This window comes from Gavia stellata, chromosome 16 (assembly GCF_030936135.1).
Source record: "Gavia stellata isolate bGavSte3 chromosome 16, bGavSte3.hap2, whole genome shotgun sequence".
In the NCBI taxonomy this organism is placed as follows: Eukaryota; Metazoa; Chordata; class Aves; order Gaviiformes; family Gaviidae; genus Gavia; species Gavia stellata.
The window spans coordinates 6,689,404-6,790,544 of NC_082609.1; the positions used below are offsets into that span (position 1 = coordinate 6,689,404).

The following is a 101,141-nucleotide window of genomic DNA, read 5'->3' on the forward strand; positions in this document are numbered from 1 at the left end:
TTCGCCTCGGGGCTCGCCGCCGCCTCAGTGCGGCGGGCAGCGCATCCCGCTGCCCAGGCCGGCGGCCGCAGCCGGTAGCCGCCGCTCCATGCTCGGCTCCTCCCGGGGGCAGCGGGGCCCCCACGCCTTCCCGCAGCCGCGCCGCACTCAGCCGCCGGCTCCGCGCCCGGCGCCTCGACTGCAGCCCGGCGCTTCCCCACACTGCGCAGGCGCGCCCCGACCCGCCCAGCGCCACGAGGGCGAGAGGCGGGGCTGGGGGCGAAAGCCACGCCCACGGGGAGGCGGGGCTAGTGACGGGGCGGGGCTCGCTGGTATGACGTCACGAGGGGCGTGGCTGCGTAGAGGAGGGCGGCCGTGGCGGTGGCGTGGGGCAGCGTGTGCCCGGCCCGGGCTGGCCCTGGTGCTTCACGGGGGTCTGTGAGGAACGCTTGGCTCTAGCGACCCACAGTTCTTCAAGCAATTAGATGTGAGGACACATACGGGCTCCCATGGCTCCTCAGCATCTTTAATTTCCAGATCAGGAGTGCTGACCATCAAAAAGATACAAGAGAGAGTTTAAAAGCATGTCTGAAATGGGGGGAAGAAGTGCTGCATGCGTGAAGGAGGCGGGGTGTGTCCAGTCTGTGCAGTTAACACCAAAAAGGCTGTTGGGGCAGAAACAGCTCAGCCTCCGTGTCAGCATTTGGTCACTCCTACCTAATTTGGAGTTACTCACTTCCGGCATACTAAAATGGGAAGTCTTACAAACACTCATATGTTGTTAATAAATATTAATCCCATGAAATACTGTAAAACAGGACTTGATTAATTACTTTATCTCACGTAATAGTTTTAAGGATTTCAGCCTCTTTGGAGATGCAACAACGTAGTGGCCTTCTAGGATTTTGAAAAGCAAAACTCTGAAAAATTACGGCAAATAAAACAAGTACTGCAGGGCTGTGGGTTAGGATATTTTCTAAATTTCTGAACAAATAGCTGTACTGCTGTTTTTTTGAGATATGGTCTCCTTGGTGACTTCCCCAGCTGCTCAGGACGGCCCTCCGATAAGCCTGGTGTTTAACCTAAGCATCTTACTAAACTGTTCTCTTTTGGCAGGTTTTGTAGTTTATCCATTTGTGATGCACCTGGTCACATATACATGTAACATAAAACCATCAAAGCACAGTCTGTTTATTTCTTTGAGATGTGGTGGGTCTATGTGCAAGTGGTGGGTCTAATCGTGCCCTTGGAGAGACCCGTGCCATTCCCAAGGAAAGCAGCAGGCTTGCAAACCTGCGTCTCGGAGCAGAATTGACCTATGGGCTCTGCCAAAGGCATGTAGCATGCGGCTCTGTAAAATCCTCTTTATGAAAAGCTCAATAGAAATGTCAATACAATCCAGGAAACGTTTCTGAAGCAGCAGCTGAATGTTTTGCTTCTGATTTTTTTTAATTTATTTTGCCCTTCTTGGTAAATGCTGGGTGAGGAACCATATGCCACTAACAGCCCCTCAACATTTCACCCAACGTTTCATCCCAGCCAGAGGACGAGAGTCGTGGCAAACACACTGATCCTGCACTGTGCAGGACATGTTTCGGAACCGTCATTCTCAACAGCGCAGACAGTATGATTTTTCAGTGCTAAGAGCTCTGCATCATTTTGATGCAAAAAGGGGCCAGGGAGTACTCACAGCCTGAAGGATTCCTTGCTATTACTGCATCGCCTTTCAGAGAAGGATCTCAAAGCACTTTTGAAAAGCAATGAGAGAACATTCACTGGCCATGTTAGAAGCAAAACAAGCTGAAGGGCCCAGCCAGTGACTTCCCAGTTCCCTTTTCTAATCACAAGAAAAGGCTGCTTTTCATTTTGCCCTGTCTGGCTTCCTGTGGGCTACGTTTCTGTCAGAGACAGGCGGTCTGCCATGCTCGACTCCCTGTGTGAGGGCTGCCCGCTTGGCCCCATCCCTCCTCATGGACCAGCAGCCGGGAGGTTGCTCTGTGTCACATACAGGGCCACCAGCGCTCGGCTGCTCCTCTCCTGCCTCCCAGCCTGTCCTATGGAGCCCCAGGAGAGGAGCAGCCGAGCGCTGGTGGCCCCAGGAGAGGAGCCCCAGGAGAGGAGCAGCCGAGCACTGCTCCAGGGTGCACAAAAATGGGGTATTTCATGAGCAGAGCAGCTTCAATCTCCTCATTCCCCAGACGGGCAGGTCCCTGGAAGGGGAGAGGAGAGTTAAAAGGTCCCTTCGGCAGCTTTCATCGGTGGTGGAGCTGGATGAAGGGATGGCGGTGGAGGCCAGAGCTGAGGGGAAGTCCCCAGGTCTCCCCACACCACAGAGGACTGCCACATCTCTGCTGGCGGCTGCTCCTCAGGGGACCTTATTTTGGCCGACAAACGGCACTGAGATCTTTGCAGGTTGCCTTGCAGGTGAAAGGGAGCTGCGCCTCAGGTTTCACCCCAGCTCCTGGGTTGGTTTTTTTTTTGGGAAATGGTCATAAATCCATTTATGATCCATCTCCAGCGCTCCCTGGGTGTGGAACATTTACTTCAGCCCGTGACTCAGCCCTGCCCTTTGCCTTCCTGTCGGGTTTTACATGGCCAGCAGCCCCCGGCGAGCCCCGCCGCCATCTTCCCGCCCGGCCTCAGGCCCGGGGCCGCCGCCGGTATGAGGGCGCCACCTGCGGGGCGCCGCCGCGCTTCCCTCCGCCCGCTGAGGGGCTCGCCACGGCGCCGGGGGAGGGCGGTCCGTGCGCTGAGGAGAAGGGGGCGGCCTGGGGCGGGGCTCCGCCGCCGTTGGTGCCTCCCGGCGCCCGTCACCGCTGTGTGGTGAAGGAGGGCAAAGAGGGGCCGGGGGGTCCCGGTCCCCCGGGGCTGAGGCAGCGAGGACGGGCCGCGGCTCTGGGGGAGGTGGCGGCGGGACGAAGGGCTGGGCGCTGGGCCGCCAGCTCCTCTCAGCAAGCTTAACCAAAGCATATCCGGCTTCATCATGAGAAAAGACCGAGTTTCATCCTGGATGGAAATGCCACAACGGCCAGCTGTTTCCTAGAGGATGCGGGGAAGTGCAAAGGGAGACGGAATTAAAAATAATAAAACCACCAAATACATAATAAACCACCAAAATTGCTTGGGCCAGAGCTGGGCTGCCCGGCGCTGCGTGGGGACCTGGGAGCGGAGTGCTGCAGCACCCACGGGCAGCGGTGGCCTCCAGGAACCAGAAAGCAGCTGCCAGTTATGACTTTATTCATTTTCACATTTAGATATTACAACAAAACTCTTAATGACAAAGGATAACAAGTACTACAGGAGGAGAGGAAAGAAAGCAGTGTTCTAACTGGTTTGATATATAACCGTGAACTTCCAGAGACAAGACTCAACGTGAGTTATAAACACTCACATACACTCACTGGTAGGAAAACTTCGCACGTGCAAACACCCAAACACTCACCCACAAAACACTCACTCACACACACAGACCACGCTTTTGTACTCATACATAACCCATGTTGTAACCTACTTGCTTTGAAGGCAGCCCACTGAAACATTAAATGCTGCTATAGCAACAACAGGTACCAGGTTAAAATATTGCAATATAAATGAAGTGTTACTTGATACACAGGTTTTTCTTCAGAGACACACGTGTATTTGCAAGTAGGGGACCCAATGCTTCATTTTCATGAGGGAGGAACATCCTCTCAACACCAACACTTTGGAAGGAAAAATGAGACTGCGCAAAGACCGGGAACAGTCATTTCAAAGGAGGAGGATGATGATAAATAGCTTAGCTTCAATGTCAGGTTCCAGTAAAAAGCCCAAACAAAACACAACAGAGTGCACTGTGAACAGAGCAGGCACAATTATCGAACCCTGGGTTTTAAAAGTTGAAATACTGCCTTGTCGCTGTGGAAAGACAGACAACACTGTTACCTCGCAACTTAAAACCAAAACAGACCAGTTTCATTTCATGCTTATGCTTATCTGGAGGCTGTAAAAAAAAATATGCCAGAAATAACGCAAGCATGTGGGGAAGGGTATCAGGTTTGTACACTCTAATTTTAGTGTCCTTTTAAGAGAGCGAAAGTACAATTGACTCAACAGCTCTTCGATATCCCACACTACAATTGTTCATCATCATCAGGAGTGTCTGAAGAGGACCCAGTGTTTGCTCGTATCATGGCCGCATTGTTCATGCAATGCTGTTGGCGCAGATACAATAGGATCTGATTCCACCCCGCCATCAAGATGGTGCAAAAGAGAGAAAACAAACTTCTGTGGAGTCAAATGATTTGAATGTTCAAAAATCAGATGTCACACCAGTGCTTTCCCCAGAGTGAAGCAGGGGATTGTTAACAATGGCTCTGATGAAGTAACCCTTCTCCAAAAGGATGCTCGTGAGGAATTTACAGCTGAACCTGGAGACCAAGTGCAGCTGTCCTGGCTGGTTGGGAGTGCTGACAGCCAGCCAGGGCGCTCAGATGCCTCTGCCCTCTTTCTGCTGAGAAATCCTGCCAGTGCCCTGCAAGTGTTGGGCTTTGCTAGTACGTCTCTATCCCTCACATATGGACAAGGACCTGTAGCTACTTTGGAATTCTGTTTTTCAACTATTATTTAATTTATAGGCCTCTTTCTTGGGCCCTCTCTCAGATGAGGCTGTGTTTCCGGGCAGAGAATTGTTTGTGAAGCACCGGAAACAAGAGAGCCTGGGTCCCATGGATGTACATGACCCAGCGAGGAGCCTGAATTTAGCTTAGCCGCCTGTCATCTTCCACCCTTGTGAATGCCGGTGGAGACCCCCAGCAGCACAGGGCACGTTCAGCCTTCCTTCTGTCAAGGGAACCACCAGTTCAAAAAACAGGGCAGGATGAGGGCAGGAGAATTTGGTTTGGCCTATACCCCGTTGGCTGTCCTACTTCCTTGGCCTGGCTCTCCAGCATCTCCTGCCAGAGGATTCTTACTGAGTCATAACAATTACTTAAAGATGCTTAAATTCCTGGCAACTTCAGGGGACACCAGTAGAAGTCAGGGAATTCATTGTCACATGCAGTTTCCAATTCCACATCCTGAGCCAGTCTGGCTCAAGCTGGTCTGGTTTTGTGCCTCTTTTTTGCCATGGAAATCGCAGCCATGTTATCCTGCTGACACGAAAAGGGAGGGGAACATTGAGCGCTCTGCACAGGCTTAGAGAATCTGAATGACAGGCATGCTTTTCCCATGTGCTAAATAAATCTCCCCATTACACTTGTGCGGAGAACTATAATTAAGACTTGGGAAAGTCATCCATAAGGACTCACAGGCTCACGTCAGGAGAAGCATAAAACCCTCTGCTGGAAAAGAAATACAGTTTGGGAAAGCAGTACATCTGACAGGAAACACAATTTTAAAAGTCCAAACCAAACCCTTGGCTCTGTGCACAGAGGTGTGGCCCGCAAGCAGAAACTCCCTGGTGCTGAGATGCCCTGGTGCAAGGAGCTCTGCCAGTCACGGGCATGTGGGAGAAGAGATGATGACAAGCCGTTCAGACGAGCCTCTTCACCCAGACTTCTCTGAGGGTGATGTAACTGTGCTCTGTGGCTGAGCTCTCAAATTGTGAGCAGGATGGAAAGAAGTAGGTGGGAAGTGGTGAGGCAGCAGCACAGAAATCTGTAGAGAGGGGCTGCGGAGGTTCCGCAGAGCTCTGAATTCACGTGGTATCTTTCAGAAACAAAAGGCCCAAGTGATGAAATATTTCCTCAGCAAATAAATGTTTCTCAGTCCCCCAGAGACAGGTACACTGTGCTGGCGGCTCTGCAACAGAAACTGGAGAGGAGCCTGTTGGGCAGAGAGTGCCTCCTTAGAGCCCAGGAACTAGTGTGGCAGGAAAGGTCATGGTGCAGAACTGTCCTTCTGGGAGAACTGGGGCTTCAGCCCTGGCCAGGTGCTGCCCTCCATGTGCTCAGTGATGCCAACACACAAGGGGACGCAGCCCAGGGCACCTCATTGCTGGAGCTCTGTTCCATTGTTTCCAAAACCCTTGCAGCAACTTGAAAATAAACATTTCACTCCCTACCACTTTGATCCTTTTCCTCCCAGTAAACAACCCATTTTCACTCTATGTTTAGAAGCCAGCTGAAATTAACACAGCTTTGCTTTAATTTCTTACTTGAGCAACAAATGATCTCAGCGCTGCTCTGGGAGAAAGGGAAGGCGAGAGCAGCAGACCTGTGAGTAACCCGCTTCCAGTAAAACCCTGTTTTGCACAGGGCCTGCAAAAAGAGTTGCTATTTATCTCACTGGGAGGACTCTAGCCATCAGCTGATGATCTACTCAGCACTAGCTGTGTTGAGATGGCTAAAATAATCCTGGTGATAAGGCAGATTGACAGGTTTCCCCCCAGCAGAGATGAGAGAGGTGTGGGTGTTGCTTGCAGAGGAGATGGAGAGGCTAGCACATACCCAGAATGAACAGTGTGCATGAACATTTACAAAGATCCCTCGGGATCTCTCCGTACACCTCTTTAAAATGTCCTGCTCTTGCTGCTAATACCACTAGGGATTTTTTCCCTTTGATTCTGCTCTGCAGCTCAGCAGCTGACATCATGAGGAGAGGAGGAGGAAGCGATCCAAGGAAAAACATTCAGGCTGCACACCAGGAAGAAACTTGAGACTAAGACAGATCTATTTATATCTGACCTGAAATGGGCTTTCTGAATGGGAAGCTGATCTGAGTGGAGGCTGGATGCTAGGCAGAAGGTGCTGTAGTGCCGAACACAGGCACCCACTCGCTGGCAGAATGCATCTGTCTGAGCCGCAGGAAGAAAAGAAACGTGAGGAATCAGTGAGGCGCTCTCTCCAGTCCCAGCACGGGGAAGCTGCAGCTGGAGGTGCTGCGTGGGCTGTCATGCTGCGGTTCCAAGGACATTGGTGTTCCCCATCTGTTCGGGGTAGATTCCCTGCTGGGGTTGGGCATAGTTTGAAGGAGAAGCTCTGAGTGACCCTGATGATGTGCTTGGAGGGTGAGAGGGGGTGCCTCGGCAGGCGCCTCCAGGGCCTGATGCCATTAGTACTGCTCAGAGAAGAAGGAAGTGTGGAGAGTGGGGGGACTGGCCCCCTCTCCAGGCGGGGTGCAGCTGCCGTCCTCAGAGTGTTCTGACAGCTCCCCATATTCACTGTTGTAAAAAGTCTGGCCTCCGACCTGGGACCCATATGATGGCCGACATCTGCCCCGCAGGTCCGACTGTTCCCCTGGCAGCTCCACAGTTCGTTTGGGCCCTTTACTGCTGTGAGGGAGAGAGACACAGAAGATCAGTCTGAGCCCTCCTGGAAAGCCTCTGTCCTGCTTAGAGAGATCCCAGCTTCAGGAAACATCATCTGCTAAAGCGCGGGGAAGAGGCAGGATCAGGAATGGGCTTACACCTCCATTTCAAAGCACAACACCAGGCCTTGCTCTAAACCTAAGCACAGCCCATATGTTTTGTGAAAAATCTGCACATAACTTGGTGACAGAGTTATTTTGACTCTTCTAGATACCTTTGGGAAGCCCAGGGAAAGGTTGGGACCCCAATGAGCAGGGAGAGACAGGAGACATTGCCTCAGTTGCTCCTAGACCTGGCCAGAGTAACAGAAACTGATACAAACCAACAGCCAGGATGGGGGAAAGGAAACAAAGGAAGACGATGAAGATGTGGGAAGAAATCAGCAATCCCATCTCAGCGCCTGCCAATGCCAGGTGGCTAGCAAGAAGTCACAAGAGCAAGGGCAGGGACACATTCAAGGAGAGGTTTAAGGGAAGTGTTTTCCAGGAGACAGGATGCCAGGTAGCCCATGGTGTAGGAGACAATGGGGACATGCATTAGGGAAAAAGAGGACAAGGACAAGAAGCAGGAGACAGTCTGATACAACAGCAGAGAGGCCACAGGGCTATGGTTAAGGGAAAAGACAATGACCAGTCTGATCTGATGTTGGGAGGCAGCGGAGGTGAGGAAGAGGCTTGAGACTGGCCTTGTCTACACATGAGCTGACATGGCTTGCTCAACACACTGTCACAGAGACAAGGTCCCAGCCTGCTCTGGCACCAAGCAGACATGAGCTGGACAGGTTCTCCCCCAGTTTACAAGCCTGGGGCAAGGACATAACCGTCCATAACAACCTCAGCCCCAAGAGTGCCAGGTCAACCTGCCAGGCTCAATACTGGCATGTGGGAAGTCCTAAGGCTGTACCATCCCTGCAATGCCACGTCGGGGCAGGGCTGGGGGAGGGAGATGGCAGCCGCATAGTTTCCATCCATCCATCCCACCTGCCACTGCTTGAACAAGCCCTGACACATTTCACCAGAAAATGTCAAAAAGCATTAAGAGTCCTATTAACACTCCACTGTGCCTCATTATCTTAATGGACACATTCTCATACCCCATGGAACATGTTTTGATCAGTTGAATGGGCACAGTTTATATTTTTAAACCCTAGGAAGCAGCAGGCAGGTCTGTTCTTCATGCGTTTTGCCTCTCATTAATGTGTGCATGGACTTATCTGGCTCAGGGCCCACAGCCCTGCTGCTGCTGAGAGCCCCAAGGGGCACAGCCTACGGGGAGACACCGAGAGCTGCCTTCTGGTCTCACTGCATTTGGCAGCAGGGAGTTCTGAGTGGCTAGACTTAAGGAGTACCTGAATCCACCTTCTTTTCTGTGTCGGTTTTCTATCCTCTCAAATTCCTCAGATGCCAGAACCATCCCACTGTCTGTTTGATTGTCCTGGAAGGAAGCAACAGGAGTTATCAGTAACATCCCTGTCAGCTGATCAGAGTGGGAAGGGAGGAGGAATCATTCAGGAGATGAGATCATGTGTATCTGTGATGGGAAAAAAGGAGCAGGGGCACTTTACCAGCATGCTCCATGGTCTTGCTGGAACTGATTTTCTTAGATGCCTTCTTAAAACCAGTACGTACAAAGGTAGGATTTGTGTGTGCAGTTCAATGCCACTTTTGGAGAAAAAAGAGTGCTCCCTGCCTGGAAGATGTATTACCATGAAATCTGTGAGAGGTGAAATTTTCCTCTGAGACTAACAAGATGACTTAAGTTTTGTCACTACAGAAGATATAAGTACCAGCCCAGTTTAGAGAGGCCAGGGGGACTCCTACTGCACATTGCTGTGTGGATCAAGATAGGGGAGGTGCAGACAAGTACTCTGGATTTACCTAGCCCTGGCTGGATTTCAGTATGCTTAACAAGGCATGTTTACAGATTTGAGAAGGGTGAAGAGCAGGCTCTTCTCTGAGGTCCTTTATAGTCCTTGCTTGTAGATCTAACCTCCCTATTTCACATTCAGGCAGTACAAGCTGTGCTGTAGAGAAACCCATATGTGCCAGGTGGAGAAATGAATGTGCATAGGACTAGACGGACTGAACAGGAATGACACAGACAGACTGACATTAGATACTCCTTCCACGATCTTAACAGCAAAGGTGTCAGGAAACAGCTGAACATTGCTTTTCCCCCTGCTCAACCCCACTCTGATGCTACTCACCGGGTGTGCCTTGTACATTGTATGTGTCATGGGAAACTCTTCAAATGTCTTTATCCTGGACGGACACCTGATCTGATTTCCACCCGTCAAACAACCAGGGAACGAGACACAGTTGTAGTATCTGCCGACAGAAGCATACTGTATTCAGTAAAAGCAACAGAGTCACTGTCCTGAATAAACAGGACCTGAACCCAACCTCCTCTCCATGCAACCAAAGTATGCAGGGAGGCAGATGACCCAAGTGGTGGTTTTGGGGAGGGGAATAGGGTCACCTTAGGCCTCTTAGCCCCATACTACTTCTGCAGTGGGGAGCACCCAGACTTCCTGATCGAATCAGGCCCTGATTACCTCTCCACTCTGGATAAGCAGAGTAATGTCATATAGATCCCAGGCATCACACTATCACAGCTCCCCAGAGACGAGAAGCCTAGGCCTAATTGTTTGGGTTAGTTAGGAACAGATAGGACGAAGCTCCTGCACTAGCAGAAGGGCAGCTGACACCTTCTTTCCTCATCTACCTGATGGGCCATGATGCATTTAGTGGGACGTGATGCCCAGGCAGTGCAGCTGGAGGCACGAGAAGGAATGCCATAGGCTTACACATCAAGGGCTCTTTCTCATCAGCAAAGGAAAGTGATTTTGCTTTTATAAGCAAGATGCTATGGCCTAAATGCTTGGATCACACTTGATCACCTGGGATTTTTCCAACCTCTTGCTGCTGGGTTCACCCCATATCCCTCAGGCTCCCTTACAGCTCAGGCTGCAGGCTGCCTGCTGGGCTCTCTCTGCCTTTTTCAGAGGGGATTCACCTTGCTGCTAGGCTGTGGCAGCGTATCCTCATGTCAAAGTCCTCTTCATCTGAGTTTTGCTGGGCAGAGGAAGGCACCTGGGAGAAACCATCATCTTCTGAGCTGTGAGAGTCATTCAGCGGGATGTAGTCCTTCCCTTCCTGGTAGGAAGAACAGTGAGTGGCCTTACAAGAAGGGGGAGGCTTTCCCACAAGAAAGGGCTCTACAAGCAGAAGCTGTCAGAACTGAGGAAGAAAGTTTCTGGTTTGTCTTTTGTTTCTCTGGGGCGAAATATCTGGCTGCAGATTTCTGTGCCCTCTGTGTTTAGCTGCAAGTGTTGCAGGTGTATGGAGGTGTGTGTGAGCAGGAAAACAACTCAGTCCTACAGCACCTACAGTTCTCTAGCCTACATGGACAGAGCACTGTGCTCCGGGGGCACATCATTGTGGCTTAGTCATGCCTGTGCTGGGATCCAGTGCTGAAAGGTTAAAATCAGGGATGTCAGGACGAGACAGTATTCATATTTAAGCATTTAGCTATCATCTTATGAAATGGAACATCAAGAAAATGTTAAAATCAGAGCTGTGCGCTCACTGCAGTTAAAAGTCCTAGTGAGTTACTGCATGGCAGTGATTAGTAATAGTTTCAGAGAAATTTGTATATCTGACTGCTTTAATGGAACAGTTGTTTGGTTCACATGGCCCTGACATTTAGATCTGAGGATAGAGTTTCAGAAACCCTGGTGAAGCCCTGGTTTTCATTATGCTGGCGTGTGGGAGGCAGGAGTACCAGGGCCTTGACTCAGCTGAAAAATGTCAAACAATCATCTGGGGATTAGGATGGAAATACTGGAATGACGCCTGAGAAGGTACTTGCCCTGCAACAAGTGGAGCTATATGAGGATGCAGCGAGAGGGCTATCGCAGAAATGAGCTCTCTAGCACCTCTGGGAAACAGACCTCTCTCATCCAGGAAACGCTGTGTTATCCCTTGGCCTATGCAAAGGTATTGCATTGGCCAGGGAGTCAGAGGAGGGCACAGCAAGGGAGCTAGTGGTGGGGGAAGAAAGAGCTGTCTGGAGCTGAGCAGGGACACAGAGAGGTTTTCACCTGCTGGACGTTTTCCTGAAGAAGGTTCCCCAGTATCTCCACCAGGTCAGAGAAAGTTGGTCTCTCCTTGGGATCACCGTGCCAGCAGCTCAGCATTATACGGTAACTGCCAAGAAGAGATGCTGGTTGTATGCCACAGAAATCCCCTCCCACCCCACTCTACAGCTCCCACCCACTTGGTGCCTGCTGTGAAGGAAAGCGTGGCACCCCCCAGCACATTGTCCATGTGGACCTACTGGAAGGGGGTTGGTTCATTATGCACTGAATATAACAGTGCACAAGGAGCTAATTCAGACACTTCTGTTACCCTTCAGAGCAGGAAAGCACATTTCCCACTTACAGACCCATCCCAGTGTGGGTATGCAAGGGTACCTAGATAGCTCTGATTCGAACCCATCTGGCTTGCCCTTCAGGCAGCTGCCTGGGATGAAGGATGTGTTGGCTTATCCTCCACCCTGGCTAAAAGCTCTTTGCATCCCACAGAGGGGCCTGTCCTGCCCTGTGCTGGGATCTGGGAGGTTTCTACCATCCCACAGAGGGCTCTGCTCTGACCAACGCTGGGATCCATAGGGTTTCTGACTCACATTTCTGCTGTGGCGTACTCTGGGGCTCTCATCCTGGTACCGTCTTTGAGCCTCTGGCAGAACTCCTCGTTGATCTGGACTCCAGGGTATGGAGATGCCCCTAAAGGAGGTTCGAAGAGGGGTGGGAATGCGAAATGTGCCATCAGAAACCCGTCCTTCTGAGACTGCCGTTCCTCCCAAAACACTGGGAGATGTGGTCACTTGTCATACACAGCCCAAGTCCTTGGTGCCGCCTAAGACAGGTCCCTCTGCCTCAGTGAGCTGGAGGCCACCTCTGCATGCCTGTCTCCCCATCACCCTGTTAGTGGGTGGATATGGCCTCCATATTTTTTTTGCCTACATCAATGTCTCTTCCCATTACTCCTTAGACATGCTTCAGAGCATCAGGGCCTCCTGCACAGACTTACCCACCAAGCTGCTATGTGGGAAGAGAGGTCTCCCTCAGCAGCATGTGACCCTCATTAGCACTCACCTAGCGAGAAGATTTCCCAGAGGAGGACCCCAAAGGACCAGACGTCACTCTGGGTAGTGTAGACCTTGTCGAAGATGCTCTCTGGAGCCATCCACTTCAGTGGGAGGCGGGCCTACAGGAGGAAGAGGCAAGGCACAAGCGTTCAGTCAGGGACATGTCCCAGGACAGCCCTTCTTATAGCAATGGGATGAAAGGGATGAAAGTAAACCAGAGCCGATAGTCCTGCTCCTCTTTCCATGGAGGAATGGAGGTTTGATTAGGCCAGAGGGAGGGATGGAGACACTGAAAGGGGAAGGAAAGAGTATAGAGAAAGAAGAGTAAGTTAATTACAGGCTGAGGGGCAGAAGGAAGGAGACAGAAGTCTGCTGGTGGAGGAGGAGAACAGCACACACATCATTGGGCCAATGGTTCCTGGTCCCAGTCACACAAGTGGTTCCACTCCTCCTTTTTCATCTTTTCCTCAGTTTATTCTAGCCCCAGTGTAGTTTATGAACACCTCAATGGGGCCTAATCTGTATAGGGTTTGAGAAGATGGCACTCACACTGCCCTTCCTGACATAGTCGGGGTCCTTGTAGATGTCCCGGGCCAGGCCAAAGTCACAGATCTTTACCACGTTGTTCTCTGACAGCAGGATATTGCGAGCCGCCAGGTCTCTGTGGATGCACTGAGGGCACATGAAGAAGAAGGGGCAAAATCAGAGGGACAGGAACCACCATCAAAAAGTGCAGAGCACCCCCATCCCCTCCTGAACCTGAGCTGTAATGGGGGAATGGTGGAAGTGGGAAGGAGCTAAAGATAAAAAATTCAAAAGGAGACGGTTAAGGAGAGGATGAAATGCAAGAGGACTTTGCGTACACAGGGCTACCTCAGACTTCCTGAGAAGTGCGAGGCAGATCACTGAATCTCTCTGTGTGTTATCTGTAAAGTGGCTGTAGGCAGGCCTTCTCTGGTCAGGCATGCACAAAAGAAGAGGGGAGCGAAGGAAAGGGTGAACTCACCTTTCGGGATGCCAAGAACTCCATACCACGTGCTACCTGGAAGCTGTAGCAGATCAGGTCTTCCATAGTCAAGGGGCTTTGCCACAAGTCATCCACTGTCCAGGATTACAAGAAAATAATTAGACAGTGAGTGGTCTTGTCCTCCTTGCCCCTCTCCAGGACTGTGGGATACAACTAGACCCTTGGTGAGATACAGCTAGTCCTCAGTGCTAACTGCAGTAAGCAGCTCCCCTGTAGGATTTTCTGCTTAGGTGGCAGAAAGCACATGGCAGGAACCTGCTTAAGTGTGAGGAGAATCAGTCCAGCCTCCAGCACATGTCAGCCAGACAGGGAGGTCCTAGGGAGGACCCACTGAGATCCCCCTCAATTCTCCTTTCTTTAGGCTAAAAAAATCCAAAGGGATTTAATACTCCCTTCTGGGTTTTGAGAGTCTATTACAAGAGACAACAGATGACTGTAATAGTCTTGTTCGGGGAATTGCCATGCACCAGTGGAGTCATCAGCTCCAAGGCTGGATCCCAGCTCCCCACGGTCATGCCTTACCCACTCCCCAAGTTAGCCAAGTCTGGCATTTTTTTGGTGGGCCAGGTGAGGAGCTGCTGCCAAAGCTGGAGTATTACCTTCCTGGATCGGCTGTGCTGTCTGGCTTTTGTGCATCAGAAAGCGGTTGAAGATAGCACTGTCGCTAGTCCCAGAGCGACTCCTCCTGTCTGCTCTCACTGCCTCCACGATGGACTGGACCTGAATACGCAGCCTGGGAGACTTCTCCTGGCAAGGAGACCAAACCAAAAACCTCAGCAGGCAACACACACTGTAACCCCTGCACCCGCGAGCTGCACAGTCTTTTCCTGTACTTAGACTGTAATTCTGGCCTGGCAGCACCTATCTTCCCTGATGTGCACATGAACCAAGATCACTGTGTAAAGTTGATCTGCTGCTAGACAGAGGGTGTCTTTATCCCATTGTCAGATCACGTTTCAGGCTACATGTCTTCCTTCCCTAGACATGGGACAGGTCCCTAGGGGCAAAGGAAGCTACTTACCCTGTAAGGACTGAATCCTTCCCGCTTGGTCCGCAGGTAGTTGGAGAGGTTTCCATACTTGCAGAACTCAACAATAACCATGAGTGGACCTGGTGAGAAGACACCAAAGGTCAGGGGAAGAGGTAAGGGCTTGGGATGGTCAGAATTTGCCCCGACTCATGCTATGTGCAGCCCCGCTGAGCTGTGGCACCTGCCCTAAGTGCACACAGACACACCAATAACATCCCCACATGTCCCTGTGGTCACACACGTGGCCAGCAGAAAGGACACAGGGAACAAGCACTGATCTCTGGGAGCAGGCACAGCCTGTTGCCCTGGGATATTTACCATTGGGTTTGGTACAGGCACCCAGCAAATTCACCACGTTGAGGTGATTCCCGATGTGAATGAGGATCTTCAGCTCTGACATCAGAGCCTTGTGCTCGCTTGCAGTAGCTCCCTCTGGAAACACAAAGACTACGTCATGACACCTCCTCACAGCTTTTCACTCTCCCTTGCCACCCTTCCCTTAGTAGAGTGTTAACGCGAGTCTTGCTGAGGAGTCTGTGACCCCAAAGCCTTGGTACATTTTGTTATTGCATGTTTCCATATGAAATGTCAGAGCCTTGTCTGGAGCTCCCAGAATCCCTGCTGTAATGTGTCGGGTGCTCCCTACAGGTGCAGGGACCCAGAGCAAATGACAACACAACCTGTGCCCAACAGGTTTTTCCTTGTGATAGTTCTGCAGGGAAAAAGATCACTTGAGGCTTACATACACGTTTGAATCTCTGCCCTCTCCAAACTGAGACAATGAGCCATAAAACAATTTGAAGGAAAATTAGAAACAAAAGGCATCTGAGTCTTTTGATCATGACTGAAGATAGGAGCTGTCTCAGCTCAAACCCAGGATATCTTTTTATGATTCCTCTCCAATAGCAAACACAGGCTTGTGCCCCTGCCAGCTGCCTGTACTGAATCTTCTCTCCGAGTACCTAATTTGCACCAACCCTTGATCCTCTGTTTTACCCTCAGGGTTTGTTCTCTGGTTTTGTGTGCCTTTTTCATACTTCTCTGCTTCCCCATATGCATTTTGCCTTACTTGGGAGTTTGTAAATTTAGTCAGAGAGGGAGAAGCATCCTCTTGAACTGCAGCTGATGGGCCAGGTGAGAGCCATGCCTCAAAGGACTGTAAAGCAAGCTTGCACAGCCAGGCTTCCCTCTGCAATTGCTGTGCAGATCATCTGTACACTTGCAGTGGTAAGTGCTGCTGAGATGAGCCATGACTCGGTTTCCACATACAGGCCACTGCTGGCCAGAGACTGCCTCGGTATTTTGTTGGGTGCCAAATTACAGAATAGTATTCTGGATGCCTGTTTGGAAGCGTGGCTATAAAAGCTTAAAATCTCACTCTGGATTGACCAGGCTTTGGGCACAAAGCCAATTCAGCCCTCAGAGCTGGGTAGGAGCTGCAGTCTGCTTCCTTACCCAGCTCTGAACCTGGCCCATAACACGAAATACAGGCACATTTGGAAGAAGGCAATTGGGAGCAACGCCTCCTTCAGTGACCTGCCAAAGAGGGGCTCTGGATTCTTGTTCTTCCTTTGAGACAAATCTCATTCTTTGCCTTTGCAGACAGCTAAATGTCCTTGAAAGCCAATTTCCCTAAGTCCCTGCTGTCTGCTCTGCCACTTGCCCCCCAGTGCAGCTGAATGGGGCAAAAGCATCCACGAGGGGAGGTCAAGAGGATCAACTGTATTGAGGCCAAGAAGCCATAAATCAAAAGGCTGGCTCCAGCTCCTCTCCCCTAGTTCAGGACTGGCTCAAGCAGAAGCACACAGGAGTGCTTGTGGGAGATGATAAAACATTTTCCACGGCCTTAACAAATGCTTTGTGCAAAAGACAGGCATTTACAGGGTGGACATTCTCTGGCAGATGCCTCATCCTTTGCTGTCCACACAGACTCCATATTCTACTTCGCTGCCCACATACCTTTCAGCATTTTGACTGCTACGGTCTCACAGCTGTTACTTTTATTGATCCCAAATGCTGATGCTTCCACCACCTTCCCAAAGGCACCGTGACCCAGGACTTTACCTATGGGCAAAGAGAGAGGCAGTGTGAAGGAAAGCAGGTGCAGCACAGGCAAAATGGAATGAAAAAAACAAAAAATCCAACAGGAAACCATGGGAACAAGAAAGAAAAAAGGTCATAAAGGAAAAGGAAGGAGTGGAACGTGTGCCCTTCCCAGGTGGCTGCTTGCTCTGGCGGTGAGAATAAGAGAAAGGATGATGGGAGGAACTGAGGCAGAGCTGGCATGGACAAAGCTGAGGAAGGAAACGGCCCTGCAGAAGTGAGGGGCTGTTTGTTGCCCTCAAGCAGAGTGTGTGGGGAAGGTAAACCTGACACCTTGCAGCACAGCAGCCAGGGCTAATGTCACCGCTCTGTGCCTCAGAGGTAGTCTGCAGCCCTTTTAACTCTCCCAGACAGAGGGAAGAGACTGCAAGCGGATGTCTCATCATGAGGATAATGGATGCAGTCTTGGTCCTGAACTCGGGGTACCTGCTGTAGACTGGGCTGTTCTGTCCAGATTGCCAGTTGGAGAATATGGGGATGGGTTTTAAAGCATGCCCAGAGGTCTCTCGGTCTCAGTGATGCCTGTGAGGGTACACTGGGAGAGTCTGGGCTTACAGTTGGCTCAGATCTGTCCATAGTAAAACCCAAAGACATTTCCCAGGCACAGCTGGGCTTTAGGGACAGTCTGGGGAAGAAGATGGGAAGCCTGAAGCAGAGAGAAGGCATCAAATATACAGATGTGTGTGTGTAAGAAACCTGGAAGGTGAGTTTGAAGGGTTGGTGGGAAGCCCTGGCTGCAGCATGCAGTGGCAGGAAGGGGGTCTGGCTCACCTAGGCGCAGGCGGTCTCGTGGGAACTCCCACTTGCTGGAATCATAGGGCAGGTACTCGCACTGCTCCTCCAAGGGCACCTCGCCAGGGTCCATGATGATGGAGAGGTAGCCTGTCTTGATGTCTGCGTGGGCAGGCTGCAGGAATCAGCCAACACAGAGGGTGAGGAGGTGCCCTCCCTGCACTGGGTGCTGACTCCCAGAGGGGATTTGGTTCCTTTGCCTGTCTTGACCTGCTTCCCCCTGGCAAAGGCCATTCCCTGTCACCTCCTTTACCACAGCCCTTATGCACCCTGTCCTTGGCAGCGAGAGCGCTTGAAGCAAGGCACAATGACCTCCTTTTAGCGGGTGCTGTCATACAGCCACACATCACAGCAATGATGTTGCCCCAAGCCCCGCTAAGCCACTTCCCCTGCCCCGGGACAGAAACAGTCACGTACCCTTTTGATGTTACAGAAGATGAGGATAAGGAGGATCCAGAAGAAAACAGCGATAACCCCAGTCCCAATCAGGATGACTATCTCCACATTGGTCCTGTCATCAGAGCCTGTGGGATGCAAGGGAAATTGTAGCTTCAGAGATTCCCATTCTGCACCCCAGCTCAGCCATCCCTTGTGGCCTGCTTCAGGATGTGGCAAGACTGGGGAGGTGTGTTTGCCTGAGCTAAACATGCTCTGGACTACAGATCCTCCCCTGAGACCACCATGCCACCAGCAAGGCCTAGGGGTTTTCACTGCCTCCCGCTGCCTGGTGTCACAGGGAAGAGGCACGGGACCTTGGCCATACTCCTACTCGCCCCCCTTCATCCCCAGGGGTGTCGTGGCTGCTGGTACCTTCCACGGAGACACTGGCCGAGGAGTTCACACAGCCCTTAGCATTGCAGACACTGCACAGGTAGAGCCCAGCATCCTCTTCCCTCACCCTCTGAATGCTCAGCCTCTGGTTGAAGTCCGCCAGGTCGATCCCTGTAAGGCACAGAGTGTTGCAGTTGTCACTCACAGGGAGGAGGAATTAGTATACTGGACTCATTCAGGCTCAAAATAAGGCTCCTATTTTTTGGCTGGGTCATTTTAGATAGCAGAATGAAATTGCACCAGCTGGTAGAGGCTCTCTTCTGTGGCGTGATGGCCCCAGAACTACCCTGGAGGGGCCTTCCCCAGGCAGTGTATGGAGGGGATGAAACCCCTGCAGACAACGCTGGATGGGGACGGTGCCCAGGCAGTCCAGCTGGTGTGTCAAGCTCTGCTTCAGTTCCAGGACCTGTTCCTTTCCCTCTGCAATGTGCCTGGATCCTTCTCATGTTCCTTCCATGGGGTCTGGGTTGGTCCTTGCCTGAGCAGAGATGCCAGGCACTGGGCTGGGAGTAAGAAGAGGAATGATTTCTCTCTCTCTGCTCTCCATCTGAATGTGCACATGCACAGACAGTGCTGAACCAGGCCCTAGGGCATAGACTTGGCTGGTGAGACTGCATCAAACTGGGATAGAACATGATTAAAAGCAGAGTTCCACCAATTCAGAGAATGGGTGCCTTTGCCTGGGCACAGCAACTCCCAGAACCTAGCAGTGTTCAGCTCTCCAGCCGCCAGACATGATGTCCTGCCTTTGATTCACCCCCGGCCTACTGTACCTGACACTTCTTCCACCAGTTTCTCGTCTTTGTACCAGCTGATTTCAGGAACGTGGTTGCCATCCACCTTACAGCGCATCTCTATGGAGTCGCTGACGTTCACCCAAATGTCTGTCAGGTTCTGCTTGAGGCGGGGGATCTCCAGGGCTGGAGGAGCAGCACAAAGAGGAGGAGGGGAAAACGAGAAACTGATTGATCAAAAGAATATCTGTGTTCCTGGGGGGCTTTGGGTCTCTGACCCCTGCTGAAGGGTGTCTTGAGAACCCAGGTGCCCTGCCTTTGCCACCTTGAGTTTAGCTTGCTTGCGTGGCTTCCCCTGGGGATGGACTGGGAAGCTGATGGCAGCAAGAGCACCAGCTCTCCTTCGTCACTCCCGCCTGCCCTGCAGACCCTCACCCTGCACAGAGATGTATTTCTTGTGGCAGTGCTTCTCCCGGGTCTTCCGGTTCTGCACCTCACACACGTAGTCTCCCTCCTCGCCTAGGGAGATGTTGGGGATGGTGAGCAGCAAGGTCGCATCGTTGGAGTCGGGCTGGAAGCGCAGCTCCCCTTGCATCTTGGTGGCATAGTGGTGGACGTTCTTGCAGTCCAGCACAAGGGGATTGCCCTCCTCGTCGTGGAGCTTGGAGAGGTTCAGCCGATACCACTGCAGGTTCTCGTAGGTGTAGTTGTCTGCATTGCAGCTCAGCTGTAGGTCCTGCCCCTCTATGGGCTCTTCTGAGGGCTGGGACTCAATCTCAAACCCATCTGGAATGGCTTTCAGGAAGGAAATGAACATGTGAATGAGTTTTCATGGCTGAGCTTCCAGACACAATGAAATTGTCTCCTTGGGCTCAGCTCTCTGAGGGCCCCCCATCCTCAGCCAGGGTCAAGGAAACCAGTCTAGAGCAGCACTGTGACATGTAAACTGCTAGCAACCAACAGCTTAAGCTCAGTGAGTGCTAAGAGATATGCTGAAGTCCCAGGGTCGAGTTAAGATGGGGTCACAACTGAAACAAGTCTGGGAGGTCTGAATTAGGCTGTCACTGCTCTCAGCTCAGCTGCAGCACTCTGTGCCTTCTTTTACACGTGCAGGCAGTTACACAGCTAGGCTGGACAACTGCACACACAGAGCATTACTGGAGCACTGACTGAAGACGTTCATCTGCCTCCACAAAAGCTGGTGGCTTTGACAGCACAGGTGAGGGCCATGAGCCCAGGCTTCTGGGGTCTGTCCAGAGAGGCAGGAAGATAAGCCTCTGCTGTGCCCTTGCCAGGCTCCCTGTCCCCAGCAGACAGGGACAGACTCCCGCAGCACGGGGTACTGCTGGCAGGAAGCTTATGCAGCCCCATATGGGCTACGACTCCAGCCCACACTGCTGGGCTCTCAGCTTCTTCCCACCACCAACATCTCGTGGGGACCCTGCCGAGGGGCTCGGGCCAGCGGGACCCTGCCTGGGAGCGGGTCGGGCAGTGCCACTAGAGGATGCTCTTGGACCAGGCACATCCCCAGCCCAGGGAGCTGCCTGGGCCTGAGCCAGCAGGACGTCCCCAGCCCAGGACCTGCCAAGGCTGCTCCAAGACTGCCTGTGCTATCTGCTGCCAGGGCTCCAAGCTTTTACCACTCAGCAGAGCTCTGGGGTAGCCCTGCTTTCCTGCTGGCTTCCTGGTCACTGTTTAAGGTGCTAACTGTGAATGACAGGACCTGGCAGGTCTAGGGACCTGCCTGTTTTGAGCAGAGAGCTCGGCCGATGCAGGTGAAGGGGCTGTCCACAGTACTCACTGGTCACGTAGAAGTAGATCAGCCGCTCGTCTCGACCCACTTTATTAGAGGCGATACACTTGTACATGACAGAGACATTGGCCTCCTGGATGGCCAGTTTGCTGACTGTCTGATGGGAGAAGAGAGTATAAGAAGGAGTTAGGAAGAACAAGAGGGAAGAGAAGTAGGATCAGTGCTGCTCTCTGGCAGACAGCAAAGCACACAGCAAGCCTGGCCCCAGGCGGCAGCTGTACCTGGGAAAGGGTTGTGCAAAAATAGCCCTTTACTCAATAGCCTTTTGTGCATTTCAAGCCTCATCTGCTGGCTCTAGCAACAGCAACATGGTTTTATTCCTGATCTCTACTCCTTTTTATGGAGCCCAGCCAGCCATAGATGCCTTTCCATGGGAGCAAACTTCTTGCTAAGCCCCTTGGGTCACCACGGGGACAGGCCTGTGCCCAGCAAGGGGGACATGAACATGATGCAGGGCTGAGGGAATGGCTAAGCTCCTGCCAAGCCTTATAACAGTGGGGAGAAAGGGAAAGGACACCAAGACTTTCATTCCCTGAGCCCTCTGCAGTGAAGTGACTGCTTAGTGTCCCACAGAGTTCGGTGGAGTTTACAGGTATTTACAGACCTGCAAGCACTCCTTTTATCCATAAGGGGAAATCAAACCTGTGAAAGCATCCCACCTCTCACCAGTTCAGAAGAGCTGTCATCTCCCTTTAAATTCCAAGTGTACATAGACATGGTCCTAAAAGCTTCCTCCTCCCTCCTTCCAGCAAGATATTACTGAGATTGGGCAAACAGCCAAGCTTCTGTCCTGGGAGCAGGGACCCAGGAGATGCTGTCTCCAAATAAGCCAGGAAAGGCAGCTGGGGAGTAAGGCTGCTCTCCTCCCGGCTCACACTGCACATGTGCCAGCTGCCAAATGTGTTACAAGCACTCCCCTTAGAGGAGATCTGCAGTTTGAAGCACAGGTTTCTCCTCCCTCCCAGTTTAAATGACAAGGTAATTGCATGCAAAAATCCCTCTAATGAGACAATGTTTACAATGCAAAAACATTGTGTTCCTACAGGGAAACTACTTTGCCTTTACTATTCATCCCATAGACTTTGCAAAGCATTTCCGTTCTAAGTGGTAGTGTATTAGCTTCTGTTAATCAGAAGGAACAGTCATTCATTCAGTGCATATTCAACACAGCTGAAGTGACCTTATTACTAGTACTTTTGCGCATTGCCTTTTCCGTTTCTTGGGGTTATTCCATACAGCCAAAGTGACCCTATTGCTGGCACTTTTGTGTGCTGCCTTTCCTGTTTCTTGGGGATTTTCCTTCTAATCTGCACTATTACGTTTGAGTTGAGGTTTCTGGATTTGACATCATCCTGCTGTCTGCAGTGCATGGCTGTGCACTGCACACCCTGTGGCTCATCCTGGTCTTTCCAGACAGAATAAAAACCAGAGGAGGATGGTAAGAGAAGACAGGCAGAAAGGAGAAGGAGAGGGAGAGAAAGCAGATTTGAGGACATAGCGTCCCAAATGGAAGAGCTCTCTTCTCCCAGAGCTCTTGCACATCCCTGGGCTGCACCACCTGAGTTGGACCTCCAGGATGGTGACAACTAAACAGACAAGGAATGAGAAGGACAGCTGAGGAATAGGAGGAAGACAAGAGGGACAAGGAATGGGGGAAAACATGAAAAAATCAAAAGGAACCAAGATGAGAGTCACATCTGGAGGGGGACATAAGGGCTTCTCACCCAGGAGCTCCCAGCACCCCTGCACGCTTCCCTGGGCGGTCACCAATCCCTGCCTCTCCTTTCGTCTGCTCTGGGAGGAGCAGCATCTGCCCCTGCCACCCTTTTGGCACAGTGACGAACTCCCGGTCAGGCCAGGGGACGGGAAGTGCCTTTGGAGGTGTGTAGGAAAACAGGAAGTGACTTTCGGAAATGGGGGCCCGTTTGTTTGTTCTGCATCCCTCTGCGAGCGGCTGGTGCCCAACACCAGCAGGAACAGGAACCCAGTCATGGTGCAGACCTGACAGTTGTGGCTACCAAAGAGACAGAAAGAAACAGGCAGCAAGCAGTGTCTGGCTGTTTGCAGGTCACACGCTGCAAGGAGGAAGAGATGTTCCTTCCAGAGAGGAAACACTGTGATGGAGAAGTGGGCTTTGTGGGGCACATGTGCTCTCACTCAAAAACATGCAGCGGATGGATGCCAGCATCTCCATACCACACTCACCGCACTGGGATGGGGACAGCTGGATGAAATAACCTGCCATACACATGCATGTTCCCGAGGCCAGAGATTTCCTGATCAGTCTGTGACTCCTGCTCTCCCTTCCCAGCTGCCCAGGCTGCTCTGTGGGGTTTGGCTCACCCAAAACAGCTCATGCAAGAGTGCTGAGAAATGGCCACGCGACCCCCACAGCACACATCCCCCATGCTCTCCCTAGCTGGGTGCCCTGTGTTCAACAGCGATCGGTGTAAACCCTCTTGCAGAGTCAGCCCCAGCGGGAGCCTCTCTAGACGCAGGGTAATTTCTCAAAGATGACAGCTCTCCCTCGCCCTGGGGCTGCCTGGTACTGCGGAGCCCCAGAGCTGGGAATGGCTGCTGATGGTTTACTTTAGAAGCAGAGGTGTGAAGCCCTCCCCAAATCTGTCTCTGCCAGGCTCATTTCCAGGCCACTTTTGCTGGCTGATCGCAAAGAACCCCTCCGAGGGTGCCTGTTTCCAGGTTCCCGCTCCGGGATGGGTTTGGGGCTACAGTCTCACCTTGTTCCGTCCCTCCACGAACTCCACCCAGGTGTCAATGCTCTCAATGGGGTTCACCGCGTCCTGCTGCGACACATCTTTCCAGTCCTTGCACTCGGGCATCCGGTCCCGCTGATGGCGCCTTGCTGCCCGGTGCCTGCTATTGCTAATCCAGCAGCCGGGGAGGAACAAGAGAAAGAGGAGAGAGATGGAGAGAGGGTCAGCTGGGAAAAAGGCAGCAAAAATAGCATTGTGTCTGAGAATTGACGCCCCTGTCCTCTGACTCTGCAAAATTGCCTGGGTCTCTTGGTTACACAGTTCTAATATGTTTTATAAGGGTGCTTTGCAATCACTAGTGAGGCAGACATCTATGCATGTGAAAATGCAGGCGGGGAATAGATACTGGTGTCCCAGGCAGTGTCTTCACTCCCAGGCCTGTGGTTTCATCCTTCCCTGCTAGGGGTGGAGAAAGGCAGGGGTGAAATCCATTCATGTGTGCCTGGGGCAGTTCTTGATGCCACTTTGCTCAGCAGCAAGGCCTTCAACCCCTGCTGGGACTGTAAGTCGGGAATGTCACAGACTGGCTGGATGCTGGCCTGGAGAGCAGAGGGTGCAGCACCCAAGGGTGCTCCTGCTGCCCCTGATTCAACAAATAACAGGAGGGAAACATCCCAAGTAGAGGTGCTGCTGGTGTCTCACAGCGGCATGGTGGTACCTCTTCAGGCTGAGACAGGCGAGCGGGGAGAAGTGCCCAAATCTGTCAGGGAATTGGGATGCTGCAGCCTGCAGGGTGCTTCTGAAATGCAGGTAGGGCAGGGAGATGGGAGGGTCTGCCAAAAATCCAGGGTGGGAGGAATGGAGGGAGAGGACTTATGGTGATAGGGAAGCAGGAGGGAGGTGAGTGCCGAAGAGCAGTGGCAAGGCGTGCTGGCAGTACGGGGCAGAGTGCTCAGTGGTGCAAGCACATCGGCGAGCTGTGTAAACAACAGGAAGCTAGAAAGAAGCCTCCTGCATCCTCTGGAGCTATGCTAGGCAGAAATACCGTGGCCTTGGGAGACAGTGCTCGTAATTCATGGGCCCCTCTGCTTCCTGACAGGGCCACAGTGCACTTGCATATGATGGAGAGTTCTCTGGCGTCCCTGGCTCCGCAACAGCCTGTACAGGGCTGCGGGACCTGGCTTCCTCCAGGCACCCTGATGTCCTCCACCCTGACAGCTCTGGCTACAACTCCACAGCATCCCTTTTCCTTCTTCCTGTGAGGCTGCCACTAAAAAATGCCACTGCAGCCCTGCTTGGTGCTGTCCCAGCTTCCCAGGGCACAGGCAGTGGGCACACACCCTTCCTGCCTACCTGTTGGCGCTGCCTGCACAAACACCCTCCCGGCAAACCGTCCCAGCAGCTGGCAGAGATCTGGCGCTTCCCCTGGATTCAGCAACTCCTCCCCACAAGCAGCAGCTCTGCATGAGCTCTATGAGCACTTTTGCTTCCATCATTACCCAGCAGAAGACGAAGGACAAAAAAAACCACAGGGACCTGACAGCAGGAATGGGGTGAACCCCAGCCACTGTCTCAGGGTCTCACCAAGCGACCGTGACAATTTCTCCTACAACCTGCCTCAGTTTCCCCATGAGCACAGTGGCCAGCAGTTTTATTGCAGGTGCTGTGAGGTGTGGCCTGGCCATGGACATCCCCTGCCAGATGCAGATGGCTGAGGACACAGGGGAACTTGTGGAAGCCCTTGGTGTCTGGGACCAGCCAGGCTGGGCAAAACTCCCACACGGAGTGCATCTCCGGTGGGCTCCACTCTGCCTCCCCACAGGGTGAGTGGGTGTACAGTGCTCTGAGCTATCAGTCAGTGCTGTCCTCCTCTTGCCATGTTGTGGCTGGGAGAGCAAAAGCAAGACGGGGTCTGGGACACAGCCACAGTCGCAAGGAGTCCATAATGCCACACTGGTGGCCTGGTAAGACACAATGTTGGAAGAAATAGCACTTACAGGCTGCGTCGGGAGAACATCCGACACGGCATCCACGGCCTCCACTGCCACTGGATCACCTCTGGCGCTGGGATGCCATAGACTGTGCAGGTTAGGGCCTGGGGGCTCCTCCGGGAGTAGATGCTCGGGGAAGAGGCTTCCTTCTCATGGATGCGTGGAGGAACTGCAAGGATCAGAGTGACACTGTGAGGGGCTGCAGGCTCAGCTGCTGCATCCCCAGGCCAGCACAGCCCTCCCCAGGCCCATCTATAGAGAGACTGGGCAGTAAAGCACTATGGCTCTCAGGGAGCTCCTGGGGAGCTCAGGCCTGCAAGGCAGAGCAGGTTGTACTTAGGCAGGTTCAAGTGATGTCATTTCTCCTTCCTCTGCAGAGTGTGACTGTCTGGATGCTGCAGGGCTCAAAGCACTGTCTGGCAGCCCCCAGCACAGGGCTACAGAGCCTGCTGGAGACAAATCTCCAAGCAGCAGTGCCCTTCCAGCACTTTTTGTGCTGGAGTCTGGTTCCTGCATGACAGGGACCAGTTTTTGCTGGGGGAAAACTCCCTAGGAGCTTCCCACCCAGAGGAACTGCTCCAGCTCCAGGCTTCATGTGTGTTGCAGTTGCCCTGCCCTCAAGCGCGCATCGGTCAGGGTCACCCTCAGCAGCATCTCCAACTGCAGTTGGGAAACGGCCCCTGAGCAAGGACATATCCTGCCCAGAGTGATGGACTCAGGAACAAAACTGTGCCGTATCGCCCAGGCCACAAGGATCCAGCCTCACTGTAACCAGAGCATCCCTCAGCAGTGGAGGAGAAGGAGATGATGTAGGTACCAACTGCTTTAGGAGAGCAATGGGGATTTGGTCTTGGAACAGCCCAAAGGCTGGGGCCATAGGCTCAGCACTCTCCCCCCTGCCCCAGCCCTGGCCCCCTCCCTTACCATTGACGATTAACTGGAGGCTGATGCGCTTCTCCAGCCCCGCCAGCCTGTTCCGCAGAACCAGCATGTATGTCCCAGCATGCTGCTCCGACACATCCTTGATCTGCATTGAAGATTGAGATTGCTTGGGAATTAGCTTCCCGTCCTTGTACCTGCAGGGAGGCAGAGAGAAAATGCAGCCATGGGGAGGAAGTGTCCCACTGCCAGCTGGGCAGGTGTTTGCTGGTTCCCACTAGAGCACAGTCAGGGCACCCCTTGCTAGCACTGGGGACCTCTCTGGCGAGACCCCTGGGCTTTCCCTAGACCTGAGTTACAGGTCTGTGCGTTGTCTTGTATGGATATGTGTGGGGTCAGGGATGTTGTAGCTCTGCCCTGAGCAGTGTGCAGGTACAAAGCTCCCAGCTCCCAGCCAGCTCTCGTGGAAGTGCAGCACGATGCGGTGCACAACCTGGCCTGCTCTCTTGCTCCTCTGGGAAGTGGCAGGGAGACAAGAGGAGCAGCTCCTGTGGGAGCTCCACTTGTCCCCTCCAGACAGCGCAGAGCTGCCAAGCCAGGCCAGGACCTTTGCTGCTTCTCCCCCAGACCTCACCTCCTCCTGTCCCAAGCTGTGCAGCTGAGAGCCAGGGCAGGTGGGAGGAATGACCTCCATGAGTGGAAGAACAGTGACATTTGGGACAATCTTGGCCACAGAGGGACCTAGCAAGGAGGCCAGGCTAAGCTTCCCTGCTTGGCAGAGAGAAGAAGGAGAGGAGAAGGTGGCTCAGGCTAAGAAAGGTGAGTTACCACTGGAAGTCTGGTGGGGGATAAGCCACGACTTTCACCGGCAGCTTCACGGCTTCGTCTCCTGCAGTGGCTTCTATCACCGGGCCCTTCCTCCACTCCACATTGATGAAGGGCTTTTCTGCAAGAAAAAAGGTGAGCATGGAGGAGAGGAGAGCACAAAGGGACAGGCTGTCACCAAGCTCTGCTGCTCTCCACAGGGCCCAACAGCAAGGACCAAGGACAGGCGGGGTGTTGTGGCACTGCAGTTGAAAATGACTACTTCTCTGCAATGATGAAGTCAAAGTAACCAAACCCCACTATTGTCTCGTCTGCCCACACGACCCCCAACCCCTCTTCCACATCCCTGTTCCCAGCAGGACCCCCTCCCTGGAGCAGAAGGGAGTGGGTGCCAGGCAGGGCTGGGCAGGCCAGCACAGCACTGACTCTGGCAGCTGAAGAGCTGCCTCTGCCTTGCTGTTGGGAGCCGTCGGTGCCGCAGGGAGGCTGTGCTGCCCCGTGACTTTCTGCTGCCAGGAGACAGCCACCCAGTGCCGACAGTGCCTTGTGCACCCACAGCTGGGTGCCTCCCAGGCCAGCCGTGCCACTGCATCGGCTGCAGGGCCATGAGACCTGTGTGTCCTGCCATCCCACTGGCATTTGGGCCAATTTGGTGTTTGCATCTCTCTCTATTGTCATCTTGGCACCTTGCTGAGTGTGATCGTGCTCCCAGTGTGGTGCTGGGGCACAGAAGGGCTGAGAGACTGGAGGAAGACTGGGTCTCACTAAAGCAGAGCGGGATGGAGGTGCAGGAGCCCCTCTACTGAGCTTTGGGCCAAGCTCTTCCTAAGCAGTCTGGGGATTGCTCGGCTCTGGCTGTGGCTCTGTGAGGGAGCAGAAGGCACCATATGCCGTACCGTGCACAATGACATCGGTGCTCTCTTCCAGCATCTGGGCGCCGTTGGTGGCGGTGCACGTGTACTTGCCCAGATCCTGCTGGCTGACGTTGTGGAGGGTCAGGATACTGGAGAGCTCTGTGTGTGTCTGCAGGGACCGGCGCTCGGGCTCCACCACTGCCCGCTGTGTCTGCGGGAGACGGCAGAGAGAAGGGGATGAAAGACATTAACGGGATGGGGCTGTGCAGATGGGCTCCTCATGTCTGTGCTTCTTGCTGCCCAGTGCTTGCCTCTCCCTGGACAGGCGTCTCCACCACTGACTCCCATCCTCAGGGATAGAAAGGCAATGAGTCCTGAGTGACTTGACTGCCTGAGGCTGGGCTCAGAGTTTATCACGTTTTGCTCTGATGTGCAGCCCGGTAACCAGGCTGGGAGCCCTCTAGGTACGTGAACAGTCCCCCTGCCCTCAGGGGACTCCTCTGTCTCACTGTTCACAAGAACCAGAGGCTACAACAGGGGGAAAACACAGCGAGGAAAGGACCCCCTCGCAGGCTCTTGGTAACTAGGGCTGTGTAGCTAGAATAGCTCCTTTTAAGCCAACAATGTTTGCTCTGGATTTGCACTGGTGGAAGTGAAGCCAGTGTTTGCCCAGGAGAGCCCCAGAGCAATAACACCTTGGCAAGGAGCGTGCTTTCTGCCACGAAAAGGGGTTTTCCGTCTGCCTGCCTTCTGCTGCAGGAGAGAAAAATGGGAAAGCACTCTGACTGAGATGTCCAGGGCACAGGATGGTTAGGATCATTGGCCCTGCCAGTGATGCCAAGAACAGTAATGAAGGAGCAGGAGAGGACGACTCAGAGGGAAGTGGTTCAGTGCACGGGGGGCTGCTCTGCTTGCTGGTACCTGTTTGCCAGGGTAAGTCCACTGGAAGCGGACGCCGGAGTTGAACTCGGCCCACACTGTGCAGTTCAAGACCAGCTTCTCTCCCACTAGCAGCTCCATGGCTTTCTTGGGATACAGCTGGATGTCGTACAGCTCGCTCCCTGATGCGGAAGAGGCAATGAAAAGACATTTCTGATCTACTAACTCTTTGACACAGACTATGCAGTTACAGGAGGCTTGGGTATGACCTCCTGCTGCTTGGTCTGTCTCTGGCACACAGCAGAGGAGATATAAGCACCATGCAGAGTCTATGTAGCTAAAAAGGACCATAACAACCCCATGAGCTACACTGATGGACTTCAGAGACATCCAAACTGGCCCCCTGCACCTTCCCAAATATTCACCTGCTATATGGATGATGAAGAAACTGGATTTGAAGACCTTCTTCTCAATGACAGTCTCACACTGGACGAACAGGGAATCCCTGATCAAGTGTGTGGGTACTTGCACCCCCTTCTTGTTGTCCCAGAAAGTGCTTTTCCCGTCAGGGTGGATGAGGGAATTTTGCTGGAAAAATCAACATTTTGCCAACTGAAATAAGAGAGTAACAACGGTCCCACCCCACCCTTTCCAGTCCTTGCACTGGCTAACATATCCCTTTTGTGGGAAGAAATGATGCAGCATCATGCTGTGCTGGCCTCCTGCCCTCTCCCACCAAGGGTTTGTCATCTAGGAATTGCGGCCTCCCCTATATGCCGAGCAGTCGAGCAGCCATATCCTGCACCACGAGCCTCCTCATCTGCAGAGTGGGCCAGAGATTTCCAGGAATGGAAACTTATAGAGATAGCTAAGGAAATTGATGCTGATGTCCCAAACATCAGCCTCACCGGGATGAGTGCTGACCTTGGGTAGTGTCCTTCCCGGGCAAGGGAAAGGCCCCTGGCCCCCACAGTGTCCCTGGAGGCCTTTGTACAATAGTAACACTCATCCTGGAAGGATGTATTTACATTGTAAAAAAAAAAAAAAAAAACCCTAAAAAAAAAAAAGGCACAAGCAAACTGATAACAGAGCTGTTTTTAGTCATCAGCCTCAGGGCTGCAGCCTCCTCCCTTGCGGGGATGCCGACCACCTAGAGGGTTTGTAGATCACAGAAACCAGAGCAAAGAGGGGATGCTGTGGGGAAATGGGATTAAAACAAAGTCTTGTTTTGCTTCATAGAGCTCCAGGGAAGAGAAGCAAGGTTGGCAGGAAACCCATGGGGTCTTCCCAAGGGAACTGGACAGCACAGCTTCCACCAGCAAATAAAACGAGGAAGCCAGTGGCTTGTACTTTCCATGGAAAATGTATCCCATGCATTTTCCATTCCTGGCAGTGCCTGTCCCACTTCCACTCAGGCAATTACAAATGCAGAACAAATGCAATACATGTTGGTCCACAGTCTCCCACCGGCCAAGCTCTCACCGAGATCAGTGTGATGTTAAGATCTGGGATGGACACGAGGCATGGTACCCAAGTGTTCTCTTTCTTGCTGATGAGGAGGGTCTCCGGCTTGTTGATAAATGGATGTTCAAAATCTGAAGAATAGATATAAGGAGAAGAACAACTAAACAGAGGGAAGAAAAGAACCGGGAAGAGCGACAAACCAGAAGAAAAAGAGGCTTTCTGGCTTTCTTTAACACAGCATGAGCTTGCCAGAGGGAGTGGTGTTGAGCTAGATGGCCTCATCTGCAACATGCGACAGTCAGAGGAGACACCTGGAGCTCAGGAATGCAAAGGGAGCAGCCAAGGTGGGTGCCTGGGCCAGCCGGCTCCTCTGCACCAAACACTGTACCGGTGGAGCAGCCCTTGTGTGACATTTGGGCGGTGCTGGAAATGACCTCCCCTTTCCTGGCCCCCTGAAGGTCTCTGCCAGGGTTTGACCCTTTGTGAAAGCGGCGGGTCTCATCCTGGGCTCAGCGCCTGCCCAGCTGGTGACTGTGCATGGCCCCATGGCAGGGACAGCGCAGGGCTCTGCCGCTCTGCTGCAGCAGCAGGCAGCACGACCTTCCAGGGCGAGGAAGTGATCCGCAGCGGAATGGCATGCAGATGTCATCCTGCAGCCATCCCGGCCGGCAGATAAACAGATGAGCTGAGCTTTCCAGGGCTACCACCCCACTGCCTCCCAACTGCTGCAAGCACAAATATTGACAGGAAGAGCAAAACCACCCAAAATTAATCAGTGAAATGACTTAGCAAGGCCAGGGGCATTACACTGCAGTCCATGTGGAGCTAGCACCAAGAAGCAAAGTGACTGCAGAAGGGGCTGCCCCATCCTGCTCAGTGTGTTGCCTGTGTCAAATGAGAAAAGCCCAAGCAGGGCTCCACGGTGGAAGGGAGTTGATGGCAGCATATAAAGGAGATGTGTCATGGCCCTGACTCACTGTGCCAGGCACCATCCAAACACAGAGTGCAAAGACCAACCTGATCCCAAAGAGATGGCAAGCTAACAGGGCAGCACGGACCCCACTTCTGCTTCTTTCTCAGATACACTGGGAAAAGCTGGTGAGACCAGGCTGCAAAATACACTTGCATCCCAAGCCATGGCTGCCAGAGGGTGGGAAGGGTGAGGTTTGTCTTGCAGTGCCTCATGCCAACTGCTGCTGAGGCACCCGCTCACCTGTCTGCTTGGCAGCGCTTTTGGTTTGAGGGTTTTTCTACTCTTTGGACTCTGCAAACAGGCCACAGTACCAGCAGCCACCCAGGCTGACTAAATGGGATGAAGAAAAAATTGGAAGAGACAACGAATTGCAAGGCTGCTTGGTGTCCTCTGGCAATGCCTCACTGACGGATAATTTCTTCTAGTGTCAGTCCCTGCCTGCTCATTTGCACAGGGACACACGCCTCACAGGATGCTCTGAATAGAGACTGGTCCCTAGTGTCTCCGATGCCTGGTGTTGCCAGCGTCTTTCTTCTTTAAGAGTCATGTCTTTGGAAATGTCCACCCAGCACGTGGTCAGGATTGGCTTTGTTCATGGAAATTTTCCCCTGGGTGAAGGGGGTTCCATAAGGAGGTAGTGGGTCATATGGGAGACGTGAGGCTGGCCCAGGGACCTGCTAGGGGAGATTTTATGGCTTCTGGTAGGCTGGAATCAGACCAAATGATCCCAGTGGCCTTAAAAGTTACTCTTTATTCACCTGGATTGCAGCTAAACCATTGATTTCAAGGGACTGTAGCATAAGGACATCTGTTTGTCCAACCTTAGACTCTTTCCCTCTGCTACCCAACCCCTAAAGCTGCCCGTCTAAAATGACAAGTCAAAGATGAATTTGGTAATGATCCCCATTTGGGGATCCTGCGGTTCAAATCACATTGAGCCCAACCCAATCCAACCAGTGCTCCCATTGTTAAGTGCATAAGGGAGTTCCTTTAATTTTTGATCTCTAAAGCTGTGATAGTCATGCAGTGATAATCATGCTGCAAAGACCTACTCTGGGTGAAGCGCTTTTTTCTACAGCTTAGGTGAAACAAGCCATGCACAGGAAATGTGTTGGTCAGCTCTTACAAAAATAGGATTGCCCAGAGAATTCTTATCTTTATTTCCTGGAGTTTTGTGCTGCCACAGGATCGCTGTCTTCTGAAATCACAGATTTGATTCTGAGTGTGAACATGTTCCTCATTCCCCTCCCAAGCCCTGGGCACGTGAGAGGGAGGAGGCGCATGACTGACAGAGGTAAGAGACTATGAGGTCCCCTCCAAGCTCAGATGACAGCCAAGAACTAACTAACTGATTTACTGGGCTGGTCCTGCTGCCAATGAGCTTGTGATTCATGCACTAACTCCCCTCTCTGACCACATCACATATTTTCTGTAAGGCTGTCTTAATGGGTCGGATGGGAACAATTTAGCATCTTCTTCATTAATATATGCTAAGCCTTATGAGATGGGGGCTGTACATATCCTATTCCGCCCTGATGAGGCATTCTGTATGTTTACGGCACTATCTGTAGCTGTAATAAAATACACACCTAACCGGACACATGGGACATGAGACATATGTGTGGAGGGTTCATTTGAGAACTGAGCTGCAGGTAAAATACAGAAGAACCCATTTTTCCAGCCAAGCACAGATATTTTGTTCCTGGCAATTCCACCAAGCTCTTAACATGAAAAATGAGGTTGATGGATAAATCTGTGGTCTGATCATGCTGTCTCCAAACATCCCCGACACTTACATCAGCCCTTCCAAGCTCTCGAGGGACAGTTTCACATTGCAGCCCAGTTCAGCAGGAACAGGCAGCGCTTTATCTGGATGTTCTGCAATGGCTACGGTTACCGTATGCCTGGGTTTTCCTGACATGTCCCTTCTCCTGCCTGAAAGCCTGTCCTGTCTGGAAAGGCGGATTCTGAGGTTTCCTGGATGTTTGATAGCCATAACAGGGCACAGCCTGATCGGAATGAGTATGAACATGTGCTGTGTAGCCATGTGCACAGCAACACTGCAAGGTGTTGGCTCGATCTGTTGCACACACGCTGTCCACAGACATTGTGAGTCCCATGGGCCCTGACAGTATGGGATTTATTGCCCCTAAGCTACACCGCACATGCACACTTGCTGCTCTCTGGTAAACAGGAGAGTCATTACTGAGCTGCAGATGAGGCCGGAGGTGAGAGGAGGTGGACAAGGGGGCAAAGGAAGTGCCATTTGCTGGATCACACAGAAAAATCAGGCTCTTGCAAATGCATTCCCTGCATACAAGCCTTTTAGGTTGTACTAATTTTCAGCTTTCACTGTAAGAAGCTCTCTGCCTCCATCCTGATACAACACTCTATAGAGTGTCTGAACACCTCTGTCCAATATGTCTGGGATCCAGGGAAGCTCTGTCCTGTTCTAGGATGGGCAGCAGAGCCCGTGGGAAGAGGAAGCAATTGCCCAAACAGACCCTAGTTCCTCTCCAGCAGCTGCCCAGCTTTTCTGATTTGCCCCTGCATTTTTCTCTGCATAGTTGCAGAGGCAAATTTGGCTTTGCCTTCGGACTTCTGAAAAATGCATCTTGTATGTCATGACCTGCCTGGCTTGTGACAACTGCACCAACTAATAAATGGGGGCGGAAAGAGAAATAGCTCAGCCAACTGTTTCCAGGGGACAGCACTCGTTTATCTTGCTGGAGTGTGCTGCAAGCAGTGGGGGAGACGGTGGCGGAGGAGCCCCTGGGGCATGGAGAAGCTGAGTATTGGCCCCACAGCCACTTGCTGAGATGAGGTCCTAGCTCCAAGCCTGGTGGACAGCCTTCCTCCTCCAAAACAAGTCTTATAACCCTGCCTGCGCGGGCAGCCCCTGCGCTGACAGTGTGGAGAGGAGCATCTGGGTCTGCCACGGTGGAGCGGCTCCAAGGGCCATCCAGCCTGGGGACAGGAGGAGGCTGCACATGGCATGTTTGTACCACTCCTCCTCTCCCTCTCTCAGTCTCAGCTTTACGAAACGTTATCATCCCTAGCCGCTACCATCTCGGAGAGCCCCCAGCTGCCCAGAAGCTAACTCTTGTGCTTTTTTTAGCAGTGGAGTGTCTCTGAGGCCCGGCTCTCACTCCTTAAATTCCTGCATTCCAGCCCAGCTGGAGAGATGCCCCCGGGCTGGGACGTAATTGAATCCCAGGCGCTGCCGCCATCCCCCAGAAGTGGACCGGTATTGGTTCCCTCCAAGTGCAGGGAGCCAGTCCTTGGCCCCCTCCCTGAGCCTACAGCAACCACGATCCGCCCTGGGAGGCCGGGGGCACGGGCTTTTTAATCTTTCTGATATTATGCTGCTGCATAGGCTGCCCCTGAGCTCCCCTAGCCTGAAGGCGCACATTGCTGGATGGCTCTTACCTCTCACAAACACGTAGGTGCTGACTGCTGTGGTGCCCTCGATTTTGGCATCAATGTACTTGTAATAGCAGCGGTAATAACCCGTGTCGTTCGCCCGGGTCTCCGTCAGCACCAGGACTTTGCAGTACGGCTTCGTGCCGGTCCCCTCGCAGTCTTCTTCTCGAATTGCCCGGCTGCTGCTGGGGGCTGCTGAGGCCAGGAACTCCGTTTCCTTCTCCTTCCCAGCAGGGTCCACCTTGCCTCCAGGCCACGACCACTCCAAGGGGTGTTGGCCTCTAGACACGGGCAAAGAGGAGAGTTAGACTTGGGCCAAGCAGGGGGAATGCGGTGGGGGTTTAACCGCCCTGTGTGGCTCTGCGCACATCTGCAGGTGGCCCAGCCAGCCACCGCTCTCGGGCTGCGGCATGAAGGAACGGCTATCCTCCAAGGAGAAAAACAGGCTCGAGGAGATGGCAAGCAGCTTTACTAATCACCGGGCAAGCACAGGCTCATTCCCTTCCCCAGGCCACCTCTCCATGCTAGGCTGTAAGGTATCAGCCCACTCACGAGGAGGTCTCCCCCTCCCATGACTTTGTCCTACTGGTATTGATGCCAGGACAGGGAGTCACATAGGGCCCTGAGGGAAGGGCTCCATTATTCTCTATTCCTTCTCATTATTAAAAGGGTCCAGAGCTATTAAGAAAACACATGGATGTGTTGAGTTTCCTTGGCTCAGTGCAGCTGCTGGCTGGGGCTCGTGGTGTGATGAATGGAGTGGGAAGGAGAATGAGGGAAGGAGAGCAGATTGGAAAGACAACGAGAAAGAGAAAAGCAGGAGGGAGTCAGGGATAAAAGACAGCAAGGAGAAAACAAGGGGAGGCTCAGCTGACCACCTTCTGTCCAGCTGCCAGCTTTTTCCTTCCCTGCTGCTGCGGGAGAGGGTTCCTTGCTCTGCACAGCACCCTGCAGCCCCTCCGACCCCCCAAGCCCCCGGCTGCTGCCCCTTCCAGCCTCTGCAGAGACACTGAGCTACAGGCATCCCTCCAAGGGCACGACCATAGAGCCTGTTCAGCAGTGGCCCAAAGACAAATGGAAAAGTCCAGGAACTGCAAGAAATCCCCAGACAGAGTGTGCAAGTGTGTATTTATATATAGCCGAGGATCTCCAGAGCGGGAGGCTTGCATATGCACATGTACGCACACGCATGCGCCACCATAGCTTGCTATAACTGCACTTGTTTACTACAAACAAAACAAGCTTTTATTCCATGTTTCCTTCTGTGAAATCAGAGCCCCTTTCAGAGGAAGGCCTAGTCCCCACTTGAAAGTTTGCCAGTGTAGCTGAAAGTCACTTAAGAATGTGCAAAAAAAAGAAATGGGAAAAAAGAAGACATCGTGAGAGACAGCTGTGGGGGTAAAAACGGCCTTTTGTCAGCACCGTTTGCTCTATTAGGGGAAACTGGGTTCATCTATTATGCAAGTTGGGAATAGGCATGTTGGCACACGCAGCTCCTCTGCCAGGGCAGCTCTGCGGGCAGATGCTTTTAAGCGCAGCCAGACCACGACCGTCACCAATAGCTGGATCCAGACAGCAAGGGACAGCGAGGAGGAAGCGAGATAAGGTGCCATCGGAGGGCACAATGGCTCAGACGCAATGAGGACAGGATTTCTGTCCAAGCGTGGGGGAAAGACCTGCCCCTTTGTGTTTGTCTTCAGCAGCTGATTTATCTTCCTGCAGACTTTGCTCTCTTCCAGCTCCCGCTGCCTAGCTCACCACGGACAAGTTCGGAAACAGTATGCTGCATTCTCCCCGTGTCACCAGGCACAAGGGCTCTGGAGGCAGTGATGTGCCTTTGGGGACAGCCACGCAGCTCCTCTGACCCAGCTCAAACTTCTGCACTCACTAAAAATGCCATCAGTGCCTGAGGCAGGACTGGAAGTACCACTCCAGCAGCTTGTGTCCATGAATCACAGGCAGGCTTTTCCAAAGTATCAGAGTCTCACAAACATTTCAATAAAAATAAGACTCTTAAATTTTGGGTTTTTCCCATCCTATGCATGCACAGGGAAAATAATAGCAAATCTGATCACCAAACCAGTAACACTCAGCAGCCTCTGCCATGCCCATTGCTCTGCTGCACTGGGCATAGACCGTGAGGATGGCCCCCCTCTCAACCCAGAGCCAAGAGCTTCAGACCCCAACTGTGCAAAGGAGCCCCAAAGCCCTTTGCGTTTGCTCAGGCATTTTTGGCGCTCCACGTGGAACAGGGTAATTGTACAAGTTTCCAGTGTTTCTGCTTTCTGTTTGTTTACCCACTGGGATTTTCACGCATTATCAGATCCACTTGTTTTATTAACCATCAAGGCCAGCACCAGCTGAGTGACGCGTATTTATATAAACACGGATGGGCCAGTACAAACAGACCTGCCGACCAGCCTGCGGGCAGCTCTAAACTAAGGCATTCCTTGCATCATGTGCTGCTTGACCAGATTCAGTGGGGACACAGAAGGTACAGGCATTAGTCTGAGTCCAAGTTAGTGTCACTGGTGTGTTAAGAGGACCAGAAGAAGGCAGGGATGAGGGCAGGCCAGGCTCACTTGGGTTTATTTCTGAATCTACCCTCTTCTGCATTTGGGGAAAGATCCAGGCAGCAGTTTTGGATGGTTCCCCCCCTCCTATCTGTCACCTTCGAAGATGTGTTCCCAAGTTGTTTTCTCTCAGCTCTGTGATAATGTGCCTCCGGGCGATGGAGTCTGCTGATGCCAGCTGGAAACAGATGCACTTTAGGCTTCTCCACAGCTGTTTTCCTAAATCTTTTCAGGACAGATGCTCTTCAAGGGAGACGTTGCAATTGGCACCAGTTTTCTTCAATCTTCTTTGAAGCTCCCGAGCATGGTATGATGAGCAAAGCTGGCTGTGGCTTTGTGGCTTAGCTGGGATAAGACAGATCCCTCCTCAGCACCACAGAGGATGCTCACAGCAGCCACACGCGTGTAGGAAAGAGCAGCAGGTGTTGTGTGTCCCCAGACACTGTCCTGGAGCAGCCACGGCAGGGCATTGCCTTATCCTCGGGCTCCTTCAGCCCTGCCACAGCACTCATTTCCTCCACGGGAGACAAGAGGGCTCCGGGTCAAATACTTCCTCTCTGCCAGAGTAGGGTTTGTGCATCCGCCAGCATCTGCGAGTCAGCTCTATTAACAAGTCACTGGGCAGCAAAGGACAACCTTGCCCTGGTTTTTTTTTCTAAATACCATGGCTGGGTGATTCTCCCTCTCCACCTGAGTGCCCAGCACCTGCAGGATGGGATGGGATGGGATGGGATGGGATGGCTAGGACCAAGTCGATCCCTCTGGAGGTTTCTGCTGTTGTGCAGCTGGCTCCTGTGGGCTCTGCTCCAATATTCATGAGCCGGAACAGCACAAGCTCTCTGCTTTCCCCCAGTGCAGGCTGCCGAGGGCATGAATGCAGAGATTCACAGTATTCTTTCCTTTCTTCTTGGGACAGAAGCTAATAAAAGATGCACTGTCCACATGGGCATCAGCCCCTTTGCCCTGCTCTGCCACATGCTTAGATCAAAACATCACCAGTGCTCTCAGCCAGCGCTGGCATGATCTATATTTTGGGGAATGCTCCTACACTGGTCCCTTGCTCTGTCTGGACCTCTCAAGGGTGCATTGCGCTGGGTGACAGGGGCGAACGTGCCTGTATGTTTTGCAAAAGCAGAGCCCCAGCACCTGGTGGCTCCTTGCGGGTGTGCTGTGGTTTTGGGTCTCTGTTAAGCATGCCCAGCTCCAGAGGCATCGCTTATCCCATGGCCTGGCACAGACTCTGGTCAGCGATGAGGCTAGGCAGGCTGCAGAGCAGGAGGGCGGCTGCAGAGCTGTGGCTGTGTGAGATCCAGGCTGCTGCAAGGGAGCCTGAGAGCGTGGTCAGCTGTGGGACTCTCACGCTTGGTGGGTGAAGCTTGAAAGGTCTCCAGGGAGTCTCATGCGGCGGGTTTTGAGCTCAGCTTTCTGCTGCAGCACTGCTTCAGGCAGGCCCGTACTCCTGGCTCCAGGGCAGCTCAAAGAGCAGCCAGAGGACATTGTTCTCAAGAGAAGACCAGGGTCAAACTGAAGCCACCTCCAACATGATGCTCAGCAGGGAATCACTGGATCCTGGATTTGATTTCGTATTTGTTTCTGCCCTACCCTGCCCCACCACCCTCTTCTATGCCTGTTCTCTTGGTGGTCTGGATGTTTTTCCCTTCAGCTCCCATTAACACAAGCCAGGTCTTCCCAGGGTGGGCCATGGTCCAGAGAAGAGGTTGGAGAAGCAGCTGGGTGTAATTAGAGATCCAGGGACCAGGAAAGATTTACTTTTCATTCAAATGAAGTAATAGTGTCCCACAGTCAAAATCTTCTCCTCAAGACATTAGACAAACAGGCTTGAGAGCTCAGAGGGAGAATGGGAACCTCTGGGCCATGCAGGAGATGCTGAGACTTGTCTACCTGCGGATGGTGTGAAGGACACTGCACAAGCCCAGAGGAGCACCTCTAGGGTAGCAGGATGCAGAGGCGGCGGGGCAGCCGTGGAGCATGTGGGCAGAGGTTGCATGGGTTTTAGTACTGTTTGCAGATGGTCCTGCTGCTCTTCTGCTGGCCAGTTCAGTCCTGCACAGCACCTGCGAGCCAGGGGTTGGGATGTTCCTTATCCCAGCTGTGTCCATGCCAGCACGCTGTATGGATACCACCTAGTTAGCCTGAAAGATGAGCCTTGGCACTGCAGCAGGAAACGGGGAGCTTGCTGCCACTTGGAGAGGCTCTGTAGCTTGTACAATGCTCACTGCAAGGGCAGGCCATGGAGATTCTGCACTGGAAATAAGATTTTTTTCCACTTCATGTGATTTTCCTTTATACAAATTGATACCTAACAAGTGCACAAGGAAAGGGCAATCTTGCTCTTCCCAGTCCAGGAGGGTTACCCAAAAAGAAAGGCTTTCTGCTTCGTGGTGCTAAACAGGTATGTCTTCATGCTTGACTGCAGAAGACACTTTCTTTAACCACACCTCTAACTTCAGTATATCCTTTAGCCTTGGCTCAACGTGCAAGCAATACAGGGCTGTCTCTGCCCATCTCAATTACCCATCAGCTCCCCTGCCTTAAGCCATTGCAAGAACACAGGTCTGTTCCATCGTGTGCAGCGTGCTCAGGCACCCTGCTCTATGGCCATCGCCCAGGGAAGTGGCGGCATGGGACCAGTCTTGCAGCAGCCGGCCCCGGATGCAAGGCTATGGCTGCAGCGCTGCCGATGCAGAGTCCTCAGGGTGCCCGCGTGGGACTCGCTGTGGGCACCGGTGGTGCACATCTCTCCCATGCTCTTGAAACCACTTTCTGTGTCCCTCCCTGGGCTGCTGCAGAGAAAGGTCTAGCCTGATTATAAGCTCATTTGGAATAATCTCACTGAATCTGTCCTCTTCCAAGGTTTCAACAGAGAGTGTCAGGTCCTGCATCCCTCTGCGGAGAGAACTGCCATGGCAGAGCACTGGAGTCCCCAGAATCCTCCCTCTTCCTCTATGCCCCCCACAGCAGCTATAAGACTGACCACAGTCCTCCAACTCACATGTTTCCTTCAACCTAGCACACACCATGGCTTCTCAGGTCACCATATGAACAAGCCCACAACCACTTAGCTTCCCAGACCGAGTGAAATCAGTTCAGCATGGCCATTGACAATCTCTCCTCTGTGCCTCTCCCCGGCTATGAACTGATTCACAAAGTAAAAGCAACGCCATCTGTTCCAGGAAAAGTTAAATATGTTTGTGACAAGACACGAACACAATGCCAGCCAAGTGTTTGCAGTAATTGCTCCATGGTTATATATAACACAGAGAAACACCCATTTGAGGCCCACGCTGAATTTATACCCCCATTGGGCCCTAGCACTCAGAGCCCAAGCATGGATCTGCTTTCAGATGCTGAAGGGAAACTCCAGCTTTGTCAGGAAAACCGACCTTGGTCAATTCTCCCACTTGGTTTTTGGTTTTTTTTTTTCCCCTTTCCAAGATAGCGGGTAGTGCTGAGAATATGTACAGCCAAGTATGCCGGCATGGGACAAATCAGTTCAGGCACATCACCTTCTCAGAGCCACAGTCTCCCAAATAACCAGAGATTCTCCAGCTCCTCTCACAGAATTATTCACCTGGCCTGGCCAGGGCTTCTCTTCACCCCTATGTGTACGAGGCAGAGCATTAAATCCCAGCTTCCTAGAAAAGCTGGAAGCCTCTCACAGCCACCACTAAGTCCAGCCTTGCCTTTTCTTACAGATATTTCTCAATGTCCCCCAAAATGACCTGCCAGATTTAGAAACCAGAACTACAACCCTCACAGCCCCTGATGAGGTGAGAATAAGCAACATCAGAGAAAGACAAGGAGAGTTAGGAAGGCCAGTTTCCCTAAAGAGCTTACAAGGAAGCTATCAGATCACACAAATGTTTCTCTATCTTCCTTCTGCCTGCAAGACTACAGCAGAGGTTATCACCATCTCCTCCGACACCTCTTCATCTTCTTTTCAATTAATTAATTAGATGAGTTCCCACTTGGTGAATGTGGCAGATTTCTAGTCAGCCATGCTAATTTGCAGGTCTACTGCAGCCAAGGTGTCCCTGGTGGGCTCTCCTTGCCTGGTCCTCCAACACTTACCAGGTAAGAGCAGTCTAGGCAGAGCCATGCGCCTTACCTGCAGGTGATGGTCAGCGTATCCTTGGCGTTGATGACGTGTTCCTCCTCGGTGATGCTAAGAGTAGGGGGGGTCATAGAATAGCTGCTCACCAGATCTGTGGAGAGAAAGGAGAGAGAGGATGATGCAGACATCTGCTAGTCTGGACCCACTGCTGTGGGCAGCAGCTAGCTTGGCATCACGAGCCCGGAGAGGGGCAAAGTCTCGTGAAGGAAACATCTTGTAGGAGTCCACTCTTCAGCAACAGCTCTAGGGCTGGGGCCAGAGAGCCCCTGGGCTCAGACAGACAGACTGGCACAGAGGAGGGCCAGAAAAAGAATGGAAGACCAGAAATCAGGGAATCCAGGTGTGGCCAATTCCTGACCAGGTGACTGAGATTGAGCTCATTTGGACTACTGCTCTGAAATGATCTTATCTGATAGCTGGAGGGAGTCTGGCAGGAGATTTTTCTATGCGCATGTAGTTTGCTGTAATCAGGGGACAAAACCCCATCTGCCCAGATACCAAAAATGCAAAACTCTTGTGTTTGTACAGAGATGCTCTCAGGAGCCAGCAGGCATTTACTGAATGCCCTTCTCCTGCCTGGTACTCTTGGGTACAGGCAGTCACCCGAATAGGACCAAACCTTTGGGGATTCCAGCAGTCCCCTTCCCTGCACCACAGCCGGGCAGGCATTCCAGAAAGTGAAATTATCCAGGCTCAAGGATGGGCCGTTAAACACATTATCACGCACTACTTCTCCCAGCTTTTGTCTGGGAGAGTCCCACTTCTTGTGTGCTTGCATCTCCGGCATGCCAGACACACACCCTAAGTGAGCTCCTCGCGGACAAAACATCTCGAAGTACCGGTTACCCTCAGAGACGTACCCGTTGTTTTTCATTAGCACGGCGTTGCTGACTGTCATTACTTCATGATCTTTATCTTAAAACGCCAGCTTCTGGAGACGTGAGATAATTTAAAAGAAAAGTCTCGGTGACTGCAAAAACAAGCAAGCAAACTAACCAGAAATAGAAGAAAGAAAAAAAAAAAAAGTTGCGAAATGTGAAGCTGTGACTCAGGTAGATGCTAAATGCCAAGGAAGAAAAGAATGCAAAAATATGTTGCTAGCTTGATTTTCTACAGAAACGTGAGGTTTTCGCAACCGCATTCTGTGCATGTCTGTCTCCTTCCCTTGTAACATCCAACCCATGTATCAGAGAGGGAGAGGGCTCGAGGACGTGGTGTTTCCACGAGTTTCACAAGCAGCAGGAACGCCGTATGACGCCTCTCCTCCAAAACCCTGGCCTGAGGACTGCGGGCCTTAGAAGCCCCTTGGTAGAGCCACTCCATGAATGTTGGGAAGCCCCTAAACCTGCCCTGGGAGACTCCAAATGGCCACCAGCCCCTCTGACACCAGGCCTCTGAGGTGCGGTGTGAGGAGCCAGGCCGTGGGGAAGCCGGGGTGCCCAGGGTCCACCACCCCCCGGAGAGGCCGCCAAGGGGGATGCGGCGCTGGAGGGACGTGCCGAGCGGCACCGCTGGCACGGTGAGGCCAGGGCTGCCGGCCTTGTTCTCCCTGATTGTTCTCCACTTCCTTCCCGCCTGCGCGCGGCTCCGAGGTGGCCGTCCCCGCGGCTGCCCCCATGGCAACGGTGGGGCGCCGGCCATCTCCCCCCTGCTGCCATCTCCCCTCTTCCCTCACCCGCATGAGGCGGCGTCAGCCCAGGGGCCGCCCTGGTCCACCTCCGTCTGCGTGGGGGTCCCGCTCCCCATGGCCCATCCTACAGACGCCACTCTCTCAATGACAACAACAACAACGGCAGCAGCCATCGTTCGTCATTCAACACGCGGGTCGGGTTGGCGTCACCACGGCCCCTGGGACCGGGCGGCGCTTGGCCCCCGTGGAGGACACCCTGCCTTACGCCTCCGACCTCCCCTTCCCTGAGGGAGGGGACGTCAGATGACATGCACAAAAATGTGCCCTGGGGCTGTGAAAATAAATGAGCACATTTTTGGTAAAATCCCTTCAAGATGTAACGAGGTTTATTAAAAAAAAGGGCAGGGGGAGGAATCTGACCGCTAAGCTGCATTTCCTATTAATGCCGGACACGCTTATCCCAGTGCAAACACCACTCTCCAGATGGCCACAGCCTGCCAGTCCATCGCTCCGGCAAGCGGCCGGGGGTGCCCGCCGCCCCCACGGCGCTCAGCCCAAAACGTGAAAGATACGGCTCGCCATAGGGCTGGCTGGGGACCGCAGACCTTCTTATCCTGCTGGTGCCGCGGGCAGCGAGCAGAAAGCTAATCCCCAAAATCCTGGCATGGCAATCCCCAGGGCTGGCTGCGACAGGCGCTGAAGCGGGTCTCCAAACTGGGGTGGTCCCCCTTGCTTGAACCACTAAAAAGAGCAGTCCGGGGTGGTGGGAGCCTCTTGGCCGGTGCTGTACACTGCATCTGCCCCACCGCCAGACTCGGGGGGAGCAGGAGCGGCAGAAAGAACGCCCTGCCTCCCTTCACGTGCCGCCTGGTGACCTGTTAGCAAACAACGCTGGGGGGGTGGGGGGGAAGAAAGAAAAAGTATGATCTGTGCAGGTTGAGGCTGTGGGATTCCTGCAGATGCATCCTGTCCTCGGCCCTCCGCGAGTACAACAGGAAAAGGAACCACTGCTCCCTCCGAAAGCACCACGGTGCAGGGCTGGGGACGCTCCCGCTGCTGGCAGCCAGTGCAGGGCTGGCCTTCATGGCTGTCCAGCCTCCTCGCCGGCCCCGGACTGCTGGGAGCTTCGGGAACTCCCCGCATCAGGCACTGGCTCATGCTGGGGACCCACTACTCACCCCAACGCCCCACACTGGGGCTGGCATCTTGGGATGCCAATGCCCACAGCCACCTGTGGCATCCAGGACAGGCAAAGGGATGCACAGAGCCATTCCCAGCCTGCAAAAGCATCTTCAAGGCCATCAGCTTTCCCCCCAAAAGTTCTCCATCCCTCTCTGTGCTTGCCAGACGGATCCACCCCATTGCTGCCCTTGCCCTTTCCCTCCCTGGGGGAGCGTGTGCCCTGCTACGGCCCCCTCCTGTGTCTCGCTCTCCCCAGCACTGAACTTGGTGCTGGGTTTGGCCATTATATCTCTGCAAACCGACATACAGATGGTTTGTGTCTCCGTCAAATCCCAGGGTGCGAGGGAGATGTCTCCAGAGCATGGAGCGTCTCCTCTCCTCTGAGTCCCTCCTTCCCCACCTCCAACCCCAGCGATGCTTTATCTCCTCGGCCCTCCGAGCAGATCCCGCTCTCCTGTGCACACCAAATTGCGCCCTTGTGCGGGGAGAGCATTAATGTAATTAAAAAGGCATGCAGCAGCCCCGGCGAGCTTTGTTTTTTCAAGATGGTTTCCAACCAAGTCGGCAGTGGGATATTAAAATAAACAGAGGGCGATTGATGGGATGCGGGGAGAAGAAGCAGGATCCCACAGCCACTCACACCTTGTCTATTTTCAGAGAAGTGCGTTTCCCAGCAGTTTTTCTACACTTGATCTCTCAGCGCACAGCTCTGAAAGGGGCCAGGCTGCACTGAGGGCCTTCTCCTTATCACTGGCGGCTCCTTCATTTTCTCCAGCCCCCTCTGCCTCTCTCTGCACCCTGAAATCGCTGCTGCTCTCAGCACAGCGGCAGGGCTGCCCGCTGGGGTCCTGCATCCCAGGGCTCTCCCTGCCTGGTGGGGAAGCCACACGCGCCCTGGGAAGTGCTACCCACCCTAGGGTGTCTCGCAGAGACTGAGCAGCCCGCAGGCTCCAGCCTTGTGCCTAACCTCATCTCTCCACCCTTGAGCACGTTGCGGGAAAGCCTCACATGGGGCCTGGTTTTCCCTTGCGATGGCTGCAGATGGCTAAATCACTGCAGAGCAGCGTCTGTGCCAGAGGCAGCACTGTCGCCGTGAGCAATGGCTTTGGAAACCCGTGCAAAGGCTGCGCGTGGGTGAAGGTACAGGCATAGCATGGCATGGTATGGCATGACACAGCTCCTGCTCTCCGTCTGCTTCCATTCGCAGGAAGCCCTGCACCGGATCCTCCCTCCGAGCCCCTGCACACCACCTCAGCCCCTCTCCGCTTCCCCTTCCCTCCCTCTCTGCTGAGTCGGCCCCGCTGACTGATTAACGGGGCGCCATTCCGGAGAGGGATTTTGTTCACACTCTGTCCTTCTCGCTGACTTCCTTCCCCAGTGCTGGACTGGATCCCTCTGGCCACAGCCGCCGCGTGTCCCCAGCTAACCGTCACAGCTCATACTCCTGCCACCAAGCTTACTGCTTCGGGGTTTTGTGACCAGAGCTGCAAAATAACATGCACTGAGCAAAGCTGGTCCAGATGAGGCTGCATGCTCCTGCTTGTCTCCCTGCACCTTGCATACCTAGCCCAACCCAGCCTGCCCACCCCAGTGCTGTACTGGGGCAAAAGATAGGCTGGAAGGGAAAAAAAAGTGTCCTTTCCCCCAGCAAAGCTACCCTGACACTGCCACCACCCCATCTCTACTTTGCTGTATTCAGGCAAAAATTCCCAGTCAATGAACATCCCAACAATGCAAGGCAGGAATTCGAGTTTTGAACGCTTTCTACAAAAGGGATTTCTGGCAGATTTGTACCAGGTAGCCGAATCCCCAGACTGAGGCTCCAGGATGGAGCCCCTGAATTTACCCACATCCTGAGTCTGCAACACAAAGCATCACGGACGAGCCCTTCCGACTCGCTGGGCTCAGGCAGCTGCTCTGGCCTGTCCCTGGCTGGGGCTCAACAGCACTCTGAATGCCCTGGGATTGCTCAGGGCCCAGTCCCACCATATAGCCCGACGTTGCTCATCTTGCAAAGTGTCTCCCGTTTCCCTTGGGTTTTACACCCAGCCCGAACCTTTGGCTGCCCCGAGCTGTCCCTGCAGGCTGCAAAGCCAGTAGTGGGGCCCTTGCAAGCAGGGCAAGACATGCACTTAGACATGCAATCACGCACCATAGTTACTACGTGAGGAAAGACCTGCTCCTGGACAGCCAACGATAAAATCCCGGTACCTCACTGGCAACTGGGGAAACAGGGACTGAACGACCCTTTCTGATGCAGAAGAGCAGCAATAGCTGGCACTGGGGGAGAGGGCGGAGAAACTTTGCTCTGCCCTTTCTGTAGACCTGTCCTCCAGCTTTCCAGGCTGGGTTTGTCCGAATTAGCAGCATTTGCTGGTGAAACTGCACGTGTACCATTTCCCCTGGCCCCGCAGGAACTAACCCTAGCACCACAGGTGCCATCTTCCCCCTCTGCTCCAGTTACTTCTTCCCCACCTGCCCTGTGCCAGTATAACTGACTGCCCTGGTGCTGGACGACACTCGGCTGCCCACAGACACGCAGGAAGTCCACGTGCCGGAGGCAGAGCCGGGCCAACTTCCCACCTACAGGGCTGAAGTTCCCCCACGGAGCAACTCCTCCTCGTGCACGGGGCAAGCATCCAGCTGTGGGTTGGAGTGGCAAAGTGTGAGTGTCACGTCACGCAAGGAGCAGGCAGCTGGCAGAGCAGCAGGGGGAATTTGGACGTAAGGCTGTCAGCTCCTCCTCTTCCTCCTCCCGGTGCTCGCCAGCACGGAGGAAGGCTTGTTTTGCAGAGAGGTGAGATATCGCACGAGGCTGAGAAATGAATGGCAGGCTCCGGCCAACGTGGGGATGAAACACCAGGTGTTTTCTCTCCGGCTTCACAGCGGGCAGGGCAAGCCCCAAATCACAGCGGGAATTCACACCAAAATGGAGCAGGTTATGCCCAGCAGCCTGTGCCCAGGGGCTGCGAGGGCAGGGTGGCAGCCACCCATGCCCACGGTGAGGCTGGGGGAAAAGCGGAGAGGTGGCCTGCTAAAGGGCTCTGTGGGCAAGATGGAAACAGGCTGAGGTGTAAGCAATGAATAAATGAAAAATTATAATGATAGAAAACTGGAAATCCCCCCCAAACTATGTATTTGCACAAGGGCAAAGGAAGCAGGTCCCTTCTTTTATGGGGTTCATGAAAGTTGTTCCTTTTTCTTCAACCCAGGGTTGACCATCGCTTCAGACCTGTCCCAGAAGGGGTTAAACACAGGGGCTGTGCTCCTCTGTGCAGGATCAGTCCCTCTGCGCCCTGTGTCATGCTACGGCAGCATCACTGTCCCAGCCACACAACTGACCCCATGCACCAAGAGCTCATTCAGGCCTGGGGCAACACCTTTCCCCTCCTCACAGTGGGCAATGCCAAAGGCAAGACAACACTCCTCTGGTCTAGAGATTTTTAATCCATGGACCTCGAAGCCCTGAAATGTCATCAAATCAAAGTGTGGTGGATCTGCGTCCTCACCTTTTTGTGAGGCTATTCACAAAGCATCAGATGTTCCTTTGCTCCAACCGGGACAGGCTGTCCTCTTTCAGGGGACACAAGGGACTCATAATTATAGGAACTCAGTCAATACTCACAAACACAGAGGTGATCATCATTATTGGGTGTCTGATCCCTCCTGTCCAACACCAAAAGCATAATGAGACATTAACTTTGCCCAAGACACTTGTGAGTGTGGAGGCAGGAGCCTCCCGAGCAGGGACCAATATGAGGGATGAGGAAGGGGCCACCAGAGCTGGTGGAAATGCTTTTTTCTTGGCACCAGCCTCAGAGACGCCCCAAGCACCACGGGTCTGCAGCAATGCCAGGTGAGGAGGACAGATGTGTGTCCAAATGGCACAGGGCATTTGGGAGATGCAGAAAATCAGGCCTCTTCTCCAGCTCAGCACCTGCGGCCAGGGGAGACCCCAGCGGGATGGGGTGGGCAGAGATGCAAGTAGTGCATCATGCGATGGCAGCATGGTCCTGATGCAAGCAGAAGTCACAGCCAGACCAGCAGCACAGTGAGGCCGGGTGTAGTGTTCTGCTCTCCCAGTCCCTGGTACTCCACGGCAGCATGGCCGTGCATCCAGTGCCCACGGGTCCGGCCAAACAGCCCCACAGCCTCAGTCCAAAAGACTGCTCTGGCCTCAATGCATGCACCCTAAGAGGTCCGTTTAGCCTCTCATTGCTCATAAACTTTAATTAACCGGTTCTTTTCTGGCAAGGCACAAAAATCTCATAACCACCTGCACTGATGGGGAATGAGGCAAAGAAAGTCATGAGCTCTCTGGGCTCCTTCAGCTTTTGGACTTCCAAGCTGACAGTCTCATCATGGGACAGAAACAGAGGAGCTCAAAAGCAGGAGCCACTTTCAAGAGAGCTGGGCTGTGCTGAGGAGCAGAGCTACCTTTGTAACCTTCCGTCCAGGTCCCTTGGTGCCTCCAGGCAGGGATTGAAATCAGGGTATTTCACAAGCCAGCTGCCCCGGGGCAGCAGAACACAGCTACACCCAATGCCCCACCATGCTGCCACCCGCGTTGGGGACTCTGGTCCACAGGGGCACAGCCACCCCTGCCCTGGGGACCTGCCACCACGTCATCCCAAAGCATCCCAAAGAGGGGTCAACGAGCGCCTGTCTGGGAGTGTTTATCTGTCTGCCTTTCTCCCTCCGCAGGAAGCACTATCTCACCATCGCCCTGCCTCGCTCCAGCCCAGTTTCCTGCCCCATCCTGCCAGGTTTACCCTGCTTTTTCCTCCTCCCCTCCCCCTGCCCCACTGCTGTCAGGCCATGTTTGCATTTCTGTCTCCTGCTGTCTTTCCTCTCCATACACCCCCCCGCCCCGCCCCACGCTCGCTCCTTACTCCATCCTCCCCGAGAGGCTACGTCCTGAGCCAAAGTTAGCCTTTGTCAGGTAGCCACATGTCCGGCCTGGGGCAGCGGGTCAGCCGGGGCCACCCTGCAGACCTCCTCCAGGATCTCTGCTGTCAGCAGCCGCCCCGGGGGAGCCGGCTGTTCGCTGCTCTCGCTTGGGCGAGGGATGCTCCCGCACATCAGAGAGCTCGTTTCCCCTCGGCGGGCCGCCGGCCCAACCCTTCTGCTGCTGGCCAAGGGCTGGCCAGACGCTGCTTTGTTTGGTCCCCCATTCCCTGCATTGCTCCGGGTTTGCTGGCTGCCTGCTCCTGCCCGGAGAATCCTTTTCCTGCCTTTGAGATAGAGGATGCTCGCGCCATCTGTGCGTTTTATTTCCTTGTAGAAACTAACAAGCCGAGGATTGCTTCCTCTCCCTGACATTTCGGAGGGCAGCTCTGGCTCAGCGGGATGTGCGGGGATGGGAGGGGGAGCCCAGCACCTTCAGACAGGAACAGGACCTATTTTGTCCACAGGATTCACTCCCCAAGGGGCAGAAATCCGCAGACCTGCCAAAATGCCTGTGGCAGCTCCCACTCTGCCACTGCCGTGGCTCTGCAGGAGCCCAAGGCGAGCTGCCCTGCTTAGAATACATAGCCACCCCTCTTTCAGTAGCCCCTATTAAATGCATGGCTAAACCCTTCCAAAACTCAATTAAAATTATCCTCCTACATCTTAAGGACTGTCAGGTTGCTTCTCTTCCTGTTTTAATTTACTTCTTTCAAAACCTTGCCCTGCTCACATTCTCTGCCCCCGCAGGATGTGATTAACGTGGCACAGAAAGAGCAGAGGGATGGGGTGGCTTTAGGGACCGGTAACAGAAATTAGCACTGTTCACTACATCTCTAACCTGAAGGGACGCAATGGATGGTCCACAGCTCGTGTGAAATGAGTGTTGGTCCAAATCTGGTACCTGGCAGACAGGCATTGCCAGCACAAACGGATGGCCAGGATGGGCCGGGGACATCCCCCCGGGGACCCTGGGGGTCTGGGATCTCTGGGCAGGTGGCTTGGGAAAAGCTTGTACGGCTGCTACCTCCAGTTAACCTATTTGGGACTGCTCAGGAGTTACCTGACCATTGCAGGATTCAGAGTTTAATTCCACCCCGTGTCTCTCCAGGTGTAACCCCAGGGGCTTTACTGGGCTGAAGTACCTCTGGCAGCAGTGGGTACAAACCCACGGGACACTAAAGAGACATCTTCGGCCACGGAGAAGAAATGATAGCCTATACAGTCACAAAGGGTAAATAACTAAAGGAAATTATTATCCACTGCTTCTCACGCTGTACCTGATGAAGTTATGAGGCAGACGACAAAGTACCTTTTCATGCAACTCAGCTAAACTGTGGATTTTGCCACTGTGGGATACGCACAGGGAGATTCCCAAAGAGAGGCATAAGCTTCCAGAGGACAAGTCACCACCAGCTTTTACACACAGGTGAGACATCCAGGTCTAGGAGTCTCTAAACTGCCTACTGCCAAAACAGAGAGGGTACATCAGGGCAGGATCCCCCTGCCCACGCCAGGGCATCATCCCCTTTCCCGGAGCCCCAGCTGCCCATGCTGAGGCTGGTGACAGCCCGGGCAGAGCCAGGACCAGCTCCAGTGCCTGGGCAGGGGCTTCCACCCACAGCATCGGGGCTTTGCTGCATGGACACAGAGGAAGGGAAAAGCCTGAGAAGCAGCGGAGAGGAGACCCTCAGTTTGGACATCATTAACTACAGCTCCATCATAAGCCATTCCCAGAGGCTCAGGTGAAGCTCCCATTGAAGCAAGCCACACATGTGCCATTGGGGGAAGATGGAGTTCAAGCTAAGTGAGGCCTCGGCACCGGACTCTCGCTGGGAGATGAGGAGGCAGCTGATCAGGACGTCAGACAGAGCCCGAGGGTCGGCACTGAGCATGGAGAGAAAAGGGCAGCAGCATTTAGAAAGAAAAAAGCAAGTTGCAGGTTTGCTTTTTCCTTGACGTGTGTGGGCTTAATTGCCGGCCTTTGAAGTTTAGCTCTTCCCCAGACTGTTGGCTTATGGACGGGCTGAGCAGGACGCTGAAGAAACCCCTGTACCCCGCTCAGGGCAAGTTTCCCTCACGTGAGCGAAGCCTGTGGACCCTGCCTGCCTCCCACCCAGGCTGCTGCAGCCAGGCTGACCGTGCCGGGCTTTTCCAGGGATTTGCAAGCCATGCAGCTGGACTGGGAGGCACCATGCCGAGCGGAAAAGACCTGCTCCTCCGTCTTCGTGTCCCTGGAGTTTGCATCCAGATGTTTGCTACTTAGCTGTGAATTGAAATCAACTCAGAGCCCTCAAATCAAACAGCTGCCCTGGAGCTGGCAGTGCCTGTTCTCTGCAGCACAACCCATCCTCAAGTTGATCTCCAGCTGCTGAGTGCGAGAGAAGCTGATGAATGGGGTAAGTGGGAAAAAACAGTTTTGCAATTAGATGATTATCTGGGCCTTGGAAAATCTGGATTCAATTCCCCATCTGCTCCAGGCTCCCTGCAAGCCCGTCATGCGTCTTCTTTGTACCTCCATCCCTGCCTGAGCTACAAAGGGTAGGACAGCAAGAACTGGGCTGCTTTGGCTTGGAAAAAACGATACTCAAGCAAGAAAGGAGGAATCCTTATTCCTTCTAATGAAAGATAACAGTGACCAGAGAAAAAGGATTTATCCCAGAGCCAACGCAACAAGAAGCTGCTACATTAGATGTGGATGGGTCCAGAAAGTAGGAAGCACAAGCAAAGTGCAGGAGGAATTTAAACTTCCTGATTATCAAAGCAGGGTTTTCAAGCATCAAATATAATCTAAAAATAATAATAATAACAAAAAAGCAAAGGGAAGAGTGGTCATGGGCATGAGAAAGTGCTGCTGCCTGGGGAGTGGGAGAGCACGAACCCTCCTCCACAGCGCAGCTTCTCGCATGCACACCCGCACGTGCGCACACGCGCATCTGCACGACCCCTTCCGCCGCCTCCGACGGGGTGGGCACGAGGGGAGGCAGGAAGATCACAGGCACACACTCTTCAAAGGAGAATTAATCATCAGAGGTAGCGGCAGAGGAAGGAAGCCTCAGGTACGAGGTCAGACGTGCACAAGCAGAGAGGGCTGCTGGAAGATCTCTGAGCACTCGCTGCAGATCTAAGAGCCCTCCTGGCGTCTGCGCGAGCAGGACAGGAGGTGCAGTTCCCTGGGGTAAATGCATCTGCAGCAGTGTAGGAGATATAAGAAATTTCGACTCTCCTGGAAAACACTGCACAGCTCAGCTTTCTGCCATCCTTGAAAGCAGATGGAGCTGGCCAAACCCAGAGCCTTCCCTGATGTGGTTAATAAAAATTTTACTCTGCTGATCCCCAAGAAGGACAGGCTCCAGAGAGCGCAGCAAAGCTCTCCTCCCACATCGGGCTTTGCTGGGCTGCTCCTCACCCCCGGGTCAGTGATCCCATCTGCTCCCTGCTGGGCAAAGAGACTTGGAGATGGCGAGACTCGGGGCACGGGGAGGAAAGCCAGCCCCGGAGGGCTGCCCAGGGCATCGATGGTAAGTTACAAGTGCACACACTCTCGGTTTCTCTTGGCACAGAACTGTGACCGCACGCCAGGACCCGCTGCAGCAGGAGATGATAATCATCATCTCTGAGAGCCAAAGTGTATCGGGGCATTCGTGTCACTTGAGATTAGCTGGCTGTTTAACATCTGCACAGATTTCTCTCTCCACCTCCACACAACACCCCTCATGCAGCTATGAAACTCATTTAATTCCCTTCCAAGAAAGGCTGAGTTGGAAATGTCACACTTTGTATATCACAGCACAATTCCTACGATGAAACACCTAGCCTAAATGGCAGTATTGGACTCCAGTGCTATTTGAAGGCCAGCAAGCTAAACCACCTTATGCTGCTTTTTAAAAATAGCTTACAAGAGCGTTACCAAGTTCCATAAACACTCAGTTACTCTCTTGTTAATACTCAGAGGTTGACTGTTGTTTCCCTGTTCAAAGGTGCTTCCCTTGCCACGCAGCTCAGCGGGGAGAGCACGCAAGCGGACGCAATGGGAAGGAAGCGTTTACACATGCTAATGACTTCCACCGAAGGAGCACAAGTACTAATGGGGAAATTGCGCTAAAGAGACAACACGCCACTTCCTTGGCTGTCCCTATTTGGTCACCGCAAGGTACTTGGTGCTCAGAGCTGTGGGGAGAGGCTGGGGATGGTCTTCCCAGCCCCATGGAAAAGCCAAGGCATGAACGAAGGGAAGATGTGTTGGCTTGGACCACAAAGGCAGGAGAAGGCGTTTGGCAGCGGGGCTGTTTCGGCACCACACTAGACCAAGGGGCCAAGACAGACACGGGTCCTTTCCCATTCCCAGCAACGTGGGCCCAGGGACCAGAGCCCTTCCAGGTGCTGTTCAGGCCATTTCACCATGCGCACCTCTCTTCACGCCAGCACAAGTTTCCTAAGTTCACATGGGGCCCTGTTTATTTTTCTTTTCTTCCTTTTTTTTTTTTTTTTAAATCTACTATTGTATTAAGAAGTGTTTTTCTTTTGGCAAAGGTTACTGCAGGGCCAATGCCGTGCGGAGTCTCCTGCCTTCCATCACCACTACAACCTCTGAGCAGGAGCTTAGCCTGGCCAACACTGCTTATCTTCAATGAAGGCAGGCTTGTATTTCCACTGCCATATAAAAGATAGATCCCGGCGCTCCCCCTCTCCCCCAGTGCATTCTTTGAAATGCCACCCAGGCCTTGTTATTGCTGGGAGGCTGGAGAGCCAGGGATTAACTGCCTCAGGCTGCAATAGGCTTTATTTGTCTAAGCAGCCAAGGGTGAGGAGCAGCCATAAATATTGTGAAATGCCGAGCACTGTGGAGGGGCACCGTTGGACAGTGCAGGCAGCATGGCAGCAGGCATCGCGTCTTGGCCTTAGCAGATTTGTGGTGTGACTGATGTCCTTGGACAGGTTCCTGCCTCCCTACAACACAGGAGGTTTGGGGGACATCAAAACCCATCCTCAAGCGTTCAAACTGGGGACATAAAGCTACCACCCATGCCCTCTGGTTGCCTCTGTTAGTCCTCGTAGCACATGAGCAAGCAAATGTGGTGGATCTACCTGACCCAGTGGGAAAATCCCACCACAATACTGTCACCCAAGGGGGCACATACTGGGGTCTGAGTCTGTCTGCCCAGAACAGGGCTGTACGGGGTACACTGCAGCTCCCCTTCACTTGCGCACTGGGACGTCATGGCACAGAGAGGAGACGAAGACCAGGGTATGCCCTGATGCCATCCCAGCACCAGCGGTACTGCCAGAGCCAGCACTTACTGACAGCAGCCCAGGACCCGCTGAGACTGATAGTTTGGCAACAGCCAACCAACCAAATGAGGAGTCATCAGGCCCAGATGTACGCTACATTAGCTAAATTGCTTTACAAAGGCGTAGCTGGGTAACTCCGTTTGCAGGCAAGGTGGTTGTGTCCCCCATGTTTCATCCCAGCACAAGGACTATGCGCTGCCTGCCCGGCGGCACGGGAGTTTCTTGGTGTGCACGCATGCATCTCCTGCAGGAGCATCCCACACCGCGGCTGGCCGCCATGCTTTTGGGACATGCCATTAAACTTCTGCCCTTCGCTTCCCGAGGGCTGAGCACTGCAGTGTGGTGAAGGGATGATGGCCACTTAGAGCAAATTATGCCTCACTGGGGACTCTGCTCAGGCTGGGACAACCCAACGTGCGAGTGATGGATTTCTGTGGGCGCTGGATGCCGTCACCTCTGCTGGATGCGATTTTGCTTGCTGCCATCACTCTGAGCTGGCAGTTTCCAAATCTGAGTATAAACCACAATTCGTGCTCAACCTTCTTGCCTTAGTAAATATCAAGATTTACTGTCGTCCATGGAAACTATTGACTTGACCCTCACTTTTGTCAGTATTTATTTTTTTAGGTCACTATATCTAACATCCATCTCAACAGACGCCAGTATTTCAGAAATGGGGAAAACAAGTCACAGACAGAGAGCCAAGCCCAGAGCCAAACCTTACTGTCAGCACACACGTGTGTGTCTGTGCAGACACGTACACACTTCCCCCAGCCAACACGGGACCTTCCACATGCGGGGAAACTGATGGAGGGTTTTCCAGGCTCTGCTACGCAGCCCTGCACTTTTTGTAGCTTTTTTTGGGGGGGAAGACATGAAACCAGTAAACCTTTTACAGACTTCCTTGCTGCATGAAGAACCCATGTGCCTCCATAACTCAGAAAGCTGATGGCGGACTCCAAAACCCTCCGTGGGTCTCTTGGGTCTTGTGAACTTGTAGACAGACCTTCACAAACCTGTGGGGCCGTGACCCAACTTGGGGCACCTGGCTGGGCCCCGCGGGGTCTGCCGAGCCCTGTCAAGCCCTGCCAGTGGCTGAAACGGTGAACCCGGTCCAGGATGGGCGCTTTGCGTCCCCAGAGAGGAAAGGGACGGTGACCAAGGCGGAGCCCTGGCTGCCATGGGCGCTGCTCGCTGCCTAGCACCAACCGCTCAGGAAAGCCATCATGAGCTTGCAAATTCTTTATAAGCTTCCCACGTGACACAATTACTCAGGGGCCAGATCCTGAAGCCCTTTCTTCTGTCTTTACTCAGACCAGTCTCCACTGAAGTCATTGAGGCATTGGCCTAAATACAACTGAAGGATTTCAGGATTTGGCCCAGTAATAAAAACTTCCTTCCTTTGTCTACTGCTCACTCCACATGATCCCGCTACCTCCCAGCCTCCTCCTGGCCACGTCTCTAGAGGCTGGGGCCATCAGTTGTTTTGGTTGATCCTGCTCTTTCATTTTACCCTCCGCCGGACTGTGCCCGTCCCCTCGCGCAGCTGCAAGCTGCTGAGCTGGAGGGAGCCGGGGCGGCTGGCGAGGAAGAGGGTGAATGGCGGGGTGAAATACAACCTGGCAGAGGGGCAGTGCCAGTCCTGGGGACACGCGTGTGTGCTCCCACGCAGGCTGGCAGCAGTCTCAGCCATCACCCCCTCAAAGGCAATTCCTTCAACACCTCTTTTGGATGGGATGGAGTGCCTCCAAAAAAGCCTTTCTCCCCACCACTGACTGTAGAGCAAGTGCCTTAGGCTCTACACTAAACTTTTATGTGACGGGGACTGGGTGAGATGACTCCTGCCCAGGAAGGTATAGCAGGAAGTTAACTCATCTCGCTGCGATGGCGACTATGCATCACGCTAGGAAATGACACCGTAAGAAACACGTATCGTTTTAAACAAATATCTGGCAATATGAATTTTGCTGCTTTTTCTGCCTCAGAATAGCCAGCAGGATGCAAAGCCCTGTTATCCCCCATGGGTACCTCATCCCCAGCACGGCCATCCGAAACGTGCACTGGAGTTTGAGGCAGGAGCTCCTGCTTTCTTCCCATGTCTACCAGCCTTGCACACAGCCATGGCACTGATAGAGCAATATATGAACACAAATGGACTGATACAGCAATTCCCTTCACACCAATCTCCCTGCCTGTGCCGCTTGATGACAGAACGCAAAAACACGAAAGGAATTTGAACTTGGCTGAAGTGAGAAGCATTTGGTCCTGAGGTACCAGCATAGTGTGATCACCTAAACCTCAATCCTGCAACTCACGGATGCTCAGGTAGGTGACCTGGTCATACAGCGGATTGCTTGGAGAGCACAGAAACAACTCCTGCGAGTTCCTGCTGAGGTCTTCAGTCTTGCGGGGAGATTTTTAATATTGCTCAGCTAAAACTGAAACAGTCAGACACACCTTGGAGCATGCAGCTCTAACCACCCCAGGGAACACAAAACTTTCTGAGCAGCGGAGGACTGGTGATTTCAAGGCTGCGAGGCTGTAGCGTGGCCTTTGCACTGGGCTGTGTGAACCCCACGTCACCCAGCCCAACTGAGCCGGCTCACCGTGCCCCGTATCCCAACGCGGAGCACAGAGACATCAATCTGTGCATTGCACAGACTAAGAGCCCAACGCCCAGTCCAGTGGTAAGGACTTGCTTAGGGCTTGCTCTTTAAAAAAAAATACAGTCTCACTGTACATTCTGACCTTTTTAAATACATTAATTGCCATGGAAACAATGCTCTTATTGGTATGGGAGCAGCCTGGTGGCCTCCACAGATGCAAGATAAAAATCAATGGATACATTGAAAAACAGGCTGTTATTTCAGGACCTTTTGTGGTTTTGGGGCTGGTCACCACAGGCACATGAGAGAGAATGGCTTAGACACTAGAAAGATGCCATCTTCTATGGAGAGAAAGCTGGGGACAATAAAACATGCTATAACGTCTACTTTGCAGCGTTTACCTGCTTGGTCAAAGCACGCTTGTATGGGAGCCGGTCCCAGTACTGATGTGTGCGCTCAACTCCTGGCACTGGTCATCACTCCCAGCTCCTGCTGAAGCGTCCCAGCCCTGGCTGCCCTTCACGTCCTCATCACCAGTGAGTGGAAAGCCTCACCTGGTCTCAGACCTTGGCAGGGTGGCTTTGCTCCACGCCTCCCCTTTCCCCATCCATGGCCCTTTCCACCAGCTCAGATACCTCACCAAAAAGAAGAAAAACATGCCAATATAATACCAATATAATATATATATGCCATTGCTGCTTGGCCTTGAGAGTCTTTTAAATAGCTCTGAGGGGGTTTGTACGCACACCGGCACAAAGGGAAGGGCTGCGAGTGCCCTTCCCTCCCTACCCGCAGCTGCCCCCAAAAACCCGGTGCAAAGGGCAGCCCTGATTGCCCGGCTCTCCCCTCCCGGTGAGGAGGAGCGCTGCCCTGTTCCCTGCCGTGCCGCCCATCATAAAGGGGTCCCTGAGCTGTTATCAGGCAGTGACAGTTTCCGCCATCAGATTCCTCCTGTCCGTCAGGAAAGCTAAATAAGGAACGTCGTTCAGGCGGCTGCAGGAAGAGGGGAAATGCAGGGACATCCGGCCCAGCTGCCAATTTTTCCTTTCCCATGAACCACCGCTGACCTCCGCCAAGGGAGAACCTGGACACCCAGCCTGGCATCGGCACCACTCATCTTTGCTTAACCCTTCCCCAGGGGAATGTCCTGGCCCCCGGAGCCTGCCCGGGCAGGCGGTCTCGCCATGCCTTGCAGTGTGGCCGTGGTGGGACGGTGCATGGGCGCTGTGACACCGGTGCTAGCAGCTAGCACCGCAGAGCGAGGCGGGCAGACTCCGCGCACCGGCTGGCGTTTGCCCAGCCAACTGGAGCCAGGGCCAGGAGAAGGCTTAACCCCTCCGTGCCTGCACACGGGTGGGTGGCTCTAGCTCACATGGCAGCAATGAGTCCCGAAAGCATCATTGAGCTACTCTGATCGCTTCCCTCTTTGCATGCACTGAGACCCGGAGCAGGGTTGAGCTTATTCTCTCGCTTATCCCTCTGCAACCCAGCTGGGGTTTTCCAGGCTCTGCCAAGAGCTGTAACCAGCTCTGGACTGCCTGCTGCAGGCAGGTAAAAATCTCACCTCCTCTTTCTCTCTGCTCACTCCAGGGCTCTGCCCATCAGCACCGAGGACCAGGACAGTCTGCAATCCACTCAGCCCTTTCTCATGGTCCTTCCTGGGGACAGCCCTGGGGTCCTTGCTGCTTTTCACTGCACAGAAGCAGAGCAGGGGAGCAGCAGCTGCCTGGTTATTATGTGCTCAGAGAAGGGGAAACCGCAGCACTTGCTCGGAGTATCTCTTGCCTTTCCCCACCACCCCATTCTCCGTGTTTCCCCAGTTTGGAGTAATTTCCTGACCCCATAAACTGATCCTCCCTCATTAGCAAATGACGTCCATCCCACAGCACCTCCAGGTTTGGCCCGTAAAGCCTGTGCTGGTGATCCTCACCCTGCAAGGAGGGGGCAGAAACGCAGCAAGAAAAACAATTCACACGTGGGAGAAGTTGTAAGGTGAAATACAAGTCACTGGCTGAAACCTCTTTCTGCTACCTCAGCAGGGAAACGACTCCAGGAGAGACTCCCCGCTTAATATTCTCAGCTTATAAAACTTAGTGGGAGTTTCGCCACCGGCTGCCATGGGGCCAGGTTTTCACCCTCCTTCTGCTGAACTTGCACCTAGAGATGGAGCGATTTGCTCATGGCTGCTCAACAAAACGAGCGGTCATGCTGGGCTCAAGGGCTCGTGCCTCCTTGCTGACTTGACCACAGGCCATCTCCGCTTCCACTATTTTGTGTTAACAATGAGGCACCGCAGATGGGCAATAATACTGTGTGCCGAAAACATCAGAACTATTTTGACCAAAGAGAAAAAGCCCCCCTGGGACCCGGCTAACCCTCCCTTTTAACAACGTGAAACAAGAAACAAAGGTCTGGGATAGCCAGAGGCAATAAAAACCCTGGAATTAATTTAACCAGTCACTAGATGCCAGTGCAGCTGCAGCAGTATTTCTTCTCCTAATGAAGGACAAAAGATAATTCCAGCTCTCGCCCAGGGCAAGGCTCAGCGCTGGCCTCCCCAGCAGACACTGGCACACACCAGGCGGTCCTGGTCCCCCCCCATGGCACCCAGCTAGCGTGGGACCCTCTGGGGGCTGCGTGCCTGGCTCCCTGCTGCCCCTCGCCCAGGTGGAGATTTGCAGGAGCTGCCTGGGGCAGGTCAAGGTGAAACGTGGTGCTGGGCACCTCTGGCTCACAGTCCGGGGTGGGAAAGGGGGCCTTCAGCTTTAACTAACCACCTGTGGATTTTTTCCTTGCAAACCCACATATTTTTCCACGCATGACTGCCTTTGGGCCCAGGCAAATGTCTAACACGCACAAGGTCCCATGGCGATGAGCTCCACTGCTGCACGGTGGTGTGCAACAAGCCACCAGCCCCCTGCCACGCTCCTCATCCTCCCACCACGGCAACCTGCCAGGAACTGCCTTCTCCAGGCGAGCCGTGATTTTGCAGCCCTCTGTCGCAATGCCCAGGCCCGTCTTTCCCAGCGGAAGAGCCCTGCGACGTTTAGTCATTCCTCACACGGAAACCACCACAACCGCTGCTCCTCCGCTCCGGTTCCCCACCCTCCGCAGGCAGTGCGGCCCGCGGGGTCCAGCCATCGCAGGGCTTTCTGCTTCCTCCCACACCTGCAAGAGCCCGGGGGACCCCCATCACCTCAGGCTTATTGCAGCATTCCCCCACCACTGGGTTTAAATACAGAGCCTCCCCCAAGCTGGGGGTGAGGGAGCCCCCCACTTTGCCCCCATTGCTTGGGGCTCTTTCAGTCCAGCCCCTGAATGCAAAGACACCAGGCTCATTTGGAAACACCTCTGCTGCGCCAGCTCAAGTGGTTGGGGAGAAGGTGGGTGAGATGGGTGCTATCTCCAGGGCTCACGTTGCTCCCCAAAGCTGCTGAGAGCCAGGAAGACCTGGGGACCCATCAAGAGCCCCCTCCTGCTCAGCAGCCACTCTGCAAAGCAACCTCCGGAGCGCTGCGGATGCCCCATACAGCATTGGAGAAACTGCTGCCTGGCCACGGCCCCCTCCTGCTGCCGTTCCCGTGGGATCCAGCTCTCCCTTTCCCTCCCCAGGAACTGCCCTGGGACGCCGGGAACAGCCTGTTCCCTCCTGGCCGGCCGGGAGCACCTGCCCTTCCCACGCCTGCCCTGGAAAACACCGCACCAACGCAGGGCCAAGAAACACTGCCGGGACAGTTATCCCGCGTGGAATGCGCCCACAGGAGAGAGGCAGCGGAGTGGGGTGGGACATGCCAGAGGAAGCCCCCTCCCGCCCCGCCTGCGCTGGCCGGGGACATTGTGCTGCCGGGGGAGTGTCCCCCAGACCAGCCATCAAATTGAGCTCAGCGACAAACACCCTCGTGGCTGTTTGTACAGGCAGCGAGCCGCAGGCTCGCGTGCCCAAGCCAAATGCCAGAGCGGTAGCAGCCCATTCATCCGAAATCGTCCCTAAGCAGGCGGCGGGACACAAAGGCCATGGCTCCCCCTCCCCGGCAGCCCCCGGGGACCACGGGCTGCATCCCTCCCATCACCCACCTCCTCCTTGGAGGCCCTGGCTCTGCTTCATCACTAACAGGGGACTGGGTTAAGCCAGAGCGGGGTTTGTTGTGCACTCGCGGGCTTTTGCGTGAAAGGGTGTTGCTGAAATCGCCCATGTTTATTACTTGCAATAAAGCAACTGCTTCAAATCCCAGCTACGAAGGCAAATGCTGCTGCTGGCACGGTCAACGCAGGGCTGTCCGAGCACCCTGCCGGGGAGGTCTGCGTGCTCTTAGAGGAGGGCAGGCAGCAGCAGCCAACAGAATTGGCTCAGGTCCTACACAGGCACAGGCCCTTCCCTCGCGCAAAGGGCATATGCTCTCGAAAGCGGCAAGCCAGACTCCCCAACAGGATTATTTCGCTATGGGGTGGTCAGCACTTCTCTGCACCCAGAGCATCGCAGCTCAGGCAGCACACGCTCTCATTGCCATCCACAAAGGGTTACCCTGAGATGCCCTGGGATGCTGGGGCTGAACCTCCGCCCATTCCCCCCATCACACCGCCCGCAAAGGGCAGCACCCCAACTCCACTCCATCCTGGGAGCACCACAGAGCTGGGACGTATGGAAAGCCCACGTGCTCTTACACACGGCATCCCCTCCTAGCGCTGGCCCATTTAACCAGGTACCAGGGTGCAGGAACAAGCAGGATGCAGGACCCAGAGCCAGAACAGACCTTTTATGATCCTGAGATTAATATTTCACCCTTCCAGGTGGAACAGCATCACATCTCCATCCCTGCTCCCAAGGGGAGAACATATTTGCACCCAGTTGGGGTTAATGAGGAATTTGTGGGTTCTTTACACACTGACAAATTGGTCTCAGGTAGAACTGAAGAAGAGGCAGCGAATACCCAGGGTACGGTCCCCCGCTTGAGCTCTGCATCGCCCTTCATCACTGCGCTGATCAGGCAGTGCTGGAGAGCTTCAAAGCTCTGCGCAGCCCCGCGCTGATGAGGCCCACACATCACACAGCCGCGCTGGCCAGAGCCTCCCAGGCACCGCTCCCCGCGTCTCGGGGAGATGAAAGAACCTGAGAACAGCTACACGGTGCTTTACAAATTGCTAACAAGCGAGCTCGGAACAGCTGCAGCTCCCGCCGCAATGCCACCAGCAGCAGGTCCCTTTCTGCCCTGCCTCCTGGAGCAACCCCTGGGCTCTGGCAGCCCGGTGGGTCCTTCAGCCCCGTGGCACCAGAACTGTCAGCACCATTTTGGGCAGAGCAGGTTGACAGTGCCACTGCTAGCGACGCTGTCTGTACCGCACCTCTGCGCCACCACAGCCAGACCTGCAAGCCCTCCTGTGAGCTCACTTCAATGGCAGCAAATGCCACCGGTGACAGTGAGTCACTGAGCTGAGGCTACAGAAAATTCTATTTATGCTCCCAAAATTCATCTCTCCACATTGCAAGCTTCCAGTGTTACTAACTTTCTGTCGGTCTCGCTCTGATCCAGGCTGTAAATGCTTTACCCGTGCAAGCAGGATCTTCCCTGGAGGAAGCTGGGGGGCTGGTGCCCCATCCGCGCTGCCCTGGCAGTGCCCACCCAGCTCTGCTCTGCCCCATGGTCTCTGCTCTCTGGAAGGGTGTTGCAGCTGCACCTCTGCTGTGGTTCCACATTGACCTGACCCAAGCTGTGGCCAGGGCGTTCGACTCGCTGCCCCACAGCCTTTTGCCCCAGAAGTGCTGTGGGAAGGAAAAGCATTTCACTGGGATCTGCCTTGGGTGACTTCCCAGGCAGACCAGGGCTGCCAGCCACCGGCTGGACGGCATCGCGTGGACCACCGCCTCCTCGCGCCTTCCTCCCCAACGCGCTGCCCGGCGCTCACAAATTAATGACTCTGTGCATGAAAAAATAAATAAACAGAGCAGGGAGCCGGCCTCCAGGCTGCCCTCCCGGCCGGGCGCTTCCCCGCGCAGAGAAATCCCTCCCGCAAGAGTCCGATGTGGTTTCTCCGCGCTCGCAGCGAGCACAGCCGCGGCACGGGCACGGCGTGCGCCCACCCACGGCCTCTCCCCCGCGGCCCCGGACCCCGCAGGGACGGCAGCAGGGTCCCCCCGCCCCGTCGCGGCGGGGACGCTGTCACAGCCGTCGGGGACACCCGGGAGGGCACCGCGGCGCGTCCCCGTCGGGGCTGGGGGAGCCCGGGGCGGGCAACACCGGCGCTGGGGGACCCGGGACGGGCAGCACCGGTCCCCGTCGGGGCTGGGAGAGCCCGGGGCGGGCAGCGCCGGTCCCCGTCGGGGCTGGGAGAGCCCGGGGCGGGCAGCGCCGGTCCCCGTCGGGGCTGGGAGAGCCCGGGGCGGGCAGCGCCGGTCCCCGTCGGGGCTGGGGGAGCCCGGGGCGGGCAGCGCCGGGGCACAGCACATCCCTGTCTGGGATGAGGGACGCGGCGGCAGGCAGTGCGGGTCCCTGCGGGATCTCGGAGACATACGGGCGGGCAGCGCCGGGTCCCGTCCCGTCCCGCCGGGGCAGCCCCCATCCCCAGCGCGCCCGCAGGTGCGGGGCGGGCGGCAGAGCGGGCAGCCCGCAGCCCCGGCCGGGCAGAGCCGCCCGCAGCCCCGCGGCGCTCACCTGCCTCCGAGACAATGCCGAGCCAGAGCCAGAGGGGCAGCGTGCAAACTCTCTTCATCTCCGGGGCTGCGGGCAGCTCCGTGCGGGGCGGCGCGGAGCGATGCGGTGCGGAGCGCCCCGCGCCCGAGCTCTGCTCCCGCCGCGCCCCAGCTGCGGCGACGCGCGGCGGCGGGCGGGGAGCACCGGGGCCGCTTCCTTTTCCTCCGCCCGCCCGGGCCGCCCGCCGCCCTCCGCCGAGCCCGCGGGGCGCCGGGCGGGCGGCGGGGCGGGGCGGGGCGGGGCGGGCGGGTGGCGCGGCGGGGGGGGGGGGGGGGCGCACCTGCGGCTCCGGGCACCGGCGGGGTGTCTGCACCCCCCGCACACGCGTGGGTGCGTGCGTGCCCCGCGCCTGTGTGCATGGGTGTGCATCCCCCCGCAGCTGGGTGCGAGTGCGTCCCACACCTGCGTGCATGGGTGTGCATCCCCCCGCAGCTGGGTGCGAGTGCGTCCCACACCTGCGTGCATGGGTGTGCATCATCCCTGTCCCCCGTATGCGTGAGCATCCCCGCACCTGTGTGCGTATCCATGCGAACACGCACCCTGCCACGCCTGTGCGCACCCCTGTGCATCCCACCTGCATCCGTGTGCACACGCATCACCCCGTGCCTGTGTGCAAATGCCCACACATCTCCTTTCTCGTGTGTCTCTGGGTGCACATCCCAACCTCTCGGACCAGAGGGGATGCACACAAATACCCTCTCACACCAGTGCGCACACACCTCACGTGAACGTGCGCATCTCACATCTGCCTGCACACACACCTTCATGCCTGCATGCACCCCTGCAAAGCCCGTACGGCACATCTGTATGCACACACCCAGGCATGCAGTGCTGCGCACACCCCCCTGAACCCCCACTCCTCCTGCACCCCCCCCAGGGGCACACAAAGACGCACACGCACTTTCTCACACCTGTGTGCACACACTTGCACCCCTACTCATGTGGGGGAGCACTAGGGGCCCCCACTCATGCCATCCATCCATGCACACTGCCAGCAGCGTGAGGCAGCCACGTTGCCCCCCAGCACCGTTACATGTGGCACACGCACCCCTCTCTGGCAGGTGTACACCGAAACGCATGCACACGACCATGATGTTGGCAGCAGGATGGTGACGGTGCCGCTCCACACGTGCCAGCGGCGCTGCCCCCACACCACTGCCACTGCCAGCAACAGCAGCTTCAGCTCGGTGCGAACCGACTGCGAACACGCTGCAGATGGAGGCGATGGCAGAGCTTTGGGAGTGCGGCGGCACAGTGGGCACAGCCCCGGCCGGTTGCCTGCGCACCCAACGAGAGCTGAATAGATAAATTAACACGGCCCCACGATGCGCCCTGGAGGGTTATTAATTATGCACGCTTGCAGACAGCGAAGAAAGAGCCTGAATGAGAACCATGTGCTCATGGCTTCGAAAAGGCATGAAAACTTGAGCGTTCAACTGTTCTCGTTGCCAAACCCATAGAAGAAATCACCCTGTCCCTCTCCCGGGGCTGTCAGAGGGGCTCCAAGCCACAGAAGTTATTTTACCCAACTCCCCCCGGCCCAATTAGTGAGTTTTTAATCCTGAGAGTGCTGGCTGCATTGCTCTTCAGCACACTCGTCTTGGACCACCTCCCTCCTCGATCCCAAAGGAACAGAAAATGATGGTGTCCTTCCATCCCAGGTGGGTGCCCAAACCCCTGCAACTTTCTGGAGAGAGATTTTTAAAACTCGCCATGATGATGGGGTGGTGAGGCAGAGCTGGGGACCGCACAGAGGGGCAGCACTGCCCACATCCACAGGGAAAAGAGCTGAGATTGTGGGATCAGACCCCTCCCTCGTGCCGGGGGCCGTAATCAGAGATGGGGCAGCCATGGGGCTCCCCGCCACGGCAACATACCCACACTGGGGACCACTGTGAGCATCAGGGGTCATCGTGCACCTGAGATAAGCAGCAAGGTGGTGAGGTGCGGACAGCGATGGAGGGATGAATCACATCGCACCGCTGAGATGCTGGACAAAACACACAGCCCAAGCACTGCCTGGAGAGGCTGAGTGTGAGGAGAGCAGAGGGTCTGACCTGGGCCGGGGGAAGGGATCCTCTGGCATCCCCAAAATCAAGGGCTTTTGACATCCTCCATCCATCGCAGTCCGAATGTGGCACCGTGCAGGCGGTGGTGGCCGGGACCAGCCCGTCCATGCTGCCATCTAACGGCAGGACACCGGGGAGGGCTCGCCCTGCGATGACGGGGAATTTTCCATCACAAACACAGGGTGAATGTGGGACCGATGGGACCTTTCCATTGTTGCCGCCCTGGGAAACAAAAAGATCTTATTTTAAAATCTTGTCCCCCTTCCAGCACGTGGGGGGACCTGAGGAAGCAAAGGCTTCCCCAAAGCACAGGATAAAGACGCAGACACGTCACAGCCGGGGGCCAGGGCAGGAGCTGCTGGACGCTGCCCAGCTCCAGGCATGGCTATGGGAAAGGCACACCGGGGTGGCTCTGAGGACACCCAGGGACAATATGACGAGGTAACTCGCAGGAAAAATACAGCCTGGTCCCGGGGGCAGATGGCGAGAGGCAGCCCTGGCAGGTGCAGACTCTGGATGCTGGAGCAGAGAGGGGTGCTTCGCCCCTGCGGTGCCCACTCTTCCCATCCCCGTCCCCTCCTGCCCAAACCCAGTGCTAGCCCCAGTCGGTCGCTGCATTCACACCGCGCCTGCGGTTTCTACTCTGGATTTTATCGGTGAAATGCATTTTTCAGACAGCATTTAACAGCAGGCAGTATTTCCTCGCCAGGCTAACACTGCACATACGGCAGCTCAGAGCAGCGTTTTCCCCGCACGCCAGACGTGCTGTGTGCAGGGCAGGGGCTCTGCCTGCCCCAACCTTCCTGCCAGAGCCCTTCCCCGTCGGCAGGGCCAGGCAAGGACATTATACCCCAAAATGTGGCTCTGCCACAGCCACCGCACACAGCCCAACAGGAGGAGGAGGAAGGACGTGCTTCCTCGGGAGCCTGCTCAGCCTAGGGATTTGGGACAAGCAGATTTCGCTGCTTTCCAGCTCTGCCTTTGGCAAGGGGAAGGTGTAGGAGGTGGCAGCGATGGCACCGGCACACGTCGCAGTGAGCTGCTCGCAGCCCGTGCTGCCATACCGGCCCACGCGGCACACGGCAGCGGTGGGCAGCGGGAGCCGGCAGCCGCCGAGGCCTGGCTGCGCTCGCTGCCTGCCAGTGCCTGGCAGATCCACTCCCCCTCGTGCTTCGGGAGCAGCCTGCTGCTGCCCAGCCTTACTTGCCTGCAGTTTCGGGGCAGATCAGGGAGGTGATGGGTTTCAGCCCCCCCAGCTGCAGCCTCCTGCTGCCATCAAACCAGCCTCACCTTCCCGCAGAGGCTCCCAGCCCTTGGAGGAGGGATGACAGCCCCCTGGGACTGGGACCTCTTCCTGCTCACAGCATTTCCAAGCCAATGGCTCTTTCTTCTCCACTTTTATTTCAGCTGAGGCTGGGGGGCAGCGAGAGGACAAGGCAGGAGCTGCGAGAGGAGGCTTAGAGCCCAGCCCAGGGACTCAGCAAGGAGGGAGCAGAGCTCAGTCACCAGCTAAAACCCAACTGGGGACCAAGAGGGAGCAGAAACCCCTGACAGCCCCTCCAAGCACACCCAACCCCTGAACAATGCTGTACAGAGCAGCAGCTTCCCAATAACTGGGTCCCCTCTGCACCCACCTCCACCCCACACCCGCAGAGCCCCTGGCTGCTCGGTGCTCCTGCACAGGAGGGGACATCTGCCTGCGTCTTGCATGGGTCATCCTCCCCTCCGGCTGAGCACAAAGTCTCCTGTCCCAGCACGGGTATTAGGCAACCCCAAAACCAGGTGCTACCGTGGAGCCGAGCCCCGGCACACTGCAGCGGTGGTGCATGGGAAGGGGGAATGTCCCTTGCGGCACCATGGGAAGACAGTGCCCACTGTCCCATCCCTGCTGGGCAGGGGGATGACCAGTGAAGGACTTGCTTTGATAAGTGTCCCTGTGCCCAGCTGTGGGAGCTGGAAAGCCCTCATACCTGGCCCTTCCCACAGCACAGAAAGTTGTGGCTCTGCAGAGGAGGAATTTGCAGACTGCAGCCAGCACCGGGGGCTACACAGGATGGGGGTAGTTTCAGCCTCTATTTTGGCCCTGGAGTAGACAAGTGGGATAAACACAACAACCCCACCCACTGCCATCCTCCCTCCCACCCATTGCTCCCGCCAGCCAGGCTTGGACCCACCCCAGCACCTCCTGCCTCAAGTTAGCTCCAGACTTATGAGCAAGGCCAAGCGAGCTGGGGATGGGGCCAGCACCCCCCAGGCACAAACTGCAGCAGCCAAATCCACTCAACTTGCCCCCCCTCCCGCAGGGGCAGTGCTGTCAGTGGGGCTGCATGGGGCTGACGGGCACAGAGCTGTGCTGGGACCGCTCGCTCCCAGCAGCAAAGGCTGTCCAGGCTTTCGCAAAGCTGGCCTGAAATGCGACTTTGCATTTTTCACATACACAAATCCTTAAGACCCAGGCAGAGCCAGAAGCAGCTGGATCTTAAAACCCAGGAGCCTAAGGCTGGGCTCAGACAACTCTCCCTGCAGGGCTGCCAAACCTCCACCTTGTTCCTGCGCAGCCCAACAAAGGAAGGGGGCAAAGCAAAAGGCCAACAGCCACTGCGAAATATGCAGTGAGTGCTCCAAGGGAAGGGCTGAGTAGGGGCTCTTTCATGCCTCCCATGCTGCAGGCAGAAGGAAGGAGCTGAGGCTGGAGCAGGGGGCTGCTCTGTGCCCCCAGGCAGTGCTACACCCCAGTGCAAGAGATTCCACACCCCCCCCCCCCCCCCCAGCATGCAAGCCCTGAGCAGGTGCAGCAGGCAGTGGTCTAATGAGCTTTAATGGTGACCGAGTTGAGGGGAGGCTGCGGCGCAGGCCCTGGGCCGCAGTGGGTCCCACGCCACACGCCGCCAGCCCGGAGCCCTTCCCCACAAAGCTCTTGGAGCAGAGGAAGCCCACTGCTGGGACACGGAGCTGTGTCAAGAGGTACCTGATGGTGCTCTGGGACCGCTGCCCCCCTCCACAGGGTTTATGGGTGGGAGCACAGAGGGACAGGAGGTGCAAGCAGCCTGTGGTCACCTCCACTGCAGCCCTGTGGCTGCAGTTACTGACCTGTGCAATGCTCAGGCATGGAAGGTTGTTCTTCAAGGGGTGCCAGGCACCTTTGGGAATGCAGTGTGGCACCCACAGGCCATGGCACAGAGAAGGAAGGGCAGACTGGAGCTGGGAAGAGACTCATCTCCCTCTTCCCTCCCAAAACTGAAATCAAACCAGCCCCTCTAACACCCACCAGGTCCATGTATGGAAGATCAGACTCCAGCATATGCCCAGTGAGCCCACTGGCAGCACTGCAGGGAGAGACAAGAAGCCAGGCGGGCGTCCCCAAAGCACTCTGCTCCCCCTGTCCCTCACAGGGCCAGGTGGCAAAGGCACATGGGCTCCATGTTGTCCCTCCCATCACTAAAGCAGGTGCTGAAGAAGGGGCAGTATCTCTCCGCAGAGACCTGGTGGAAGGTGAAGAGGTGGGACATGTCCCCAGCATCAAAGAAGGTGACTGTACCCTCCTGGCAGTCCAGGAAGACCCCCACCTTCCGGAGGGGCCGGCGGGGAGTCAGGCGCACCCAGGGAGTGGCAGTAGCCCAGTAGTCCGTCCTGTTTCTCAGGCGGAGCGTCCAGTAGCCATTTTCCGGGCATAGCTTGACCTTCGCCGCCCGGTCCACAGCCTCAGCGGCCACCCCCAAGTCCCACTTGGTTTTGCTGCCCACCCAGACCTCCCAGTAGTGCCGGCCGCTGTCAAAGGTCTGTAAGCCCAGGACGTTGACACACTGACGGAAGCGCCGGGGGCTGCTGGGGACAGGCAGGGCTCGATTCCTCTCTGTCACTGCTGTCAGGTCTCTGGAGAAGACCAGGTTGGGGTGGGCTGACTCAGGGTCAAAGGTGAGTGGGGCAGGAGCTGTAGAGATACAGAGCAAAGTGTTTTACTGGTTCCATGAGAGCATCCCCAGTTCCCCCATCACACCCCACTGCCTGGCACGTCCATCCATCGCACCAATCCACTCACCGGGGCAGATGGACCGCAGCATCTGCCTCCAGAAGATGTACTGCAAGGGGCCACTGCGGCTGTCCCTGTAGTGCTCCAGGTTGAAGGCAGGCTGGGTCTCAATGCGCACTGAGGGCCTGGGGCAGAGAGAGCAGCAGTCAACCCCTCTGCTGTGCCGCTAGTGAGGCACATGGGAAGAGTGCAGTCAGGACTGCAGCATGCTACAGCACGTAATGGATTTGGTAAAGATGGGACACAAATCTCCAGGGCAGCTGCTTGCTCCCCCTGATGCGGTGCTACCCCCAGCATGGCAAGTGGCTCGGGGCAGAGGTGTTGCGGACCGAGACAGATCTGGCAGCACTGCTGGTGGAGCAGTGACTCATGGCAGATCAGCAGCCAGCACACCCAAGCAGGACTCCTGCATGGCTGAACAGGCCAGGCCTGTAGAGCTGGGCTGCGTCCTGCTGCAGTGCCCGGGCAGGGAGGGGACAGGGACACACTCCCGTACGGCAGTTCTGGCCCACAGCTACTTGCAGCCTCAGACAAGCACCTCAGGGTCAGTTTTGCAGCCTCATGAGTTGTAAGAAGCTAAGAAAGGGCAGGGAGAAGCGAAAGCACCCGAAGTCTGTCGCATCAGCTTTGGTCCCACTTGCAGCATGCGTGGCTCTTGCACCCATTCCAAAACAGCACGTCTCCTCCACCCACTCTTCCAGCCCAGCTGTCTTGACACGCATGCTCCCTGGGGACAGCATCCAACGTGCTGGGGACCAGCCCCCACCTAGCACAGCACCAGTAGCTCACTGAGCAATTTGTGATGCTTTTAGAACTTGAGATAAGATTCCCTCCCCCATGTGGTCTCAGCCAGGGACAGAGATAAGCTCTTGAAAAAGGAATCAACTTCTTTCATGCCAGACACGTACCTGATATCCAGACTCTCCACCTGCAGTGAGGAGCAGAGAGAATTAGCAGTCACTCTCTGTAATTCATGCAGCTGCACAAATAAGCTCCCTGTCCTGCCTCCCGCTGTCACAAAGCACAGAGAGAGGAAACCAACCTGCCAGGACCCTGACCCTGGGGGAACTGCCTCAGCACTGTGGCCAAGGCCATTTCACAGGGGTGACAGAGAAGGAGGAAGGCTCCTGAGACCCACCACATCGGAAAGATCATCATATCCCTTGTGGCTAAAGCCTCCAGACTCCAAGGGAATGGGTAGATAATCCAGAGAGATGGCAGTGAGAGTGACTTCCAGGTATAGTCTGGTGCTGTCATTTAGGACTCTCCCCATCCCAAATTCAGATCCTGAAACACCCCTCAGCCTCCTGCCAGGGTCAGCCAAGCATGCTCACCTCCAGCAACGACACCTCTTCTATCTTGCTCAGGGTCTGTTCTATGCGCTTTATGTCCTTCTGCAGCACCAACATCCCCTCCTCCAGCCGGTGGACATCCCCATGCAGCCGTGCCAGCGACTGCTCTTCCTTTTCACCCAGCTCTGCCAGCACTGCTCTCTCCTCTTCCTCCAGGATCTGATGAAGGCGGGCAAACTCTGCACGGATCTTGAAGTTCAGCTCCCCAGACACCTTCTGAGCAGAGGAAAAAGGCAGAAGAGGAGTCTGGCAGCTAAACACAAAAGTAGGTGCACAGGATGGCTGGACCCATTAATCTGCTTACAGAGTCCTGGAAATCAGAGAGTCTGACATACCCACAACTTTTTGGATGGAGAACAGGACACAAGGACAACTTTCAAGGCTGCAGAGCCAAAGGGGAAAAAACCAAAAAACCCCCAAAAAACCAAGCTCTACCAATGGCTCAGTTACCTTAACTAGAAATCCTTGCACACAGCCACAATGGGAGCCCACAGCCCTCTCCCACACCACCAGGAATTTGCTTGTGTGCAAGACTGGAGCTCTTCTGCTTTTCTGGAGCTGCAGACTCAGCTGTTCCTGTTAGTTAGGATTTATTTCACATCGTGCCAGACCCTGGGCAGAGCTGCCCGACACTAGTTAACTTGCTCTTTTTCTCTGATGCCTCTGTCTCTCAGGGCTCCTGTTTGTACGGGAGAGACGGGGGAGCTGCACAAACTAATCTCTGTAGTTAAGGCTGATAAAATCCTATTCAGCTCTTTTCAGAGGTCACTTTTTTCCAGTTGTTTAGTCAGCCAGCCAACCTTGTGGCGCCCTCACTGCCTTCCTGCCTGTTTACAAGAGACAGCCAATGGCTTTTTATTTTCCCCATCTTTAAGCTTTTAATCTCTTAAGTGCAACCTTAGTCCTCATTATTTTATTGAGGAGCACTTCCTGAAATGCACATCCCTTTCTACCAGCAGGAAACCCATCTCCCCCAGAGTACATCTGAAGCTTCACCAGCCGGCACAGCACCCCAGCCTCCCTTTGCTCCAGCAGGTGCTTGTGCTGACACACCAGCACCGCAGAAGACGTGCATGGCCTCCCCGTTCAGATCAGCAATTTGCTCCTTTACTCTTGAAGCACCTCTTAGTTAGCTCTTTCACTGCAACGGGACATCAGCCGCATACATGTGTTTGCTAACACTTTTTCATTAACCTCAAAGGTCTATTCCAAATCTGGCAGGGGGATAGAGGTATGAAACACAGTGCAGGCAGGGGGGATCAGAGACTCCAGTCAGAGGGCAGGCTCCCATCAGTTTTATCTCACCTCTGAACTACTTGTGTTTTTCTTAAACCCTCCTTCCTTGGCTTTTAATACTTCTATATCACTCAAGAAGGAAGCACAGTCAGCCTGTGGCTGTTCTTGCTTCATTGGTCAGTGACAAGGAGGCAGCCTGGTGCCACTCAAGCCTAGAGAGAGCACTCAGGCTCCTCACATCATTCTCAGAGCTTTGCAGTGAATCCAAACATGGTCCTTGTGACAAGGCCACTGCTCTCTGCAGTGCCAACATTGCTGCTGACCCAGCTCTTTCAGCTTTGCTGCCACCCCTTCACACACAAAAAGGTTTTAGAGCTTCCAAGAATTAACCCTCTCCTACAGTGGCAGCGCTGCAGGGCCAGAACAGACTGCTCAGCCGACAGCTCTCGCCGCTCACCCTGTCACAGCTCTGCTGCACCAACACACCTTGTAAACGCTGCATTAATGAGTGCTTAATGCCTCTTCCCAAAGCCTTCACTGAATATTCAGTAGTGATGGGCTTTGGCCTATGTGCAGGGGAGTTTGTTCAGATCCCTACATAGTGATTCATCTAGATTTCTACAGGAAGTTGAGCTAAATCTCAGGTGAAGTGATACACAGATCCTCTATGAACATTAACCCAGAGGCTGTACAAAAAGCAGCTATCACAGGGCATTACCGTCAGGCCACAGATATCTTCCTGCATCTCACGCTTCCTCTGCAAGAAGTTCTCCATCTCCTTCTGACGAGCTTGCAAAGCATCTTCCAGGTGCTTCTGCAGGAACAAGGAAAAGAAGGCAAGCAGACCATTTCACAACTCTGCTATGATTCAGGAGCAATCCCAGTTCCTGAGGCCAGCATTACAGGGAGGCTGCAATAGGATTTCTAACAAAGGCAGTAAGGAGAAGAACACACCTGATGCACAGGCTTGAGAACTATATATATGTGCACATAATGAAACAAATTTATTTTTAAGACTGGGAGCTCCAGCCTACAATATCTGTTTGCAGAAGGTTTAAAACCTGTGTGCTGTGAACTGACTTGTGCAGGGAGTGGCCCCTCAAGCAGCGCACCCAGCACAAGCAGCCCTCACCCCCGGCTGCATGGTCCCTACATGAGAAACAACCAGGCTGCGATGGAAGTCGGGCACAGCAGTGAGGGAAACAAATGCAAGAAAAGAAAGTGTCCAAAAGAGAGACAGCGGGAATGAAATAGGGAGAAGGAATGAATCAGGAGAGACACAGATGTTATTGAACTCAGGCCAGGTGAGGCACACATGGGGCTCCCTGGCAGGGGAACCAACTGCGGGAGGAGGGGGTGGTGGGCTCTTGCTGTCTGCACAGGGCTCATGCAGCGCCCATCCCCTTCTCCCCTAGCCGAGCAGAAGCCACTCACCCGCATCTTGTGCTGGTGCTCCGCAGAGCCACAGCGCCGCACCTTCTCCACCAGCCCCGACAGCAGGTAGTGGGTGCGGAAAGCCCGGCTGGGGAACTCGCAGCGGCACTGGGGGCAGGAGGGGACGCGGGCGCAGCTCTCCCAGTAGCCCTGGATGCAGGCCTTGCAGAAGTGGTGCATGCAGTCCAGCATGACGGGTTCGCTGAAGAGCTCGCGGCAGATGGCACATGTCAGCTCCTCCCGCAGGCTCCGGTCCTGGCTCCTGCCAGCCATCCCTGCTGGCACACGGGTCCCACCCTGAGTTTCCTGCCACCACCATCCCAAAATCCCCTTCCTTCTCTCTGGGCTAGAGCAGACTTCTGCCTCTCCTCACACTGGGGTCTAGGGCAGGGTTTGGTTACCAGATCTTGGGCAGGAGGCACAGGACATGCCCAGGTGCCACACTGGGTGTATGCAGCCCTGGAAAGCCCCAAATGGTGGGAATAACAGAGAAGCCCTGGCAAAGGGTCAGTCCTCCCTTTGCAGAACAACAGCCTTCAGTCTCCCATTACTTCAGCAAAACTTCTGACAGGCTCTGCCAGGGATTGGCCGTGTGGCCCTGACAGGGCCCAAGGAAAGGGGCCACCCTACAACCGGGGGGGCCTTGGGGTAAACACCAGAGCCCGGCAGCGCCGTCCGCTGCAGCCCCCCGGCTGCAAGGGGGCCCAGCCCCGGGCTGGCGAGAGCCCTCTGCACCCCCCTGGGGCCCGAGCCTTGGGGTGCGCACCCCGGCCTGCACCCCGCGGACCCGCCGCTCCCCTGGGTACAGCCCCGGCCGCCCCTCGACCCCCCCCATGCCCCTCCAGCCAGCCCTGCCGACCATGCACCGCACCGCACCGCACCGCACCGCACCGCACCGCACCGCACCGCACCGCACCGCACCTGCACCGCACCTCCGCGCAGCTCCCAGCCTCCGAACTTTGAGCCTCCGCCCCACCCCGCCCGCGGACTGACGCCCTCCTCGACCAATCGCCGTACGGATGCACCGCCCTCCCCGTCCGCTCATTGGACGGGAGCTGCCGCCAGGAACTGGGCGGGGCTCCGGCATGTGATGCGGTCACGTGTGCGCGGGCCGGGAGAGGAGCGCTGCTGGGGCCTCGCGCGCCGCCCGTGGGAGCGGGTGTGCTGCGCACCGGGCGCGGCACGGCGCGACATGGCATGGCACGGCGTGGCATGGCACGGCATGGCGTGGCACGGCGTGGCATGGCATGGCACGGCGCGGCACGGCATGGCGCGGCACGGCATGGCACGGCATGGCATGGCACGGCGTGACATGGCATGGCACGGCGTGGCATGGGGTGGCATGGCATGGCGCGGCACGGCATGGCGCGGCACGGCGTGGCATGGCGCGGCATGGCGCAGCGCGGCGTGGCATGGCGCGGTGTGGCATGGCGCGGCACAGCACGCACCGCACAGCCCCTGTACCGCACAGTGCCGGTGCTGCACTGCCCTTGAAGTGCATTGCCCCTGTGCTGCCCCACTGCTGCATTCAACAATGACTGTGGAAATGAGCCCCAGGGAAAAGCCTTCCCCTCATTTCCCCCTTTTCCCGTCACCAGAGGTCTGAAGCTTGCGGGAGCCAAGCCAGCTCTCCAAGTCACAGGACCTTCAGAGCGCAACTCCGACCAATGCTTTGGGGTCACAGCGTCGGGTTTCGCTCAGTAATCACAAGGGCTGCAGACTTGTTAGCGAAAGAAGGAAGGGTTTTCATCCTGGTGGGGTCACCTGATGGCGGGCCCTGGGATGTTGTGGGAAGCAGCAAACGCTGGTGGACATGTGAGAAAAATCACAAGAGCTGTTGATACTAGAAGTAAAAGCAAAAAAAAACAAAAGGAGGGAACACACAGGGACAATCAGCTGTTGCAGAGGCTGTTTCTCTCCTAACCGCTGTTAGAGCATCCCCCAAAAGGGAGATGTGCCAGGCAGTGTCCACCTACCTGCCCTGCTCCTGCTGCTTTATGTCTTCTCACCATTAGAGCAGTGCCATTAATGCAGAAAATACTTCCATGCATCTTCGTTTGCTTGTCTGAGGGATTTTCCCAGGCTTTCACTTGCCCTGTGCATGGTTGCTCACTGGCATGTGACCGCAGCAGCCCTGCTTTCAGGCATTGGCCTCCCCCTTGTCTCTGCCAGCCCCTTGGGGTCATACGCTCAGCCACTGCCCCGCACCCATGTTTGGACTTTCAGCATCACCACCTGCAGAAGGAGCAATCGGTCCTGGGGGACACTGGCCATGTGCAGGTGAGATGCACCCCGGGCAGCCTCCTGCAACCACCCAGGTACAAAGCAGTGACGAGCTGAAGCTCCTCATCGCTCACCATTGCTCTGCAGAACCCTGGCATAGGTGACGTGAATGCTGGAGTGTGTGCGGTGGGGTGGGATGGGGCTGCCCCCAGGGAAAGCGCTGGGCTCCGGGAGGTGCTGTGGACAAGGCGGGAGGTTGTGGGCTGCTGTGAAAGTGCTCTGAGGCCTCTGGGCGGCCAAACAAGTGGCATCTGTGGACACCAACAAGGTCGGGCCATGCCCAAATATGCTGCCAGCCCCAACACAGTTATTCTGGGGGCTCAGGACCTGCTCTAGCTGGCTAAGGCAGGGGTTGGCCGCACTCTCCTGGTCCAGTCCCCGTGGTGGCAATGGGACAGGGATGCTCAGCCCCTGCTGCTCGCCAGGTGCTGGGGGATGGGAAGCACTTATCCGGCAGGAATTGTTTCAAATAGGCCGAACCTGCTCCCATTGCTGTCTTTTTCCCCTCTCCACTGCACAACTCAGCGGGGTCCCCATGGGAATGTCACTAGGATGGTGACACCGGGACCCAGGGATGACACAGGGATCCAGGGATGACTGTACAATCTCCACTTAGCTGTGACTTAATGCCCTAAAACCTCACTCCACACATTTATGGAGTTTAGTGCTTCCAGTAGGCTGGATCTCACCATGCGAATGGGCTGGGGCTTACTGGGAGCAGTGACTGCTGCCAGCCCAGTGCCTGCAGCCACTGTGCGACTGGGTAATGCCTGCACAGCAGGAGAGCGGCTGGCATCGTGTCATCCTCCCGCCACATGCCAGCAATCCCCAAGAAAAAGCTGGCTTCAAACTGGTGGATTTTGGATGGGAGCGGAATCATCTGCTTAGATGCATCCTCTCGAGAGGGAAACGGCTTCGTCATCCGTGTCCAGCCTCTGATCTCCTGGCTTTGCCACCGTTTCTCCAGCATTATAGACTATGCACAGACACACACATTTACACACACACGAGCCAGCAGACAAGACGCCTAGCCCAGGATGTGCAGCCCGGGATGAGCCAGGGTGCTGCTCCCTGACCTGTTGCAGCTTGCAGAGACACGATCCATTATTTGTATGGCTCTGCACAGAGGTAAAAGCATCAGTAATTGCTTTTCAGCAGATATCTGGAATGTACGACGAAAGGTTATGCTCCCCCCGCAGCCGGAGCCATCAGCGCTGGGAGATGTTCCTGTGAATCAGCGTCTGTGGTATGTTTGGAGAGCTCATTCCTCACTGCGGGGCTGGTTACAGAGCCCGGGGAGGTGACAGCCTCCAGCCCGCACCTCCACGCACCCCGGGGCAGCTGCAGGCCTGTTGTTTGGAGAAGGTGAGTCCCTCTGTCCCCAGATAACTGAAGCTTTACCCTTAAACAGCAGATTTTGGGATAGCTCAGCTGATGTTGAGCTCCCCCCCCATCAGCTCCCCTGTTAGCCCCAGCTGGAGCCTGGTCCTGGGCACTCTGTGCAGTGTGAGCAGCAGGAGCATCCCCCCACCGCGGCACCGGGCTGGGGCCGTGCCAGCAGATACCCTGCTTCTGGCACTGGCACGGGGCTGCGGGATGCTGCTTTCATGGGAGCGATGCTCTGCACCAGGGCATAGCACTGCCAGCTGGGTGCAGGTGCTGCAGGACACCCCACAGCACCCAAGGGAGTCGTGGACACCCTGATGTCTTGACTCGATTTTCCCAAATAACTCCCTTTGCTGCTGACAGGACTGATCGCCCGTGTAAAATTGCTTATCTCCATCTTTGCAGGTTTGAGCTGCAAACACAGGTTTTGGAGCCAAAGGAGGAGGGGCACAGTTTTACTGTGCACTGCGCTAATCCATCAATCCCAGAAGAAAGTTCTAACACAGGCAGGAATGTCCTCATCATGGCCATTTCACTTTCCGCAACATCAACTACGAGGTCTAAAGCTAACAGTGAGTGGCAGTCATTTCCCAATGAACACGTCTCCCATCTGCGGATTGAAAACACACGCCCGAGCGTCCCTCGGTCTCGAATTCTTGTTTAAGTGCTCCTGGCATCAACATCCTTTCAGCACTCGCTTCAGCTGGCAATGTAATGTTTTTCTTTCTTTTTTTAGCATATTCCTCTTGGGAGGCTCCAAGCTCTGGGCTGGGACCTGAGAACACCGTGTTTGGAGAGCCTGAGAATGCACTGGGGAGATGAAAGATGACATGGATCGGGAAGGGTCTGGCCGAAAGCTCATGGTTTGGGTCCAAAACCCTTTGCGGTTCTCCACTCTGTGCAGTAAACATGTATTCCTGGAGATGGGTGTCCAGCCGCGGGGCAGGGGAGGGGGCAGAGAGGTAAACTGGGGCTGGAGCCCTTGGGTCCTGCAGCGGGGAGGTGCTGGGCAGCCCCTCAGCGGGTGACTCCCGTGCTCGCTGGTCTGTGCCCCCTTCCACCCACCCGCCTGTCCCCTGCAGAGTGGAAACCCGGTAGCAGGGGGTTCTCCAGAGAACGGTTTTGGTGTGTCTGTAAGGGAATGAAGACCCGCAGCGCCTGGCGATTCCCAGCTCAGCTGCCTACTGGGGTTTGAAAGCCCACATGTGGGAGTGTGTTTTAAACACAGTCGAAAGACTTATCAGTCCTATCCTCTGTCCTTACCCTGCGACCCTTCAGCGGTCCTTATTTCCACATTTCGGACACTGAGCTGAATGAAATCTGGTCTTTTCCACATGCTGACCCAGATAAGCCCCAGGGGAAGGACTCTATGGGGGTGAGGATGGGGCAGCCTGGAGCCAGCCTTTCCCGCTGCCCATGGCATCCCTGGCCAGGAGGGAGTCTGGTGCTGCCAGTCCAGGAGAAATCCCCAGACTCCCGATGTCCCCAAAAGCAGGCTGCGCCCCAGGAGGTTCCGCTTTGGTGGGCTCCTGCCAGCTCTCTCCTGCACTGAGACCAGGAGGGAGGAAGAAATGGGAAGGGAAATCAGCAAACAGAAAGGAAAAAGTAAAAGAAGAGGGATGAGGTGAATCAAGGTAACAGCTGCATCACTGTTAACGAATATTATGCATCCCTCCACGACCTCAGCTGCAGGAACATGATTTAAAGGCCTCGGTTAGAAAAGCGAGCAGGAAATGAAGCAATGCTCTGAGATATCATATCTTTGGATAAATAGCTGGAGGAGGAGGGTGACCAAAGGGTAGGCCATTATTTGCCAATATTTTCTTCCCAGGCCCAAACGACACCGCTGTTTTGCTAAGGCCACAGCCTTGTGCTCTGAAGGCATCTGACTGGCCCCAAGTACACCCATGAACTGGCAACCAGGGTCCAGATAAGAGCCAGATGGAGATGGTGAGAGGTTTTGAGCAGGTTCAAGCCATCCCAAACATGCCATTAAAGGATTCAGGTCAAGTAAGGCCAGTGGTCTAACGGTTTGTGTCATTTTGTCCCTCCAGTGTCCAGGGGCTCATGGAGAAGCGTTGGGGACCTGCATGGACAAATCCATCTCCTAGGACACGGAGGGAGTTTGCACCATGGGACTGGGGCTCTTATGAGCCCTTGGATGCTGTATGGCTCTGGGGGCACTGGGGCTGTGGGAGGGTTTAACCCACAGCCCACTGGTTATGGCATGTAGGAAACAGGTCCTGGAGCAGACACAGGAGGATCAACACTGCTTAATCATGGCTTTTTTTTTTCCGGGGATGCTCAAATAGCTCAGTTCCTAGCGACCAGATTCATATGGCTGCTAAACTTCTCAGCCCAGTCTCCCTCCGCGGGACTCCTCATGTAAACCATCACGAGCCGGCCCGCCAGGCGGTCTGACATGCCAAGATGTGAGATTCCCCATGCTGCCCCTCCGGGCAGCAAGGAATCCATGTTTGCATTCCACCAGTGTCCTTCAGCTCCCCACACCCAGGCGCCAAAACCAGGAGATTTCTGCAATATTAACATTTCTGGCTGCTGCTTGCTTGCTTGTTTATTCTGAGCTATGCATGAAACCTCTCTGATATTCCACACACAGCACAGGGCTTGGCCAAAACCAGTTTGTCCTCTCAGCCTCCCCCACGATGGGTCATGCTTCAGCTCCCCAGCCAGCCCGTTGCCTGGTCCCTGGCTGAAGGATGCCTCGTAACACTCCTCTGCTGCACCTGGATGCCTGGTTCATGGTGAGGCTGCCGAGCATTCACAGATGTGTCAAGCTGCCTCTGCAGGGCCTGAAACATGTGGATTTTGGTTTTTTTTTTTAGGTTTCTGACCTCAGCTTTGTGCAGCAGGGATGTGGGAAAGGTCTTCATGAGTTCATCCTACAAAAAATGGGCTGGACAGCCTTGGCCACTCAAGGTGCTCGAGTCTTTTGTGGGTTGTCATCCATATTCCACGGTCAGAACACAGTAGCCATGAAATCCAGCCCTGTGGTCACATCACATCCCCAGACTGCTTTCCCCTGGCTGGTCTGAGGCTGTTTGCTATATTCATTACTTGCAAGACGGCCGCAGAGCCCAGTTCTCTGCAGCACCCCCAAAGGTCACATATGAAAATCTCCAGCCCGTTCAGAGGAGACAGACAGAATTCATTCACCATCATGCAGCCTTCAAAAGCCAAATGGGGGCAAAGTCAAAAGGGATGTTTCTTCTATAGAAACAAGAAGAACAAGGTCTCTCAGTGCAGCATTTCCTGCAAAGCACAGGTTATTGGGCATAAATGTTCCCCCTTGCTATTTTCCTTGGGCTTTGCTATCTGAGAAAGATGCAGATGTGCTCCAAAATCTCACTCATTTTGGAGAAACTTAGACTCATCCCCACCTGCAGCTCGGCAGCCTCAGCCTGGAGGCACCCTCCTGTGACCCCCAGCAAGATTTAAAAACAGCTCTTCGCACTTGGCTCTACCCTTCCGCCTTCCATTTTCTTACCGCCACACAGTGAAAGCCAGAGCCCGAGCATTACCAAAGTGGTCGCCAGAAACAAAATGAAACAAATTCAGTTGCCGTTAAGTGAGATAACCACCTCCTTTAAGGAAAATCATTAAAGTGTCTCTATCTTTGTAAAAAAATTGGGAAGATCCTCAAAAAGATTCTCCTGGAGCTGTTGCCGTAACAACGAATGTTTGCAAAGGATGCGATGAGGAGGGAGCGGGGAGAGATGTGCCCTCTGTAAGCATGTGGTACCATGCCTGGCCTCGCAGCCAACGGCCGCGGGCGATGCCGAGGATGAGGGGCAGGCCAGCCGAGGAGGAGGGATGCATGGGCATGATGCTGGTGACAGGGAGGAGTAGGGGAGCAGGAGTCCTTTGGCCCCAAAGGGGGAAGGTTGGATGGTCAAACCGACGCGGTCCTGGGAATATTACACAAATCTTCTGGCCCATTCCCACTGTCTGTACAAGCGAGGCTGTGGCAGCACTCGGTCGGGCAGCTCACTGCCACCCAAGCCCTGTGCCGGCGCTGTCCTGAATGGCCCCGGGGTCAGGGCCACCGCAGGAGGCGGCCAGGCTGAAGCGGAGGCCAGAGGCAGGCGGTGGCCTTCGGGAGGCTGCACCTTCTGCCTCCTTTTTTGACAGCACAGTAAACACCAAGAGTGATGATCTTACCATGGGGATGAATTGGTCTTTTTCAGAGCCCTGCTCTTTGCTCCCCATTCAAAGTTCACAGACTGATTTATTTGTAATAGGAGCTTGGTGGGCTCCTTCCCCCTCCTTTTCAGGGGAATAAGCCGGGGCACTGACTTGCCCAGGACAGCTGTCAAAACAGGGAATAGCCCACCCTGAAGACATGGCGCCAGGGCCCCTGCCACCTTTCCCCTTTCTCCGGCTACCAGGGCTGGCTGCGCTCCTCTACTTCGCTCTGTAAAGTGACGATGCACGCCGCTCTGGTCCTCAAAGGAGGGTGTCATGGGAGGCTGCGCATCTTCTTCCCAGAGTGAATGTCACCCTGAAGGAATGTAGTTTTCCCTGTGGGAAGCAGAGCACCGCATGCTGCAGCATTTGGAAGCCCTGAGCGCTCACAGAGGTAACACTGTGCAAAGCTGTATTTCCCCTGGCACCTGAAATACCTTTAATGCCTGGGGAGAAATAAGTCTCTTCTCCCTCCAGCATGAAATGGCTTTCGAAGTGGATTTGCAGGCTCTAGACTCAGCTCCCTCATGTGTCTGGTCTGAGCTCTCCAGTGGAGGCAGAGAGGAAACGCTGATCATTGAATAATAAATTGCAGGCACGCGCTCCCCTGAGCAGTTGTTTGGAAAGTGTCCCACATGCCTCGTGCCAAATTTGCTGGCCAGGGAAGCTCAGTGGTATTAGCATGTTCCAGTTAATTAGGGTTGTGAGCTGTCCTTTTCATCGCCTGGAAGAGCTGAAAGAAGGACAAACCCAGAGCACTGCCTTTATAAGGCTTTGTGCTTTCCAGCCCGGTCTCCGCTCGGCTTGTGCGTGCTCTGCTCATACCCTGGGGACGCTGCTCTTTCTCCTGGGGGACTCGGTGTCATACTTATCTCTCAGTGTCAGACGGTGGCTTCTGAGTCACGTTTCTGGGGAACATGGAGCCAAATGGATTTCCAGCCAAATCCCTGGGTTGGTATCAGGAGTGGATCTGACTCTCCTGCCCCAGTGTGAAGAGCCGCCAGCAGCGATGGTGTGCACCGACGCTGCCGCCGGCCCAGCACCGCAGAGCTGAGCAGGGTGTGGATAAGCTGCCCCTTGCTGACAGCTAATGTGGGTCCCCGCAGGACTAGAGATGGAGCGAGGTAGTGAAGCAGCAAATATGATCCTGCTGCCTCTACAGTGGTGCTGAGCACCGGAGCTCTGCTCCTGGCAACCTGATGCCTTTCAGCAGCATCAAGCCCATAGAAAACATGCTGTGCTCTCAGTATTTCCCCGGCACTTGCTTCGCCTTCAGTCTTGACGCTTAGGTACAGTTTACGCTGGGGCTGCCATCAGCCCATCCAGCTCTGCCTGCTCCTCTTGTCACATCCCAACATTTACAGCAGCATTTGTCATCTCAGGAGCAACAGACTGACCAGAGATTTGTAGCTTCATCGTGGGACTATGAAGCAGGAGTATCCAGCCTGGGAGAGCAAGACCCTGATTGCAGAACACGCTGCCTAAACGACATGGGCAACTTAGAAAGAAATCCCACGGGGCAAAAGTGTGATCCCTCAGCTGTCCTGGCAGGGCTGCCACTCCCGCGCATCCAAGCACCCGGTCCCCCGGAGTGCACGTAGCCCACTGCTCCGTGTGTGTGTGTGCCGGAGTGAAGCATTTTTACCACCTCTGTTACGCACAGGGAATTGAGACACATCAAGTGATTTGCCCAAAGGCAGACAGGGAGTCCGTGACAGACCAGGAAACACTCTCCTACCCAAAAACTCAGCCAGATTTCTAGTTTATCCAGACAACTGCTGGTGTACAATATATCATATTTTTTCAATCCCGGCTCTGAAGAGCTTATCTGACTGCAATTATCCTCTTCTGCAGAAGCTGTTTTCTAGCCGGCTCAGTACACAAACAACAAGCAACAACCCCCTAATAAATTAGCAGAGCTTTGAGTGCAGTGACTTGCAGAAATGGCAGCTAAATGCAGGGGCCAGTTCTGGGCTCAGAGGCACTGCTGTCTGCCCCGAGGAACCCTGCCCAGCTGCCCGAGTCCTTCTGCCCTGATGTGAAGATGATGAAGGGGATTTTGCATGTTGGAGGGAGATCCAGGGGTGGAAAGGGAGTGGAAGGGGTAAACCCTCCTCGGCGTTGATCGACTTACTCAAATGAGCCCTGTGGGTCTGCCCTGACTGGAGCCCTGTCCCTGTCCGCTCCCAGCTCTGCCAGGAGCTGATGCGTGGTGATGTGTGTCCTCTTTGGTAGGACACAAACGCCATTAATGTCTTTCCATATGATCTCCTCTTTCCTGGCTGCAGCAGTCCCAGGCCAACCCACACAGCTCATCTCTCCTCCTGCTTCTCCGATGCCTCTCATCACGGTGTCAGCCCGCTCAGGTATTTCAGCAAAACCTGGTCCCTATCTCTGCTCCTCCACTAATTCCAGAAATGTTCATATGGGGACAAAAAGCAGTTACGAAATGAGAACCTGCTTTTAAATTCAGAGAGGGTGCAGACAGCTTTCTATCCTCCCTCCCACCTCTGAGCAGCTTTGTGGCTAATTTAGTTCCCAAAAGCATCACAGGCTCCCAAATCCACTGCATCCGTGAACTCCAGGGCTCAAATGGAAAAGGGGCTTTTGTGTTACCACAACATGCTGATGCATCTGAGGCTGCTCAGCAAAACACAGGCTTGACACCGCAGGAAGGAGCAGTGGAAATATTTTGGTTACACGCAGGTGGAATTAAACAGATGTTTGAAAAATGTAAAGCTGCTTTTTTAAGTATGTCAGTGTTGCTGCTCCAGATGAAGCAGGATGAACTGGAGCATCTGGAAGCCTTGGTAACAGATTTCTTAGAGATTTCTCCCAGGGAAGCGATCAGATAATATGCCTTTCTTTTATGACAGAAGTTGAGCTACAGAGTACGGCTTACAGCTGCAAGGTGTTCAGACTGAGGACCTGCCTCCTCCCTGAGGCAGAGCAGATGATGGGCTGGTGAAAGGGCAGCACACTCCTCTGCCCCGTTTCTCAGCTTTTTGACATCATTTTTGCTCCCTGAAGCATAAAATCCATTGTTGTATTCTCGGAAGAACGGGGGAGCAGACTCACTTTTGCCTAATCAAAACCCAACCGCTGGGAAAGGCTTTTGGGCTGCAAAGATCCTTTGAACGATCCCATCGTGTTTGAAAGGACACGAGACTCCTGGCACACCCAGGCAGGCGTTTGTGTGTACCCAGCCTGTCTGTGCAAATACCCCAGGGTTTGAGGGTCCTGGCACCGCTGCTCGGGGCTGTGGAGCCTTCCACACCCTGGGACGATGCAAGGGACCATTCTCGTATTTCCCCATCCTCATACTTCAGGGTGCAGTGGCTGGTTGAGGCTGGGAAGACCCTCAGCTGCTTTGGGTTGTGTTAGCTGCGTGGGGAGGTCTTTTTGCACCTCGGTGTTCAGGCTGCCACGGGCAGCCTGTGCCACAACTGCTCCTCTTGACCCACCAAGAAGGTGAGAGGCTCTGGCAGAGTGGACCCCGGGTGTCCCTTAGCTGCCAAGAAGCTGAGGGCTGGGCTGCGTCAGGGCTACGCTGCGTGCACTCGCCACTGGCAGTAATTATGTTGTAGCTGGGTGAGATTAGGCAGGCTGGCAGGCAGCCCGCGTCTGCAGTGCTGTGAGAAGAAGCTGGCTCCCGGGGAGAAAGCTGGGGAACACGGAGGGAGCAGGGGCCAAACCCCGGGCCGGTGGCAGCCAGTTGGATTGACACCCCAGGCGTGCTGAGAGCTCGACCTTCCCTTACTGCACTGCTCTGTGTCACAGTAGGATCACTTGCAGGGGGACTCTTCGTGACTCTGTGTATCACCATGGATTGCAGGCAGCTCTCCCTTCCTGGGCTCTGTCTGTCCTGCCAAGCACAGGGGCTCTTCGGCTGACTGAGTTATCTAGTCGAAGAGGTGAGGTGATGTTTAGGAGCATGGTGGGTTTTGGTGCTAACCTCTCCACTGGACCCCTGAGACCATAGGAGAGGGTGGTCTTGCGGACTTGCACTGACTAATCTGTGATTTAAGAGTTTGCATTTGCTGTCATCCAGCGAACACCACTTGCCAAAACTGACTGAAATTCATCCCATGGTCCTGATGAAGGTTCACAGCTTCAGGCTGCAGTGAGTTTCTCTCCTGTCAATCACTGCCTTTTCCCCAGGCATCTTATTCCAGCCCCGGGGAAGAGAAGATTGGGGAGCTGTAGCAAAGGACTCGGGAATAGGCAAGAAAAGTCTTACACCAGAAGAGAAAGAGGAAAAAAAATCTCTCTTCAGCAGAAATCAACCATCCACTGCTGAGGACCCTGGAGAGGAGGAGTATCCATTCACAGGGAATAGCATGCACCACTCACTTCCCATTAGCTGCTCTTTGCCTCTCCCTACGGACCACTGCGAGACAGCAACGGTCCCTTCCAAGCAGGTTTGTCTTGTCCTGCTCTTGTCCACTCTCAGCTTTCCCGATCAGCTAAATCAACAGCCTCAGGGAAAACAAAGGGGAAGAAGACACAAAACTCCCACAAAAATCCATCTAGTGCAGCTGTTAGATTTGCCTGGCTGTCAGCACCGGTGTGCCGAGCCCTTTCCTTCCTGAAGGGGAAATGGGGAGAGAAGGGGGAAGGATGGGACTTATGAGGACCCTTGTCTGAGTCTTGGGTTCAAGTGCCACTTTCTGTGTGACTGACTTCAGGAATGTTCTCGCTCTCCTTTTTCTGCTGAGCCATTGGAGCGTTTTCTTTTTCCTGGTGTATCGCGACTTTTGCGGCACAGAAAGTTGGTTGAAAACCCTCCTTGTTTCCATTCTTGCAAAGAAACGGAAACGAAAGTCCACTATAGGGGTGATGAGCAAGACTCCTCTGATAAACTTCTGGCTGCAGATACTTGAAGGCAAGAAGTGTCCTCCTCCCTAACCTCTGGGAGCACCTCCTATCCCAGGTGAGCTGCAAACTCACACATTGCCTGTGGTAGAAATCCTATGCTGGGAACACACCTGACCTCTTCTCTTTGAAGGCAAAACCTTTGGCCAGGTAGGAAGCTGTGCTTCTCCTGCTTCCCTGTGCTGCCCACAGGGTGCTTTCCTGGGCTCCCGCGAGCTTGGATTTTGCAGATTTGGGCATGAGGATGCTGCTTTTGTGCCTCTCTCTTGCTCCAGATGTGTGGACAGTGCTGAGCACCCTAAAATAGAAACTCACTCGGGTTCCTAGCTCCACACTGAATCTGGCTCTAGAACAGACCGAGCCATTGCCAAGTTGCTAAAACTTCTCACCATTACTTTTATTTGCATCCCAAGAGTACCCGCAGCAGCAGCCTGCTCTGGGCAGGGTGCTGTACAAGCACCGAGGTAGAGGAGGGCAGGGGGAGGTCCGTGACTCCTGCTGAGTTGCAGGACCTGCAGACCTCTTGCTGCAGGGGACATCCACCCCTGGACAAGACCGTGCCAGTCCCGAATGAGTTTAAAGCCTGAGCAGATGGGAGAGCTGTGGCGTGAGGGTGGGTGGACACTTGCCCAGGTCAGTGGCACGGATGAGGAGCCTGCAGACCTCCAGCTCCCACCACTTCTCCCTGGAGAGGGAACTGGCTGTGGTGGAAAAGCTTCTCTCTCCTCGATGCAAGAAGCCCCTCAGTGGCTGAACACTGTATAAACAGCAGCAGCAGGCTCCCTCCCCCTTTCCATTTCTGTTTGTTAAACACACGCTCCCTGCCTTTCTCTCATTCAGGAGCTAACACAGCATCCAGCTTTGTGAGACAGGGGCTGTCAGTCACCCTGCAAAAGGGTGCTCTCCGGATGCTCAAGGTGGGGTACCGAAGCTACCCCCAGCGATGAAGCACCCTCCAGCAGCCCAGATCCCCGCCTGACTTCCTCGCTTTTCTGGGGACAGTTACAGAAAAGTGCTTTTCACCCCTTTACCACAGGTTGACTCCCAGAGAGTGAGGAGGACGAAGCGCTCCATCCTGGCCAGCAATGAGACGGTAACTCGAGGTGAGCAGCTCGGTTCCCGAAGGAGGAGGACGCTCTCGCCTTTGCAGGTGGGTCGGGGAGGGCTCATCTGAGTGTCAGGGCTGAGATGGGGCCAGGTCTTGGCAGTGCCACATGGTTCAAGCAAAAAAGGTCCAAGCATCTTTGGGAAACTGAATTTGGGGACTGACAGCCCTGAGAGCTGGAATACAGAGAAAGTGAACAAGAGATACTGGCAGGACAGTTTCGAACGGTCCCTGAGCAAAAGCAGGGAGTCTGGGAAGCAGGATGCTGAGCGAGAGCAGTCAGGGCAGCAGGTTGCTCCAGGGCGCTGCAGAAACCAGGCACACACAGCTACGGAGCAGCGTGCTGCAGGTGTGGGGCTGAGGTGCGCGACTGTCTGAGAAATCCTGAGCTCTCCCGCAATCTGCCTCCTCGTGGCTTGGTACAAACCTCCCGTCAGCTCCTCCGTGCTGGGACTGCACATGTTGCTGGCACTGGGCTGCCTGCCAGAGATCAGTGCCCTCAAAGAGAGAGATGCAAAGGGAGATAGGGGACTGCAGGAGGAAAATTGGTGCTTGCTTTCTTTCTGCACTCATTGCATGTTAACTGTTGAAGAGAGAGAGCCTCTTATAGTCCTGTGGTAGCTTGCATTTCACCTACACAGTTTCTGGTCCGTCCCAAAGCAGGATACTGGGTTTGCTCCCTGGTTGTTCTGTTAGTGGGGTTGTTATTTCTCTCCCCTTCCTTGTCTCATCTACCCCAGACTCCCTAAATTTCAGGAGGCAACAGACTCCCCAGGTTAACCAGGATCCTTCCACCAGACTGTCTCTTCCCTTCTGCAGCCCTGACAACTAGTGTGGCTTCATTGCAGCATCACCCACTGAGCCCTGTCTCCCAGCCAGCATTGCTCTGCTCCCATGGTGTGTCCCGCAGGGCAGAGGGCCCTGCACTGTTCCCCCCAGCTTTCTGTAGGAGAAATTTCCAGGAGAAAGTGTGTATTCCTGCTAAACAGGTCTCTCCTCATCACCACCTTTTTCATCCTGTCCTGAGCTGAGTGACTAAGGCATCCTCCTTGCTTCGTCCCCTTCAGAGTCTTCCGTGGCTCCAGCCTAGGGAGGGACGTGCAGATGTTTAGAGTGAGGAACCAGAAGAAATCCCTGGGGTATCTCCTCCTCCTTGCACTTTGTCTCCCGCTGCCAGTTCTACCCTGGAGTTCCCCGGTAGCAGCTCCGGGGCCCTGGAGCTTTGCAAGTGGCAGTGCGTGTCTGATGCCATTAGGTTTCTGCACCAATGGACCTGATCTGGATAGATAATTTGCAAAGCTGCAGCAGATGATGGGCAGGTCAGAGGGTCTTCCTTTCTGCCATAGTGTCATAGTGGGGCAATCACCCCTTCACTGGAGATGGAAAGACCTGGGGCAATTTCTATCTGCTCTTTGGCTTCAGGAAATCATCCCAGAGCTGCTGTTTGCCCTGAAACCAGCCCATTGCACAGAGAAGGCAAAATGCCCTCCCCTCCATCACTCACATTTTGCATTTTCATGCTGCTCCTGAAATCTATGTTCAGGTTTTATCCTGACAGATGCGGAGTCCTCTCTGGTGGTGAGCGCAGGAGGCTGGAGTTAGCAAACTTGGGCTCTGTTCCCAGCCCTGCCGTGGATGTGCTGTGTGGCCTCTGGCAAGCTGGTTAACCTCTGTATCTCAGTTTATTGTGTTCTCCTCCCTAAGTGCTGCGCTGTGGGGTGCAGGGCTGAACACTGCTGCCTCTCGAGTGCTGTAGGGGAACATGAAGGTGGTAGAAGGTGGCTTGCCCCATATGACAACTGGGTTCTGGTGATGAGGGATAGTCTCAGACCTCTTTGCTATGGACACCTGACTGCTGCCAGATTTGGGACTGGGGATGAGATGAGTCAGTGCTCTAGATTGGGCTGCTGGAGATGAAGGACTTTCATGGAATTGAGCTGCTTTGGAGGAAGGACACAGCATGGAATAAATCAGTAAGCCAAGCCATGAAAATATCCATCAGCCTCAGCCCTCACGCCCCAGCGCTGCTGTAGAAAGATTGTGGCTGTCGTTAGCCAGAGAGCAGAGGCTGCCCCACGTCCCTCCACTCCTTCCTTTCGAATCAGTGATAACTGTGATAGAATTGTAATTTCTGGTCACAGTCGGAGCAACATTTGTCCCTATCTCCCTCTTTTCTGCACCCCTTGCCCCCACTCTGCATGCCTGCTGGCTGCAGTGACCCCAGTCTCACTGCCCGGGACAAAAAGAGGAATTTTAATTAACAAGCTCTGTTTTCTCCAGCCCTCTGCCCACCCCTCCAGCCCTGCTTTCTGAACCCTGCGAGACGTTGCAGATGGCTCTACCAGACCTGGATGTGCCCTGACAGATCTGGACCAGGCTGGCTGCGTACCCAGGGCTGCAGCGGGGACATACAGGGAGCCAGGGCTTCCTCAAGAAGCAGAGGTGCATGTGAGTCCCAGGGGATCTAGTCCAGACCCTCTGTAGGAATGGATTTTGGAGTTGCCACAGTGGTCACTGTCCCTTGCAGTCACCAACAGTGGTGTGCTCAGCAAAGGGCTGAGGTTTCGCAGCTCCTCTGTGCTTCCCCCTCCTCTTCCCCGCTTCCCAAAGGCTGAAGTCTGCTGGCACAGGGCACAGTGCACAGCTCTCTGCCTCCTTTGGGAGCCATCCCTGGGTCCCAGCCCTGCCTCAGGCTGAAACTCAGCTGGAGGTGACGGTGAGGGCAGGATCCAGGCAATGCCCTGTTTCTACATCCCTTCATGGCAGCCCAGCACAGAGGAAAGGGCTTAGGATATTATTTCTGCCTCCTCCTGGTCTGCCCTGCTGTTTTGCTCTCCCAAAAGCAGTTGGCTCTCAGCTCCAAGGATTTTTCCATCTAGCCTGGCTGGCCTGCTGGGCACGGGAGCGTGCGCCTGGCAGCAGCCTACACATATGCCAGCACTTCCATTACTTGCTGGAACGGACCTCGGTCCACTCCTAGCACCACCCCTGTGACCTTCAGGCAGTCCCTGGAGTGGGAACATTTATTATGACCATTTTGCCTCTTAATTAAAATGCCTTAATTGATTTTTAATAGTTCCCCTTTGGAAAAAAAACAAAGCAAACCAAATCAAATAATAACTCCATTAGGGCCATTTTGTTAGGAAGCGAAACAGCTCCAATAATCATGATGTTCCTGGCTCCTCTCAGATGGTGGGTAGCTGCCAATCTCCAGTGAAAGGAAATAGCCTGAGATGTGAACACAGGAACTGGCAGCCAGTTGGTGGGTGAGATGGGGAAAAAGAGAAGGGAGTGTCCACTGGTGTCGTGCCAAGACTTGGGTACTAAAGATAAATGGGACAGGCAAGCCACCGACAAGGGGATAACAAGTGATAGTGATAAAGTAATGCCAGCCAATCTGGAAGGTATAAAAACCCTGACGGAGAGCAAGCAGGGAAAGGACAGCCACTGAAAGTGTGCCCAGCCCTTGCTCTGTTTCCTTCGCAGACCTTGCTCTTCTGGCAGTAAGGTTTGCTTCGGGGCCAGCTGCAGCAGGGGTGTCGGAGGGAAGGCTCTGGGCTGGGCTGCTGCTGCCTGTGGGTCGGGCTCTGTCGAAGAGGCTGTGGCTGTGCCACCTTCCCGGGGCCCAGCCTGTCCCCCTGCTCTGCTTCCCACTGCATCGGCTGTGCAGGGCGGCTTTGAGCTCCCCTCTCCTGCCTTAGGAGTTGGGGTCCCCCTTTTGTTTTTGGGGTTACCTTTCCAGGGCTGGGGGCAGCTGTGTCATGGAGGTCTGAGATCATCCTTAAGCAAACCCTCACCCCAGCAAATCCACCCACTTTTCCTTCCTGCTGCTTAAAGCTCCATTCCTACCCTCTTACCGGTGGCTATATGGTCTCCATGATCACGGTATACGACCAACAACTTCATTTAAAGGAATCATTGGCATAAATTGGCCAGCAGAGTTAGACAAGTCAGGCAAGCCAACGGACATGGAGAGGGCAGGAGAAAGCAAGTGTTCAAGCAGGGACGGTCTACCACCGGCAGCTCTTTTGCTGCATCTCCGCAAGGGCCCCGGTTTGCAGCCGGCCAGGCAGATTCCTAGGAGCAGCTCCCGAGGGGGAATCACAACCCTTGCTCTGAGAAGCGATGAAAGAACAAGCTGCCATTTATTATTCATTGCAATGTAATTGCTGCCACCTTTACCATCTTGCCACCATTATTTCATGCTATTTGTTTAAGGAACTAGCTTAAATGCAGGTGCTCTGCACAGAAAGCATTCTCCCTTCCCGAGGACAGGCTGTCCTTAAACATTCATCTTGCAGGGCACGGACCAGTGGGAAGCCCACCAGCACCCAGTCAGCATTCTCCAGTCTCACCTGGTACAAGCCCAGAGCAGTGAGTTCCTCAGGGGGGCTGAGAAGGTGCCCAACAGGCTGCCTCTAATTCCCAGCCTCATTTATGCCCTGTGCATCCCTCCCTCAGTGGCAGAGCATCATCCCCTCTCTCTGCAGGTCAGAGAAAACATGGTGCTCTGCAGACCACCCTGTTTGGGCAGAGTGATGACTTTTGCTCACTTTTGATCCAGGGTGCAGTGGGAATGGGGGCCCCACAGACAGTGCTGGGGAGAGAGGGTATGTGAGGGGCCATGTCCACCCCTCTCCACATACCCCAGCAGCAATGCTGAGACACGGAGTCTGAGAATGAGCCAGTAACAGAGCTGGCTTTTCTCCTGCTGTGTTTGGACTGAATGAAAACCCTGCCATGACAACACTCTGCTGTTACAATGGCACCAAACGCCAGCCATGGGTTCCAGACTGAGTCAGTTCTGGCTCATCAGTCGGGCTCCCTGCTCCCAAAGCCATATTCAGGCAGATGTTTGAGCACCACGTGGCAGGAGGCTCACTGATGCTGGGGCTTTGGCTCTCGGGCTTGTTTGCGCCTGGACGCTCAGCAACAGCTCTGGGGGAGGCTTGTTCACAGCTTCAGCTCTTTGCCCCTCGTACATGCACGTCTCTGCAGGAGCTCCCTCCTCGGCAAAGCTGGCGGGTGCCTGGGTGTCACCGACACTGAGGGGACAGACAGGTTCTTTTAGGGATTCTTGGCAGAATGATGACGGCACTACATCGTGGTTACAATTAAAGCTCTATTTTCTTAACAGGATATTATGATTAGTATGGCACAGAATTTATGAGTAGAATGGCACAGAATTTCTACAAGTGGAATCAATATAGTACAATCTCTAAGTAGTGTAATACAGAATTTGTAATACAACTTAACTTCTTATTTCTAATCACCTAGACCCTAACTGAACTTAATTTATGATCTCTAATCACCTAAGTAATACATAATTTATAATACAATTTAACTTATGACTTCTAATCACCTAAGTAATCTAGAATTTATAATACAAACTAGCTTATAATTTCTAATCATCTGGACCCTCTGCAGTTCAGGTCAAATCTTAATACGTGGTTTGCTGTATCAATATAGCAATCATAATCTAGACTCAAAAATCATACAAAAGAAGACGAGTCACTCGGTCCATCCTTGGAGCAGAGGACAGTGGGGGTATCCCTGGCCATGGGGGGGTCACGGGTCTCATTGTCCAGCAGTTCCCCACTTAGGACTTGTAACTGCTTGATTTTATAGACAGTGCTCTGTGCGCTGTTATGCTTCCCTGTTCTGTGACGGGGTCATCAACAACACTTGGCTGGCGGGGTGCCTGGGACCTTCAAGGCCAGCAAGGAAGGGAGTAATCGGTCTGGCGTCCAGGAACCTTGAGGCTGGCAGGGAAGGGGAGAAGAAAACTGTTTGGTTTGTCTACTTGGTTCACAGGACCTTCAGGGCCTGATAATTAGGGAAAGGGAACAAATACATGACCCGCTCAGTCACAGAGAATGGCTGTTTGCCCCGTAAAATGGCATTAGTTATGCTAACCACATTACCGGGGTCGGGAGCAGGGGGTACTGGTCACACTGGGTTGAGTTGCATGGTGGCATCACTAGCAGAAACAGTGGCGGAGACTCATGCAGAGACAGGGTGACAGATATTGTCACCCGGAGAGGTGAGAAATAAGAAACTGAAAAAAACTCGTGCACAATCTGGAAATAAATTGTTATGGGGAGGTGGAGAAGAACACCTTGAATCTGAGTGTCTTGTTTTTCTCCTTTTCTAGTTCTTTAAGAGTTAGGACTTAGGGCATTTTTTCAGGCAAGTAAATCTCATCAAAGATGACTGACACCATCATATATTTCTTCTGTCAGCCCCAAGAGGTCCCAAATTTTTGGCTTGTTTGAAGCGACTTCCCTGTTTTGCAAAGCCTAGCCTGAAGAAGCAGGAAAGGCAGTGTGCAAAGGGTCTCCATGAGCGGGAGATCTTTTCAGGACCTACCAGTCTGGCCCTGGCTGGTTGAGGGGTTCTTCCCTGTTCAATTCAAATAAACAGAATCTCAGAAACTTGTGTGAAAAGTTGCATTTTTCCCTGACCTTTCCTTGGGGAACTGGCATTCAACTGATCATAGGCTCTAACAGGAGGTGTAAGAGAGCTGAAAGGCCATTCAGTGTGAGGAAGGATGGGGTGTAAGGGGGAAGGAAGGAGGATGCCACTGCTGCTGCTCTTTAGCCTGAAATGCCATGTGGGACATGCCCTTTGAGTCTCAGTTCTTGCAGATGCTCTGCTGTCTCCTGTGCTCTCACTTCTGCTGTGTCTGTGTTCCAGACCTCCTTCTCCTCCTGACAGAAAGTCCCAGGCCAGGCATGGGGCCGTTGGAGGGAGCCAACAGCAGCCTCACCATGGAGAAGACAGCATTAGACGAGAAGCTGCCACAGGGCTGGCATGCCAAGGACTTTGTCACTCCTAGCCAGGATCTCTCTGGCTCCCGCAGCGTTATGATGGACAGCACTAAGATTCTGGGGGTCCAGGTTGTTCTGATTGCCGCCTACTCCCTCATCATTCTGCTGGGGTTCATCGGCAACTCCTTGGTCATCTACATCATAGTGAAGTACAAGACCATGAGGACCGTCACCAACTTCTTCATAGCTAACCTGGCCCTGGCAGATCTAATGGTGGACACGCTCTGTCTGCCTTTCACCCTAGTCTATACGCTGCTGGATGAGTGGAAGTTTGGAGCTGTTCTTTGTCATCTGGTCCCTTATGCTCAAGCTCTGAGTGTCCATGTGTCCACTCTCACCCTAACTGTGATTGCCCTGGATAGGTACCGGTGTATTGTTTTCCACCTGGACAGCAGGATTTCCAAGAGGCTCAGCTTCACTATCATAGCTGTCATGTGGCTAGCAGCAGCTGTCCTAGCAGGTCCTCTGGCCATCTTCAGAGAGTACCGGTATGAGGAAATCCCATCCATCAACCTCAAAATGGCTGTCTGCTCAGAAAAATGGCCTTCTGGTAATAACAGAGATGCCACTATCTACAGCCTGTCCATGCTCCTCCTGCAGTATGTTATTCCTCTTGCAATTATTTGTTATGCCTATACCAGGATCTGGTTCAAGCTGAAAAACCATGTCAGTCCCACTTCTAGAAATGAAAACCAGTGCCGGAGGAGGAAGACAACCAAAATGCTAGTGATGGTAGTTGTGGTATTCGCAGTCTGTTGGCTCCCCTTCCACGTATTCCAGCTTGCCATTGATCTGGATCTGGTTCTTATCTTCCATGACTACAAACTCCTGTACACTGTCTTCCATGTCGGAGCCATGTGCTCTACATTTGTCAACCCCCTGCTCTATGGATGGATGAACAAGAACTATCGGAACGGCTTTCTTATGTTCTTCCGCTGCCAGAACAAGCCAGAAAGCATCCACACTGAAGGCTCAGTTAGAGGGAGGTCGTACATCTTCAGGGCTAACACCCTAAATGGGAGCATGAAACAGACTCCTGGCAATGGACCACTGCCCACAGAGGTTTAGGGACGGGACATCCACCTCTAGGACTGAGGCTGACTGAGCCCAGAGACATTCTTGGGTGAATGCCTTCTTTCGGCCAGACATTGTGTTGCCAAAACATTATAGCTACCGCAGCCATGAAGAAATACTCCCCTGTATCTCTCAAAACAATAAATGTGGTGTATTTCTGTCTGACCAAACAAATGAATTTTTCCTTTCTCTGTGTTCAAGTTATACATGCAGAAGCATGAAAAATCACACTCAGAGGAGGCTTTAATTTAGCCAGCAAAATACGCCCTTTTTGCTATTTCCATTTGCCGAAGTGGTTGCTCAACCTTTTACCCCCTGACATATTACACATTACAAATGCAGAACCTTTACCGTGTATGCTTGTTCATCTGTATGTCTCCTACCCAAAAGCCTTAATGATCCATCTTTAGCTAATGCCTCCAAGGGGAAGGAGACCTACTCTCTTCTGCAAACATGGGCTGGTTAGTGGCATCACTCCGCTGGCCGGGGAAGGCTGGTGCAGCTTGAAGCTGGGCAATCCATGATCTCTTGCAAAGCGTTTGCATGAATCTGCATTTGCAACCCATGGAATGAGCTCTCATCCTCAGAAAGCCCAGGAGGTGGCAGTGACACTACTTACCACAGTCTCCTTTACAAGTGCCAAAGCAAGGCCTTGGGGACACCTCGTTAGCCAGGGAGCTTGTGATTTAGCTAATTTAACTAAACCAGCACCCTGGATTTAGCAAGGAGGAGAGCAGGCAGAGAAGCAGATAGGAAAGGAAAGAGCTGGTTAGCTGATCGAGAGGACTGAAACTGAACCTAGGGGTCTGGCAAAGGTGATTTCCTCCAGACCCTAAGATGCGTCTCCTGCCATGCAATAACTTGACGGGTGCCAGCATGACCAGAGAGGCAAAACTGTGAACGACACCATCCTCCAAGGCACTCAGAGGGTTTTAAATCTTTACTCTTTCTGGGGTTGGAGGTAGTATGGGTCTGTACATGGGTGCTTCAGTTCAGAAGACAGATGTAACCTGCTTGCATGATTATAACAGATGTGGTGTCCTGTGACAGAAGATGACATGGAGACAAAGGAAGATGTATTCTTCCATACGAAACTATATGTTCTCCTCCCTAAGGCTGTGTCAGCTGGGGAGCATATTTTTAGCTCTGCCATCAAAGGAGGCTTGATTGCTACCGTGATCTCAGCAGCTTGTCATTGGTGTTGTCTCTAAAAGTCAGTGTTCATCAGATTGGAAAGTAACTCCCAGATGCAGGAAAGAGACTCAACAGACCTCCTCATTAAAGATAAAAAGAAAAGAAAAACTTTGATTTGTAGGTCTTCACTGGAGCAAGGACAAGAGGTAAGAGGGCTTGCAGTACTGAGTATGCCAGCTTGGATCAGGCTGCTGGGCTGTCACATCTGGAGTCCTCAAGAGATGAATTGTCAAAGGACTTATTTGAAAATCCAGCTTTTCTGCCTCCTCCCCAGCTTGACCTGCCTCTGGCCCTTGTTCTCCAGCTCAGCTTCTGACTGCCACACTAGATTTTAATTTCTCTGTTTATTTCTTTCTCTGATGCCCTGCTTCATTTTCCTAAATAGATACAAGAAAGTGGTCTCTGGTTCCTTCCCGAGAGACATCACTGCCAGGCAGGGGCTGCAGACCACGCTCCACACTTGGAGGCATGGGCATGCTGATGCCTAACAACCTCCCCAGCACTTGATTCTGCAGATCACAGCCTGTTTTTCTTTCAGGGAGCTTCAGGCTCTATGAAGATCCTGTCAGGAAGTCATTGATGTTCCAGTAAAAGGGTCATCTGCTTCCTGAGAGGCCAAGACATGATGGGAGAACCAAGCCACAAGTAAACCTTCCCCGCATGATCTGCTATGGCGTGACGGTGGGAGTTTGCTGTTTCATTGTGACGGAAGGAGAAGGATATTCTCCTCCAAAGCAGTGGTAAATTCTGTCCCAACCTAATGAACTGGTCATTTCTACAATCCATCCTTCCAGGGAACTCTCCCCGTGTTTCCACCAAACTCCAAGATACAAGGAAATGTTTGTGTTTCAAAAGCAGCTTAAATGAGTGGAAAGAATTCAACTATTACCAATAAACACTTCAGAAAGTGATTTAACACTCAATAATATATGTCAGAGTAAAATAACACATTCAGCAATGCAAGCTCGGAAGCCAATCACGCTGCCAGCTGAGATGGATGAGGAGCTAAATGGCTCTTCTAGGGGCCTTGCCAAAGGTTTTGTCCTGTGATACCACACACAGTATCTGACTGCGGAGCAAGGCAGATAATGACATTATGAATGACTGTTTAATTTTGAGCCCAAACTTTTAAACTAAATATGGATAAATAAATAAATAGATCCCAGCTCTTCACAAATAAATACTGGCAATGGCATTTATAGGGCAGAGGGATTTTTATGCTGGAGCAAACTGAGAAGGAGAAACTATTTACTTGAAGTGTAACAGAAAAGTTCTGTTTGCTTTATTTAATACACTTGTGCAGCTTTACCGATGGATTTCTCCCTGTAAGCTTGCTGCTTTTTCCTTGCCATTGGAAAAAGTTACAACCTCCCACACCCACATCTGGCAGGGAAGTCAGCTCTTGGTTTTGTATACATGTCCCTGTGGAAAACCATGATGCCTGTGTTGAGGGAAAGTGGCCCTAGTGTCCACTGCCAAACAGAACAAGAGACGGTGGAGAGCAAGGAAGCAAAGCTTCTTACCAAAGGTTGATTTGGGCAAATAAGTAGTATATTCTCCAAATATTAACGCCTGTTAAAGATGGCCTTACTGCCATGATCGGTTCCATGAAACCAAAGACCAGAAGCATTTTAAGTTTTTGGACTATTTAGAGCTCAGGACAGGGTACGACCCTGCTCTGTTCGTGTCACGGGCAGATCCTCTAGTAGTTACAGATATTCTTGGAGTCAAAGGCATCTTCCCATTGCCTGCTCCTGGCCAAAGGTGCGTCAGTGAATGCCCATCAAGCTGGGCTCCTCTCTGCAGAGCTGGCCCTGGTGTTACTGACGTGGGATAGAATTACCCATGTCAATGGCACAACAGCTGATAGGGATAAGGTATTTCATTACAGAGTTAGAAACACAGTGACAAAAATGAAAATGAACAAGTGTTTCATCAAAGCTTGTCTGGAAGACAGTGTTGTTCCTGGTGACCAAATGAATTTCCTCTAGGGCTCTTCCTGATTCTTGCTGACGTCCTTCTCAAAATTCTGCTTCACTGAACTGACCCGAGGATATTTCACAGCTTTCAGGAGGGAGGTTCTGAATTCCCTGAGAAACACCTTATTTCTCATGCTAGGACACTCTTTCTGGTCACATCATACAAATCTTGTATTATAAAAAGTACCACCATACAGTTCTTAATTGCCAAGTGACCCCTAGCAGACGATTAACTTTGAATAGACACCACAGGTGGGGATGCCTCTAACTATCCCATGCAACCATTACTCACATGCCAGACAAATACAAGAACAGCTGAGATGTGGCAACATCATCATTTAAAAACAGCAGCATCAATAACTGTTGTTCCCTATTACAGGCTGCTCTAAGAGCTCTCAGAAATTCCAGAGTCTCTTATCAAGCTTCCAGCCTTGACAAAGCACACTGAAATTTCCAGAGCAAAGGCTGTGCTTTGGACACAGGAGGCTCTCCAAGCACTAGAAATTTTGCCTCTAAAACACTTTGCTCTGAAAATCCCTTCCCATTTGATTTCCAAATAACATATGTCTGTAACAAGCTAACGTATGTTAAGAGAGCCAAGGTTTGGGCTTTTTACTTTTCCTTGTCTTAAGACAATATATACAGCCAGCATTTAGATCACTGCAGGGTGAGCTGGGTCCTTTGGTCAGGGCTCTGTTAGAATCAAAGATGTGACACACTCCTGCGTATGCCTGTGCTTCATGCTGCTCCCATAAAGGCCAGATCCATCCCCTCGTGGCTCTCTGCCCTGCACTAACATGTGCCCTCTCCCATTACCCATGGCAGCCCAAGAGAACAATGTCAAATGGCACATGTTTTATTCAATATGCCCACAAATGTATTGGCAGAAACATTGCTCTGAGCTTGTCACAAAGGCTCTGTAGGGAAATACATACTAGTCCAGGAAAGAAGCAGTTCCTCTAACATGTGCTAATACGAGAGGGGATGGAGTGCCATTCTGCTGAAGGAGGTCACAGACAGCTCAGCATTTCCCTTGATATCAGGTGTTAGTCTTATCATTGTTACAGCTAACATGGTCTGAAACCGAATCAGCTTTTGTTTGGGCAGGAGCTGTGGAGTTGGCGCTTTTTTTGCATGCCTTTGTCTTTCAGCTCTGTTATTCTGTGATTTCACCAGGGTCTCTGAATGTGCTGGGTTTTAAATAAGGACTCAGAATCAGCTAACCTGGTGAAAATCATGAATTACTGCAATAATCCAGAAAAAAGAAAGGATTCTGGGTTCATATGGGCGAGCAGAATTTGGTGCCCTGCATTTGAAAAAACAGAGCTTTGTCTTCCTTTCAGTTTTCCCTTATCTAGCTGGAGATTCTTCAAGTGCCAAAAAAAATATTGCATATTACTGCCAGAACATTTATCTTCTCTTTGAGCTCATTTCAGAGAAGGGATTTGTTCAGGAGGGCCTGGGAGGGGAAGAAGGCTAGGTTTTTAAAGCTCATCGTTATCTCTAGTCTCAGTGTTTTGTAAGTTAAAAGACAAATCAGAAAAAGACAAAGTCACTCACACATGCCGAGGGAGGTACCAATTTATCTTCAGACAACACAACCTCTATTTGATTTTCTATCCAGACACACCAGCACCCTTTGCCAAAGTTTGTATGTATATGGGGCTGAATGAGGTTGTGGAAGGAAATAATTTTTCTGCTGTTAATAGCAATACCTTAGTGTCACTCATGATTTATAGCCAGTAAAGAATGTTTTTTCTGGTCTATGTTCTGCTCAGTGTAATAAGTACAGAAGGAATAGTGCGGATGCCTCATGGAGCTCACAGGAGGAGATCTTCATTAGTTCAGTCCTCTCCAGTGTGGTAGCAAAGACTGTGAACATTAGAGGAGAAACCCTTTTGTTTATAACTAGCTTATTGAAGTGCACAAGCATGGAGTTGTCACCATGTCACTCCGCTAATGTGTCACAAACTTTCAGACACTATTTGTCTCCAGGGTGTGCAGGCAGCTCCGCCGCAAGGTGCTCTCCTTGCTGCTGTGTGGAAGAAAGAAGGCAAATAGGTTACAGAATAAGATTTCAAGATATTCAGGAGAGGATGAGCCCCTGGATGAAATTTGGAGATTAATATGGTTCTTTATGGAACGTGGGGTAGATTTGCTCTATTGGGACCAGGATGAGTAACATCAAAAACTTTGCCATGGTGCAGGAAGAACAGAGCCTTTATCAAGCTAGAGACAAGTAAGAAATAACAGCAAACCTGGATCCATCATGTCCAGTATTCTGTCTTAG

At 53.9% G+C, this 101,141-nt stretch overlaps 3 protein-coding genes across 3 annotated transcripts; 1 reads left to right on the plus strand and 2 right to left on the minus strand.

Annotated features, from left to right (window-relative positions):
• Nucleotides 1–6,870: 6,870 nt before the first annotated feature.
• FLT4 (fms related receptor tyrosine kinase 4) lies at nt 6,871–63,817 on the minus strand. Its single transcript, XM_059825133.1, has 30 exons — nt 63,760–63,817; nt 41,450–41,546; nt 34,754–35,028; nt 30,370–30,482; nt 29,313–29,475; nt 28,930–29,069; nt 28,051–28,219; nt 27,158–27,275; nt 26,375–26,526; nt 25,457–25,619; nt 23,484–23,622; nt 20,734–20,842; nt 19,368–19,727; nt 18,972–19,118; nt 18,178–18,309; nt 17,785–17,891; nt 17,347–17,482; nt 16,432–16,536; nt 14,791–14,904; nt 14,464–14,552; nt 14,042–14,189; nt 13,422–13,516; nt 12,965–13,087; nt 12,423–12,534; nt 11,951–12,050; nt 11,367–11,472; nt 10,280–10,419; nt 9,471–9,591; nt 8,613–8,698; nt 6,871–7,228 (listed from the first exon to the last, which is right to left on the minus strand). The coding sequence occupies exons 1-30, from the start codon at nt 63,815–63,817 to the stop codon at nt 7,009–7,011; spliced, it is 4,137 nt and encodes a 1,378-aa protein (XP_059681116.1). The 3' UTR covers nt 6,871–7,008.
• A 5,436-nt stretch (nt 63,818–69,253) lies between these two features.
• LOC104254690 (zinc-binding protein A33-like) lies at nt 69,254–75,006 on the minus strand. The gene is given in 8 exon segments (XM_059825576.1): nt 69,254–69,798; nt 69,907–70,022; nt 70,806–70,825; nt 71,232–71,465; nt 73,204–73,299; nt 73,920–74,194; nt 74,852–74,954; nt 74,956–75,006. Coding segments are annotated over 8 exon segments (1,440 nt in total).
• A 19,428-nt stretch (nt 75,007–94,434) lies between these two features.
• LOC104261624 (neuropeptide Y receptor type 2) lies at nt 94,435–95,672 on the plus strand. Its single transcript, XM_009817748.2, has one exon. The coding sequence runs from the start codon at nt 94,509–94,511 to the stop codon at nt 95,670–95,672; it is 1,164 nt and encodes a 387-aa protein (XP_009816050.1). The 5' UTR covers nt 94,435–94,508.
• The last annotated feature ends 5,469 nt before the right edge of the window (nt 95,673–101,141 follow it).

What these genes read in the sequence shown, in the direction of transcription:
- FLT4 (XM_059825133.1), bottom strand. Translation starts at nt 63,817, where the DNA reads ATGAAGAGAGTTTGCACGCTGCCCCTCTGGCTCTGGCTCGGCATTGTC. An exon ending in ACGCTGACCATCACCTGCAG is followed by an intron (nt 35,029 to 41,449) that starts GTAAGGCGCATG and finishes GCCCGTGTCTAG; the next exon opens with AGGCCAACACCCCTTGGAGT. An exon ending in GATCTACTTCTACGTGACCA is followed by an intron (nt 19,728 to 20,733) that starts GTGAGTACTGTG and finishes CCTTCCTGAAAG; the next exon opens with CCATTCCAGATGGGTTTGAG.
- LOC104261624 (XM_009817748.2), top strand. Translation starts at nt 94,509, where the DNA reads ATGGGGCCGTTGGAGGGAGCCAACAGCAGCCTCACCATGGAGAAGACA.